Below are 140,204 nucleotides of genomic sequence, written 5' to 3'. Positions count from 1 at the left end.
ACCCACAGGTATGATGAAAGACAGTCTATCTGCAACTTCACCCCAATCAGCTCGGTATAATTGAAAGACCACAATCCAAGATATCAATCCTGCAGCCCAAATAATTGCTCCTATAGCTGAACGAATCACATCTGGAAAACATATGAAGATTCAATATTAGTTATACATATGATATAAATTATAAAACAAACATTTTTCTATGATATAACAAGGTCACATGAGCAGTTCTTTAAACATTTGAAATGACGTCAATGCATCGAATCTGTGGCCTGACAGGAAATATCATTTCTGAAATTAGACCCAGCTGCTTAATATGCTGGGCACTATAAACTGCATACCACAATTTGCTCATTGTCTAGACTCTGAGGGTAAGATCGCAAAGCACGAAATAGAATTGCAAAAATAGAGGTTGTGTTTTATGGTCAACATTTTGGGATGAAACTATCGAAATAAAATGTTCAAAAATCTCTTTTGGAAATTTTTTCACATTTAATTTTTTTTCTGTGTTTGGTAGAACGTTCGGGGACTCTTTGGCAATGTTCGACATTGATAAAAACTGCTTAAGGCTTTCATGGCCAGTGTCAATATATAGAAAAAACACTTCCAGACTTATTGACCATGGTCTAGAGAAAAAAGAAAATCCAGACTTTTCGTCAAGCTTTGCAGCTGATATCATCAATGGAAGAGTTTTGGTATGACTGAAGGGCTGCTCCACTCGCTCTGGTATTTAAGTAAACCGCTGGTGAGTGCCAGTTCCTAAATTGGATGCCGTCCGTTCCAAAGGTGCTGGTGGATGCCGGTCTCCTCTGATTGGTGTTCTGATGGAAAGTGGGAGTGGCTTCAGATTCAAAATGAGAGCAGACGTCAGTCTGTTTTGAACCGTTGTGGCCAGCAGATCTAAAAGCAGAGTGCCATGTTTATGGCAAATTGATGTCCTCTTCTTTACTATTGAAATGTAACGGATGTTTGAAGATTTCAATAGCTTTGCGATCAAGGCGGGCATAGTAATGGGATGTTGTGACCAGGATTTTAAAGGCACTGAAGTCTTTTTTTTTTCTTGGCGTGTGTCTGACACTTGGTAAAACGTTTGAGCAAAAAAGCAAAAATGCCTTGTTTCATTTTCGCAACTGGAAAAGTCTTTTCGCATTCTGTGAAAAATGTGACTGTAGCGGAAACCCCGACAATCACCACATTGGGTAAGAAAAACTAAAAGAATGATCAATCTAGATGCACTATTATTATTTTCTCATAAACAAAATATTTAAAGTACATTTCTTTTATAACAAAATAAAATTCAGTTGGTTAGTTTTACAAATAAAAGGACAGAAAATGAAATAAAAATAAAGAAAAATATTTACTTTGGAGTCAAGAAATTTTCTTTCTCTCCCAGAATCTCCAATTTAACACTTTTGATGCTGATTGTTACTATGGTATCATTTAGTGGTGAAGGTTAAGTTTAGAGATTACAAAAATCATTGCAGCTAAATGTAGAAATTTAGAAATTAGCAGTGTCCCAAGGTACAAGCGTCCCAAGATACAACTCTCCTCTACTTATGTTAAACAACACTTTAATACATTCAACATTTAAATACAGTTTTAAAAAAAAATGGACACAAGAGAGTCAAAAATGAACTCTTAACTTACATGTTCGAATCATTTTTTGTTCTTCATAATGACTTTTACGGAAAGCTTCATTGAAGAACCATACAGCATTAACAAACCACAGGAAAGGCAGAAAGAAGAAACCGCCTAAAACCAAAGTAGTTTATTAGTTAATAAGTTTTTTTAAATCTAAAGAAACATTATTACATTACGCAGTGGTGCCCATCACCCTATGAGCAAGGGCGCACTTCCCTGAATATCACAAAGACCCCCCTAAAAGCAAGAGCCCGCCCACCCCCAAAAAAGGAAAAATTACCTCTCAATTCTCCCCCCCCCCCCCAGGTCTGCACCCCTGCATTACAATATTCAAATTTTTACCATTCTTTACCATGGAATCTTCTTCCATTTTAAAAAGAATTTTTTTTTTATTTTAAATGAGATTTCTTCTCAGGGTCATTTATTATGTTGCCTTAGTCAAAAAAATTGGTGAAAATCCTACAACCTTTATCCTACTTTAAATGCAATAATCAAACTGTGTGATCAAAAAAAAAAAAAAAAAAACTCTTCAAAATGCTTCTGGACACAATTCTTGCTATTCTGATGTAAAACGAAACCTGAATCCAAATATGACCAGTTTGGGGGGGGGGGGGGGGGGTCAGTTGGGACCTGGTGGAGGAAAATGGTGTTCATACTTGGATTCAGGGGTCATTTTACATAAGAGCAGGGCCAGACTGGACCATTAAAACGGCCCGTGCAATTACACAAAATTGTCCCTTTACTCAAGGATAAATTAACTCCCCCCCCCCCCATGTAGACAATCTTGCAAGTTTAAGGAATTTTTAAAAATGGAAGGAAAAAAGCAATAAAATGAATGCAGGGCAAGGTCAAAAACTTTGAGAGTGCACGCGTTTGCCGGTCCCTCAATTTTTAACGAATTTTAACAGAGAGAAGGAGAGAGAGAGAAAGCAAGAAAGTTTTCAGCTTCTGGTTTAAGAGGGTGTCATTACTAGATTGAAGTTTTAGTAATATGAACTTAATCGTAAGTGCAATATTCTCTCAGATATACAGAGTTCGGGTATTCCTCCCTCCCACCCAGAAAGTTTCTTAAATTGTAGTTTTATAAAGGCCGTTTTGGACAACCTTTAATAGTGTGTGTGTGTGAGGAGAGGGAGGGGGATAGAAGTTCGAGGGTCCTCACTCGTTTTTTTTTTCGAAGTTAAAACTTTAAAAACACAGATGTAAATTATCTTCGATTATGATAGGAGGAGGGGCCAAGGATCTCTATCGGAAAGTTTTTGAAATTGTAGTTCTAAAAACGCAGCTTCATACAATCTTTGATGGTGTTTGGGGAAAAGAGATTTGGAGGCCCTCTTCCGGAAATTTTTTGAAATAGAATTCTGAAAGGATTTCAAAACTGAATGGAGGAGTTTTCTGAGAGTCTCTTCTTAGGGAAATTTACCAAAATTGTAGCTTTAAAAAACACAGCTTTAGAATATCTAAAGTTCTGTTCGTGAGAGGAAAGATTTGGGGGCCCGACAATTTTTCGAAAATGAAATTCCAGAAACGCAGTTGTAGATGACCTGCTATGACAAGAAGGGTTAAAGAACTCTCCCCCAGAAAATGTGGTTAAAACTTGTGGTAAACCCATCCTTAGTTTTTCCTCTCCAAAGCCATTGGGCTGCTGCTTTGTTTATTTTGTTCAGCCTAGTATTTTTATCTATTTCATCAAAAACAACCCTGTTGTAAAAATTTCCCCGCCAAGAAAACCTTTAACTTTTCCGCACAAAAAAGGAAACCTGCATCCTAAACCCAAAAACCCTCAGCCATAAAAAGTTATGATATCTAGTTTGCCCGTAAAGTATCGGCCAAACTATCATCCTCCCTCTTCTCCTTTTTCATCACAGCTACTTCCATTAGAACCTCCTCCCACCTTCAACTTCTCAGAAATATGGATAGATCTGTTAAATTGTTTATCTTGTTTGGCGGGAAGCTTTTTGCTCACCAAGCAACCACTTCACTTTGAAAAGCTTCACTTTTGAAAGAGAATGAGTATACCAAAAAACAACTCCGGGGTCTTCATGGGGCTGAGCTACAGAGGGGTGAAAACCCCAACTTGTTCTGTCGTGTAATCTTGTTCTTGGTCGCTTTTATTTTATTTCGTCTTTGGCGGTGGATTTGCTTCTGTTAGCTGCTGACGTTTGGTTTCCTTGGCGGGGTGGGACACTCCCGCGTCCCATGATTTGAAATTCAAAGCTGTCTGTGGACGCAATAAAAAGAACTTTTAACATTTTAGACTCACTTAGTGTACTTTGCAAATGAAACCTTAGGTCTTTTTTCCACTTTTTTTTAAATTCTAAATATCATGCCGCGAGAATCTCTTGATTAAGTCTTTTAGAACATTCAAACATTTAGATCAACTGAGATGCATATTCAGTGCAATATTTTAAAACTCTCTTACTGTATTTACACTTTTTTTTTCTGTTAAAAACATATTTCGGTGGCTCTTGTGTCCTGTGTTCACTCCATATAGCTGTGATTTTCGAATGATATTTTATGTAAACAAATAAAGGTGTAAATATGTCAATGGCCCCTATGAAGCTATTAATTTTATTTATCTATTCATTTGTTTTGTAACTGAAGCTTGCTGTGAGTTCGAAAAAAGTTTAAATGTACATTTGGTGACCTCTAATTAGATAATTTTAATAATACAGAATTTTGGATGATTCTACTTTAAGATTACTCTACCTTTTAAAATTTTTGCAAAATAAATACTTTTTGTTTCTTTTATTCAATTTGTTCATTTATTACTATTTGAACTTCATAAGACTGTGACATCCTTCTTTTTTTTTGCATTACTAAATTATAATTAGAATAGAACCTGCTATACCCTTTTGAAGATGGCCCTGAAGTACTCGGGGCCATCAAGAGGCCATCTCAGCCCAATAGGAAACTATAGGTGCCTGCATTGGAAACGCATAGAGGGCCCGAAAATCAACAGACTGGAGGCGCCCTCCTTTGCTCTCCATGGTCCTGAGTACAATCAAAAAACGCCTTATCATTGGCACTCCTGGTATTAAAACTATATCCAGTGCCTGGTTGCCTCCCATGGTCCCAAGGCTGTATTAAAGGTAGGCATGGTGCAGGCACCATCAACTTAGACGATCCTTCAAACTTGTATTCATTAAGAGAGTGTTACAAGTTTTAAAAAAAGAAGTTTAACCACAAATCACAACCAGCCCCGAGATTCACTGGCCCGGCCCTTTGGGCAATCGCCCAATTCGGCCCTGCATAAGAAACAGCAAGAATGAGGTCAGAAGCATTTTGAAGGGCATTTTCTGCTGCAGTGTTATTAATTTCTTTTCTTGTGTCATATTAATAATTATTTTAAAAAATACATTTTTCTTAATTTAACAATTGACAACTGGGCAATTCCATGGTGTCGGACGTAAAAATGGAGAAAAATTTCTCAGTTTAAATTTCATTTACCAAATATAAACTGTTCCAAAAATGATCGAATTTATTTACAAGATACTCACTACATCCCACTGAATAAAAAATCATGTTAGTTTTTCAAAATAGATCCCTAAAGTATAAATTAAAAAAATTTAAAGAGTTGGTGTCGGACGTAAACACACAAATAGTAAAATTGATGGTTCACTTAAAAATTATTAAAAGTCTGTGAATTGGCTTACATTTTAATTTTAAAAACAGCATAATTCTAAAGTATACTTATGATTGAAGCATATTTCAGTTTTGAAATGATATTATAAAGAATAAAATTATTTAAAAAATATTTTCAGCTTGGTGTTGGACGTAAATTTTTGGTATCGGACATAAATTGTTCATATTGGACGTAAACTACTGCTCTTAAATGTAAATACGTAACAATGATTAGTTATAAATATGTAAATTATAGGTTACATATACTGAAACAAAATTTACCAAGTAAATTCAAAAGTAGGGTTGATTAGGGGAAGTGGGACACCCCCAAAAACTGAAATATCCATATGGTTTTTATACTTTTTTACATTGATCATGTCATGGTTCATCACAATGATTAGTTTTGCACATATTTGGGTTACGTGGAATTATTTTCTAATTCAGAGAACTTAGTAGTCAAAATAAAAAAATCTGAAAAATATTTTTTGGTGAGTTTAAGCAGCATTTTTCAAAGACGTGTTTCCCGGTTAGCATTTATTTTTTTATGATCATTAAACATTCATGTACAGTTTAATTTAAAGTGCATACTGCAATCGGAATTTTGAGTAAAATATTATTAAAAACTGCTTTAGAGGAGGGGCCCCACTTATCCCGTAAAATTTCACTATAAGAGGTCCCGTCACTATGGAGTAAGTGTTTCCCTCCATAACAGTGAGGATTTGAAAATCAAAAGCAACTCTGATGACATATTTGTATTAGTATAATACAAATATGTCATAATATAAGACAACTATGATGACTTAGTAGGAATTGAGAGTTCAGCTACAAAAGCTGGTGATTAGTTATTTGTAAAACTTACATGAAAGAAAACCATCAAGATTTATATAGGTTGAATGTTGATAATGGTTCTTCCTTAGCCAACTTTACACAGATGCAGTCATTTAGTGTTTCCAATTTCTTTTTCCACTTATAGTTTTTGCAAATTTGCCAAAATTGATCTTAATCAACTGTATTGTGTTCATTCAACACACCTTTTCTCAAAAGGTGTCCTACTTACCCCTAGCAACCCTAAATGTATTATACAGTAAATTCACTAAGTTGTTTTTTATGCATGTTTCACTTTAACTTAGAAATTAAAGGCAAAAAAAAGGAGAAACACAGTTGAAAACATATGTTGCTTAAAGGAATGTAACAGTGTCGGAAGTAAAAAAATTTTTCCTTTGGCACCTAGATTTTAGTAAAAAATATTCACTTGTTACAAATTGAAATTAGGTTACATCAATGAGATTGAAAATCTTACTTTGTACCCAAAAATACATGTATGTAGCTTTAAAATTATTGGCTCAGCATAATTAACTGTGCATTTTGGTGTCAGACATAAAACACTTAATGCACCCCAGAGAAATTCTTTTACAAATCAAAATAAATTATATTTTGACACATTTTTGCAACATCACCAGCAACACATTGTATCTTTAAATGGTTATTCATCACAATTCATAATATTAGGATGTATTTTTTGGAAAAAAGGGAAAACAGAATTTCTTTGAGTCACCAAATATGGTTTGAAAATGCTCAAGATGTTGACCTTAGTGTAACCTCCGGTAACTTATTTATAACTGAAGTGATCAAATTTTAGACAGGAATTTCAAAATATACAACTCTTTACCTTTAAAATGACACCTCATTTTTTTAGAAATTTTAATTTTTAAAATTTGATCATCTGATTGACCTTATCATTGCCCAACTAATAATAGTAAATGTCAAATGTCTTAATTCATTTTTTTTTTCAATTGATTTAATTTTACTTTAATAGCCAGGGGTGCAAGCGCACACCCCCTTTTCCACCATTCCTTAAACTACGATAAATTTTCAAAATCAGTCATGAAAAAATGTTTAATCAAATGTTTCTCATTCAAGTGCCATTAAGGGTTTGATGCCGGAGCATTCCACGGTATTTTTGACACTTATGTAGAGTCCGTAACATGACCTTTTTTGCCATAACTTTTTAATTTACTGTTTGATTAGCATATTATTTTATTTTGATCTTTTCCTACCAACACATAAGCTCAAACTAAAATAATTTGCAAATCAAACGGTAAATTAAAAAGTTATGGCAAAAAAAAGGTCACGTTACGGACTCTACATAATGTCAAAAATACCGTGGAATGCCACTAGTGCTTTTTAGGGGTAGAAGGAAAGTGAATCTTTCGCAAAGAAAAAATAAAGGCTTAGTAAAACTGTCATCAAACTAAATACAAATACTTGTTACACATTGCGATCCTTCATTAAATTAGATCTGAGCCTAAGCTATTGAGCTTTGTTATATTCCACAAAAAAAAAAAGTAGTATGAAAATACCATTAGAAAATGCGGTTAACTATTATCACCTCTATAATACCATCTGCAAAGATTCAATTTGTCTTCATTTTTCAGTTTTCTCAAATCCATTGCTACAAGTTGAAATAAATAATCAAATATTACAAATTAGAAGACTTGTCAAATTCATGAATAACTGCCAAGCACGGTAAACAATGATTGATTAACAGGCATGTTGCCAAAGTAAAAACTAAATAAATGACAATTATTTATCTTCTTTTCCCCCGAAAAATAATAAATTTTTTGCTCTTATTCAATTTCAATATTGAATGAAAAAAATAAGTCGGATTTTAACAAAGAAAAAGTTCTCGTAATTTCCATTTTTCACTTTCTAGTTTAATTGAAGATACGAATATTTTTTTGCTATCAAGTTGACAGTTGTATGTGCTGCCATCTGTCGTTTGAATTTGAAAATATCAAAATGAAGGTTTTGCTGTAAGATTTTTTAGAGCAATCCTTTTCTAATTATTTCGTGAAGAGCCTTCCATGTTCTATTTAAATCGTAAGTTTTTATTCACGCAGAAATAGGAAGCCCGGGAGTTTGTCCCCTGGAAAATTTTTAATTTTAAAAAGATGTTTTAGACTATGTTCGGTTCTCTGGAAATGTTATGGGGAGAAGAGTTTCGATTGCGTTCCCAGTCTATTTTTCGAAACTGAAAAGTAATCATTACCTCCGATTTCATTAAGAAGAGGGGATTCGGTGGCTGTTCCTAGAGCCTGATTACTGAATAAGGCAGGGGTGCCCACCCCTCTAAATGCAAAGGCGAAACTCCCCCCCCCCCAAATAAAAAGCAAGAGCCCCCCTAAAAAGAGAAAAATACCCCTCAAAACAACTAACTTAAAAAATTTTAATGGCGCAATCTGCGCTCCCCCCCCCCCCCTAGGTGGGCACTTTTGCCGAAGGCCCCAGCTTTTTGAGCCCCAAATGGCAAAAATTGTTTTAGCCAATGGTTAAAATTGCAAGGTTTGACTTCAGAAAGATATCGAAAAAGTGTTTGGCCTACCCAGCTAGCACACGAACATTGGTCCAACGTTATCATATTACATTGGACCAGCGTCGGCATCTTACGTCGGAACGTACCTTAAAACGGTACGTCGGAAAACGGTTATCCAACGGTTGGTTATTGGTTAGTTTCCAACGTTATTCTAATGTAAAATACAACTGTAGACTAACCATTTACAAACGTAATTTCGATGTAAAATACAACGTTTAACCAATGTTATTCCAATGTAAAATACAACAGTAAACTAACCATTTAAAATGTAATTTCGATGTAAAAAGCAACACTTAACCAACATTTTCTAATGTTGTTCCAATGTAAAACACAACAGTAAACTAACACTTTCTAAACGTAATTTCGATGTTAAAAAAACAACGCTTAACCTACATTTTCTAAAACGTTATTCCACTATGAATTTCAACGCTAAACCAACTATCTTCCAATGTTATCTACTTTAACTGTAGCATTTCATTAATAAAATAAGTATTACGAGGTGCTCTTAGAAGAACGAGTGTAAAGAATAATTTTCAGTCATATTAACATAAAATGATAAAATGGCTGAATTTAATACAATTTATCATTTCCCTATCATTTACAAACGTTTCAATAAAATATGAACAAAAATTAAGATATTGATAATTCTTACCTTTTATTTTTCTGAATCTCCAAAATTATCTTCATAAGCATACATTAGTTTCTTTTTTTCTTTTTCAGGAAATATTCATTACCAGCTAGGTTATTCTTAAGACAGAATAAAATTTTTGACTTTAAAATTCTGCCATGAAAAATAACCTAGCTTGTTTGAAGGTTCAATTTTGCTTTGACCTGAAATAAGAATAAAAATTAAAAAAAAAAAAAAAACATACGCGTAAACATATAGTTAGTAAATCTTCATAGCAATTAAAATGACGTGGGTGAATCTTGAATATTATGAAAAGTACTTATTTTATAGTTTTGCCGAACTATTATACTCTCCCATTTCATTCAAAAGTTTATGTTCACTGATTTTTTTTTTTTTATTATTAGGGAAGGAATTTTAATGTATTTTATCCATCAACAAGAAAAGCTCATTCAAAGACACGATTTTATTTCTATGGTAAATTGCACATGTAATTTGTATGATGAGAAAACTAATTTTAAATATTATGCGTTTAAAATTACCGAAGCTGAACAAAGAACAACACGAAATTCTGAAACGAATTCAAAGCATTCACAAAATTCTCCAGAAAACTAGTTACAGCATCTATCAAAAAAAAAAAAAAAAAACAGTTTGAATATGCGCAAAAATTTTAAGAATTTTGATTCATCGGAGCCCCCCCCCCCCCCCCCCGAAAAAGAGAAAATACCCCTAGAAACAACCTCCCCCTAAAAACCCCTGCCAAAACGAATTTGTAGAAAAAATTCAAGTAGTTTAAAACGAAAAAATCTGGGCCTGCACACCCACAATGATTTGTAGTGCTTGGAAAACAAATAAATTTAGAATGCATTTAACAATCACACACACACACCAAAAAAAAAAAAAAAAAACAATGTTTTATCTTAGTTTTAAATTTATTGAAAGAAAGAAAAATAGTTGGAAAAATGAATTGATTTACTTTGAAAGACTTGAGTACTTGCGAGGATTCAACACTCGCCGTTAGCAAGTACGACACGTGTGAATGTGTATGAGAACCTGGAATGAAGAAGAAAATGGCTATGCTCCGGCGCACCCCTCCCTCACCCCTTTCAAGTCCTGGGGTCTTAACAAAACTGCAGAGGGGGGGGGGCTTATGGAACGCATTACGCACTCTTCGCTGAACGTGCAAATCAGCAACGAGCTTGCAATAAATGGGCGTAAATGTGAAACAGGTTTGAAGGTTAGAAATAAGTTGGGAATGCGTTTAGTCGGATATAGGTTGGTTTTAAACCATCCTCCGACGCTTCGAATGATCGGATGAGCGTATGAAAAAAACCAATATCTAACCAAAACATATTTCCAACCGTTGCGATGCATTTTCAACCTTTCTCCAACGTAAATCCGATGGTTTGTGCTACCTGGGTAGGGCCTCCCGATATCTTAATCGGGCCCTAGGCTCCCCCCTGGCTCCCCCCAGGAAGTTTTTCAACATTGCAGGTCTAAAAACGCAGTTTTACTCGATTTTTGGCGATGTTAAAGGAAGGAGAGATTCGGGGGTTGACCCCCGGAAAAATTTCTAATTTGTATGCTCTTAAAAATTGATTCTTGACAAATGACAATCGTTGCTTATGTTAAGAGGAGAAGAGGTTCGGAGGCGCTTCTCGGCCATGTTTCGAAATGTAAACTTGAAAATGTTTATATCGCTATATACATCTCTAATTATGTTGAGGTGAGGGGGGTTCGGGGAGTGGGGGATTTTTCCCTGAAAACTTTCGAAATTGTAGTTCTTAACGCAGGACGCAGGGTTACAGGGAACCCCATTTTCAATGCAAAATATAGTGAGCTTTTGGCTGTAAACACATGGAACAACAGAAATTCAGGGTTCAACTCCCGGAAATTTTTCGAACATGGACAATCTATAAACCGCAATTGTAGGCCATCTTTGGTATCGATAAGGGAATCGACAATTTTTTCAAAATTGGAGCTCCAAAAACAATTTTATTCGACTTCCAATGATGTTTGGTTGAAGAGTTTTTGGAAGCTTTACACCAGTAGTTATTTAAAACTCAAGTCCTTAAAACAAAATTTAAGACTATTTTTGATGATGTTGACAAGGTTATCTAAAAATAAGAAAGTCTTCTAAATGCTACGCTGCCAAAGCCCCTCTCTCTCCCCCTGGCCCAGCTCTAATAGTTTTGCCCCCCCCCCCCCCAGGAGATGTTGACAAGTGCCACCCACCCCCCTCGTTTAAGATATGAATATATTTTTTTTAATCATCGAGCAAACTCTCACGTATTGTTGCAATTTGAGCCGCAAAGAAAAAAAAAACTAAGAAACAAAATTGCCATCAGGAAATTTGCTGCCCCTAAAATCTGCCGCCCTAGGCGTTGGCACAGATCGCCTATTTCAGGAGCCGGGCCTGTTCTCCCCCCCCCCCTCCCCCACTTCCAGAATTAGGGCAGAACGTCTCAAATTTTGTTTTCTGGCACAATTTCCTTCAAATTTCTGGAAGAGAGCTCCTGAACACCTTGACCCCTAACAATATCGGATATCGTATAATATAATACATTTCGTTTTTACAACTTCAATTTCAAAGAATTGCCGGGCCCCTAATGTTAAGAAATATAATGTACAGTTGAGTCTTTTAGACAACAATTTCGAAACTTTTCCGCAGAGGGACTTCTGAATTCTTTCTCTTTATGATCAAAAGAATGATGAAAATTGCGTTTTAGGAACTACAATTTCGAAAAATTTAAGTGGAGAGTCTCTGAAACTTTGCAAATAACATCATTGAAAAACGTCTTTTTGGACTTTCGAAAAATATTTAGAGGAGAGCCCTAGAACCTCTTTTCCTAACATCATTGAAGATTGTCTATAATTGCGGTTTTTGGAATGGGATTCGGACTATCCTCGATTCGAGCAATTGATCGGGGATAGTCCGAGTCCCATCCTTTTCCCTAACGTCAACAAAACAAATATGGTATTTGTATATAATCGCCTTTTTAAGCCATCAATTCCGAAAAATTTCCAGGGAAGGTATAAAAACCTTTCCTCCTCTTAACATCAACAAAAATGGTCTAAAACTACGTTTTTAGCAATAGAATTTCAAAAAAAAATTCCGAGGGAGAATCTCTGGGCTCCCTTTATTACGTGTTCATCTTCGAGTACTGATCGACCCCCTTCCAAAACCAGAAGTTTCATTCTTTCCATACACAAACTGAATATGCTTGAAATTGCTGGGAAGGAGAGAGAGAAAGAGATGAAAGGATTGATGCTAATTTCATGTGGTAAAATTTTTCTTAAGTACCTCCGCTCCTCTAAAATTATGTTCTGGTTGTGCCACTGCTTGCAGACTCTTTTTGGATTTTCAATTAGAATCGTAGATTGCTGAAAGAAATTCTGCTGCCGGGATCTGCAGTTGCTGTCCGGAGAGATAACACAGGTCTGCAACCAAAAAACTGCATTGGATTTTTTTTTACTGTTTCATATAGATTTTTACTTACTGAAACCGGAAAATATAGTAAAAAATTTCCATCACGTCAATATTTTTTGCAAAACTCATCTATTTATTTACTCATATTTCATTGATTCATCGGAAAAGAGCCTTAAAGCAGTCTTGCTGAATGATGGAAATACATTTGAATCACTTCATATGGGACACTCGGTAGATTTGGAAGAAAACTATATCGATTTGGCTATGATTCTAGAGAAAATCAAGTATCAAAAACATCAATGGATGTTTTTTGGAGACTTCAAAATACTAACTTCTTTGTTGAGCCGACAGGCAGGTTACACAAAACATCCTTACTTCTTATGCTTGTGGGACGTTCTGCTGGAGATCTTCATTGGACAAAAAATGACTGGTCGCTTAGGGATGCCGTAATTCCCCGTTGAGAATAACGTAATTAGGTCGACGTTGGTTTCACGTGAAACGGTTTTATTAGCACTTCTGCATATTAAACTAGGGCTATTAAAGCAATTTGTAAAATCACTGCCAAAAGATGGGCAATGTTTCAAGTTCCCACAACTGTTTGCAGTCAAGTTGAAAGAGGGAGTTTCTATCGGTCCCGGCATATGAAAATTTATCCGTTCCACTCTTTTCAGAAGCAATGGAAAAAAAGAAAAATATGCATAGGAATCCTTCAAAGACATTGTGCCTCTATTTGAAGAAAACTAAAGACCCTCTCAATAAAACCACTGTAGAACGCTTGTTGGCTGCATGCAAAGCTCTAGATTGCAAGATGAGCTTAAAGGTCCATTTCTTCTCCTCACATCTCACCTATTTTCTCGAAACATTAGGAACCTAAAGAGTTGGGTGAACGATTTCGCCAGGATATATGTGATATCAAAAAACGCTACAAAGGAAAATTTAATATAAATATGCTAGCTGGCTGACCACTGCTGGATGATTAAAGCAGGAAACGTAAAATGTAAAGCGAAATCGAGTTCGGAGGAACATCAAAGAGAAGAAGAAAAGGTTTCACAGACAAACAGAGTGAACACAGTATGTGAAATGTATTATGAAAGAATTGTTTGTTTATTCTAAAGAATAATATGTTTAGTTTAATGTAATAAATTTAGCGTTTTTTCATTTCCATAATAATATTTTAAATATTTTGCACCTATATTATTTTCTCGAAAACCGTATATGATGGGGGGAAATGAATGTTATATTTAAATTCAGCATCCTCAAAAACATAAAGTTTACCAAAAATATCCCATGCAGCTGAAAAAAGATTATTATTATTTTTTTTTTTTTTTTGCAAACCTGTTTAATAAAACTAGTCGACCCGTGCGGAACTCCGCACTGTGCTTCGAATCGTTTCATAAGGTATTTCGCTCTTTAAGAATTTCAAAGGATGAACATTATGAAGAAGAACCGAAAAAAAAGTAAGCGCAGAAGAGAAGGCATGTAATTTAAAGACATCAGTAACAAAACCTCGTTAAACACAACGTTGTGATAATTTGATCATCGCTCACCTTTTGGTCGTACATATTTTCAATTCAAACATAAATATCATTAAAAGTGTGGCTGAGTAGTGACTCGTGACAAAGCAATAATTGTGCATGTAAAACAACAGGTTGTGGCAAACAGAGTCCTGCCCATGTGAGCATCTGACGGGAAAAAAAGAAATATTAAAGAGATATTTATTGGCACGGATTCGAATTGGCGCCATTCTGAGTAACAGCCCGACACCCCAACAAACCTAGCAATTGCGCCTTCCTTTTCGAAAGCTATTCATTGAAGGAATGCGTAGTAAGAAACAGCAAAAAAGGTTTTTGCCAATAAAAAATAATAATAATAATAAGATCATGCTTCTATGTTTTGTCATTAACCAGAATGATACGATTTAAAATTATTCGAAAAGCATGGAATTTGATTAAAGAATGACGAAGATCTTACGTAGCGATTGAAACGAACATTCTAGAGAAGTAATAAATTAGATTGAAAATAAGTGTTTTTATCTTTGAATATTGCACTATTTCACATAGAAGGTTCCTTTAACAGTTACGGCTTAAATGCCCGCACATGTTTCTCTTTTAATCGAACACTTAAAATTCAAAACCAAAACCAGTTGAACTGAGTCCGTTTTTTAAGTGTAATTTTTCGAACGTAGACAAAATGTATTTTTTTTTCAGCAGAAAGCAGAGTAAGCTTTATGCTTACATTATGCTGAGTGGTCTGGATGTAGTCAAAGCTTAAAAAAAGAAAGAACACTCTTCGATTAACAGTCAACTTATCCGAATGATTACTGTAGCCTGCATGAAGGAGTCGAAACACCAAGTAGCAATCCCACTGCATTTATTTTATTACGTTTGTATGTTATGAGTACATGTAATGCGTAATACTAATATAAATTTGATATTCTTTCGGACAACTCAAACTTGCCCGAAGTTCGAATAGTTTATAGCCGAACGCTCTACCGAAAAAAACTTATCAATTTAACCGAACAACTACGTCCAGTGCTTTTAAGCTTTATTAAAATATGTACACACACACACAGGCTTTTTTTTTTTTTGCTGAAAGTGACGTAAAAAATGGAAAACTGCATTAGAACTTTGCTTTTAAAAAATGCATAAGAACTACAGGCAGCATCAAGGTTTTGAAACAGCAAGGGGCGTTTTCGAAAACTTGATTTTTAGACCGTAAGTCTATTTTTCTTCATTAGCCAGCCTGATAAGTTTTAAAATGAGAAGGGAATAATATATAACATGAGATATTGAAGAAACATTTTTTTATTCTTGAAAATTTTTACAATTTGTTACCGCAGGCTGCTTGAACCGTTATAACTTAGATGGCAGCACGTGTTCATCATTTAACAGAACGGTTAAAATACAAAATAAATTGAACTATGCTCTTTTTTTAAGCGTAGCTTTTCGAATGTAGTAAAAATGTGTTAAGCTATTTGTTTTTTTGCAAAAAGAAGAAAAATATATATATTTTACCCTTCAAATTGAGGTAGTAATTTTTTTATTTGTACAAAGAGTCAAAAACTCATTAGAAGAATATATATTTCTATTTACGATTCATTATTTTTTTTCTGAACAAAAAACAATTCTATTGTAGTCTCAAATCTTAAACCTGTTACTTATATTTTCGCTTACATTATGCTTTAATTTTCTTACCAGAGCCAAAGCTTAAAAAGAAAAAAAAAATCGTACAATTCCGAAGTAATTTAGCAGAACGTCACTTCAAGTTTTCATATCAGCAAGGAGCATTTCCTTCTCATTTATTTTATTCCTTCATAGTCGTTATTCACTTAATTAAGTGTTCATATAATGCGCAATATTTCTCTTTATTTTTTGTTGCAGATTGTCCGGACGTGGGCCCGAACACGGATTCTCCTGGTTACGAAGAGAACGCTCTGCCGATCAAGCTATTCAGCTCTGTCGGTCATAGCGCAAATTAAAGTTATAAGTTTTACCGAAAACCTCATTCTGGTTCTTTAAAAGAGGTTTTTGGCTGAAAAAAACAATTTTTAGACCGTGGGTCTATTTTTCGTCAGTAGCCAGCACCATAAGCTTTAAAATAAGGCGTAAATCAAAGAAATCGATCAAGAATTGAGGAAAATCTGGCGTAGAAACCAAAAACAGGCTACAGAAATAATATATAAGGATAGAATTCGGAACGCAGAACTTAGAACTATAGGGACTCTAGCTCCTTCCAGCTCAATGATTGGTATTATATCCATTCTTCAGATTGTCTGAAATTGTGCCTTTAAAAATTTAATTTTGAAAGATTTCGTAGGGAGATCCCTAATTGTCCCCTGCTATTTAACGTCACCAAAGATAGCCTGAAACTGCGTTTTTGAAACTTAAATTTCGAGAACCTTTCAGGGGTGGGTCTTCGAGGGGGGTCTTCATTCCCAATGAGAGCTAAAAAATAACTTCAGTTTCGAAATATATTTCATGACGGAACCACCTCTTTCATTGCCAAACATGACCTGAAGTATCAGTGTCGAAAAATATCCGAGAAGAATCGGATCTTTCCTATTCTTTTAACGTCACAGAAAGTTTTCCAGATTAGCACTGATCCAATAACGTCATCAAAGATAGCCTAAAAGTAACTTCAATTTTGAAAAAAGTTCCGGAGTGAGTTCCAAGATTGACTAAACGGGCGCAGGCACAGATCTATAAATTTTAGGTCCCCCTGCAAAATTCATCAGGGTCCTTAACCAGCCACTGAATTGCCTCCCTCTCCCTACATACAAACAGTGGTGGATCCCCAGGGAGGGGCGATTGAGGGATACGTTATAGGGGGGGAGGGAGTGACTACTGAAAACAAAATTTTGAAAAAAAGTAAGAACATTGTTTTACTTTTTTAATCGAATAATGTGTATTGTTCAAAGAGTTTGAATGAAACTTATAAGTTTCGAGTACAAAGAATAAAAAATTGAAAAAAAAAAAAAAAAATCTACTAATATTCTGGATGCATTATATAAATTAAATCCTTCAAATTTTGATTCGTTTGAGGACTCGTGAAGTATTTTCAGTAGCCATTCAGGTCCTCAATTGAACTTTTTTCCTTATAAAAGAAATGTTGCAGAAAAAAAGGTACCGAATATAATAAAATTCTAAAATTACATTTTAAATATATTTGAAGATAGTTATGGATTTGTTTGCTGATTGAGTTGTTTTTAATATTCTCGCATAAGTAGGAGTGTATGCAGAATCTCCCTCGAAAATTTTTGTCAGGAACGTATTTTTAGACTATTTGGTGGTTAATAAAGAGGAAAGGAAATTTGGAGGTTCCTTTTTCCGGAATTTTTTTTGAAATATAAGGTTATATTTGCGAAAACACAATTGTTTGTTATCTTTTTTTTTTCTTGAAGGGAAAGGATGAGATTCTGGAGTTCTCCCCAATCGTTGTTTTTGATATCAGAGCTTCAAAAATGCGATTTTAGATATCTTTGGTGGTGCTAAAAATCAGGGGGTTCGGGGGCTTTCTCCGGGAAAAATTTCGGAATTGAAGTCCTAAAAACGCAATTGTAGGCCATTTTTGATGACGTAGCAGAAGACATGGGGTTCAGAACTTTTCCCTAGAGACTTTTCGATGTAGGAGTTCCAGAAATGTTGTTTTAGACGATCGCTGAAAATGTTGTAAGGTGAGGAAAGAAAGACACGGGGGCTCCTCTCAGGAAAAGTTTCGAAATTGTAGTCCTGAAATCGCAGTTGTAAGCCATCTTTTATGACGTAGGGGGAAGGAATGGGGTTTGAAACTTTCCATCGGACATTGTTCGAAATTGAAGCCTTGAAAGGCGATGATTGGGTCTTTGGCAGCGTTAAGGGAAGCGATGGGTTCAGGAGCTATGCCTCAACTTTTCAATATTGAAGCTTCAAAAACATAACTATAGTGGGTCTTTATTGATGTTAGGGGAAGGACTCGAGATCGAGGGCTCTCCCCCGAAATTTTTTCGGAATCGAAGTTCTAAAAATGTAACTGAAGCCCCTCATTAATGACATTTTCGAAAAAGTTTTCGATTGCGGCAATTTTTTCCAAATTGAAGCTTCAAAAATTCAAATTTTTGACGATCTTCGATGATATTGGAGAGAGGGGTTGAGGGATTTATAGTAGTAAAAATACAGTTGTAGGCGATTTTTTGTGAAGTGTTGGGGGGGGGGGAGGGGGGGAGGGAGAGTTTGGTGATTTTTTCCCGGAAATTTTTCAAATTCACAAATTTTTGGGGGAGGGCGATCGCCCCCTCCCCCCTGTGGATCCTCCACTGCAACACAAATAACTTTTTTTAAACGAGTGATTGTTGTTTGCTTTCAGCTGCTTCAATATTTGCTTAATTATGAGTTCATTTGTTTCAATATTTTTTTTAAATTTATTATTACTCTGCGGGTATGTAGGTCTGGGCCTGGACAGGCGTTTTTAAAACTTCAATTTCGAAAAGTTACCAAGAGACTTCTGCATACCCCCCCCCCCCCCCCCCACACGCAAACATCCTTCATCTGACACAACGAAAAATAACTTAGAATTATTTTTTGAAGACTTAAAACTGAATATTTTCTTCACACCAATAAACTGCTCGAGAAGAATTTTTCAGTACCAAACTTATCATACGTATTACGAATTCCCCTATTCCCGAGTTTTTCTTTCTTTTTTAAAAAATTTTTTTGAATTAAAACGTGATAAAATAAGTTGAAGGAAGATTAATAGGGTGGCAATTTCAAGTCCTTGTTCCACGTCAGAAAAATCAAAAGATTTAGCACCTGATGCTTCATCTCTAATAACTTCAGATTGCAAATGGAAATTTAGAAGAAAAATGGCTTTAAGGAGGAGGGGGATTGGACCAAGCTAAAAAATTAATAAAAACATATATTCACAACATGAACGTGATTGAACACAACATGAACGTTCATGTTGAATCTAATTTTCTGTCCCATTAAGAGAAGAATCATCGTGAGCGACGAAATTAATCTAGGAAACCCTACAAATAGTGTAATAAAGAAAAAAAGTTCAAATAGGTAGCAATTGAAAAAGCATTTTGAGCCATTTTTTTCGAAACCAAAATTATTTGCCTTTGCCCACCCGTTATCGAATATAAGATCTTAAAGTCTGTCCAAATTTTAAGAAAAGGGCAAAATTGAAAGACCTAGCGAGAAATGGATCACGAAATTTCACCATCTGCATCCATCTACTAATCGTGTGAAAGATGTCTCGTTAAATTTAGCGACTTTTCTTCAAATTCCTGCAGGATTTAAGACTTTATGTTTCGATACCTGGGGACACGAGAGCTAATAATTTATGCGTCCAGAAATATGTTTTATAATGCTTTTTTAATTGCCACTTATTTAATTTTGCTTTCATTATTACACTATCGTGTGGTTTTCTGGTTAGGGGCCATTCATTAATTACATAAGGATGATTTTGGCAATTTTTGACCCCCTCTCCCCCATGTAAGGGTACGTAAGATTTTTACCCCATCCCCTATTCTTACGTAAGAATCCATTTCGTTTTTCAAAATAATAAAATGTTGATAGAAAAGGATCACTTTCACTATAACTCGCAGTTTGACGTAAATCAAAGATTTTTATTTTTCAAATACGTTATATGATGTGATACTAATTTAAAATAATCCATGCCATACACAGTGCGATTTTTTAATTACATTTTACGCTAATTCATTCTTTGTAAGACAAATAAAAAACAGCTCATCCTAATACGTTTTTTACCTTCCAGAAGCAAATGAAATATGATCTCTTCCAAACCACTTGACCGCGCGATTTCTAATATAAAATATCGACTTGGAAAACATCACGTAAGAATGGGTTTGACCCCTCCCTCCCTCCAAAGTAAGGGTATGTAGGGATTTTTGTAACTTCCGCTCCCCGTCGAGACCCTTATGTAATTAATGAATGGCCCCTTAGGGTCATACATGTAGCATAACTAGATGCACAACTGCAGAGCGAAAAGCATTGGCCACCGTTGAACATGCGAATCTTGAATTAAACATGCAAAAGCATAACCTACGAGGAAGCAACACTGCATGCATCCTATTAGCTTAAGGCAAAAAGCTGTTTGCGCGCATGCGCTTTTCGGACTTTTGCCCGTCTGATAGTTCGTCTCTAGTTGTGTATCTAGTTAATACTACATCTATGGTTGGAAATGAACTATCCTCGAAAGTGCGCGATTCATTTATAAGAGTGTAATTACGGAAAATTCGTGCAAACAAAGAAAAAACAAAAAAATACACATAATTTTTTTTATTTGTATAAGTAGATGGCTCAACTTCCCAGAGCAGACATGTGCGTTCGAGATGACAAGAAAGCTCTGGAAGACAACTTTTTCGATCTGAACTCTGGACTTTTGACAGGAAAGCACATCACACATAATAAAGGATTCGAAAGTCATTTCAAACATTTGATTACAGTTTGTGAAGCCAACATACAGCAGTTCAGCCAAAGGCACTTCGAGGAATATATATTCTAATAATTACAAACATATTTCTTTCTTCGAATAAAAAATGCAATTCAAACGGGTAAATTTTCATTTTTTTGATATCTTACAAAAAACACAGCTTTGCTATGAACAATTAAAAATTCTGAAGTAGCAAATATAGTTAGAATTTCGTAGAAAGGTATTAAAAATTGTATAATAATGTAGAATATATCAAATTTAATAAAAGATGTTGCTTCAAGATCGCAATTGCATCGATTAAAAGGTTCAATTTTCACAAATTTGGATAAAGCATTTCATAAGATAAATTTTATTTATCATTGTAACTTTAAATATCACTTCTTTTTTTTCTCTCTCTTTCATTAATACTTTCTGATTTTAATGTTTCAAATTTTTCGATTCCCAACCGAACGTTTCACCATAAGGATATTAAAGTATTTCTACATAAAACTTAAACAAATGGTGCAACTCTAAAAGCATTAAAATTGTGCAACCTTCAAACCAAACAAAATAGGCTTTGGAAGTTTTCAACATGTTCAGGTTTGGTATCTCCACTTTTATCTTACTGCAGCAGAATCACAGAAAAACTCACGCACATTCAAACAAGCACTTGATATTTACAAAGCAAAATGGTGGTGTCATAACGAAAACTATAGGGCAGTAACTTTTCATTTGAAATTGTCGTTTTAAATTGACATTTTAAAAAATATAAAAAAATATTTTAAAATTTTAATTTTAACTAGTAGTTGTAAAACATGAGTATCCAGTTTGGATGTCAAGCGTAGTTTTATATAAAAGTTATCACTGAATAAATTAATGTAAGAAAATGAAAAAAAAAACTGTTTCAGAAATCTTTGATATTTGTAATAAATAAAAACTCATAAAATGCAATTGTAAAAAATGGATAAAATTGAAAACTAAAAGTTCTGTAAATTCTCACAATAATATTACTTGTATAAAAATTTTGAATTAGGCTTGCTGTAAAGTTATATTTTGTCAAAATGTACATAATAATAATCGAACAAATACATCCATTTTTTCCCAGTTGTCAGAACAAAAACATTTAAGTTCTCGAAAGCAAAATTACAGACACACATTCAATATACATACATACATACAAAAGTATATAATAATCTAATTAATCCTACACAGCCACTTAAAAAAAGCTTTGTAAACAATACATTTTAAAAGAAATAACAGCAATTTGCTACAGAGTTCTCAGAGCTATGTTTAAAATACAGTCACTGGGAAAACACATACAACAGTTTGAAGCGGCCAACTTCTATTACTTCCACCCCAGCAAATTGAAATAAATTTCACACACACATATAAAAAGCAAGCTGCTTTATACACATAAGCTAATTATTTTATCAGTGTCTGTGATGTAAATATATTGCAACTATTATTCCTTGAATAAATGGATACTGCAACATTTGAATTCCATTCAATGAACAAAATCACATTGAAACTTTGGTTAACGAAATCAAAATGCAAATATTCGTCAAGAGCATTTTGCATCAGTCCTTTTTGAGATCAAGTAACAGCCTTTTAATCCCTTAACACACAGCAGTATCAAAGAATAAATTTAAGCGTTCTGTTTAGTCCCAAGCCACAATCAAGCAAAGAAATCATTTCAGCTTTGAAATATTTTTTTTACCAATCATCAACAAAAATGCTGTGTTCCAATAACCCAAAAATTAAGAAATGTGGCATTAGATACACTCAATTATATAGTTTGGAGACACGTTTTCTACTGGAAAAAAGACAGAACAATTCAAATTTTGTGCAAAGTTTCACAAGTAGATTGCTGAATAATGGGCATGAAATAATTACACATAGCGGCGAATGTTTGTTTGAAAGATAGCACTAATTATAGGTTTTTATGATGATCATTTTAACGATAAAAATGCACAATTCAACAAATATGGAACACTAAAAACTAAACAGAAGCAATTACAGAAGTATCGAAATAACGACACAATGGTTAACAACTTAGACTGTAAGATGATAAGATTTTTATGAAAATAATTGCTTTTTTATGAAAATGAATTTAAGCTTATCCAAGCGATGTAAAGGATGTATTTGAAAAATAGTAAAAATTGCTCTTATCACAGACTTGCTTGTAAATTATTTTTGTCTTAACATTTTAATTGCAATATTTTTTTTTTTTTTTTTTTTTTTTTTTTTTTTTGCCACAATGATTCTGAAATGAATGAATGATTGTATAACTGAGGGCTAAATTTTTCAATTTCTAGATTATTGGAACTTCAGCCACGCAGAAAACGTTATGATTTTCTTATAGTAGGACTCGAATTTCATCCTGTACTAGACTAGAAAGGTAAATGATTAATATATGCATGATCAAAGCATACATAATCAAAGCCTTTGCAATATCACTACTTGGGGGCTTCAAAGTTGGCCTTTGACAAGAAACAGGGCTCAGGTGGTAAAAATACACAAAGACATTAACAAAGCCATTTAATAGCCCTCATCAATGTAAATGTTTCAAAGGTGGGAATTTCACTCGTCTTCCTTCTTTTCGGGTTTCAGGTCGACCATGGCGTGCAATTCCTCTGGAGTGTACCCCAGCAGACTTTGCAAGTCACACACAAAGCGGTACACGTACCGTTTGCCAGCAGTTTTGTGGATGATATTCTTGTCGTAGTAATATCTCAAACCGCGGCTCAGTTTTTCATAGTTCATTTTCGGTTTGTTTTTTCGGATGCCCCATCGCCTGGCCACTTCGTCGGGGTCGGTGAGTTTGAACTCCCAGCCATCTCCCGTCCAGCTTATGAAGCCTTGACAAGATTTATCCGTAAGGAGTTCCAGTAGGAATTGCCACAACTGGATAGGCCCACTTCCTGTAATAGAAATGAAATCTTTTAGAAAAAATTAAACAAATATCATAAGGATAAAAACTTGCACTCAAGATTTACTACAATTAAATATTTTCATAGCTGTCAACCAGCAGCACAATCAGGGAACAGAAAACCTAAACTCCTGGGGGGGGGGGGGATCAAGTCCAGGGTTCTCATTGGAGGAAAAAATTTGGGTGAGAAAATCTCTTGCTCCCTATCGGGAGCCCTGCCGGTTTAAGTCAAATTACTGAAAACTATTTTGAGGAAAAACTCTCACAGAATAAAATTCTGGTTGCCCTGCAGATGTCAACACTATTTTCCAAAGTGACCTTCTAATTGCAGGAACCTATACTACATGGATCGTTTTTGTTAATTATTTACCTTAGTGGGATGCTAAATTTACTCAAAAACGATCTGTTTATAAAACATCCGTTAAACCAGTGACGAAGTTACAGGTATGGAGGCCCGTCGCATTGTATTTTTTGGCGCACTACTCTATAATCTTAAATTCCTCATTCTTAAAATAAAAAGATCGAGAAACAGGTATTATGAACTCCTTTGGAGCAATTGCAAAATTTGAGACATGGTAAATCATATCAAACTATGCAAAATGAGAATGTCGGAAGAGAACTAACTTACCAGCGAGTACTGCAGCTTGTATCACAGGCTTAACATCACAGCCTTGTTGCCCTTGCACATGCCCAGGTGAAGAATTTTGCACATGTCCCAGATGCGACAATGGGGATTCTCGAGTCTGCAGAGTGGTGAACGCAGGATGAGTTTGGTGGTGGTGAGATGCATGATGGCCATTGGAGAGGGATCCATTGGTATTGTGGCTCAGATCCGCAGGCCACTGGTCGGGTGAAGGTGGAACTGATGATGGAACAGTCTGAAAGGTTTGGTCGTAGTGATGGTGGGAATTGTAACTTTCAGGCAGTCCAAGCTCGTGGGGAGTATACCGTCCTGTAAAGAAGAAACCAGAAAGTTAAAAGAAATGAAATTCAGCAGTTAAGTGGAAGCATCTATCAGTTTTCAAGGACGCCAGCTTTTACAGAAGTGTGTTAACATCTTTTAAGAAGAGTCACAGTTAAATGACTGAACACTCTTCAAATTTTTAGTTTTTCGCCCATTGACCATTGACTCATTGACCTTTGCAGGTCCACTTTTATAAATGAGTATTGGCAAACGTCCAATTAAGACGAGTATATCTGAATAAAGATAGACTCGTCTTAATTGGACGTTTGCCAATACTCATTTATAAAAGTGGACCTGTAAAAGGTCAATGAGTAGCACACATTCATCAAAAGTTACAGGAAATTATTTTTACAACCTGTACTTTCAATTAAAAAAAAAAAAAATACCACAGCAAAATTTTTAAACAATAATTTTAATCGTTGACTTTAATCATATAATAGTAAAAAAATTGATGGGTTGTATAATTCTTACAAAAGCAAAATTGTTACTAGATCTTACCTCGGGAGAAATTTTTCCCATGATATGCGGGCTGGAACTTGGTTTCCTGGTTGATATTCAGTGACTGCTGATTGGGATAAAATTCTGGACTACTGTCAATATAATGGTTATGAGCACTAGGTGTTTCAAGTCCATAATCGTGGTTGTCGTCGTAATGAATGATTTCATCATGTGTAACTTCGTGTAAATTATGCATCGGGTGTGGAACATGACTGTAGCCATCTAAATAGAAAAAGAATAATGATAAGTTAATGTTTGGAAATAAATCATTAAGTGTTCATCAATTCTATATTTCAAGTTTAAAAATGCATCACCAGTTTTCAAATGATACGGTTATGAGGATTTGCCGCACTTTGATGATATTTATGATATTTGAAATGGAAGTTTTTTTTTTTGGAAAAAAGTTCCAAGCGTAATAAAAAAAATACAACAATTACAAACTCTGATCGCTGATGTTTTAATGAAATTAAATAAATGATTTTTTTAATGAAATGTAAATTTTCAAAAGAAAAGTGAAATATACAAGATTAATTTGAAGCATTTTTTTTACAATTTGTAGATTTGAATGCAAAGAATTAATTTTGATAGAGAAAGACTTTTTTGTTATGACTATACCCCCCCCCCCCGGTATGTTTCTGAAATCACTGCAGTTATTTGCCCCAGTAGAATGCATGAATTGAATTTTTATGATCTGAATTTACTTCTCTTCCCATAGTATCACGGACGCGCGAAAAACTTTTCCAGAAGTTAGAACTTAGAGAATGATAATGAATTGCTTATCACCGGAGAGTACATAAATCAAAAGCATTTGATTCGATTTATTTACTATTTAACTCCATTTATTAGACTTTCTGAACCGCGTATGTATTCCCAAATCAATTATCTAAAACAGTGGTGCCCAACTACGGCCCGTAGGCCATAAGGGGCCCGCGAAGCTGAAGCATGGTGTCCATTGAAATGTCCGATGTAACAAATCGAAAAAGACAGTTTGCAGCCTTTCAAATTAACCAATCATCTCCATTTGGCGTTGCAGATGATTGTTGCAAATTTGAAGTCCAGTAGTCAGAAAATCGTTTCTAAAAAACAGTTGGAAACTTTGCATCAGTGAACTAAGCATGTAGTATGATAACTACGATCCTTGGTTTGTTAGTAATTTTCTTTCCCTTTTGGTTCTCCCCCCCCCCCTCCATTGTTATCAAAAAAAAAAAAAAAAAAGATTCATCTTAGTATACAGTGCAGCAGTAAAAAAAGGTTGGGCACCATGGGTGCCCATATGCAAATATGGGCGCCCATGATAGGGCTCAGATATTTTCCCCATGGTTCAGCAGGATATTTTCCCCATGGAAACCGATTTCAGTACAGATAAGAATGATTAAAATTTGGTATTTTTAATAACTTAGTCATTAATGGCTGAAGAAATGTTTTTACATTTTTGCAAAGAAAAAACTACTAAAAACAAGGAAGTTCTGATTCCTAGGGGGGGGGGGGGGGGAGGGGAGCTTGAGCTTCCACTTGCCCCTCCATATGAGTGCCCATGTTGGGCACCACTGAGCTAAAACGTTTTATATGATGTAGTATATTTCGAACATGTTCAACCCATCCGTTAACTAGTTATTAAAATATGAATGTAAAAAAAAATGTTGCATTTGAAAAACAATTATTACGCGAATTCAGGTCATGAAACTGCGTCAAAATAAGGAAGACAAAAAAAACTACAAGAAAATAATTCACCAGTTTTACAACCCACCGGAAAAGGCACATTAAAATATGCGAGATTTCCTGAAACCAAAAAGGAAATGAACACAGAGAAGTAACACACACACACAACTCGTTTATTAGTTACAAGTCGAAGCAGGTGGACACACACAGCATTTTGTAGGGGGGCCATCGGCAAATAGTTGTAAATAATAAACACAGAGACAAAAACGCCACGGGTTAAGGTCATTACTTTATTGTTTAGCCCGCGGCCTATTGTTCTCGGAAGAAAATACTTCGACATAAATTTCTCTGGCGTAACCTTGAAGGGTGGAGTTATCAGAAATTTTACGACAAATGGAATCGGGAACAATGGAAAACTGATGGCGATTCGACACGCCCACAGAAATTATAGGTTAACGTTGTTGCAGCGAATTAAAACACCAATACGTCGGGAACTATTTTCTCCAGAAGCAGCCATTCATTTCGTCGAGTAAAGCGATTCGGGGAATTCTCATTTAACTGACCTTTAAGAGCAACATTAAAATGTTTAAACAAGCATTTATGTTTGCGACGGGAAAAATTACGGCTGTTCAAACAATCATTTATTAGTCATGTTCGAAGCTTCTAAAATCGATCCCAAAGGATTTCCATTACACGCGTGTGTGTTTAAAATTGGAAAAAGAGAAAAAACTGTAAAAAACACTGCAAAGTACAGTTTAATTAAATAGCTTTCCTTTTCAAAAGGAAAGATGCAGTTTTCGACCCAATACCCCCCCCCCCCCCCCCCCATCTTTGAATTCTACATGACGTCATACTTCTCAAAGAAAAAATACATTTGGTTAAGAATAAAATAAAAGAATTATATACAGGGTGACCAGTAATTAACGCGCTGATGTTAAAAATTAATTTCTCGAAAACAACTGATTCAAAAAATTCTATTTAAATTCTAAAACAAAGTACAATACATGGGAATTTGTTTGATATATGTTCGATGTGGGTCTTTCATCTCTAGCTATACTATGGCGCAAACGAGTAGCGAAATTCTGCATCACTCGCTGAAGGGTCGAAGTTTCAATGCTTTCAACAACAGTCTGATTTGCAGTTTTCAGGTCTTCGATTCTCTTGGGGTTTTTAGCGTGAACTTTGTCTTTGATATAACCCTACAAAAATGAATCGCAGGGATTCAAGTCATTAGAATATGGTGCCCAATAATTTCCCATATTTTTCGATTTTGGGTACCCTAAAGCCAAAATCCGCCAATTAAAGTGCTCTTCAAGCAGATCAAGCACTTATTTGGTACGATGAGGCGGTACGCCGTCTTGCATGAATCACATGCTTTCGAAATCCAGCTCACTTTGAATTGCTGGATTTCCCAAAATTTTTCATATTGTTCAGAAGTGAGTCTGTTCGTTGTGTTAAGCTTAAACTTGGTCGCAAACTTTCGTTAAGTCACAATTTGGGCTTTTATTTGTTGTTCGAATAATGCATTCGAACCATGAAAAAAAAATGCGCTCAGAAACGCTATGCCTCGACATTTTCATTGAAAAATAAACAACAAAAGCCAACTCAATGAGACTACGAAAAAAAAAATATCAGCCAACACGCTGAATCCAACTCGCAAGTTTTGACCTGATACGAAAAACAGTTTTCGAGAAATTGAGATTTCTTTTCGACACGTTTATTACTGGTCACCTTGTATCTAAAGTGCAGAAGTCGGAGCAGGTCCCGTGCTCGCAGAAGTTACTTTGAAATTCATTTTTTTCAGAGAAAAGTGAAAGCGAGAGAGATCACTACCTCTCCTCATCCCCTGTCGATCGTAAGTAAAGCCTTCGATTTCTTCAGAAAGTTAACATGCAGCACTATAGCACAGTAGAGCGGTGGGGGGGGGGGGGGCAGCCCCAGAACCCTTGGTTTCTACGATATTGTCAATGCAAAAACTTTATTACACTTAGAACATTAAAAACATAGCAAAATTTGTTTTGAACGAATTGATTATTAAAAGGAACTAGAAAACTATTTTAACTGGACTACATTTAACAACCTCCTCCCCCCAGCAATAAAAAAGAGGAGCTTCATATTTTCAGAACTTATAATGCATAAATAATCTGAATTGATGAGGTTCTATGCAAAATAAAACCAGCCTTTTGCACTTAAATAACGTAACAAACAAAACTGGCGGTCTATCAAATGTTCAACAAATTTATTACGCGGCTGTATATGAAAGATGTTACACCTTTTTCAACAAGTTTACCATCTCCCCTCCCCCCTTTGTCCGAAAGTGTTACACTTCACCTTACCGCCTCCCCTCTTCACATACCGCGCTATTTTTCACATTTTTATTTTAAAAAGTGATATTACACTTCTTATTACCCCTCCCTTCTCCTTATCACAATTTCACCCCCCCCCCCCATAAAGCGTGAAATTATTTTTGGATCATCCCAAAGTATTTCTTTGCAAACTTTGAACAAGTACGAGAATATGACCTTTTCGTTAAAAAAAAAAAAAAAAAAATGAATAGCACGTATTCGAAACTGCTTATTAAACTACCTCAAAATCATTCTATCCCCAATTTTTTAATTAAAATTATCAATATTGTCTATTTACCACGTAAAAAAGAAATTACTTAGGATTACTTTCACAAAAATCTTCTATCTAAAAAATGATTGGCTTCCGGCCATTAATAGTCTCAATTATTTCGGTGGGGAAGGTAAAACGGAGTGATCCATCCCCATTCAGACGAACGTTACCACACAGCGGAAATCATTCGTTACGGGTAAGGAACAGGGCTTCACGAAATTCAAGTCCACGTTTTGGGTGTGCCACTTTGAATTGTTTCCCCCGCGATAGTTCCACATGGTGTCATTTCGTGGCTCAAAATTTCAATCAGTGTTTATATAATGTCTTCCACGTTTGTGGTGAAGAACGTTAAAAATGTATCAAGTGTAAATTGGTCACTTATAAATTGAAATATATGGGCGTCTCTCGTATAGCAAGGTTAATTCGTTCCGTGTAGTATCGAAACCGTGTTACACGATACTTTTTTTAAAAATAACTTTTAAACTTATTTTTTACACTAACTAATCATGTACATTGTAAAAATCATGTCACTATGTATCGAATAGTATCGCAGCCGTGTTTCGTGTTATACCGAAACCGTATTTCGTGTTACATCGAAACCGTGTTATACGAGACTTAGAAATAATGTAAATCAAGGGATGTATACCGTGTTATATCGAAACCAAATTTCATAGAATCTAAGCAAAAACTTATTAGAGTTATCAAACATTAACAGAATGCATTGAACGAAAATGAAATTCCATCTGCTTTTTAAAGATAACATTGGTGTTATATCAAAACCATGAAGGATTAAATTCAAGTTTCGTACCATGTAATATCGAAACCGTTGTGTAACTAACTTACACAAGTACCGTGTTATACAGTGGAACCTGCGTATAACGATACTGTCTATAACGATAACCTGTCTATAACAATATTTTTTTTGTCCCCAGCAAAATGTCAGCATGAATAATCAAACTGTCTATACCGATAACCTGTTTATTACGATATTTTTTTTAGGTCCCAACAGTATCGTGGTAGACAGGTTTTACTGTACGAGGGACACCTGTATACAGATTTGCTACGATAAATGTGCCAGAGAATTTAATGTCTATTAAGATGCAAATTTGGAACCGGCAGCACTTGATAATTTTTGGAGATATGAATTGAAGTTCACAAATACTTGAACACCAAACTTGCCGATCGAATTAATATTTATTCGAAAGTTATATAAGAGTTGCAATTAGTTAAAATTATTGAAAAATGTTCAACAAAGTTAAATATTTATTTCTGGTCTCTTTATTTTCTTTCAAACTGGTAACATTCAAGTTTTAGAGACATGAACAGCAAAGATTTATAGGAAAATAGGTCAACGGGAAAAAGACGAATTAGTTACTCGCAATTAAAGAAATGGCGAGTTTAAGAAATTGTTCAAACCAAGTTTGCGCGTTGTTACAGAATTTTGTGTACATTATTATTTCAGTATTAGTTTTTGGTAATTTAATAATAAAATCAAAGCGAAATATATCGTAGAGCAGTTGATCATGAAATATCTTATTTTAGCCCAATAATGTCCGATAAAAGATTTTATGGCAGCTTGTGCCAAAGCCAAACTATTGCCGAAGTTTGCATTTTTATAAATCATTTTTTCAGAAAGGGTAACGACAAGCATTGCTACTCATATCTACGGACGAATTCCTAGCTAGCCCCCCCCCCCCCGTACAGTTGATGTAAAATTTTCTATTTCAATCGAGAAAATGAAAGAAGCGAACCATTTCTCCGCAGATTCCAAACATGGTTCACGTATTTATTTAATAAGAGAAGTACTAACCAAAAAAAAAAAAAGAACAGAAATCTTTTTTTTTTTTTTCAATAAAATTATTTTGGAACCCCTAAAGCTTTCAGGACTTATTTTCATACCTAAATGGCTGACTTCCGCGTCATCTATAGAAATTCACATACAAATTAGAAAGAAATACAACAGTTGATCTCCAGAAAACGAATTTAAGTAGCGATTGTTTCTCACAATTATTACTGACCCAGGCAACGCCGGGTATTTTTGTAGTTTTTATAATAAAACTGCTTTACATGTTCTCTATTTTTCCTAATAATTTTCAAAGCCATCTTAAAAACGAACATGCCCGAAAGCCTGCAGCAGAAAAGTTGTTTGGATCAAAAATAAATCACTGCAAAAAAACAAAAGTCTAATTTTCCGAAAACGGTCTTCAGCTAACCACTGTAAACCGTCATGCCAAGTGCAAAAAGAACAGACCTAAAGAGGGGGGATATTACCGGAAGTTTATGAGTGAGTGAACATATACTACGCGAATAGTGAACCCTACATGCTATGAATGAACACACTCACACATGCAGCTAAAGCAGGGAGCTCGAGAGGAAGTTGGAGGGGGTTCTTTCTTCAAACGGGGGGAAGATTTGTAGGTGAGCATATGGTGGGTGCTCGTGCAGCTTTTTTTTTTCTTTTCTCAAAAGAAAACTGATTATTGAGTGTTGCTTCTAAACGGCCAATTTAGATATAGACTCTGTGATAAGGAAGAAACTTAAAAAACGTTCGCTGTGACTGCAGGAAGTGGCGAAATTAACGTAATGAGGTAACGATTGAAAGGTTGGAAAACGTTGGTGTAAGAAACCGTTTTGGGCTGAAGAAAAACGTCGAACTCGGGATAATAAAACGCATTTCAAACCGAGCGAGTACAGTTCAGTTATACACCGACTTTGTGCTTTCTAGACTAATTTCGATGTGATCAAAAGAAGACAAACTTAAATATATATTACTCAAAAAGTAATTTTGTAGACTTACGAGGAAAAACTAATAACAAATGTCCCAAACTGTCTTTCGATACGGAATACAATCTTGAGGGTCGTGATTTAAAATTTTTAATAGTATTAAAACATTGTTTTATTTTGTAGTGAGTTACTGCCCTAAGCCAGGGCTAAGGCAGAAATACTTAAAATACACCGCCAGCTCAGTTATTCCATCCGAGGACTGCAGTTTCGTGCTTTTTAGCACTCATCAGCCCGGAATAGGAATTAGCTGAGCTGGAGACGAAAAATCTCTTAAGCGAGCCAAGAGAGCCAAACAAACTGGTAGCTAATGTAGAATTAGCACCGCAGCAATGGTGTGCCGAGTTCTAAAAAGCACGAAACTGCAGTCCTCGGATGGAATAACTGAGCTGGCGGTGTATTTTAAGTATTGTTTTATTTGTTAAGATACATACATATATTATATATTTTCATGATTGCTTTAGAAAAAGATCATACAGATTGTTTAGCAATAGTGGAGGGTTAAATAAGCCTTCGGCGTTGCAAGCTGTCTCTGACGTGAAGTTGTGTCTAGCTTTAAAGATATAGAAGGACAAGTGTCTAGCTTTAAATATATAGAAGGACAAGAGTCAAACTTACAAAAGGGCGGAGACGAGCATTTATGCAACGTTACGCTCTACATGTTTATAAGCTTCTGCGATTAGATTAGACCTATCTATTGCTAGACATCGGGATGCAAACGGGTCGAACTGGCTATGAGAGAGAAAGAGAACTTTCTCTCTCACTTCATAGCCAGCTTTTGTGCAAACGCTTCTTTGCACAAAAGCGGGAGCTCTTTGGCATTTAAAATTTCTTGTAGCCCTCTGATCTTCAGAACTAATTTTAATTTCGAACATCTTTAAAGAAATTTTTCTTTCAAACTTCTGTTAAGAAATAGAGATAGAAGTGCTGGAGCTCTTTGGTCTTCCTTCCTTACTCATCCTTCGATGCAGGAGAGAGAGAGAGAGACAAGGTTGTTAGAACTTCGGTGGCAAGACAAGCAGGAGTTCCAGTCGGCGTCCCCAATTCATAACTATTTCGCACTAAAAGAGAGGTTTGTTGTAGCCCCGAAGAGCTTGTACGCTGCCATGTATTTTGCCTCCCCCCTCCCCCCGTTTTATGCTTCACATTATTCTCTCCCTTCATAATTAAATTCAGCAAAAGGGCTTTTATTTATTGGAAAGAAATTTCCTTAAAACATAAAACATTAATTCAAGTACTTTAATGTTGAAAATAAATCGTATTCTTTTAATTTATTATTTATTATTTTTGCATTATTTCGCGTCAAGTGAAACAAAACGTTCAAACTTATTTCTGGTAAACATCTTACAACAAAACACCAGACAATTTCATCATCGCATTGGTTTTCATTGAAATTCTAATTTTACAATTTTCTTTATAACTGCAGGAGTGCAAAAACCAAACTACTTACTTTCCAAATACTGCTGTTGCTGACTGCTTGAGTTGTTCATCGTCGTTTGGTTGTTTTTGTGCTCTGATAGGGGCAAAATTTCCCCTTGTTGAAAGAATTCGTTGAAATCAGGCATACATACGGACTCGTACAAATTAGAAGGCACGTTTTCCAAATTGGGATGCTCTTTTTCAACGTCTGCAACAAAGAAACCTGCCATGAGTTTCTCCACAAAGTAAACAAATTTAACAAAAACAAAATTTGGCCACCCATCCAAAAAAAAAAAACATTTTAACAAAATTGCTACTTACCCTTGTTTGAACAGAGAATAAAAAACGAAACAGTAATAAATAAAGAAATAAGAAAGAAATTAGTGGCACATAAACAAAAAAAAAAAAAAAAAAGATTTTTGACTACGGCAGAGTGCATCTTGGAATTTCATTTCTAAACTTATTTTGAAATCTCTTATGTATTTTTCTTTACAATCAATCTAAACTTTCGGAAATCGCATTAAAAAAACAGGTGCAAAATTCAAAGAATATTTGTGTTGTGCACATATCCAGGGGGGAGGGCTAATTGGGAGGGCACTGTGACCTCCCAAAATGTCATTCAACAAGTTTAGTCTGACGATTCGTTAAATTTAGTCATATTATTGCAATAGTTTTTTTCCCCTTGATTATTCCTTAAAATGATTACGGTGGGTACACTTGTATAAATCTACCATATACAAGTGTACCCACAGAGCTACGTCATTTGATGTAGCTCTGTGGGTACACTTGTATATGGTCATTCAGTAAAATTCAAAGTTTTCTTCGGTAAATTAAGAATTTACACTCTCTCAAAAATTTCAGTTCGAGGTGCCGCTGTAAATGCTAAACGGGTTGCCGGGTAAATAATTCCAGGGTTCGAAACAGTAGAAAAGCTGTGCATCATCATTTAATAATTTACAGTTCTCTTCAGAAAATGCGAGTCTAAACGTAATGCTTATTTAAAATTTAATCATATTTTATTAAATGTTAGCATTTAGAGGTAAGAATTCATGCAAAATAAAATAAATTGCTCATAAAAATGAATGTCGGGGGGAGGGGGTGGAAAAGTCTACCATGGAAATTTATAACATCCTCGAATTTCAGTAAATAGGAAACAAAAATTTCTTTCAAACAATCAATTCAGATCTATATTCTCTCAAAACACGTCGCTCAATTGTCTTTCATATCCTTCTCCGGTCCGAAAACTGAAATGGAAGGAAGCAGAACTCGCCGGATGACGAAGATAGCCACAATCGGGATTCAAAAAGAGCCTTTTTTTCATCCCCCGACATCCTATATCCTGAGGAAGGAAGAGGCGCTTAGTCAATACCGACAAAGCTAAAAACCACCAATTCCATGCTTTTTTACTCAAAATCGAAAAAGCCATACCATCCTGGTCCGAATTTCCAGTCCTGCGAAAGAGCCCGAGCACGCCAAGTATGACTTGTGATGGTGTCAAGACGTTCGAATTTGCAATCACCTTCCGGAGGAACCCCTTTTCGGGACACCATCAACAAACGAACGTTCTGTCTTGTACTTCATCTTATTGGGCTTATTGGATTAGCTGCCCCCAAGTAACAGCGATGTTTTCTACAAAGCTACGCCATCAAGATCAACCAAAATGTAAGAAAAAGTTAAAAATTGTGGGATAGCTTTCAGTGCAATTAAGATGGATGTTCTGTAATGTGCTGGTACTTGACTTTATTATTTTCATTGGTGCAACTTTCGAGATCATAGTCAAAAGTGTATTAAAACATCAAGAGAAGTTCAAGACAGCATCCGAAACTAAAATTGGTAATCCAAAGAACTTGCACTGCCAACGGATATTGCGACAACTGATACTGCTATTTTAGAGCATTGAAGCGCTATTCATCAAGCAATAGTAAGACTTTCAAGAATTGGTGATGCCATTAAATCTTAAAAACTTTGCAAATTGTAATCCAATTTTTTTCGTCAAGGCGTCAATAACCGCTATATGCTTTTCAAAGAACTTTCTGCGTCACCCACAATCCAACATTACATTTCGAATTGCAAAATTTGTGAATTCATCATTGGATTAGTGATTGGAACATTGAATATCAGAACAGAACTTTAAGAATGCCATCAGATTAAGAAATTAAGATATTCGAAAAATGTTTTTCAAAACATCTGCAGTCTGACAATAAAAAACAAATGATCGCACTGAGTTTACTATCTGACTCTTATTTACATTAGGAGCAGCAAAATGCAGATTCCAGTGGTTAAGACAACTTAACAATTCTTTAAAGGGTGACACGAACCAATATAGACTATTTTAAACAATTTACCAATTAGAATGGTAACATCCGACTAGACTTCTATGGATACCAAATTCAAAGTTTCAAGAACCCGCGTTCCAGTTTATTTACTACAAAATATTTAATATTAAGTTCATCGGAAATTAATTCTGAAAAGAAAATAGCAATTTTCATGGAAATCACCTGTTGGTTGACAAGTATGTCCTCCCACGGAAACCGCATGAACCGAAAACGCGTTCCTTGCACAAGATTGTTCTTACATGTTTGCACTCTTTCAGCTGAACCAACGATGATAGCAGCTTTTGCTGATTTTTCCCATGAGAGATTTTACCACGCGAGGTAATTACCCCCCATTTTAAAACAGGTGTAATTTCTAACCACAGAAACAGATTGGAAAAACTGATTGAAACTGTAGCTGATGGCATTAAAATAATGTTTTACAATTTGCAGACAAATTGGATGTCAAGCTTTTTAAGATACAAAAAAAATGTCTGAAAGTTTTGAGACTTTCAAATCCAACGTATGGAATACCATCAAAAGGTACGTCTCTTTAATATTTTTATTTGTTTTGTATTTTAAAAATGGGTTGGAAATTTATTTAGAAGCTTTTAAGAATTATCTCCCAGCTAGTTTTACGATGAATTAGAACTATATCACAAATACTGTCTACGTTTTGACAAAGTTAGAAGCAAATAATTGCAGCACATTTGTACTATGATATAAAACGGTGGAACAATATTCTGAAAAGCTTTGCGTTTACGCTATAATTTTAAGAATTACATCTAAACTAGTTCTATCCTTTACAGTACTCTCGGTTTAAAAGAAATACATAATAACTTCAAGACACTGACATTTGGAGTAGGTCTGTAGGTAGATTTTGCTTCATAAATACAAATAAAACAAACTGGAAATTTTATTTTTGATAGCAACAGTAAAGATTTGACATAAAAACTACATAAAACTTTAAAGGTGAATCCTCTTGGAGAACATAATTGAATGATATGCAATAAATATGCCTGTGACGGAACGGGACTCATACAAGTCCCGTTCCGTCACGAGCATTTAATTGCATCCTCTTCAATTATTTTATTAAAAAAAAATAACTTTTAATATTCTACGTAGTTCTTATGCTAAACCTGTACTGTTGCTGTCAAAAATTAATTTTTTCGCTTGTTTTACTTGTATTTATGAAACAAAATCTGCTGACAAACCTATTCCAAATGTCCCGTTCCGTCACATGCTGAAACGTAGTAACTAAAATTATCGCGAAAATTAAGAACAAGTACTGTAAGGACAGAACTGTGACGGAACAAGACTCATACAAGTCCTATTCCGTCACGAGCATTTTATTGCATACTTTTCAATTATTTTATTAAAAAACAATAACTTTTAATGTTTTACGTAGTTCTTATGCCAAATCTGTACTGTTGCTATCAAAAAACGAAATCCTCGCTTGTTTTACTTGTATTTATGAAACAAAATCTGCTGACAGACTTACTCTAAATGTCCCGTTCCGTCACATGTTAAAACGTAGTAACTAAAATTATCGTGAAAATTAAAAACAGATATATAAGAACCGAATAAAGTCTTAAAATAATTTACCCGGTGGTACTTACAAACAAGCTTGATTGTATGGTCTTCTATTTAAAGTTAAATTGAGTAAACAAATTAAATCCGTGTCCGAACCAGGTAGTATGTGATGTCGGATGAAGGATGGGATCAGGTAGAGGAGGGAATCCCTTTCGACCAATGTGGTAGGCGGAATTACGGGTGGTTGCATGCATGAATATAACGTAGGTGCGTACATGTTTTTTAGGATGCTGTCATGCGCTGATGGTTTAAGAGAGGCGGGAGATGAACTGAAAAGAGAAACTGTAGATTGGCTATATATCGGTGTGTAAATTGGTGTCAAATATCTAAATCGCGATTGCAAAAGTTTTAATTCCCTGGAAGAAGATTTGCAATGATTTTCCACAGCAAGCAAATATTGTCATTGATTATTATTATAATTATTTACAAAAACTATCAAAGCATTTGTTTTTCTTAAGTTTTATTTATTTATTTTTAATTAGGATTTAATTTTTTAGTTTGTGAAAACAATCTATACATTACAAATTTTCACACCTTTTTACTACTTTTCAAAAACGTCGAGAAAAAGCATATTTTATGTGGTAAATTTTTAATCAGTGGAGAATTTTCGAGATCTATCATTTCATTTTATTTCATACTGAACGAAGAATTTCATATGAAGTGCACCATGAAAAAGAGTCTTTGTTTCATGAGATTTAGTAGATTTTCGGTCATCCTAAAGACATTTTTTGTCCTCAAAAAAAGCTTATCAGGAAAAATATATTCTTTCAGACAAGAAACATTCCTTCACATTTTAAAATATGAAAAAGCATTTAATAAACTTCAAGGCAATTCTGATCTCTTGTAATAATATCATGAAATGGATGTTTTAAATTATGTCTTAAAAAAAAAAAAAAAAATGAAAAAAATATTTACGCTCAAGCTATTAATATCTTTTCCTTTTCTGTTCAGTATTTTGTTAATTTATGATTGGTTATTTTTGTTATTGTATCAATTTCTCTCAATATGTTTTGATTCAATTGTAAATTTGGGAAAGATGTATTATTGTAGATTGATGTTCTTGTTTAATTATTGGACAAAAAATATTTAAAGATTTTTTTAATTCCCTCAAAATCCGTCTCAATTACTTTATTAGGTTCTAATTGAATTCATATTCATTCAGTTCTAAGTAGTTTCACAAAAACAATACCCGATTCTCCAAAAACTGCTACAATATAGTTTCGTTGATCTAAAGAATCTTAAGTTTGAAAAAAAAAAAAAAAAAAAAACTAGAAGCATTGAAAATGTGTGGATTTGTTTTGAATCATCGAAGAAATGATTCCGATTTGCGTGGCACAAATAAATCAAATACATAAATAAGATTATTTGAATTTATTTCCAGATGGGAAAAAAAACGAATTTAATAAACAGGAATTACGAGTCATTTTAACAAAATTAAAAAACTAATCAAGAATCACCTGACCAAACAACTTAGCTTATCGAACAAAAACCACGATAACAAACGCCTAATCAGGCTCAGCGCCGTGATAAGGAAAGCAAAATAAAAGCACACCTATTTGAATATGGCTGATTTACTGCAGGAAGTTTGCGAGCGCCTTCAAACAAAGTCCATGTGTGGGCACTTTTTATGTTGCCGAGTTCTTTCTACCGCAGGGTGTCCGACTCCAGTTTACTTCCCAGTGGAACGAGACGCCCTATTTACATTTACGTACTTCGTCTGATGCAGAGAAAATTCTAAATCAGCTTTGGATGGACCCTAGCATTGATTTTTTTCAGTTTACTTCCCAGTGAAAGGAGAAGCCCTATTTACAGTTACGAATTTCAGCTTTGGATGGACCCTAGCATTGATTTTTTCAGTTTACTTCCCAGTGAAAGGAGAAGCCCTATTTACAGTTACGAATTTCATCGATAGTGGAAATCAGCTTTGGATAGCTCCTAAAGACTATTTTTTTCGTTTACTTCCCGGTGAAAGGGGAAACTCTATTTACAGTACGTTTGGTGCAGTGAAAGTCCGATATCAGCTTTGGTGCTTTGGATGGACCCCTAACATTGATTTTTTAGTTTACTTCCCGGTAAAAAAAGGAAGCCCCACTTACAGTAACGCGTAACGTCTGATACATGGGAAATCTTAAATCAGCTTTGGATGGACCCTAAGACGATTTTTTTAGTTTACTTTCGATTGAAAGGAGAAGCCTTTGTATTTGCATTTACGTATTTCGTCTGATACAATAGAAATCCTAAATCAGCTTTGGATGGACCCCTAATAAGGTTGATTTTTTAAAAACGCAGTAGGACCTGGCCTTATTTTGCATGGGAGCTCACGAAAACTGAGCTCTTGTACGTCTTTTCAATTTTATGAAAATTTTGGCATAATAGACGCAGAGACCCAGGGTTCGCCAATATATATCATGATATATATCACGATTTATATCCGATATTTATTTTGAAAATATCATGGTATTTTCGATATTTATTTTTTCAACTACGGAATTTTCAATGTAAAAAGTATATTATTCACAGTAATATTGTCCATTTATTATTAAAAATAACCAAAAAGTTATGTACTATATTTTTATGTATTAATACATTATTAATATAACAAAGTAATACAGTATTCCTTTTTTATTTTACATTCGTAAAATTATTAGTAATGTGCCAGTTTTAATTCATATTAAAAGTGCCTAATTAAATATTAAACATTGGTCAGAGAAAGAGAAAATGTCTTATGACTGTGCACCGACCAACGTATAATTTTATTTCTGAATCATGTAACTGTAAAAAGTAGCTAACAGAAGAAAAATGAGTGAGAAACAGCTAATGCTAAATTAACTCCAGTAAAATAGATGGAAATACAAAATGAAATATTAGATATAAATAATGAAAGAAACCTTAATTTTAAGTCTACATATTATGATTATAATATGAGAAAATAAAAAGTGATTTAATGATGCATTTACTACTTTGAAGACTTTAGTTTATGCTAATTGAAAAAATCGGATAGCTATCAAAATATCTGATACATATCAACTTATCGGATATTTCCGATATTTTCGAACCCTGGTGTAATCTTATTTACACATTAAAATAAGTTCTGAAGACTATAGGGCACCAGAATTTCTTTTGTTATAAACTAAGCCCAGAACACTTATGAAACATTGTCCCAACCGCTTACCCCAACTATATTCTTCAATAAAAATAATTTTGAAAAAAATAAACTAATACCGAAAAATAATATTACGTTGCGTCACCAATTTTCTTTCAAAAAAATATATAATGATAACTTTTTTTCTTTTTTAAGGAACTAAAATGTTACCATTCGAAAAACTAGACATGAAGTTAGGTTCAAGAGATCAATCACAAAATAATTTGTTATAAAATCAGCGATACTGACGAACATCCTGACAGCGCATTTACATAGAAAATAATTAGAAGAAAATATTTTGCTTATATAATGAACGAAATTTCAAATATGAGTGTCATTTAATTTTAAAACAGAAAACAATGTATCTAGCACACATTTTAAAGTAGCAATGAAAATTATTTTTCCATCTCTCTTGGTTGGTAGTAAACCATTTATTTACCTTAATTTTTATTAACTATTCTTCCGCCGTATCATTTGATTTTTCAGCTCCTTCCCAGACAGAAATACTGCCCCTACTAAAAATCTACTGTTCCAATCTAAGTATTTTAAAGTTTTACTTTTTAACAATAACTGTTAAAACAGGTGTGGAAAAGTATGAAAACAAATTAAGCACTCTACTAAAATGTAAAAAATTTTAAAAAGAAAGGCAAAAAGCGCAGGTGAGCTCTGTCATTTCAAACTTTTGCAGGGGTGGGAACAAAGCGTATGCATGCAATACATTGTTTGGGGGGGGGGGGGCAAAATATATACAAAAATGCGTAATTACATTACGTTTCTAAAATTAAGGGTGGGGTATAATTCCCCCCCCCCCCCCCCCCACAAATAACGAGCCTGATTTTTGACGATTTGTGCTTACATCAACTACTTGTTTCATTCGGTTAAAATAACATTTCTAAATTGCAATTTTTCGACATGAATTTTTTACACAGAAAGTGACCAAAATTGGGTTTTAAAATACGGAATATGGTAAGGTACGTTTGGTAAGAATAAAAGGAGGGTGAGCCAGGTGGATCCCAATGGTTGTTAAATGTATAATAAAACCAGAAATTGAGCATGACAATCGAAATCGAATGCCCACAACAACCTTGTTTCCAGTTGTACAAAATCGGAATCGTTCCATTCCATCAGTTGTTAGGAGTGCAACGGCATTTTCGGACAAAATTTCGTCATTTCCCGCCTTTTGAATTGCTCCACATCCTCCCCATTGTTGGGCAGGACGATTACAAAAATGTCCCGAGGCCGCCGGACGAAGGGGGTGGAGAAAATTCTTTCCGAAAAAGCGAGGGTCGATCGCCGGAAGTGTGACGTGCTACGATTCTACGATGAAATCAGAGCAGCCGGAAATGAACAGGTGTATGAAAGGGGGCATCCTGTCCATTTTGCTCTGCTATATAAGTTAGGACCGATACAAAGAGTCCAGTTTCATTTATTACAATAGCGCCCCATGAACCGCAGCAATTAAAAGTACTTGTTAACATAGGAAATCATTAAGCAGAGGACATCTCCAATTAAGGAACGTGCGATACTATCTCGAATTTGGCATTTGACTTCAAGTCAAAATAAATTCGATCATTCGATCATCAAATTGTAAAAGTTATGGTTTGAAACACTTAGATTGCTACCGTATTACCTCGCATTATCGGCATGCCGCAAAATTCGGGGGTCACCAGATTTTTAATAACACTTGCCTGGTCCTTTCACGCATGCTGGAAAAATCGAGGTTAGAAAAAAAATAATAATACTATAAAAATTATATGTTCAGCATTAAAATGAAAATATGTTCTATACATATCTTATTAGTATTAATAAACAGTTTAATTTTCTAAAAATATTCACAAACAATGTTACTTTTTATTTTAACAAGAAAATATTGTTTAATAACGAATAATTTTATAAAAATTAAATTAAAACTAAGGAAGCTAACATTTAAGCAATAAGTTGCCACCCCTAAACCAGTGCTAAAGAATTTATCATAGCTATTCAATAAATAAAAATTAAACTTACCTCTCTAAAAGAAACCTAAAATAATTTATTTAAAAAATATATCTAAAACTCAGCAACGATGATTGCTTTTAAATTGATTACTTTATTGGCATATAATTAAATCCATTAATAATAACCTTCCATAAATAACAAGCACATATATGCAATACTTTTTTTTTTTTTTGAAAAAAAAGTTACTTTCGGAATTTATCTATTTTTTTCCTTACAGTGGCTTGCTTTCTGATTGGAAATGAATGAGGAAATTTACTTTTGTTTTGTTGCAAAATAAACCTCGAACTATCCGGCATGCCGGATAATGCGAGGTAATACGGTAATTGGAAAGTTTAGATCAAACATAAGAGCAGTACGTGTGTTACCATCCTTAAACCAGGGTTAAGGCAGATATTCAATATTAATTTATCCCCAAGCGAAGTTTTTAACGGCGATTCATTCTTGATCCACTATTATTTAAGTTTGGTTGCAACGTTCAATCAATTACCCCCAATTAAACTTTGCAATTGCCATCCTCCCCATCAAAATGTTAGAAATATTAGAAATCCAGGTACATACCTTTCTGTAGTATGTCTAAATGTTCCAATAGTATGTCACCCATAAATGGGGGCGATCTGGCCAGGAAGGCCTCTTTGGACAAGGCACACATTTCTTTACCAGACATATTGAAATTGGGCAGCGCAGTTCCTTCCAGACTGAACTCTCGAGTTGCCCAGTTCAACCAATGAGCGACTTCTATTTCTTTCCAAAGACGAGGATCTAGATGGGGAAAAAAGAGAATTCTAATTTCACCGCATGCTTTTACAGATAATGGGGGAAAAAAAAAAAAAAAAAAAAAAAAAAAAAACTTTACAAAACTGTAAACGAAAATACTTCCAACAGAATTCTCGAACAAATAGGATTCACATTTCAATCGTGAATAACAGAGTGTTTAAATTGCAAATAATATTCTAGAAATCATGTGTGACTTGATTTTTTTCCCTTGGTGACTAAACTGATAGTCATTAAAAATATGACTTTTCAAAATTTAGGACCATCTGGCATACTTTAGCAGAGATGGTATGCAGCGGAAAGCGAAATCAATAACAAGTACTAAATTTATGATCATTTAAGATGTCATTTAAGTACCATATATGATGTATAATTCATTAAAACACATCAACCCATACCATGATTGATTCCATCACCTGCTTGCAGAGTAATTAGGGAAAGCGCGTGTCTATATTTAAGCCCCACTTTCTCCTCTTCAACGATCATCAATGTACAGGTAGCCTTTTAATCTTAGCTAAAATAATTGGTAAGATGCATCAATGCAACATTTGCACACATTTACTGAATGTGCAGATGGATCGCATAATTTAATACATGAGACATTCACAAAAGCACATAGTTTTGTAAATTATCAAATTGTCCTTCTCTCCAACTGAACATCATTTGTGCAATCATTTCAGAATATGTAATTTTATCGTTTTAAGGGCAGTTTTACTTAAAACACTATTGTTATACTAGTGTAAACAAAAAGTACAGTGAAGGTTCTTGCGCCAAAAAAATCCAATTGAAGCAACTAATCAAGTACTGTAAAGGCACTTATTTTTGGGAGCCATAATTTCCGTGAAAATAAAGGTATTGGTGACTTCACGAGCTGACAGCTGATTATGTGCATAAAGTTGGAACTGTTTCACGATGCAAAATTTTTCGCAATTACTACTGGCTTGCAAAAATTGCGAACAAGTGCCTATGCAGTATATGGTGTAAAAAGCTCTTCAAAACTATTTTCAACTAGATTGGAGGAAAGCCTTGAAAAGTTGAGTTATTTGCAAATTTTGAAAAGTTTCAAGACTCCCTGATTCACGCTTTTATATTTGCTTAGGTTCAGCTTTGATATTTAGTTGTTACCATTAATCACCCTTTGTAATTAATACTTTATTTTTGTTTTTCGTAACGATGGAAACATTTGATCAACGACAGAGCCAGTATAATAAAAGCTAATAAAAATATAAAAAAGCAGTAACACTAAAAATTATTTCTAAAAGTGGGAAATAGAAAATCAGGAGGTTTACCTTTTGGGATGTTCCTCAAGACACGTTCCTTTTCCCAACTGCTGAAACTCGCTCTCAGAGCTTGTGTCATTTTTTGGTTGGTTCCAGGAGTTAGAGGTGGCATTTGGGTGGGCAAATCTGCAAAGACAAAATGAAAACAATAAAAACTTTTGTTTCCTGTGAAAATTTTTTTAATTTAAAAATCTACCTAGCTAAGGCTCAAACGAAAGCTAGAACAATGCTCATAATGCAAAACGAGACTTGGCAATTTCAAAACTAATGGAAATCTCGCGAGAATAGGTAAAGCTCTCCATCCCATCTACCTTTTAGAGTATAGTTCCTTCGAATTACTCGCAATCGTTTTCCAAATTATTAAGCCTCTTGGACTACAGAAAAGACGATACGAAACAACGCGTCGGAACATTCTGGAAAGAAAACTCATGAACGGTTTTGAAATCCTTTCCAAAGAATGAGCTTTAAAGCGAAGTTATAGAAATAATCGGGAAATTTTCTCAAAAACAATCAATGTATTTTTGATAAAAGTGGGGGGAAGTTCGTATTCGATTAAACTGAAGAGTCTGTAAAGATTTCATCCAATGGAGATTTCTTTTCGCACATCCTGATATTCGAAAAATTAAATTCAAACCACTATAAAGCATAGCAGGGAGAAATGGGAAATGTGTTTCAAGTGGTGTGAAATGAGCGTGGAGACTTCCGCCTGAAATTGTTTGAAGAATTGTGTAAAACAGCTCTTCATGCTTGTTTTTCAGAATAACCCTTCAAATATGTCCGAAAGAAAACTTTAAAAAAAAAAAAGAAAAGAAAAGAAGAGTATTTTATAAAAGATTTAAAAAATAATAATAATAAATCAGAACCGCAGCAACAATTTTCTCCAGGTGGGGGAATTAAAATAGACATTACGCTAGTAAATGCTTACCATAAAACATAGCAAAATATCAGTTTCGAGATTGTACAATTGAGGATTTCTGAAAAAATTGCATTCTCATACAAATACTCTGCTCAAGTCATACATACTCTGCTCAAGTCAGACAAAGAGAATACAGCTTTCTAGGCAAAACCCGTTTCTACTATAACTAGCATACGCAGAACTTTATTTTTTAATTCCACATTTCGATTTATAGGCTTTTGCTACTGGAATGTTTTTTTAATCCAGGGATGTTTATCCCCTCCACCAGTAATGGCTCCCCCCCCCCCCCCAAAAAAAAGAGAAAAATACCTCTAGAAACAATTCTCTGAAAATTTCAATGGCATAGTGCGCCCCATGGCATGTTCAATATAATTGCACGTTTTTATGAATTTACGTTACGATACGTTAAATCGTTAATTACGTTAGATTACGATTTTTTTTATGTTACGATATCCTTGTATGAATGGCCAAATTTAGTGCAATTAGCCCCCTTTCCTCCAACGATGATGTGCCGCATATTTAATCCTGTTTTGCTGAATGATATTGGGCAGTTAGGCGCCTATAAACGGGTGTTAAAATGAGCAGCCTTGAGCCTTCCAATACATTCTTCAACATATTTTTCCCAAACACAGAAAATCTTCGGAAACTAAAAAATTCGTAACAATAAAATTAAAAAAAAAAAAATAGCAGAACGTTTTTGTAATTAAATTTTTGTTGAATTTGAATGAAAGAGTTTTGCATGTTTGAAAGTGTAATCGCAAAAGTAGAAACCATATCCGTGGTAAAGGGCATGTTCACGTCAAAAACATGTAATTTAGCAAATTATTTTATTTAAATTTCTCGATTTTTCTGTAAATTTCGATGTCGGGAGGTACAGATTTTTTAAACTCCATAAAAATAAAATTGGGAGATATTGGAGCGAAACTTTTTTAGTTCATGGAAAATTTCCTACCTACTCCCCCCCCCCCCACCCAGAGGCACCAGAACTCAAAAATTTGGGAGGGCGGGAATTCTCAATTTGCCGAATGGAACTCCAAATTTCACTGAATGATGATAACTTTGCAGCATTGAAATTATCATCATTGAAGCCCCAAATTTTGCCGAATCGTCAGACAAAATTTGCCGAATATGGAAATTTTTGGAAAGGTGACCTCCTATCGGGACACCCCTGTCCCCCCCCCCCCCCCCAAATCTTCTCTAGGGAAAAATAGAAATCTGGTTTCGCCGAAGTTTGGGTAATCCTTTGAGCTTACTTGTTTTCACAAACGTCGTGTACCGCTTCACTCCCTTAGCGGAGATACGTGCTACATAGAATTTTTTAAAACCATAACTAATAAAAGAAATCCACCTCCAACTGCATGATTTCAAAAGAGGCTGCGATAAAAATCGCGGGGGGAAAACCGCATGACATTGAAAAACTGGCTTTCATCGATGTTGGGACTGCACGCTTCATGTCTTCTGTCCTTGATGGCACGTCGCCAAAATGCCATTGAATTTTTTTTTTCTGCCCGATACTTGGAGCGCCACCCAAACGATCCGAATTTGCTGGAGAAATAAAGAAAGTGCGCAACAGGTATTCATTCCACCCCGATCAAAGATTTACTCAAACGTGAATGCTTGAGAATCATTACCAAGGGCGAGGGAAAGTCACTAGGGCAGAGAACTGGAGATACGCATAAGGTGGAGGGGCACATTGACACAGTTTGGAGTCTCAAAATATGGATATTAACAGCATGTTTTCAGGTGCAACCGACTTTTAAACGAGCAAACTAGTCTTCAAATTTGTTTTCAGTTTAAATAGGCCATTATTTTAAAATCTAAGATTTATGGATTTTAAACAGATTTCCAAATTATTCTGTGATTCATAAATAACATAGGAACTGTATCGCACACATGTGGTAACACATAACAATTCAACATTTCAGACTCTATTTTTCAAAAATAATAATTAGGTTTTAACGCTCTTTCTTGTCACAAAACTGGCACAAAGTTTCATTCAATAACTGGTATGTGGTGACCAGGGGCATCCCGATGGAGGTCACGGTGACCTCCCCAAAATTCGTCTTATTCGACAAACAGTGACTGGCGATTTGAAAAATTTGGAGACAGTCACAGTGTTGCAATATCACAATTATTTTTTTTTATCCATTTTTAATGATGCCAAATGTTTCTTCTCATTCGATGTAGGTACGTACACGTATTTTATTTATTTACTAGTGGTACCCGCACGGCTTTGCCCGTAATAGAAAAATTAAAAGGTATTTTGGTTCGCCTGTATATTTACAAATAATGTATGGTGAATTTTCTCACCAATTGGCTTGTACCCATGTTACGGTTCCACGTTATGATAATTTCGTAATTTACTCGTCCATCTTATGATATTTTTGTTCTTAAAATTGGAATAAAAAGGAACAAAATCGAATTTTCGAAAAATCGCTTCGAGGTGCACACCCCCATGCTACAAACTAACTTTGTGCCAAATTTCATGAAAATCGGCCGAACGGTCTAGGCGCTATGCGCGTCACAGACATCCAGATATCCCAAGAACAGAGAGACTTTCAGCTTTATTATTAGTAAAGATTACTAATTTTTAATGATTCGGGTAAATTTGAAGAGTCATTCGGCAAATTGAGAACTTTCCCTCTTCCATAAGTTTAGGTTAGGCGCTCCCCTGGTGGTGACGTGTAAGCGGTATAATCAAAACGGCACACCTTAATATAGTGAAACCCCTCCTACGGACACCCCACTTATGCGAACAATTTTCAATTCCCCGATTCCAAGGCAAATAACATTATTAAACCCCTATCCTGCGGACACCGCTCTATTGCGAACAAAAAAATGTGTCCCATTAGTGTCCGCATTTGAGGGGTTTTACTGTACAACAATATACTGTAAAAGCCAACCAGTAATGAGAGAAAAAATCCTACCTTTTTGGGAAATGAGTATACATATACTCTTTGATTATTATTAAGTTAATAAGATTGAAGTATAAATCATTAACAATCAGTGCAACTTAAAGCAGTTTTTTTTTTTCAAACTTATTTTCTTCGATAGATGTTTTTCTTTTTCCAGGTGTAATACTATTTTCGCCAGTGAGCGATACGTTCAATTTTAACCAACTATTTGTACGTAAATTTTAACTATGACTTTTTCTTTTTTCGAAAATTAAATTTACACTCTTGCTAAATCTGGTCGAATAAGACCACCACTTCCCTTCTCAATGTAGAACTTTGTAAAAATGACGTTGTGTTATCACTACACTTCAGCAAAACCATCAATTTACAAACAAGACGAGAACTCATATCCGTATGTTGCTTTATCCGTCATACAGCAACTGCATTGGAGAAAAATGTTTAAAAGAACAGAAAGTTAATAGAACCCCATCAATCCAGAGTAATAGGAGATCCAAGACGTCCAAATTAATGAAAGTACGGATTAAATAAAATAAGCCTACAAGTTGAGCCAAGGTATATAAACTGTAAACAGGAAAAATTGTATTTTGTATTGAAAAGAATGAAATATAAAACTGCATAAGAGAAAATTACAAAAATACAAAGTACGGCCACAAAAATATATTATTGTGCTAACTCGCCTTTCATTTATATAGTACTAGCTGTACCCGACGCGCGTTGCTACGCCAACAAAAAAATTCATCATTATACTGATTTTCATGACAATCAGTACAACAACAATCGTGCCAAAAAAAAAAAAAAAAACTGCACAGCAAATGCGTTCGGAATGTCAAAAATACGCACAATATTGTAAATATTGAATGTCAAAAATACGCACGATCTATACAAATTCTTCACTCTCGACTCGAAATGGCACATGTCGTTCGCTTTTTTTTTTTTTTTCAAAATTCATGTGACACGTGTCTAAAAGTCCAGATTAGCTTACTATACCAAGGCTTCACTCGATACGCGTCTTATCGCGTCTTATAGAAACACGTATCAAGTGAAGCCGTGACTATTCGGAACTCCAGCGCTCGAATACGCTACCTTGCGGTAATTTACAAAACTGCAAATGAAACTAAAACATTGCCACGTTGCGTTCCACGTGTGTCTGTTGACGTAAACACAGGCAGTTTGTTCTGAGTATTTATTAACGCAATCGATGTGTCTTAGTTTGCTTTCAGCTACAGAAATTAATTCGTCCCTTAGTAGTATTCTCGAGCTTCTCAAAATAATGTTAGTTTTCCTTATTTCTTTCAAAAAAGTATTAAATGGTGGAAGCATAAACAAGAAAACTCTGGATTAACAAAATTGGATAACGTTATACCAGGTAAAAATTTTTATTGTTTTGTATGCATTTGGAAGAATATGAGTTTTTTTTAATCTTAAATTAATTTAACTAATCATATTTTACAGCAGCATTTAGTTGGAATGGACAATATGCAAAATTTTTTCTTGAATTTATTATCGTAGAACAAAATGAAAAATGTTTAACCGAGAAAGAATTTACTTGATTCCTTTTATTCTCAGCTGAAAGGTTTCGCCAAATTTGTTTAGGGTTATAGTGTTAGTATTGTGCGAGCAAAGTAGCCTTGGCGAGATTTCGCGTTTTTAGTTAAACCATTTTTAATTTTTATCATGAGTGGAATAAAATGATAGTAAGATTACAGAATTCGATAAGTAAAAAGAAATAATGGTCAATCAACTGAAAAGAAAACTACCACCATATATAAACTGTGAGTACACATTTTATTTATTTTGTTCTGAGTGAATTTGAATAAATATCAGTTTTTCAATTCGATGAGAAAAAAAAACGAACTTAACAACATTGACTGGACACTTTTCCTTAACCTAATTCCACATAAATGATTTAAATAACCTTTGTTACTACAGTATCCTACTGAAATAGACAGTATGCAAATAAATTTTCTTGAATATATTTATCGCAGAAAAGATTGAAAAATCCAGAAAGAACGTTAAGAATTTGAACAATAAAAAATAAAAGTTCGCCAAAAATCTGTTTATAGGGTTATGGTTTTAAAATTGTGTGAAAGAATAATGTATCTTGACAAGATTTCGCATATCAGGTAAATCATTTCCATGACGAATGAATTAAATGCATGATTTCTTTGGATATCCAATCATATAGTCATAGAAATAAATTATCTAGTGTTAAACGTTACTCTTGACAGTCTGCCACGTATGTGCACTATGTGACAAAAATGTCAACAATTACCGGAAATGTCACGAAACTGAACTTAATATGTACTAATGTATAGAAAAAACGGTACAAAATGAAAATGCCGTTCGAAGCGAACCAAAAATTTATGAATTCCGAATTCAACATCGTGAAAATGGCTGCTTCAGAACAACTTACTGTGTGTTCTGCATTAATTGTTTACTTTCGTAATACTTTTTGGTTTCTAATCTCTTTCTATATGGGTCAGAATAACCAAAAGACTTTGAAAAATCTTTTCAAATGAATAAAGCGAAAAAATCATACATACGAACAAAAATCACAACACTTTTAGCATTTTCTTCGTTACCACATGCGTTTGTTTTAGTTTTTAAGTCGGCCATTAGACAGTGACTGCAGTGCCCCCTATAGTTCGTTGGAGTTGCGAATACTCAAATTTTGTACTCACGCAGTTTGCAAGATCAATCAATCGCTAAAAATATCAAATAGAAAAAGTTTTAAATCCCCCCGTTGCATGAAAAGCCATAAAACAATAAAGAAAGAATTTATTTGTTCAAACTCAAGAAAAATGGCAACAGCTAACTTCTTATCGATGAGATCTTTCACGCGAATTAATTTCTGCAGCCGATAATTTTATTCGTATTTATCCAATGGATTGTGACTTAAATTGGAATAAAAAAGGAACTATCGATCGGATTTTTTTCGAACTGGTCTATAAACATTCCCAGTACCAAAAATAACAAACAGTGAAAGTTTCAGCCAAATCTGCCGGGTAGTTTTTGAGTTCATGGATGACATACAAACATTCATTTATATATATATATATGTACTGCATCTAAATGCCTGTCCGGATTAAGCAAAGTCTGGTTTAATAGGGCCCGGATTAATAAGGGTTTGGAGAGCTTGTAATTGCCTAAACGCAGCAAGAGCCACGGGGGAAAAGGCAACAAAAGACTGGATTAAATTTGAATCACATTCACATTACAACTATTCTAATAAAGAGGCCAAAAATTCAATCAAGCTCCAACAATGAAAGGTTTTAAATAAAGATCTAGGTGAAGGACAAGGGGGAGGGGGATACTGGAGTGTGTTAATAAAAAAAGTCAAGAAACAAGAGAGTTCAGGTTGTAAGGGACAGGTTAGTTGACGTATCGTGGGAAGGCGTTTTTACGCGTCTGGTTTTCAGTTCTGTTTTGCCTCAGGTTAAAGATGCGGTGGGAATGAATTTTCCCGCCGTTTGGGCGACGAAAAGATCTGAGGATGGGCCTTTTATTTGCTGAATAAAGAATGATGAGGCATGACGTAGGGTGTGATTATGAGGTACAATAAAATAGCGGGATTTACACAAGAAAGAATACCTTGTGATTGCACGTTGTTTGAAAGTACTAATACATTTTTACTTTCTTCTATATCTAATACATAGAAGAAAGTATTGGATTCGTGCAAATTTTCGAATTTCGAATTTTGACGGATTCGAACGTTTTGAGGTGTGCTGAGTCCATTTCGACTATTTTTGGAAAATGTCTGTCTGTCTGTGTGTGTATGTATGTGTGTGTGTGTGTGTCACGTCTGTGTGTGACCAGTTTTTTGTGGCCGCTCTACAGCAAAAACTATCGCATGAAATTGAACGAAATTTGGTACACATATGTGACCCTATGTGAACTTGTGCCCATTGGTTTTTGGCGCGAATTCCTCCAAGGGGGGGGGAGCAATGGGACGTTTTTTGAGTTATGCGTGATTGCTATTCCTCAGGAAGTAACTGGCGGAATCGAACAAAATTTGGTCCATATGTTGCCCCTAACTGGAGCAGGTGCTGATTCAATTTTGGTGTCAATAGCTCAAACGGGGGTTGAGTTATAGAACGTTTTTTGTCGTGAATTGTGACTGCTGTATCTCAAGAAATAACGAACGGAATCAAACAAAAATTTTTTGACAAGTAGCCCTTAGTGGGTATAAGAGCTGATTTTATTTTGGTGTCAACAGCTAAAAAGGGGGTAGCGCAATCGCCCGTTCTTTTTTTCCATTGTGAGTGCCCTATCTCAAGAAGTAATGCTACGTTCTGTTTGAAATTTGGAATATATGTGAATCCATACGTAAACAGGCTTTGGTTCAATTTTGACTCCAATCGCTCCAAGAGGTGTTGATTTTTTTTTTTTTTTTTTGCGAATAAAAATAGTTTTATTAATGCAACAATAAGAAAGATAAATCGTAATAGATTGTCGTCTGCGTATTTCTCGTGATTTTAATTGTGTGGAAATGATCGGAAATATTATTTCAATGAATTAAAATTTTTAACTGTTGCCATCTTATGTTTTTTAATAAATAAAATATTTGTAATTAATTCAAGTAAGGCTTTTAAAGTAACTTTCAATTTTCGCTCCTTGCTTTGCTTTTACAATAATTCAGACATTGGGATGGTCGTCAAGTTTTTGCATGTGTCATTTTGTTTTTGTTAGGAATATTGCTTCCTCGTCAAGCATGGGGAGGGATCAGAAAAAGGAAAAATATAGAAGAAAGTTTCGTGATGGCCACAACATACTAGTTTATCATAATTATTAAAAATTTTAAGGTAAGTTAGTATTCATAAAATGCAGCAAAATAAATGCATAAAAATCGCTTTATTTTTTGACTCAAAACTGGTTATCTCTCCCCCATGTTGTATGAAAGGGGGTGTCCACGATGGGGGGAGGGTTTTAGATTTTTTGAGGGGAGGTTTTAGGAGGCTATTTTTCTCCCTTTTACCTCTGAGGGGTCGTCTGTAGCATTTGAGGAGGGGGCCATTGCTCTGGGAGTACTCCAGTGTGAATGCGTAATTGATAAAGCGATTTAAAATTTATGATGAGCAAGTTCAAAAACTTTATGACACGACTTTTTTTATCATATACTTGTTTAAAATATGACGTGAGTCGAACTCACGACCCATAAAAGCAAAAAAGAAAGAAAGGGGGAAAAAAATAGAAATAGGTTTCTTAAGAATAATTAAGTGAGAATTGAGCATTATCGTTTAAAAATTAAATCATTTATTTAACTTCATAATTCACCACTTTATTAATTTTATTTTCCTTTTTTATCATAAACAGGTAACATAACCCAAAAATACTATTGCTGAAGAAATACAACGTTAGATCCCAGTAACTTCTAGTCAAAAGGCAATAATCATTAGCGAGGAAAAAGAGGTATTTACGGAGAATTTTAATTTTCTTTTAATGTTTATCATTTACCATCAAAAGCATATTATGTACTATGAAAAACTAAACATCTTTTTATTTAACACTTTTACCGAGTAAATCTACATAGACTTTAAGTAACTGTTAATTGTAATGAATACCAAAATTACTCTAATCAGCACAAACATTTTATTAGATTCAGAAATGAAAATAATATAAATAAATATTTCATACACACGCCATATTCGATTAATATTGTTAAATGCTTTAATGTACGATTTACGGCAATTACGCGATTAACTGATTTCCTTAATTACTTTGATGACGAGTTTTGGAGGAATAAGGCTGTTGAAATATAAGGACTGTAAATAAAAAAAGATCTCAAATTCGAAAGTGATTGGAACCGTAACTAAAGATATAGAAGTTCTGGGGGAAATATCTTCGAGATTAACATTGAAAAGAACGCTGAATTAGCTCTGCAAAAGCTAGAAAGCGGAAAGTTTTCGAGATAAGGCAGGTATATACCCTTCAACCAATATGAACCTTTAGATGTAAGTAACCCTTCGAAATATCGCTCCTCGTTATGTCGAATTTATATATATATATATATATATATATATATATATATATATATATATATATATATATATATATATATATATATATATATATATATATATATCATGCTTTTCCTCTATCTCTCCAAAAATTAATGGTAATACAATTGTTCTTTAAATATGAGATCAGTAATTAAGTAGTAAAAATAATTTCTAGGAAAATTCTATCTCTTCCCTTTTTTGGGTAATTAATAAACAGGGATCTTCATAACAATTGTCTCAATTCTTATTTCACCATTAAAATAGGAAAATTTTTAGTTTAGTTTTCATGTTTAAAAAAAGGCAATAAATAAGACAATTTGCTTTTGTTTTTGTTAAAAAATCGTTCGAATATAACACAAAACAAAATTTATTGCAGAAACTCACGTTAATAGCCTGATTGTTAAAGGAATCGTTTGTTTAAATGACCTCCGTTTTATCGCACGAGAGATTGTGCTGTAGTTTGGGGAAGGGAGGATAACGCAGAGAACACACCACCCCCAAAACATTTTTTTTTAAATTGTAAAACTGTCTTTTTCTTTTTGTGAGTTCCCTCAAATATTTTATTCCAACCACAGCACTGCCGAGGGTTTCCTTTTTTTTGGGGGGGGCGGGGGGGGGGACCGAGCATGGGTCCAAATCCTAAAGGTTCGGTGAATATAAGATCTAAATCCAAAACATCCGACGGACAAAAGTTCCTTTATTTGGATCAAGGCCGACGAGAGCCATGACGGATCCCTTTTCAATTTGGCCGTTGGTACTCCTTCCCTCATAAAACTTATAGGGTTTATACTACTCTGATTCCAAGCCGGGGCCTCCAAAGGGCCGGGGCCCTAGTTTCCGACTAGAATAACTTGACCTCTCGTCTGCCCTGATGTGGATAGGCAGGACATTAAGCCCAGTTTTTTTCTGGGCAGGGCAAACACAGGCCGACGAGAGGTCATGTCAGCCTAGTCGGAAACTTGGGGCCCGGGCCTTGGAAGGGCTCGGTGGCACTGATGCCAAAATAAAAGAAAGAAAAAAATAAAGAGAGAAAGAAAGAAAAAATAAAGAAAGAACAAATAAATTAAGAAAGAAAGAAAGAAAAAAGGAAAAAAACTCTGTTTTGCGAAAACGTAAAAAATAAAATTTCTTTCAGCGTGAGTGTTCGCAAATACACATATGTTCTATTCTTACTCATAATGATAGAGAGGGTGAAAGTGTGTGGTGAAAAAACGTCGATCGCACTTTGAATGGAGTTAATTGTTTTCTACTCAGCAGTTTTGATTTTTTTTCTTTCTTCTTTTTTTTCCCCTCCTTTTTCTTTTTTTAGGGGGGGGGACAAAACTGACTAGGGGCCCACCTTAGCTCTCTGCGACCCTGGGCGAAAATATGGTTTGAATTTTGAAGTTTCTCAAACATATTTTGCCGTCTATTCATTTCAATTTTTTCCCTTAGTACCAGAACTCCAAACTGATGCAGGCAAGAACTATTTTATTCCACGTTAATATTTTTATTTTTATCTAGCAACTGCCGAAAATAGCCACACATAAACATTTCCTTTTTTGCGTCTTGAAATTCTCATCAACACAAACACAACAGTAGCTTTACATTTCCCAGCAATGCCAGCTTTATGATGCTCCGAAAAATAAACTGCTCTTCCTCGACGTAATTTGTCATCAAGGGGGATCCTCCGTTCTCTTTTTTTTTTCCTTCGTTTTTCCCTTCATAAAAAACAAGAGGAGGGAAATTTGGGGATGAAAATTTTCGAAAAAGTCAAGCTAATCATTTTCTTCTGTTTCAGGTTCCCGCCCGATTCAGGCGGCGACACTTGCTGGAAGAAAACTCGTTTTCGGAACCAGTTTCGAGACGCGTTGACACCAGCTGACCTCAGATGCAGGAAAATGAAAATAATAAGGATTCACTTCCACGCCTCGAGGAAGAAAAGAAGAATCGAACTGTTGCCATGGCCCGAAAAGAAAAATGTTTTCTTTTCCCGACGATGACTCAGATTCGGAATGATTGAAAAGTGCGTTTTTCGTTGAAGATAGATTAACTGGGAACCGCTCCATCACTAGGCATTTTAGCTCTTTGTTCACTTTTTTTAGCTTCCTTGAATCGCGTTTAATACCATAAGTTATACTTCACTTCACCTTCATTAAATTTTTCATTGCATTAATTAAAAACACAAACACATGTCGAAACGATTGAATGATCTCATGGATTTTCTCAGAAATATCGTACGAGTTAAATTACTTTTCAGCAGAATGGCTTGAAGTGATTTTTTTTTTTTTTTTTTTTTGATTGAAGGAAAACAGTTAAATTATCCCTCTTTATATTTCTTTAAAGAAAAATTGCGATCACACCTTCTTCGTAAAAGCACAAGCAATGGCGCAATGCATTGATTTGATATGTTATTAGCTGATTCATTTGATTTAGTTTGTTTTGGTTATTTACTTCTCAGAAACGTAAAATTCAAATATGTCTCTTGATGAAAAACTTTAACCTTCATTCTCATGCATCGGTTTCAAAAGGCAAGGGGAGGGGGGAGTCCATAAATGTAAAAAGGCCATTTCTAACAATGTGTTTCAAATGAAGTTAAAATGCTGATCCGAAAATATCTAAATTATAGAATAAGCAAAAGAAAAGGATCTTTAAAACAACATAGTAAGGCGAATTAACACATATACACATCAATCACTTGAGGGGCCGTCTATCGTGGTACAATACAGATGTACTAAAATAATAATAATAGTAATAAAACGCGATTTTTCTACTCAGATCCGCATGTAAAATTCAAAACTACCGTCCTCATAAAAAGAGGAGCAACTAATTTTTCCTACGCAATCCTCATATCGCTCGTTTGGAACAAGAGTGCCACAATACGAAATTTCATTTTCTTTTTTTTTTCTCCTTAAAGAGCTTCAAATGACGTTATCGTCTTTGGAAAATAAGGACCGATTTTTTGCTTTAATATTAACCACTGGAGAGCACAGAAAATGTACTTTTCTTACAGCAAATTTCCTTAAGAGCTCAACTTCAAACGCTTCTCCTATAAAATTTCATTTCTTCGTATTGTGGCACTCATCTTCCAAGTGCGCGGTATGTACAAAAAGGATTCGCTAGTGAGACTAGAAGTTCAAAGTTGTTCTTCGAGTGGGGGGGGGGGGGGGTCTTTCTCTTCCCTGACCTCTAATTACGCTCTTGTTTTTTTTTATACAGTGTGAATAAAATTTAACTAAGCCTTTCACGATGTGCAAAGAGTTAAAAAATATTTTTTTCAAAGCAAAAATGACACCAAAAGTTCATTCACATCATCTGTAAAAAATTCACAATTAGAAAGCATAAGAACATTTAATGAAAATATATTTCGTTAGGAATACAAATTGCTCATTTATCAAAAGCAAAGTTGGATGTTGCCAAATGTAGGGAAAAAGAGTCATCCTCCAAAATAGCAATCTTTTCTCTCAATATCAGCAGCCAGAGTTAAAGGAAAAGCAAAAATAAAATAAAAAAAATTCCCCCCTCCCCTCTTCTCGAACGGGGGACTACGTGAGAAGCTAAGAAGCAGAGTAGGAGAATATGAAAAAAAAGGTTGGAAAGAAACGGCTAACACCTGTTTTCCCAGGCTCCGGTCACGCGATTTCCAAGTCGTCCAATCGCAGCTTCTCAAAAGTGGAGGGGGGAGGGAAAAATAACCCGTACTACGACTTTGTGAATGAAAGTGCATGAACGCATGTGTGAGCGCGTGTGTGGAAAACGTAATGAATGAATGGATCCGAGCTAGTACGTTTCTTTACCTGCCCAAGGCTCTTCTACGATGAAGGATTTTATGAATGAACCAGCACCGAAGTGTACGTGTATTTACTCGATTCGGGGTCGGATGTGGGGGGCGGAACTTATGAGGAAAATGCGATCGAAGAAATCGTGAGAAAGGAACGGTATTCCAAGGACGCTGAAATTGTGACCAGGTATTCCAAGCAGAACATTTTGACCAGAGAGATAAGGGACAGTTTTGATAATGGACTGAGTGCAAAGATCAAGTTTAATAAATTACTTTTCGCACAAGAGAGGATGCTGTGACTTTTTCTCGTTCTTTCTGCGTCTCAATCGAAAATAGACATGGAACACTCGATAAAAGATCACTATACAAAAGTTTATACACGTGCCCCCCCCCCTTTTCCTCTCGTTTTAAGTTAGTTGGCGTTCCAGGGGCTTATTGTTTGCTGATTAAGCAAATTAATGACAGTTTCAATTAAGCAAGATCAAGTAAAATGACTTTGCGTAAAAAAAGAAAAAAAAGTTTTTTTTTCTCTCTTTCTTTTACCGCCTCAGTAGGAAAATAGACAATGGATCACTCGCTAAAAGATCACTATACAAACGTTTATACATGTGCCCCCCCCCCCCTTCTTCTGTGGGCCTATTATTAACCAGTTGAAGAAATAAGGGAGTTTCAATTAAGCAAGATCAAGTACAAAGATCAAATTGGAGAAATGATTTTGCGTGAAAGAAAAGATGCTGTGACTTTTTCCTCTTTCTTTCTCCGTGATATAGACATGTATCATTCCCTAAAAGATCACTATACAAACGCGTATACACTTGTCAACCTGTCCTTTTTTTCCCCTCTCGTTTCAAAGTAGTTGGGGTTCGGGGATCTCATCGTTTGCTGATTAAAGAAATAAAGGACAGTTTCAATTAAGATGAGTACAAAGATCTAATTGGAGAAATAATTTTGCGTAAAAGCAAAGATGCTGGGACTTTTCTCTTTCTTTCAGTCAAATAGACATCGATCATTCGCTAAAAGATTACTAAACAAAGGTTTAAACTTGTGCCCTATCCCCCCCCTTTTTTTTCCTCTAGTTTTAAAGGGGGTGGCGGTCTGGGGGTTTATTGTTTGCTGGTCAAAAGGAATAAGGGATAGTTTCAATTAAGATAAATGCAAAGATCAAATTAGAGAAATGATTTTCCGCGGAAAAAAAGATGTTAAGACTTTTTCTTTCTTACTCCGTCAAAGAGATACGGATCATTCGCTAAAAGATCACGATACAAACGTGTATACACGCGTCATCCTCCCCCCCCCCCTTTTCTCTATCGTTTTAAAGGGGTTGGCGTTCTGGGAACTTATTGTTTACTGGTAAAAGAAATAAGAGACAGTTTCAAATAAGATCAGTTTCAATGCAAATATCAAATTGGAGAAATGATTTTGCGTAAGAGAATGGATGTTGTGGCTTTTTCTCTTTCTTTCTCCTCGCTAAAAGATCACTATACAAAAGTGTATACTCGTGTCATCATAGCCCCCCCCCTTCCCCTCTCTCAATTTAAAGGGGTTGGCGTTCTCCCCCCCCCCCCCCCCCCCCCCACTCCCACCTCCGATTGTCTTTTTTTTTCTTTTAATTCAACTCTACCTGGAGGTTTTTAAAATTTTCTAGGCCTATTCTTGAAAAGATTTAACTTTTTTTTTGTTTTTTACTTTTTTCTTTCACTTTTTTCCAGACACAGAAGAAAGCACTGGATTCGTGAAAAAATTTCTCTCTCGTTTTACAGCGGTTGGCGTTGGGGACTTATCTACTAAAATTAAAGTGATAACTGACAGCTTCGATAATAGGGTGAATCCAGAGATCAATTAGTACAATATTTTTCTCAAATAAAAGGATGCTATTACTTTTCTGAAAAACTAAAAGAATATTTTATCGTTAAATTTATTAAAATTTCATTTTGAACGAAACACGAGCCTTCCTTTTCTGTTAAGCAATGAAAAATTGTACTGTTTTCGATTAGCTTAAGGGTAGGGTGAGTTTGCTGGTTTTAATTTTTTCTATAGCCTTTGCATGCAGAAGTAAGTACTGTATTCTTGAAACAGTTTTTCACCCGTTTTGTTGCGGTAGGCGGCAAACCTCGTTTTACTGAAGTTGTCTTACTGAATTCATTTATTTATTTACTGGTAAGTGAACAATATCACGTCAAGTTAGCAGGAGGCAGAGTTTTAATTTTGCTTTTGGCAGGAGCTTTTTTTTCTTAAAATGTTACTTTAAAAATATAATACAGAGTTAAAAAGTAAAAGAAAAACCAACAACATTCAAAAAAAAAAAAAACAATATAGGCGCGCGTTTCAAAATTGCAAGTAACCCCTTTTCTCGAATGTAAAATGTCGGGGGGGGGGGGGGGGGGGGGGGGGGGGGGGGGGGGGGGGGGGAGGGGCTTTTCTAGACATTGGTCTGCTCTTTTTTTTTTTTTTTTTTACAACTTTTCACTACTTTAAACGAAACGTCTTTGATAAAAAGCAAATTTGCAGGGGGGTATATGCAGACGTGAGCTTCCATATGTAAAGACTAAAAAATGCGGTTTCGCGGATTCATTTCTTTTATGTTGTTTATCACATTTTTCCACGAAGGTAGAGAGTTATTTTGCCTATTCCTCATCAAATGAATGGTTATAAACACTTTATTTACGGGCATCCATTTTTGTTAAGAGCAGAAAAGACTTACTTCGCTTTCATCCTAAATTTTAATTTCATTGACACTCCTTTCTAAAATAACCGACTCAGTCTGGGTCGTCCTTGGAAGCGAATTTTTATGTATATTAAAAAGACAAGCATTGAAATCTCCCCTGCGGAGACATTTAATTATCCCGAAGAGGTCGTGAACCGAGTCGGACTATTTTCTCTTTGGCCTTGGAAAAGAGCAACGCGGCTACCTTTCAAAATTTACTTTGTAATTACGCAAAAAAAGAAGAAGAAATCAACACTCAAAGGGGGGTGGGGGTATGTAAAAAAAAAATAATAAACTTCGTTTATCGGGGAATTCTACGTCATCACTCCTCCCCCGCGCCGCCAATTCGGCGACGGATGAAGAAGTGCTGGCCACTTGACGAAAGGGGAGTACGAACCACATTTTCTCGAGGATGTTATTTGGAGAGCTTTTTTTCGTTTTCTTTCTCTCGTCTTTTGGATTGTTGAATGAAAGGCGTTTTTCCCTTCTTACGTTAGCGAAGTTGTAAAAATTTTCCACTTAGCGTTGAAAGCAGAAAATGCTCTTACGAATGCCACGATTCAAACCATACTTTACTTCACTAACTTCACCTACATTTTATTTTTATTGTACTTTACCCTAGCGTCTCAACCTTTTTCGGCTCACAGACTGGTCAAGTTTTTATAACATTTTTACGAACCAGCCCTTTTTTTTTTTTTGGCCAGAAGAAAAAAGGAGAGGGGGGGGGGGGACTTTACAAGGTGTCGAAAAACTGTTAAATAAATTAAACAAAATTTTTACTATCATTTACTTACAAGAACAAATTTCAAGACAAGCAATTATTGCTTAAAGTAATTTAAGCGAATGAACCTCTGAAAAAAGTTCAGAACATCATATATTTTGACAAATGTAAGTATACTCTAGTGTTGCCGACCCTAACAAAATTATGAATTCTAGATCCCTGAATTATAGCACCAATGTTAAATTTATCATTGCATCATCATTTTTATCATTGAAAACTCTTTTGAAGAGGACAGTCAAAAACAGACGTTTGTCGTATCTGAAAACTCTTCAATGCCCACTTCATAGAAAGATACCTCCAATAAAGTATCTTCCTACAAAAATCAAGATGCCATCTTGATTTTTGTAGATGATATCAACAAAATGATAGTCAGAAAGTGCGATCTTTGAGAAATCAATGTATATCCATACATGTGAGCGCCGTTTTGTAGCAGTTCGATCACCCGCCTTACAGCCACAAGCTCGCACCCTCTGATTTCCACTTGTTCTTGAGTGAGGCCCACGAAGCTCAAGAACAAGTGGAAATCAGAAACGTGGTTCTGGAGAGAGTTACTTTGGCGACTTCACTAGCGGCCTCTTTCTATGAAGAGGGAGGGCTCAGAAAAGTAGATTTTCGGCTACGACAATTTCCCAAAAAACAAAATGATAGCAACTTTTATTTGCAGTGAACTGTAGCCCATTTTTACTGGCATCAACAATAAAACACACATTTGGAGAAGTATCGTGAAAGGTTCCCTATTACAGCAAAAGAGTTAAACAACTACATATGTAGAAAAATATGATAAAATTTTCTTTTATACCCTCGTTGTTAGAAAGACCGCAACAACTATAATTTGTGGGTGCAAAAGAACTAGGTACTATGGTAGAACTGCAGGACAACCCTATTTCTCTTAAAAGCGATAAACTCGAGAGCACTGGTCCACATCACTAAAATTGCGATGGAAAGAAAAGAAAAAAAAAAGAAAAAGAAAAACTAAGTTTTAACGAATGACCTTCAACGTCAGTGCGTAAAACGTTAAGAACTTGTTCATTACCTCCACGCGAGAGTGCAGCGCAGCTGTTGCCAATTTATCACGCAGCAATGGACATGTGGCGAGCTGAAATTTTAACCATCTCCGCGGCTTTTATTTCTGCCCCATGCATCCCTCGGGATAACAAACCCGAGGCGAGCATGTTAATGCAAGATGTCGGCTACCTTCAGAATCCATACACAGATGGAGCAATTTTACTATTTTTCTTCTGGATTATTCTTAAAGGGGGCAACATCATAGGGGGTAGTTCGAAACGTTTCCGAGCCCACAAATAAAAATGAGTGGTAGAAAGAAAAGAAAAAATGAATATGCACTATGCGTTGATGTTATCAAGTGCACTAAGTAATAAAATCCGCGTACTCGACTCCTTTTGTTTCATTAAACCTTTTACATGGAACTTTCTTTCAACACTAAAATAATTGCACCAACTACTACAAGAAAATCTGTAGGAAACAGGGAGTCCATAAACTTTTCTAGTAACGATTCAGCTTCTTAAGTAACTTAAAGATACTTCAGTCCAATTTCCTAGAGATTTTTTAGTAGTTCTGCAGTTTTATAGTGTAGTAGTGGGAAATTAAAGCATTACAGTGGACACCGGTTACTTGAATCAGTGGGCAATTGCATCAACCGCTTTAATGAATCAAATCGTTAAAAACAGAATAAAATCCAGCTTTACCGAATTAGTCGCTTTATTGAATCAGCCGCTTTATGGTATCAAACCTGTTTAGAACAAACGTGATTCATTTAAGCGGCGGCCACTGCATAAAAAAATCAGGTTTCAATTTCTAATAAAAGGAGTGTGAGATCCCTGCAATCTTTAGAACTCTTTTTAATGTCAAAGTAGCCTGAACTCTTTTAATAGCAAGAAAATTCACGTACAATTGAAAAGCTGCGTGGAGATAAGCTCCCGTGAGCTCAAACGCAAACTTAGCCTTGTAACGAATCATTTAAAAACCAATTCAAATTTTAACACACATTTTAGGGATAGGGGGGGGGGAATCATGCTTCCAGTTCTTAAAAACAAATGGATTTAGTATTCTCTATAAGGTTAACTGCAAAGGTAGCGATTTCTAGTTAAATTGGCTCAATGGCCGTGGGGGTTCCAAACCTCCCTCCCCCCTATAACCCCCGATTTTCTTTTTCTTCGAATGTCTATTGATGATTGTATTAAAAAAGTAACCTGCTCACCACGTACACCCATGGTACCATGGTTTGCCCATGTGTTGTCCCATGGGTTTGCCCATGGGTTTGCCCATGAGACAACAAAATCAGAAATTGTTTCATACTTGATATTCGTGATTGATTCTACATGACTATAGATATAATGCGCGTATTCGTTTGATGTAGCGTAAATTAATTTTGATTTTCAGGTGAAAAATATGATTTTTAAATTATATCGTTTAAAGGAATTATCAAAATAGTGAAAGAAAACAAGTCACATCATTATCTTTTGTGAAAAACGTCAGTGAAGATGAAAAACAAAATGCTCTGGAAGTGAAAGCAGATTCTCGGCCAACCGAAAATGATTTTTTTTTTAAATTATGGAAAGAAGTAAATACATAAATTTTTATCCTCTATGATTATTTACAATTTATTTTATAATTTAATGCCGATTAATTTGTTTCATAATGCATTTATACATGTTTTTTGTTCTCTACTTATCAAGACAAACCCTGTACCCCTCTACTTGAAAAATTCCTGCTTGCACCACTGACTTAAATACATATTGTTAAAAATAATTACCTAATACAGACAGATAGGGTATTGACGTATACAGGGATTAGCTAAAGATTTTTTTCAAGGCGTGAAAATACTCCTTGACATTGTTTAGAAGAGTGAAATGTATTTAGTGATGAAATATACGAAAAGAGTAAAGACTATACTGGTGATGTACTCCATAAAAAGAGCTAACTTTTAAAGGATGAAATAGTAGATAACAGGGAAGGAAAAGATGTGTATTATTATGATTTTTAATATTAAGAATGCTTGACATTTTTAACTTAAAATAATAATAAAAAAAACTTTCAATGAAGCATGTTAAAAAATCCAATTGCCTTTTCCCGCTCCCATTTTTCACGATTCTAAATTTTTATTTAAGATACAAACTACGAAAATAACTTGACAAAAATTTTGAAACTTATTTTCCAATTTTATCAATACAAAGATTCCACCAGTTTTTTAGAAGGCAATTTCAGATTTTTTTACATCAAACTTGCAGCAATCAATCTTTTTACGGATTGAAGACAATCTGTTGTTTTGGAGGTTTCCAGATCATAGTTTTCGATTTGTAACCTTGACCACAACAACGGGTCACGTGTGGCCCGCGGGCCGTAGATTGGGCACCACTTGATTATAGTATAATTATCAGCAACAACAATGATAACTACAATTTTCCGGATTTAAGGGTGTTTGGTGATTCAACCGAATCCTCAATATTAAGATTTCGAGTCCTAAAAGTAACATTGCGGTTTTCATAATTATACACTAAATCGAAAAACGGGGAGAACCTGTCGCCTTACGGCCGTCATGCGGCTTTGCGGCCGTAGCAGTCATTTACAATGATAATAATGGTACAATAGCGTTATTTAATATTTATGACAAAAATTTAATCTTTAAAAGTAGCTGTTTAGTATATGTTTCACAATTGTATACGTTCATAACGATAGACTTTAATACTCTATGTGGTCTTATACCCAACTCCCAAATGGCATTGCAAAAAATATCCATCTCTCCGCAGTATACAATGGAATGAGTACTGGATACATTTGAGCGCTAATTCAACTGATTGAGCCTCAGTTTTTACCACCATAAAACTTTGCCGCGATTCTGTTTTTTATTTATGGATCTATGTTTAAGTATTGTCATCTGAGAAAGATAACGCAAATATAAATTTGTGAAATGCACATACAGTAAAGCTTCAGTATTAGTGCCTATGCAAAAGCTTTCACCTCGTGAAATATCATCACAATAAATACCAATGCAGCGAAAAAAAAACTTTCAGTCCTGATTTAATCACCATCAAGTTGCTTGAATTCCGTTACAGCAAAATACCTTTTTCAGCAAACAAAACTAGCGGCCCTTTGAAGTTAGTTGTAACGGAATTTCACTGTATAACTACAGATTGCTACACATTACAGATAAAACCCAAGAATAACACATAAGATCCAATAAACACATAAATACTTCTGTAAAATTTTACAAACATCTTATAAAGGATAAATACTTACAGTAGTTTAAGCATATAAGGAAAGAAAATAATGCCTACAGTTCTAACTGAAGTTAATTTTGAACAACAGCAAATTCCAAAGAAAGTAGAATCCATTATACACAGGACAAACACATGCCTCCTCACACTTAACTGCTTGGAAATGAGGATTATCTTGCAAAAAGTCAGTCCCCTCCATTATGAATGCCCTTCAAATACCAACCGAAGATCAGAGAAATGATAAAGTAACTTTGTGAATGAAATATTTCATTCATAATTTAGCGAATAAACCGCGCTTGACTAGAGAAGACTGGCAACTGCCCAACAGCTCAAATAGCTTTTTTTTTTTTCGAAGCGAGAAAGAGAAAAACCCCGCTAAATATACAAGGAACTAGGAATGGAGGATAAAATGTAAACCTTTTGGAGAAAACAAGACCACATAATCAAAGATCATATATTTGCAAAAGGGGAGAGAGTTGATTGACAAGCGACGTGTGGGATGAGGAACGGATATGGGTAGACGCAAATAGGGAAAAACCTTTGATCTGTAACACTTGGAATTATGTCAAGTCAATAGCTGCATTCAGTAACTCTGCAATACTTTCTCGATAAGTTTTGAAGGAAAAAAAGTGTTTATATTTGATTGATTTGAAAAAAAAAAAAAAAAAAAAGATTTTGACAGGGGTGTTCTCGTAGGGTATATTATTCCACATACACCGTATACTCTCAAATTATTTTTAGACTATAGCGCGTATACCCTGAAGCTTCACAAATTTTCATATTATGACACATTATGTGTATGATCGCATACACATATTGTGCATATTTGATTACTGGAAGTATACCCTCAGAAAAATTGATGCGAACATCACTAGATTTAGATCATGAATTGACTAACAAATCCAACATTGTCTGGGACGAATTTTCAATGGAAATTGCAACCAAGTGTTTGAAGGTACTAGTTCAGAGCAAGAAACTGGAAACGTCAGAAAAGCATCGGTTATCCGGAATCCAATTAATCAAACTGTCTTTTTATACGAACATAATTTAATATTTAAATATTAAATTGTTTAAAATATATTTATACTTTTAAATATTTAATATTTTGAAATGAGCCTGAGGTTAAAAGAGAGAAAGAAAAAAGAAGTACTGGAAGAGGAAGGGGGTTGCATAAAAATTAGAAACAATTTGGGTTTGAAAGCCCATGAGCCAATACTTAATTTTCGTCTCCATAAGTTTTAATTTCTGTGTAAGTGGTTAGTATTTCCAGACATGAAATCTTTACTATATTGAAGTCTCTTACAATATTACTTCTAGTTTTATCTCAACAAGTTTAATTTTAAATAGTATTTTTTAGATTAAAAGAAATCTTGAAAGTAATTGCAATAAAATTCATGCTTCTTTGCTATTTACATTTAAACATTGCCATTTTATGATACTATTATTTATATAAAAGAAAATTTTGTTCATTTTGTGCTATTTCCAAACACTGTAGATTAGAACAAAAGGTTTATTTATTTTTACTATTTAGTGCAGCACAATGCTATTGAAAATGAGAAAACGTAGGAGTCAAAACATTTTCCTTAATAAATATGTTGTTTATTTAGTAATCGTAATGTATGTAAGTCCAGAATGGAATCGGTAATATGAAACATAAATCTGCCTTTCTTTTTTCTATACCCATGTTAAACTGTAAAACATTGATATTTTACATAATCTATTGCACAAAAAAGCTTTCTCGATCCTAAACTTTACTTCAGATAATGACTATTACGTAAACATTATTTAATACATTCATTAAAAAAAATTGCGATTAGGTTTTGAAAGTTACTTTGATGCTTCAAGTTCTTCCTATTCGTAAAACGAAGAAAAATTATGTCACATACATATTTTCATGCGAAGAACTAGTTATTCCAAATGAAAAAGTCTATTTTAAAGTTTTTATGCATATTTTTTTAGAAATATGTTTTAAATTTACTAAGCACAAGATATTAAAAAAGTATGTTTCAAAAAATAGCGTGTAGTTTAAAAACAACAGATATAGAAGAAAAGTTCATTCCTTTCGTAGCAAAGTGTATAGTGATGAACACAAAGCAACTAAATTAATTCAAACGAAATTTTATACTTCAAAGATCAGATGGAAGTTAAGAACTAAAAAAACCACATACCAAAGCCATAAAACCAATTGACATAAAATGTACGGCGTAAATTCGGTATCCACATGTCCCCTAAGCACACATTCAAACACTACACTACACACCAATATGAACGAAAGACCGCACTCCAAAATTTTCTCTAGCCAAAGCCCTCTAACTAATTTTACAAAAAGATTCTCACCTTTTGTCGGCTTGGGGGCAATAGGTTTCGGCTTAGGAGCTAGCATCATCCTGTTTGGTTGCAGTATATCACAGTCCATAACTAATTCTGTCGATAACAAGCCGAAACTAAGTCTTTTCCATTGACAGTTAATGTACAGCAGGTGTGGTGTGGGAACCCTTCTTTAATAATACACAAGTGTAACTCAACTGATAAGAGCAGGTAAGATCAAAGAGCCGTAGACTTGGACGCTGGCGACGCTTAGGCTTTTCAAGAACTTTGTCTCCACCGGCACAAAGTGGACAACAAGCAAGTAGAATGGACAGTAAATACACAAAGACTAGATACAATTACCTGCTGAATGTCTCTTAAATATATTAACTCTAAATATAAATTAATCTAACACAAAATATAACTCTTTACACAAATCTTTGGAATAACAGCAAAAGCTGGTAAATCGTTGCAGTGACTAGTATAATACCTGTGTTCTGTTAACATTTAAAATTCTGAAATTCTAAGAACTGTTTCTCCGAAAAAGGTGGAACTGATACCACAGCAAGCAACTTGTTTGGATATTTTTCAGCCCATTTAATAAACAAATGTTTAGTCTTGTCCTACAGGATGTTTTGATGTTGATGTAAGGCACGTTCATAGGTTTCCAATTAGCAGAAATTAAACAATCACTTCTCCATTGGAATGTATTTTAGAATGCTTTCGGACGCTGAGTCAATCCCAATACACACATCGTCGGATTCGAAACAGAAGAGAGTTGAAGATGACTAGATAGCTGCTGCCGAAGCAGCTGTTGCCTAACACTGGAGCATTATTTCAAAAAATACAACTTCTTGGGGAACCGATATGCGCAGAAGTTCGTTTATGAATGAAGTGGCGGCACAGGCTGCAAACGCGTCGTGAGAGTTTTTTTTTATTTTTCTTTTCTTTATTCTTTTCGAAGGGGGGGAAGGCAGCAGTGTGATGTTACGCTTCAAGGAGACGGGTGGATGGAGAGTTTTCTACCCCCTCTTGATATCGAAATACTACTTCTGATGCTGCGGCTGGTGCTTTTGGGGGAGGCCTAAATTTGGGGTTCTTTTTGTGCCCGGTTCGGTGGTTTGCGTGAGAAGATAGTGGAGGGGTATCCGCGGCTTGTGCAGGTACCTGGGCGGAAATGAGAACTGTTATACAAGGGGTGCACCCCCCTCCCCGAAAAGCTATCATTTCATGCACAGGTACAGAAAAATCCCAGTTCTTTATTTCACGCTATTTTAAGAGTCGTTTTATTCCGTTTTACGTGAACCAGTTATGCTGTTGACGTTCCTGAACTGGCTTTTTGGTTGATCTTCATTTGTTTGAGAAAACATATCGTATTCTGTTGCTGTAGTTCATTTATTATTTTCATAAATTCAATGGTTATGGAAATAAAATTCGGGGAATTTTTTTTAAAAGCTGGAAATTGAGAATTAGAATTTTATTATAATTTTAAAAGGGTTTAACTCTTTGAAAAAAACTATTAGAAAAAAAAAGAGCTACAAAAATAATAGTTGGTTATTTCTTAAATAAACAAGGTTTAGAGTGGAATTTTTATGTAATAGGTTTTACTTTATTTATCATACATTCATTTGACACTAAATGCAATTGGCACATACCGTAACTGGGATGAGTTGCCAAAAGTACTAGAAAACAATTAGATATTGCCTACAAGGCCTCCCGCAATCAATAAAATGCAATCGGCAAAAATTTCAAAATCTCCAATTCCCCCGCCTACACACATTTCGAGGAAAATCTACTTTCTTCAAAATACTACAGTTTCATGCTACAGAGTTCGTGGTTTAATTATCTCGGGTATTTACTTGTTAATCTATCTTACAAAAGAGTCTTTTAAGAGAGATATGAGACTTTTTTCAAGAGAGAATGATTAGTCATACGTACTTCAAATCTAAAAATAAAAAAGGAAGAATCCATGGAAAGATTGTAAATTTTCAGCAATAATAAACTTTGTTTTATATATATAATTGAAAAATCAAGTAAATTTCTTTTCGGCGCTAAACCCTTCTACAACCCAGCAGCAGAATTTTTTTCAGCAGTCTGCAACTAGAATCAAAGCCCCTAAAAATAGCTTGCAAGATAAACAGACATTATAATCATAAAATCTAAATCAGTGTTGTGAAATGCATAGAAACAAGATGCTACACAGAAAAGCTACAACTGAATTATATTCCAGAAAATAAGGTACAAATCTTCGTTCCCGAAGTTATTTTTTTTCCTTCAAAAATCTTTTAATGTTTTTGTTTTCCCTCTCCAACTAAGAAATTAGTCTATTGACTTTCTCAAGAATCTGCGACGTATGGCGCTGCGTCGCAGCAGTTAAAACAATCCAACAAAAGCAAATAGGGAACTACAATCGAGTCCCGACTTACGCGAGGGATACGTTCCAAGACACCTCGCGTAAGTCGGAATTTCGCGCTGTGGAACAAGGTATGTTTAGTAATTTTTTATAAGCATACCTAATTTTTTCAGACCTTTGTAAACACCCCTCATATTGTTTCAAACCATTTATTAACTATAAATTGCAGTATCTTTATACAAAGAACGGAAAACCCCTCTTTCTAGCCCCTTTAATCCACAATGCAAGAGCAGCTTCCATTTTCATGATGATAGTATTTTGCTTCGACACTACTCTGTGAGCTTCAGTATTAAAACTTAATTTATAACTTTTACGGATTTCCTTTTCTTAATTTTTATTTATCCGAATTGAAGATTCACTCGTACCTAATTTTCGCGCTACTTTTGATGCACTTTTTAAGTGTTCAAGCATGTCCAGAATTTTGACCTTTTCTTTAATCGTCAAAAACTTTCTCTTTCTCTTCTCATCTTTGGAAACTTTAGTTGAAAGAAAACGTTTGGGTGTCATTCAATTTTATAAACGTTCATATGTAGCACGAAAAAAACTGAATGAAGAATACCGAGTGGATATTTGTATAATTGAAAGCAAAGCGATGTTTAGACTAGTATAGTGAGTGAACTTCCTGTTTTAGTGATTCCAAAGGGATGAAAGTCCATTCACGAAACCAATATTTAGTGTCAATGAAGCCCATATTAACATTCCGCGATTCTTTTCCAAAAATTTTCACGCTGCAGTCGTGGAATTTGCGTCAGCAAAAAAAAAAAAAAAATCATTACTCAGGAAAAACTCGCGTTGTAGCCATTTCACGTAAGTCGGATCGCGTTGTAGAGGGATCCGACTGTAGTAATAGGAAATCGAATAGGATTTTAGAGCATTTGCAAAATTGGAGTGTCTTCAAAAGTAGGGAACCATTAATGATATTTCTTTCTTAAACATGCAATAAAGAAATTTCTCCTTTGCATGTAATTTAAACAGGAAAAGAAAACATTCAGGTACTGGAAAAGGGGGTCCTAAAAATGTGATGTGTGAAATGAGGCCAGGGAAAAGTTTAGTACCGAAAAGGGAAAGTCAAGAACTACATTTTTACAAAGGACGACAGCAAGTTATTTATTTACTTATTTTTTTTATTACAAATAGTTTAATTTAAAAAGTTAAAAAACAATATAAGTTTTTTTGAGTGATTGGAAAAATTTGAAAAACTGATTTAAATGAATATGCATGTTTCGACTATTTTCTTTCTTCATTGTTTTATTTCTTTATCTTAACATTTTTACATTTTATATATTTATTCATAAGTTTTTGGGACAAGGATCTAGGAGGAAATTTGACTTTAAAAGAATTCGAGCCCTAGATCAACCGTCCTTTAGGTGCCGAACTTGTTCGTAAAATTCATAAATAATTTTAAACTATGAAGTAATTCTAACAAATAATTTTCTTTTTTTGAAAAATAATTTCAATAAAATAATTCTAAACTTAAATAATCAGGAAGGCCTTAAATGTAACCTGAACTTTGCCTATTAATACACGTAAAAGCTTGACCAGCTAGAACTAATCGTAGTCATAATCGTTATATTCTGCAACGCATTTTGTGTTCAAATCTATTTTATTATTCGATCTTGGTGAAAATTTCTTAATTCTTTTGGTGAAAATTTATTTATTATCCGGTTTTAGTGAAAATGTTTACATCAAAATTATATCGACAGAAAAAAAAAGAACCTTAATTTTCCACACCACTTATAAGGTGACAAAACCATCATCAAAGTACTGCGCTACAATTTACAATTGAAGTGGGCGCATGTATACAATACATTACTTCTACGTACATAATTCACAAATCAAAACTCAGTGTTATCATGTCAAACGCTACATTCCAACACATGGCATCGTATTCCCCCTAAATAACGCCTTTTTTTTTTAGATCCCCCCTACAGCTGTTTCCGCCCTTTAAAAAAGCCACACTAGCGGTGCGGGCTCGTACTACTATGGAAGTACCGCAGAGTTTAGAGAAATGACCTCTATGCCAATAGCAAAGACTTTCTCATGTGACGTCACAAGTACGCAGATCCTGCCTCAAAAAAATTCGATTGAACCTCGTATGAGAAAACGAGACGGCCCGGTTCGATTTCCGGTTGCGAAGGTTTCGGTTTTGGTACAGGTTGTTAAAGCAGCTGCCGGATACGTAAGAGAAACTTGGAAGAGAGAGCTCCTCGAGCAACATATGTTGAAGTTTTTTTTTCTTGCAAATTTTAAATTTTGAAAATAAATGAAAATAGTAAAATGCTCAGGATTTGGATAAGGGCTTTTTCTTGTTCCTTTTGTTTTTTCATTGGGTTTTTCGTGAAAAACGAAATTGAATCACTTTATTCAAAGAGAACTACAGTGGAATCTCGAAAATTTGAGTCTTGAAATTCCGAGGTTCCGCTTTATTCCAGGTGATTTATTTATAATTTAATTTAAATTTTTAATGCCTAAAAAATGTTTTACGATAAAATCTGAAAATCGAAATCTTTCGCATGTATAAATTTTCTTAACTACATTTATTAAAATAATAAAAATTGTCTTGAGAGGTCGGTACAACACTTGCCAATTAGCATGATATATTTGGCAACTGCAAGATATGGATTATGTGGATCATACATTAAAGATCAACTTAGTATATGAAATGACTTGAAATTAAAATTGATTTTCCAGAATAAAGAACGTGCAATTCGCTTTTGGAACACCAAAGAGCAATCTTTTTGAAAAAAGGAAGGGCACAATTTAGCACCATACGCACATAGAAGATACAGACAGCAGGACAAAACTTGTCGAAATGGATTCAAGGAATTTTAAAAAAATGCATTTTTTGGTTGCCCACAAATTTACACATGTCTAATTGACACTACAGTCATCGTGAAAAGAAAAAAAAATGGAGTCAAAATTCGTTCCAAAAACTTAAATTCATGTTGAAAAATAAGTGATAATTTTTTCGTGAAGACGATACTTTCTGAACTGAAGGAGAATTTCTTTTTCTTCGAAATACGCGTATACATATTCACTGCAAATGCGTACCTTATTACATTGATTTTTTTTTTCAATGTTGTAGTCATAAAAGTATTGAACAAATTATCTTGTATTTTTTGGAAATAAGAAGTGAACCTTAAAATGGAGTGACAAAGAAATGCAGCTTCCAGAAGGCGACGACGATAACATTTAAATTCTCAATTTTACTTAGATAGAATATTTTTTATGAAAGTTTGAAAAAGTTAATTTGTATGAAATGGCGGCAAAAATGTAATTAAAGGGCAAGACTCTACAAGCTTATTTTACACATTGAAAATAGGAAATGCGTCTCAAAAATTGAGTTTAAGATCGTTTCCATGCTTTATGTTTTGAATAAAAAAGATTAAAAAAACGATTTAAAAAAATAAATTTAAGACATGGCCAAGCTTTTTGTTTATAGTAAAAGTTTAATGATTAAATTTTTAGCAAAAATTTAAATGTGGCAAATTAGGGAGGGGGGAGACACAAGTTTTTCTTCTTCTTTTTTTTTTGTAATAGGTTTTTTTTTTTTTTTCCTCTCTATAACCAGTTTTTGCGTGCTTCACTCTTTCAAAATGAATTTCACTGCTCTAAAAAAAGACTCTAAAAAAGAAAATTTTCATTCCTTGAAATCTTCCATGTCTTGTGGTATGTGTGCATGGTATCGACTTTCTTTGCTTCTCAAACACTGAACTTATGAAAAACTGAACCCCTTCTTTCAAAATTTTGCTGAACAGACAACCACTAATTATTTGAATTTCCTGAAAAGAATCTCTCCTGTCGAGGAGCTATAAACAAAAAACAAATGAAAACATAAAAGGAAAAATAATCAAACGAACAGGGAAAATGCCATAAAAATAAAATTTGCGAAATGCCGATTCAGAAGGATCGCCGCCTACACAGGTTCTCTAATGAAGTCATAAAATCATTCCTTACTGAGCTTGCTCCATAAACGGATGGGGCAGTGACCCAACCTCAAACTGACGAAGGAACTAATGAACCAGATGCCCAAACGTTAGCGAGCTTTGAAGAATAACACTAACGCCATCCATCAAACACGAGGAAACATTATTACTTTCAAAATCCTTCAGCTATTTGGATCGGGGGAAGTTTTATGTTTACCACCAAAATGAAACTCAGCTAGACCATGGTTGGAATTGAAACTTTTGAATTCCTCTCACTATCAGTAGGTTGCAGTGGCGCACACAGGAATTTTTCGGAGGGTGGGTTTAGGATTGAAGGTCTATCATTCTCATAAAATACTTCAACACGCATCCAAGCATGTTCTTTTGATTTTATCGAATGTCGGGAACAAAAAACATAAAAAAAAAAAAAGAAAAGAATAACTTAGCGATAGTTGATAAAATAAATTTATTCATAACAAATACTTGATTAAAATTTTAATTGCCAGAAAGGGCAAGAATGAAGGTATTTTCTTTTCTCATAATCAAAAATAAAAACAGCGAAGCAAAATCATCATTATAGAACAATGGTGTCGTTTCCGACATTTTAAAGTATTTTTTTCTGAAAGAACATGCTTAAAAGCACAGGATCTGACCAAGGGCGCCCACGAGCCCCCCCCCCCCTTGAAATTAAAACTTCCTTGCTTTTGGTACTTTTTTCTTTGCAAAAATGTAAAAACATTTATTCTCCAGCCATTAATGAATAAGTTATTAAAAATGAAATATTTTGATGACTATAATCTGTCCTGAAATCGGTTTCCCTGGAGAAAATACCCACCTAACCCAGTCGGAAAATATCTGAGCTCCCCCCCCCCTTACAATTTTGCATATGTGCGCCCTTGGATCTGACTATTTTTTAAATAATTTGACGAAGTTTAATATTTTAAAAAATTACTTTAATTGGTGCGCTTTTATTGTTTACTCTTCTGCCGATAACATCACCAACGATGAAATGAAGTTCACTGATGCCATTCACAGAGCGCAATATTTAATTCGCTTTTTTACTCACATGTGTTGGGAACGATATGGTTGATAGTAAGCGTAGAACGACATTTAATTCCTTCTTGATTATCATACCGTGGAAACGCAGTAGACAGATGCGCCAAAGTACATCATTTGTGATGTCATAAAGACCACGCCTTATTTTCAAAATCAGACATTTAAAAACAAGTTGATTCAAAATTAAGCATTGAGAAAATAAAAGTTTTTTCCCCCCCGCTCCATGTTTTTTTTTTTTTTTTTTTTTTTTTTTTTTTTTTTGCGAATTTTATCAATTTCTGTGACTAGAAGTGGTACTTTTGACTGAAGGAAACAACCCCATTTATGTTCACATACAGTTCGATTTTGCAGGGAAGATTGAGAGTTTTTTTTTTTTTTTTCATTTTTTAAATCTGAAATTACAGTAACCTTTGCTTGAAATCATTTTACGTACTACATAAATAAGATTATAGTCAATAAATAAATAAAAAAAAAAAAAAAACTCGAGCGATGGGAGGTGTTCAGAATATCGCTGTTCAGACTCCCTGCACACTCCCCTTGCATGCGCCACTGGTAGGTTGCCCTATTTAATAACAAGTTATTGGTAAAAGAGAAATATTTCGAAACGTTTTGGAATGAAGCGTGAAAAGTCAGAGGACATCACTTTTTGCAACTATTTTTACTTCGAACGTTTCTAGTTGAAGTTGCCGTAAAAAACAAATGTCAAGATGAATAATGCGATTATTTTAATCAAGGCAGGGACGGCCAAAAAAGGGTCGGATCATGACGCGGACTGCGGAGTTAAAAAAATTTTAAGGGGTGTTTTTGAGAGGTTTAATGTTATTTTTTAATTAATTTTATTTTGATAGAACGGAGCGAGGCACCGCTCTTGGCGAAATACAAAACCTGAGGTAAAAACGGGAAAAAAAAGGATTTCAGATTACATGATTTACTGATTGACGAAAATGTACTGTCAGATCGCATTGAAACAAACTATAAAGTTCTTCAAAGGCGGATAGTATTTCTCACACAAATATAAAGGGCTGTTATAGGGAAATCTATACAAAATATAATAGTCGCTCATAAAAATGTTCAAAATTTATTACGTCAACGGTTATAACCAACAAAAATTTTGGAACAGCCCTTCAATTTAGCAATGCGAGTAATACTTAAAACCACGGAAGCATTGAAGGGGGGGGGGGGCGGGATAGAAGGGAGGGATGGTGTAGCATTCTGAATAGTTATGCTTTTTAAAACTTAGGATCTTTTCAATTTTTTTATCCACTACTTAATACTTGTAAGACAATTTTTTGTTTGATTAATTCTAATTTGTCTACACTACACGTTCAGTAAATACATACATACTGCATATAGGTTAATTTTCCTTTTTTTTTATAATTAAAGATCTTTTTTTATTTACAGTATATATTACTACTTATTTTTCCACACAAAGTTGAAAATACATTTGTTTCGCAAAGAGTAAAAATAAGTTTTTTTAACACTGCCAAATCGTGTACATAGATACGATGTAGCCGCCAGTAAACTCAAAAGTGATCTGCTGCTCGGGGTCCTTTCCACGTCGAAGAAAGAGCAGGTGGTGGACAAGTTCCGCTTTGTAAACCAGGAATTCTAATACAGTACGTTAGACTTTCTGCTCTTCAAAGAAAAATGACCAGGTGGCCAGATCGGCGAGATATTCTGGGGGAGGAGAAGAGTATAAGGAAAACATCGCTGTGTTTATTTTTAGGCGATTTTCGTCTTCCAGAAAACAAAAACTAAGATCCCCAGTGGGGTTTCCCCTAAAATCAATATTATTTTCATTTTTAATAACATTGATGGAATCTTCAGCTTTATTTATGCCTGCATTTAAATTTAGGAGAACCAGTGGAAAAAAACGAAAATAGTATCTTCAGAGTTTACCTGGATGGGAAGGGTTTGTCATACTAAGTGTTTTTTTTTTTTTCTTTTTGGAGGTTTTATGGTCACTTGCTTTTGCTGGGACGGGGTGGGCTTTTACTAGCTAGATTTTTCTCCCGAACCCGAAAGGTGTTTCTGGTGCAACCCAAAAATTTTTTCCCAGGGTGAGGGCCGCAGAGAGTTAAAGCGGGATCTTTATCACTGTGGCTGCCGGAGACCTCTCCCCCCCCCCCACCATAAAACTTACAAATTTATTAGACTCCGCTCAAGAGCCGGGCCCCTAGTTTCCGACTACGCTGATATGACCTCTTGTCAGCCCTTTTCAGGGTCATGACAGATGCAAGTGTTTAGGACTCAAAAGTGCTCCATATACATCAACTTACAGGGAGAAAATCAATGCAATTTAAGAATTGAAGAACTAAAATGATTCTGACTCTGTAAAGCTGCGTTTTCAAATTGATGGGGGGAGGGGGGCTCATAATAGTCCCATATATTCTAAACTGCCAAATTAGGATTGTAAGTAAGAGTAAACTAATCTCTCATGTTGATGAAAAAGTAATATCATTCCTGAAAAGGTGATATCATTCTTTTTCCTCTGCATCTTTCATTCATAAAATATTTTAAAAACTTCGCATCTGGAAAGTTAGAATGATGAGAGGGGTCAAAGTAGAAGGAGGGTGAAATTAAATTCAGTGAGTTCAGATGCTTATTTTTTTTATTTGTTTTTATTTATTTATTTATTTCAGGAAACATTCAAAAAGACATTCTGAAAATTTTTAAAACTGAAATATCGGTCAATCATTTCATAATAAATCGAATGCATTAGTTAGATATATGGTGATCAAGACAGCAGGTATTATTAAAATAAAGTATATTATGTTCCTTTCTTTTAATTTTCCGAGTTATTCAACTGACCTAAGATTATTATCTATGTGATATATTTCATTTATTGGGGGGAGGGGGAGAGAAAGAGAGATTCGAATGCAATTACGAATCCTATATGACGTTTCCATGAATGGGCCTCAAAATGAAATAGTCAGTGCTTTTCCGAAGAAACAAAGGAGTCCTTAAACGTAACATTACCGGTACAAATACGTGAAATCCATACGAAGAGGAGCCCCACCGTGGGAATTATATCCTGCAACAGAGGGAGGGGGGAGGGACAGCAGACGACCGTGCACGCAACACGAGGATCCTCTCCCTCCAGAAAAGGTCCCCACATGTGTTCCAAAGTCCCCCCTTCGCAGACGACAGGTGCTTTGGGCACTGTCGGATTTTCACGCCCACTCTCGGTTTTCATGGCCCGAGGGGATGGGAGCCCGAGTCCTTATTTAGGTCACGTGAACTCTGGCGTTCATGAACCCGAAATAGGGGAGATCGAGGAGAAATGGACGGGGTGGAGAAAAAGTGGGACAGAGACGTGCCGATGCACTGTGTGTGAGGACCAATTCCGGCTATGATACTATATTCGGTCAGCATCTCCCGATCTATGGGGGACAACGAGAGGCATTGAGCTGCTATACAGTTAATTGAATCAACAGTATGTACAGTAAACTCCTGATTATTTGCGGAATTGGGTGGCACGGATCCGTGGATGCCGGATAGTAAGGCTGTTCGAATGGCACTCGGGACGAATATTTTCTGGCATCCCCCCCACACAGAATGGTGGGCGTATAATGGAAAAGAACCAAACAGTTTTGTATTAACTATTAGATAATTAAACGCGTAAAGCGTAATTCGAAATATATGTGTAACATGAAAGACAGGAACTAAACCTAATATATTAGCATTTTAAAAACCATAAAAAAAAAAGAATAATGGCAATAAATAAATAAATAAAACGCAATACAGCAAAAGTTAAGATTATGCCACCTTCTGATATCTCGGTGCCCAAGATGATCGCCTCCCCCCCCCCCCCCCCCCGGACGACCCTGCCGCATAGTGAAAATCTAGGACAATCCTCAAAAACGCTAAAAGTGGGAGGGAAGGGGAGGCAAAAAAAGGAAAAATATTTGTGCTTAACGTATTATGAATCATAAAAGGTGTAAAATACAATGAAAAATACAAAAAACAAAACAAAACACAACCAATTTTAAATTTGTTGGAAAAAAGTAGTCATTTGTTTTTGCTTCTTCTTGGGTCATTTCACGGTATTTTTGACGGTATATTAGTCCGTAACGTAACCTTTTTTTGCCATAACTTTTTAATTTACTGTTTGATTTTCAAATTATTTTAATTTGAATTTGTGTGTTGGTAGGAAAAGCTCAAAACAAAATAATATGCTAATCAAACAGTAAATTAAAAAGTTATGGCAAAAAAAGGTTGCGTTACGGACTCTACATAAATGTCTAAAATGTCGTGAAATGACCCTCTTGCGATTTTTACATTTTATTTCATCATTGAAAACGTAGCTTTCCCATTCCTCCCGGCTCTCCCGTACTTAAAGAGAGAGAGAGAGAGAGAGAGAGAATGTGGATTGTGTGTGTGTGTGTAGGTAGGTATCTTGAACGACAAAACTTGATTGTTTCGGTTTCCAAATCATATTTCAATTTCAGTTTCTATCTGAGCGCATAACACTGATATTTTTCTTTTTTCTTTAATGCTTGCTTTGACATTTCCGACCAGAGATAAAAATAGTCGAAATAGGACCCGTTTCAATTTCCAAAAAGTACTCAAAGATTGTGTCATTCATAAACGTCTCACCTATAGCTGGTCGGTAAGCTGTGCGGTTTATGAGTAATTACCTACTTATCAATACTTGCAGCTCAAAATCAGTGTGGAGTGTTTCTATTTTTAACCCATAATTGCCGAAGCAGATAAGCAGTGAGAAACGACACTCCCAGCATCTCGTGGCTCGCAGCACGTAAGCTTTTGTGGCAGGATTGTTTAAGGGAGAAATATTTGTGCGGAGGGAATAATTGTTTATAAACTATGAAATTCTCCAGAAGGCCTACTGTTAGGGTAAGAGAGGCCCTGTACGGGGTAAAAACATCTAAAAAAGTGACTATGGCTAGCTCTCAATGTGTTTAGTTTCATGAATGTCAGATGCACGATTGTATGTCTTTAGGTGATGAAAATTTCGACTTTTTTAGTTCACAAAGTTCCTCTGCCCTGCCTCGTTATAGTTGGAGGTTGCACATCAGTAAACATCGGGGGAAACTAGGTTTAAACTATTTCTTTTTAAATTGTTGTTAAATAGCTGTACTATGTGATAAACTAACAGTGGGGGAAAAATTTTACTTGTTTTTTACGTGAAATTCGAAACTAAATTTTAAATAACTTTGGATTGGCAACTTACGTCCTGAACCCCCCCCCAGATTTTCTAGACTTGTGAGGTCTTGGAACAAGAAATTTAGACAACACTTTAAAGAAACGCAAGCGAAGAAATAAGTGTGTTCAACGCAAAAGAAAAATACCGTAAACATCTATGTTGTTCTATCATCCCACAGCGTTTTATTATTTATTTATTTTTTTTTTATTTTTTTTACAGTATACCTGTTTCTTTTGATTATTTATAAAGTGTTAACAGATTTTAAACTTCAATGCTATTTTTACTACTATAGAAAATAGTACGTGCTTCCCCCCCCCCCCTTCTAATCATAATCCAAAAGTCGCCAATCTAGTGGAAAAAACACGTACAGCGTTTGTGACGCCTTAAAATTGTTTAGACAAAATTAAATTAAAATGTTCAAGCGTCTGCTAGAACTCCTTTCTTTAAATTAATATCGTTCTCATGCATTTTATGTCCGCATCGAAATAACTCGCGTTAAAATTTCGAAAGCACCGGACTCAGCTAAATGTACCTCTATATAATTAAACCGTGGCTGTAATGCTTTCTACCGCAAACAGACCTTGAGTTTCCCATTCTATTTTCAAGATCAGAAAAAAAGTTCAGCTCAAATAATTAACAATACACTTCCATTTCCAGTTACTGTGATTCACACATTATTAACCGCAATAACAAAAGGCGCCGATTGGATAAAAGTCCGTGGTCAAGATGCATCGAAAAAGCGAAAGTCCTTCTGAACATTTCATAGCAAGTCCAACTTCCGCTGAAGATCTTACGACATATCTCGGAGAGAGTAGGTCACAAGCGAAAAAAGGTCCGAAATCTTCGATGCTTAAGGGTCAACATCCGGTTACAAATCGACCACTCGGAGAGTTTACCTTGAGCAATTTGAAAGGAAATTGTAAACAATTTCATTATTATGATTTTTTTTACCCTGTTTAACGTTTCGTATGTTTCAATTCGTGGAAAGTGTTAATTTACGATCGAGACTAGACATTTTAAGCGTAAAAACGTTCATTAATTTGAGTTCTTCCAAAAAGAGCACAACACTGATGAAGTCATCAGCTAATGATCTAAAATAAGAAGTGAGTAGGGAGAGAAGGGGACTCGATTGATTTGCATAGAAAAAAGAAAAACAGTAGTGATTGCACATTATTAATGCAGTCAGTTTTTGGGAAATGGTTTTGGAAGGTAAACCTTTTTTAAAACATAAATTTTAGAAAAAGGAAAAAAAAACATGAGAAAACATCTAATAACCAACATGATGGATCACTTCACTTTGAGGAAAAAAAATGCATTTATCTCAATCATACGAGTCAAAATTCAAAATAATTAACTAAACATGATAGGTGATAACAAAAAGCACACCCTCTCTTTTTTTCCGGTTTACTCAAAAACATTCGACAAAAAAGTGCTTCTCTTAACTGAACATTTAACAACAGCAACAATTTTTGTAATTTGCTATCGGTAATTACTCAGTCGTACATAGTGACTTTTGTTTATTTCAAAAAGATGTTTGTTAACTTTTCACACATTATTATAACTTAAGTTTGAATTAAATAAATTTCAACATATTAATGGTAATCTCGTATTTAAAAGTTTAAAAATAAACTTACTTTTCTTAAACGTTATTTCAAAAATAGGGGAGAAATGGAAAACGTAATGGAAAATTTAAAAAAAAGAAGAAAAAAAAATTTAGAGTTAATTTTTACACATTTAAAAAAAAAAATCATCCCTGAACTTAATATATTTTAAAATATCAATGGTAAACTTAGTTTCAAAAATAAATTTTCTTTCCTAAAATTTATTTTTAAAATAGGAGCAAAATGGGAAATGTGTCGGGAAAAAAAAAAAAAAAAAACAGAAAATTTCCAAGGTGTGTTTTGGCTCTGATGTTTCCTTGCCAAAGACAGAATCCTCGAAGATGCCACAAAACCAAATTTTAAAAAGAATATCACTGCCAACGCTTCTCTAATTGGAACAAGTGGAAGGATTCCATCCCCCTAAACAACAGACGCGCGTCTTCTCTCGATTCATTCTCACTTCAAACAGTACCCTCATTTCAAGAGCTGTCCAATCAGAGCGGGGTATCATAAACCGCCATTTGGCAAGCAGCAGAAGTCCAAGTAGTTTTTAATGCCACAGCTGTTACCCAGCAAGCGAGAAGGCACTAGTAAAAGATTATACGTAAAAAAAGAAGAAAAAATTTTCGAAGAAGGCAGCCACGTATCGCGTTACGACAGGCGCATGCGCGGTGCACTGATCCTTTGTTCATATTTAGAATGGTGCATCACACGCCTTTAGTGAACAACCGCCACAAGTGATTTAAAAGTTAATTCATAGTTTGAAAATCCTTCTGAAACAGACAGATGAGGAATTGAATACATTTTGTTTTTTGCATTTTACACAGAGCTATTTACCCCATTAAAACATTTGTGTAAATTATTACACAACCGAATTCCATAATGCCTTCCCGGCAGAACCTTTGGTTTTTGTTAGTGTCATTGTTAATCCTGGAGTTTAAAAATCACATGAACACTGAACAACTCAGGATAAAATCCTGTCTGGTTACGATCAAACCCCGCATCAAGGAGAAATTCGGCAGCGTTGGTGGAGAATGCACAGAGATAGAATTTTTAAAAAATAAATAAATAAATAAATCGCTGGTTCAATGGATCAGCGATCACGAAATTTCACCGGTTCGTACACGCTGTTACTAGTCCATTCTTGCATCTTGGTAAAATAATAAAAAAATCTTCAAAAAACAAGAAACAAAAAAGGAAGACAAATTTGTAACACATTAATCAATATTACCAAATGAATTTCCTTAGCAATTATCAATCGGCAAGTCCTACCTATTAGAGAAGAAAAGGAAACAACACTGATTTCTTTCTGTAACTGATTGGTGAGGGAATTTTGGTAACAAAACCTCTGTCGCTTTGAGGTGGAGAAAATAGAGTGGTAATAGGTAATGCAGTATATAATTTAAAGTTTATGGAAAGAAAATGGGAATGAAACTTCAGTGTCCCATGGGTCACATGCTACATAGACCATTAAAATTGATATTCGATAGGTATTTCTGCGGTCTCAGAACTGTGGACCGCTGTCAATTTCGAACCCTGACACATGAGGCAGTAAGAAGTAAAGAGATGTAAGCAAATGTTCTAACGTTTCAAGTAAAACGCGTTTAAAGTTCCAATCCTAGGTAGGCCTTCATTCAAAAACTTTTCTAAATCAGGCTGTATCAGAGCAACTAGCAGGGCTACTAGTTCTATCTTTCACCACTAAACAGAGGACAGGTTCTCCTACCACTTGCTTAAAATGTTTAATTTCGCACTTGCATTCCTATGCTTCTTACAACCTCATACTTGGCAGTGAGAAGCAAAGGGATGTAAGCGGCAAAATTAAAAATTTGGAGATAACCAGTATAAATGGTTGGTCAACTTCTCCTCTTTCTTAGGTCAAAAGAGAGAGTACTAGTAGCCCTGGTAGGTTCTGTTATGCAGCAGGATTTAGAAAAACTTTTCAATGAAACACTAACTAGGACCTTATCTTTAAACGCTTCTTGCTCAAAACTTGAAAATGTATACTTACATCCCTTTGCTTCTTACTGCCTCATATATATATATAATGATATCATGCAATTTCTAGAACTGAGGAAATTGACAAGTAAAATGAAGCTGGACTTACCTAAGGAACCCTCTTCGGAGAGATCTGACATGGAAGGCACTTTGCGCATGGACTTGTATGGTCGCTGCTCGGGCACGCAGGAATCGTCCACATTTTCTTTTTCTTTCTTGATGGATTCCAGAGGAATCATACAGATCTGATCGCTCTCCGACGACTGGTAGTCCATCTCGAACTTTATCTGTAAGCGAGAAAAACGTGATCGAGTTATTACAAGGCGACGCGTTTGCAAAATGGCGAACGATAAAGATGTGGAAACAATGAAGCACGACGCGCATTCGACTGCTTTTGATCACATTAAAGAAGTCGTTCTAAGAACGAGAAGGAAGACAAACGAAACCCCGATCGTATGTCATCCTGGACACAAAAATATCGTTCCAAAGGAGAAATACCAGTCTGGGGTTCCTTTGCCTTTTCACCTTCTAATACACCATAAACGAGAAATTAACTTAGACTCAAACGTAATTCAGATAGCAATGAACTCAGTACTATGCTGGCGAATGTAACGCCACGAACTCTAAAGTCTGTCAAAGTCAAAGATACCTGAAAATGACGTGAATACACCAAGTTTACAAAAGTCCATCTTGTATGCAAATGCGTTCACAAATCACAAGAAAAATTGAACAACACATCTTAACACATTCTATAGGATCTACTTTAACGGTGCGTCTACAAAGGAAATGCAATGATCCAATGATCCGGCTTAATACCGGGAGTAGAGATTTTTTGTTATCACTCGTTTACATTGCAACCTGCTGTTGACCACTACCTTCTTTGAGCAATCCCCGCTCAGCATCTGATAAAAAGTAGATTCAAGTAGATAGAAAAGTAGATACAAGTAGGTAAAAATTCTACCTGCAATGATCAGCTTGTTTTCCATTTCATAAGGAATAGTCATATCGCGATATTAAAGCATCTGTACTGAACTGGCTTTTTAGTTAATGCAAACGGGTTCATTATAGCATGAACAGATGACGTTTACCAACATCTTGTGTTCTGAGGACTTAAAATCTGTTTAAACAGTTGTGGACTTATCTAGTTCTGTGCAAGACTTTTTGAGTAGAATTTGAGGTTATCTTCTAAATAAACTTCAAATGGAAGTACTATAATAGTATAATAGAAGTACTTTACAGAACAGACTACATTTAACAGAGAAATTAACTGATGCTCGGGAACATATTGAATCTTTTAAAATGCAAAATCAACTTAAAACAATCGTACTTACCAGGGCCGTATACAAGGGGGGGGGTCTTAGGGTTCAACCCCCCCCCCCCCCCGAAAAGTTCGGTTTGACATTTAAATGTTCGCTTATATTTAAAAATTTCCAAAAAATATTGTTCCAAAACTCAAATGTATTTCATAGTATATTAGTTGCATAAAACGCTTTCATAATAGGTAATCCGACGACTTTTAGCACAAATAGCGCAAAGCTCCGCATGATAGTTTTTAAACCCTCCCGGAAATTATTTTCTGGTTACTGCCCTGGTATTTGCTATCATTGTCGACAGATTTTATAAAATGTAATGTTTCTTCAAATGACTCTAAACGTCCATTAGATATGTGCTGTACACTACATTCGATTCTCTGGAAATTTACTACGTTGAATTCTTACGTACGTCAGACAAAGAAAGGAGAAAGTAAAGTTCACCACTCGCAAGGTGGATGCTGGATGTAGTTACCTCTGTATACTCTGGGGCAATTCCACCGTTACGGACGTAACAATCACAGACTTTAAACACGCATAATTTCAATTTGGTTTCATAAAAAGCTACAATTTTTTTTTTCTGTTGTATAACTTGGTGTTATCAATGCTATCAAAAATTTGGGTGCAGATTGCTTTATTACAAAAAGTAACAAAAATTAAAAACTGCCTGTTACGGACGTAACTCAGAAAACAGCAAAATGTATACATTGTCATACAATTGCCAATATTCCTGTGAATTATTCATAGATTTCTAAAATTTTCTTTGAAATACTTGTTCTAGAGATTTCAAGCTTTCTAAAACCATAAAGTTTTCATGGATATTGTTTGTAAAATTTATGATAGAAATTTATATATTTGTTACGGACGTAACAAAAAAGTGTTACGGACGTAACATGTCTGATATGCCAATAGCACAAAGCAAATAAAAGCTTATGTATACTAATAATTTTTGTTAAGAGAGTGCGATGGTCTAGATTAACACATTATTTTGACCCTTTAAGTTACACTTTAATAGTTTTTAAAGATTTGGGGAGGTAGGGAGCACGCCCCCGTGCATATGCCGCCATGTAAATAAATATAAAATATAAATTGGTGTGTCGTAAAAAGTAATATTATCCAAGGGGAAATTAAGCAAAACAAAAGTGGAACTATTCAGTTACAAATAAATTTTTCAAATTATTAACATGAACATGGAGGGGAGGGGGGGGCTTCTACAAGGGAGTACTTTTACAGTTTGAGAATTTTCAATGATTTTCTCTATCTCTCAACAAACATATTAACTGCCAAATTTCTTTTAAAGTTTAACAGTTGCCTTTGATTTCGATCGCTTTTTAATAGAATTGGCACGTTTTTGCCAAAGGTGGTAAAAAACGGTCGAAACTGACATCAGAAAAATGCATTTTGGCCAACATTTGCCTAAGTAATCTAAATCTTGCTTCAAAACTAAATGTGCTTTATATGAGAATCAGATGTAGCTAGTTTAATATTTATTACTTTTAACTCTAATCTAACTATGCTTTTTAATTTAAGTTTTAAAACTATAAAATATTCAATGTTTCAATGAAACAGTAATCTACGTATCTTTTTTTTTGTTGTTGTTGAGAGTAAATAACAATAAAAAGTAACTCAGTAACTTTGGTTTAAACTATTAAACAGAACAAATTATTATCTCTAAGTTAGTTTTTAAATAAGAAGTCATATCAATTTGGCTATGCTTTCAGAATGATAAAAGTTTAAAGAGAAAAACTGCAATTAATATCCGTAATATCAATTTTTTTGAAAAAAAAAACTTTATTAATGAAAATTACGCACAAAATGCTTTGGATTTCATCTCGTTAAATGATCAAGTAATTTTCACAAAAATCTACTTGGAGAACACTACTTTTTTTGTGTCATAGTGCATTGATGAAGCAAAGCTTGAGAAATTAAGAAACCCTTTAGAATATTTTTATGCATGTTATTAAGCATTAATTGCTAATCTAGAATTATTAACACCAATTGAATTTATTGCATGATTTGGAGGACAAAAAAATCTTACCTTGAGAGGAACACCTCAGAGCAACAGTAGGATATCTTAATGTTATTCCTAGGATTAGATGTCTTAATGTTGCTCTGAGGTGACGATGTGTATTTCAATAATTTTAAAAAATGAAATTAAATATCCACTAATGTTAATAAAATTTTGAAAATCACAGTATTAGAAGTTTTGTTATATCATATTACATGTCATACCCTATATTTTCATTGCCCATCCTGTACTGTTTTTCGTTTTAATTGGAAATATACAGGTGTTACGGACGTAACGTACTGCTTTTTGTTACGTCCGTAACAAAAAATGTTACGTCTGTAACGCCATTTTTTTTATAACTAAAGAAATTCTAATGTTTTAAACTATGGTAAACAATTACTCTGATGGATTGCTAAAAGGACAAAAAAGGATTTCTTTTAATATTGATTTTTTAGGAAGTAACGACAACTTTTGTTAAAATTTTGTTACGGACGTAACATTGAACTTCATTTTTTTTAAATTTAAATTGCCTAATTTTATTTTGTAAAAAAATTAAAATAAATGCATGTTACTATAGTATTATGTTAATAGTTTAAGCTGTACTGCAATTAATTTCGTTTATTTTTATTTTGCTATTAGAAATAAGAGTTTGAAAATGGGGGTACTTTTTTCTGATTGTTTTGAAGACCCGACTATCATACTTCCAACTAGGAAAAAAATGTATTATTTAATTTTTATTAAAAAAGCAATGCAATATTCTGAAAATACACATTTCAAGCTTTACAATGATGTATAATATAGCAAAATACCTGTAATATGAAATTTTGACCTACTGGTTTCACTTTTCATGGAATTGCCCTCTGGCGACTTATTCGCAGCTATTTTGAAATAAAGTTGAGACTAGCGATACATCGTTAGTTTATCCAGCCAGCAGATTATTTGTTCTCATTTACGATTTTTTCTATTTAATAACGAACATTTAGGCCCCCCCCCCGAAAAAAAAATCTGCTGCAAAAATATACAGACATCATGATTATCAATGCTGAGTTATGACTTGTTTTAATTGAGTGCTTTGTGACAAGATGTTGTTAAAAATCTTCAATCGGAAATAAAGAAAAGTTTTTTTTTTCTTTTTTTTTTTTTTTTTTTTTTTTTTTTTGTCGTGTCGATGAAAGTTGTATCAGATGTAGCCGTGAGTCTTGATGACGGTTTGTGTTATTTCATTTTTTAAAAAATTTTATTAAAAGTTTCAGAACGGAAAAAGGAAGAGAGAGAGAGAGAAAAGAGAGAACAGAAAAGAAAAGGAAATATTAAAAAAAAAAAAAACATAATTTTCGTGTACTTTTTTTTTTCTATTTTTATTAGTATTGTGTTGCACGTAATGCAATTAAAAATGATTTGAAGTAATGTTTATGTAGATTTTCTTCCTTTTTCCATACATATGCACTCGAAATTTGAGATTACTCCAGAAGCAATCATTGAACGAAAAATCTCACTATCATGAGCTCGGAGACAAGTTAATTATTCGTTAAACACATGTCCGAAACACCGCCTCCCAATCATAAAAATAGTCAACAAGTCAACTACCGCTTCATCTTCATGAGACATAATTAAGTCGAAAATGACCAAGCTAATAAAACTACCGTTCGACAGCAAGACCCCCCAAGGCCACTCAACCCTCCTCTCCAGAAATGAGACAGAGATGGGGGTGGGGGCCAATATAGAGCCCGCAGACGAGGAGGCATACGACCTCCAAGAGACTCTGAGGCGTGGGAATAGGGGTTCCCCAGTCCCTTCGATATCGTTCAATCCCCATTTTTTCCACTTCTCCCTTTGTTCGGGTAGAAAACACAATGCGCACGTTTCTACAGATGTTTATCTGTCTTCGGATAATAGTCGCAATGCAACAGAACACAAAAAAGATTCTTCAGTGATTGTGCAATATGTGCGGGTAGTCTAAATTTAGTCCTCACAGCTGGAAAATGTAGAATGCAAAGCCACTTGTGCAGTAAAAAATAGCAGAAATGTTTCTGATTTACTCCTGCAATGAAACTCAACAATTGATTGTTAATGGAAAGCAGATATTATCTTGGGCTATTAAAATAATCAGTTAAAGTCTAAGTTAATGTAGAGCTTAATAGATTTACACTTAAAAAATAAATAAATAAACAGGGCTGCGGAGTCGGAAGGAAAATGACAGACTCCGGGAATTTAGTGTCCTTGGCTTCGACTCTGACTCCGCAAGCACTGACAGAGTTACAGACTTTGAGAGAAAAGGTTCGTCCTCGACTTTCAAAATTTTAAACTTTCGAGTCCTGACTTCGACTTCTTTACTCCAAAACCAGCCGACTCCGCAGCTGAGCTCTGAAAAAACTACTACACGAGCTAATGCGAAGTTAATCAATGCAGATTTTACGCAGCTAATCATTCCTTAGAAGATGGCTGACGTTTATTTGGAATAGTATACGACAAAATAGTACATATCCAAAGAAGATAAAGAGAAACGCATTTAAACGACTTCGTTTACGCAGTTCAGCTAGTAGCAGTGGTGTTCCCATAGGGTACTCCATATATGCCGTATACTCTCAAACATTTTTAGACATATATCGTATACCCTCAAGCTTCAAAAAAAAATTTATTATGACATATTATGTTTTTGATTGCATACTCATATTGTGCATAAGGGATTACTGGGAGTATGGCTTCAGAAAAATTGATAGGAACATCACTGGCTAGGAGGTATCAAAAAAAAAAAAAAAGAAGAAGAAGAAGAAAAGAAAAAAATTGAGAAAATTCTAGCCTCGAATTGATCATTTTATCAAGGTCAGTCTGTTGGTTAATCAGAGTTTGAATGGAATATTTCTTCGTAAGTATAGAGAAACAATATTAATTAGTTAGCAGATTGCGGTGAAACAAATTTGAAATCACGTTGGGCAAAAAATGAGGTTTCATGTGATATTAAATTTGCGCGTGTGGGAATATGGTTTTTATTTTTTTTTTTTTTTATAAACATCAAGTTGAAGTAAGCAGGTTTAAATTGTTTCAGTAACATTCCAAAAAATCACTTAGCTCACAAAACCCACTTAATTAGAGGTCTGAAACATAGTTTTGGCTCTAGAGTTTTTGTTTTTGCCTGACTGACGAGGTTGAGAAGTGAATTCATAAATTTTTTATCACCGGAACACCAAACAGAAATAATTGAATCCTTATAGTCTTTACGAAGTTCACGTGAAAGAGGAATTTGTTTTTCCAGAAAAGTAGTACCGAAACAGTATTCCGACACCAATTCACCTCTCTTGAACAGTTTGAAATAGGTTCTGCAGAAAAACTGACACATGAGACATGACAGTTGGAATTAATGAGGAAATTCCATGAATACTTTAAATTGTGAATGCTCCTTTGAACCTAGTCTTAATAGTTGTACAATTTAATCATAATTTTCCAATTTTCCCAGCGGAAAAGATTGTTTACTTAAGATAAGAGACATCTAACGGTTAATAAAAAAAAAGTATGCTAAAGACCTTGCACGAGCAATGCACATCAAAAGCACACCGCTCTGTTTTGAGCTGGAGTCTCTCCGTTCAAAACAGAGCATTGCAATCCGACAGAATTCAGTTCTTCAAAGCAAATGACTACACCACGAAATATTTTCGAAAACAGCACTGAGTTCTGAAAGAGCCCATATTCCAATCATATTTCAAGTGATAAGTTTGTTATAAAATTTATCACAACCGGCAATCGTAAAAAAGCAGATGGCGAATCGAGTTTTCGCCAAATTCAACAAAGGGCGTGTTCCACGAAACGCTTATGACCCCGCAGAAATCTCATCCCACCGAATATTAAACAGCCACAGCGCACACGGCGGCGTTTCTCTGCCTTCCCCCCGACTGCATATTAACCCAACCAGAAAGGTCAAATCAAAGGCAGACCGAAGAGACACACTACTGAACGAGAGAAGAGACGGCGACACACACTCTCCGCATGATTTGTACGGTTTCCAGAGATTCTCTCCCTTTTATGAGGTTTTCCCCGCCACGCTTCACATAATGTGCGTGCAATTAGCCAGAGCGTGGGAAAAGAGTCAAAAGAACTGACCACCGATTTAGACAAGTGGATGGAATTAATGACCACGTTTAGCATGTGGAGTGTGACGTGGGAACAGAGCATCGCACTTGCAGCATGCGACAGAAATGTCACCGCCAATGGTGTCGGAATATCCACAGTGGCGGATCATCTGCATTGCCGAAGTGACAGTAAGAAGTAAGGTCCTCACGCACGCACACTGGTTTCAATTATCTAACTTCAAATGTAAATGGAGAGACCTAGCTATTGACACAGAACAGTAAGAATGAAAACGATATCGCTCAAAACGGACATAAAATTCTTGTTTTTATGAAAAATCGTTGCATTAAAAACTTAAAATCGAACATGTTTCCAATTGAACATGTTCTCACAAAAAAAAAAAAAAAGAAGAAGAAAAGAAAAGAAAACATAAGGTTTGGGTGGTGCATTTAGTATTAATTTAATTAACATCAAATGCACATTGATTAAGTATATTATGTGTCGATACAATTTTAGCAGAATCAGTTTTGGGGCGATTCTCGAAAAAATGTCCCGTGCATAACGCTAAGTTTTTTATTTTATTCAACTAACGATTAAATAAATATGGGATTAACTGTTATGCTTTGATAGTATATTAAAGCATGTATTATTCCCCAACAGTATTATTTTTTGAAGGCTTTGGTTAGCTGGAAAAAATGAAAAACTTAGCGTTATGCACAGGACATTTTTTCGAGAATTGCCCCTCGGTAATTCTTTTGGAGTCGCCGAAAGGTAAAACTAAAAAGTACGAGGACCAATAATCAAATTCTTATACTCGGCGACGAATACAGCGTTGGGATTGGGGGGGGGGGGGATACTGCTATACCTATGGTAGCGCTATCGAAAAAATACCCCCCTCCCCTCCCCGTAACACTATCAATTGTTTCCAGAGATGATTTGATCATCATATCCACGTGTAATGTCACTAGCTTTGTTCAAAACATGTAGCAAGCATTGATGACTTGCCATGTTACACCTTCTCATCTATTCTTTAAAAAAATGTTGTACTATTAGAAAAACTGAATTAACTGTCTCGTTTTTTTATTTTTCAATGAGCATCTACATCTGCTATTCGTCAACCATTCCAGTTATTAATTCGTTATTAATATCGCTGTTGACGCCTGTTCAATTAGAAACTAGTATTAGTTTGGCAAATCGCATTTCTAATGAAGTGTGGTACTTCATTATATTTTTATGTTGCAAAATTGTGGAAAGTTGCGAGTTTAAAAATCTACAAAATTATGATTATTTTATAATAGTAATTTAGAACCATGTTTTGCTTATTTTCATTAAAAGAACAATTTTATTACTTTGATGTTGAAACGATAATATTTCGTCTCCCCTACCTAATTCGCCTCAACGAGGTTCAACTGCACCCTGAACAGTTTAATTTTAACAACGTTTGTGCCTTCTAATGCGTTGGATTCGCTCCAAAGCGCGTGCCCAGAATAACAATCAAGAACAAGAAGTTTGTGATTGTGGGGAGAAAGCAAGTATTCCCACGCAAAATTACCTCCTACCATTTGCATTCCTCTAACTTAGCTAATCAGGAAAATTAAGCATTAACTTTGTCACCTCTTATCCATTAAGCTATCAACGGACCTTACCCACGGCAACACTCTCATTTTATTTTTTGCTTGCTGGTATTTTGATGTAGTTGTCGAGTTAATGATTGCGTTGTAGTGAGAAAAAATGCGTTTTATTTAATAAACACTTAACTTCGTGTACATTTTGTAAGTTTTATACAGGCTAACGGTTGTGCAAAGAGTGCTAAAAAAGTGATAAATGAAAAAAAAAACGAGTTTTCACAATTTCCTGCTGAAGAATCAAGAGGCTTACAATCTGAAAAATACGGAAAGATTTTCATGCCAAATGAATGGTTCATTTTTCGCTTTCAAAATTTCTGAGATAAAAACGTTTAAAAAAATGCCTTTTATTCATGGAAAGAAGTGTGTATAAGGGATAAAAATACATGTCTTAACAGAAGTCGCAGTCAGAACTCAGTCTGGCGACTAAACCCTAAGTGTAGATATATACCCGTAGTGACGTCGAACGAATCAAATCCATTCCAAACCCAAAATTTTACAATGCCGACTGGACAAGAAGAAAAGGATATGGGAAAACTAATTTTAAAAAACATTTTGGAGTTGCCAATTATAAAAACAATTTTTCGCTGTGAAATCAGAAAATTACTAATTGACGTCGCAAGTTTTTTTTTCTTTTTTTAAATTTAAATTTAACAGTTGTTAACGGAGTTCAGCTACTGCCTAGACGTTAAACCTCCTTAGAAATTAAAATATTTCAAATGTGAAATGTGCCCCAAAATTACTTTTATGATTATTTTCAGAGATTTCTGCTGAACAAAAATTCAAATTCTAATTGATTTTGTTGATACGAAAGATCACAACCAACAATAATTTCTCTGAAACTTGAGGTTACATTGTTATGAAATTAACAAATTTGAGAATAGCATTCTGAGACGATTACTGAAGGATTAAACATTGCGGCTTTTAACCGTAAAGAAATAAAATCAATGTCTATATTAGGAATATCAAAGATGTCTCTGAAAATTCTTCAACCGCAAATCAATTATGGAGAGGGTTCAAAGCCATGTAATTTATTATTCACTTGGTTGCAAGATACTTGGGTTCATTTTTATATCATCCATTCTGACACCTTTTCGGACTCGATTATCAAAGGCGACAAATGTAGTTTTAACTAATAACTTCTTGATTTGTATCATGATTTTTAACACCAAGCTAAATGTACACAGTAAAAAAAATAATAAAAATAAATGAATAAATAAAGTAAAATAAATAATTAATAAAAGTGCATACACAAATAAAGTTACGAATAAATTTTGCATCCACGAATTTTTTTTAATTTCAGGCAGAGTTTCATAAACTTATAATTTGTATTAATATTTTTTTGAAAAATATTTTTTTTTAATATTAAGCTTTTTTGAATTTTAATTTAGGTCAAACGGCTACTCATCTAAAAAAGTGAAAGATACGAAAAAAAAAAAAAAAGACTATAATAAGGTTGATTTCAACAGTGGAGAAAAAAAAAAAGATCAAAATGCAAAGTGAGAAAAAACGTCCCGATTGTGTGTAGATGATATGAAAATAAGTCATGACTAATTCTTTTTCTGGGATGGAGGCTGATGATGCTGCAATGTTTGAGACGAAACAAAGTAAAATATTTCTTCACGATCGCTATTTGACAAGAATACACCTGGGCTTTCTGACCTCATTTCATAAAAAAATTAGCATTGAATTATTGTCAAATCTATTCAAAACTCTTTTATCGAAAGTCGTTTTACTAAATTATTATTAACTAGTGGTACCCGCACGGCTTTGCCCGTAATAGAAAATTAAAAGGTCTTTTGTTTCACCTGTATATTTACAAATAATGTGTGGTGAATTTTCTCGCCAATTGGCTTGTGCCCTTGTCACGGTTCCACGTTATGGTAATTTCGTAATTTACTCGTCCATCTTACGATAATTTTGTTCTTAAAATTTAAACAGAGAAAGAACGACATCGAATTTTCGAAAAATCGCTTCGAGGTGCACACCCCCATGCTACGAACTAATTTTGTGCCAAATTTCATGAAAATCGGCCGAATCATTATTTGATAAGTAAACGTCACTTTAAGGTCACCAAAGACAGCCATTTCAACTGCAAATATAAACTATCCATGCATCTCAATCACTTTTGTTTTAATCTCTAACCCACCAGTAAATTTGTAGGGCACTAAATAATTTCATTTCTTCTATAAATGTCACTCACTTCGAAAGCGATCGGACGTAAAAGCAAAGTATTGTTTTGTTAAGTAATTATTTTTTAACTGCATATTGTGTTAAAGTTAAAGAACAAAAAATACAGTGGACAGTATTAATAACAATTCAAGTAAAGTGAAAATTTACAAAATTATGTTTCAAATTTACACTGCATTTTTTGATTTGTGTGACAGTTACTGAATATATTTATTTATGATTATGACATCATATGCAGTAGTCTTTTTGTAAAAGTGAAAAAAAAAAATGGGGGTGATGTAAGAGTGAACTTGTTTAAGCCAAAGTTCAGTTTCTTGTCTAGATCGTCATTTTTTGTCGGATCTAGAAGGGAGCAAGCCTTCCTTGTCCTGGGTGGCAACTTCGGGGGGGGGGGGGATTCATCCTATTACTGTGGGGTTTTTTTCCCATTGCAACTCGAAGTAAAAACTTGAAGGAAGATGGGTAAGAGCGGCAGTTTCCTGATTTGTACCCGGCTCGTGGAAATCGTAGATCCGTCAGTTTTGTCAGTACCTCTTCTGTCCGGAGTTTTCGATTTAGTGCCGGATGTCCGGTCAAAATCACTTTAATTGATAAAAATTCTACTGTACTGTAAAAAACTACACTACTGTTGTTTGCTTTCCAAATTGTTAAAAGCTTTTATTGATAAATTTCATTTTACAAAAATTCCGTACAGTCACACTGAGTAACTCTAAAAACTACGCGGATTAATTCTTGAAACTCCGTTTAAGTCGAGCACTTTTTATCACTCGTTGAACGTCAGTCAAAAAAATGTGTTGTTTACGCGCGCCCACTTGCACGGTATCAGTTAAATGATAACAATGACATTAAAGATATCATATGAGGTATTTTCTCAGTATCAATTGTGATAATTTTGAATTTCAAGAAATATTTCAATCGTAGAGGTTTGTTTCCCCACAGCTGCCAGAAACTCGAACTTGGAAAAACTACGAAAGTGGAACTGCTGAAATAGTTATTTAGAAAACACCGAAAGATAAATTGTTTCGTTTGGAATCATTGATAATCTTAAAAGTATGAAATCAGTAAGGGGCTAAGAAACTAAGCCAACGAAAAATTGTTTTCAATTTCTACGTAATTTAGACCGTTCGACGAACTAACAACAGTAGGACCTCGTTTATCCGGCCCTCATTTATCCGGATCTCTGGTTTATCCGAAAGAAACCTTGTAACCATTAGAAAAGTTTATGCTCACAAAGATAATTTCAAATAATGGCAGCGAGAACGTAACTACAAGAATGCCAAACATTCATCTTTCATTTTGATTAAATGCTCTTGCATTGATTTTACAGCAAATTATGGTAATCTAACGAACATCACTGCAGCTGAATTATAATAACAAAGTTCTATTACCGTGCACGCACCCCCCCCCCCCCCCCCCTCTTTCTCCTTTAGCAATTTAAATCCGATTTTTTTTCTTTTTTTTTGCAGAAGGTTTAAATGAAGTTTAATTGCAAAATTCTGCCCAACATAAAAACAAGTAAAAAATGAAAAACCCCTTCAATACACCACTAAAAATTCAGTAGTATAGCATAACTGTGAATATTATTAGAATACAATCTTATTATATATCAAAAAAAAAAAAAACTTAGGCATGACTGAGTCACATGACTGGCACTAAAAATGCAACTTTCAATGATAATTAGTCCTAGCCTTATAATGGTACCCCAATAGCACATTAGTAGCATGGCATGACTATGACCCAAATGAGTGACACTAAACAAATTTGAAAGAAATTTGAATTTTCTTTTTCTTTATTTTATTTTTTATTTTTTTTCAGTACAAGGACAAGGCTGCTTTCCTTTAATTTTGTAACATGCTAATGTTGAACAATTGAGAATAAATTCGCTAGGATGTCAGATACTTTCTCTTATTAGTTCAATCCACTTTTTTCAGAGTTCAGAAACACAATAAGAAGGCGATACATTAAAAATCACTAAGCACCAAATAATGGCACACGAAACACAAACACCACATGATCAACATTCCTTTGAAATTGTGTTGACTAAAAAAATACGAATGGCAATTCATTCAACATAGAAACAACTTCAAACATGGCTAATAATCGAACCCATATGAGCAGTGATTTGAATATAATTTACCACAGCAAACGAGAATCTTATAACAATGAAAATTCGTCATTGCTATGACTTCATGTCAACAGATCAGATGGAGATAAAATCACAGTTAAAACCGCTGAAGCGAGACCAACTTTTAATGAAAAAAGAAAATGGTTACGTCAGTAGCTTTCGAAGCCAAAAAAGGCTTAGTAATACTTAGACAGAAACTAAAGCTTTAAAAACGATATTAGATTCTCTCTATATGCAGAAATGAAAGATAACCAAGTTTTCCCACGTTTCGGCTATTGTTTTTTGCAGCCGTGAATGATTTGCAGTCCACGTTTGCGCAAGACACAGCCTTGACCTTCTAAAGGCACATGATATTCTAAATAGCTTTAAAGTCAGCGTTATTTTTAAAACATTAGTTTGTCATAAAGTTAACGGCTAAAAAATAAAAGATTTAGGGTTGGATTTTGAAATGTTTTTTTTATCGCAAAAAAAGTGCATACAATGTCAGCGATTTTGCTTTTACAAACACATTAGGCTAGCTGTTGAAATTTTATGTTCGAAAATATCAAAATAATTTATTGTGCTACATACAAATCACAATTTGTATCAGTGCAAAAGTACATGATTAATGTTGTTTTGAAATCAAAAATAAAAATGAAGTTAGTTCATTCAGATAAAACGGGATTTAAAGTATGTATTGGTCTGTTATTAGAAGTTTAGTTAGAGCATAACCTATTGTTAAAAAACTGAAATGTTTGAAAAAGTTCTAGTTTTTAGAAAAAAATTGAACAGAATGTTTTTATCTATTTTACATTGATTCTGATTACATGTTCCTGTTTTACATTGTGATAGGCCATTTCATTTGCTATTTTCAATGTAAAAACCTATAATGAAGTTGGTTTTAATAGAATGGAGAGTTACAGACAAAAAGCTTTTTCACTTCAGTTGTCTCAACACCGAATTTGAGTTATAATATAATGCAAGGTAACCAGAACTGCTGCACAATCAAATAATTATTGCAAAGTACAACAGCTCTTATTAAAGTACGAATAATCTGAGTAAAGAGTGAAGTATTAATTAATCAATCAAACATATGTCCAAATGGTCGTCCAATTTCATATCTTGTTAAATTGATCTAACTTCATGGAGAATGTAATAATTAAAAAAAAAACAAACAAACAAACTACGAAAGATTATTCATTCGAAAATTCACAGATAGATTACCCTAACAAAAATTATGATTGACAGGTTTTAGCTCAGAAATTTTGCAACCAAGGACTAAAAATATCTCGACTGAATTGAAAATGGTCAAGCTATCTTAAATGCACTCAGCATCCAGCTTGCAATTTAAACATAAAAATGACACAATGGCTAGTACAATAATATTTCGGTTTTGGCACGGAAAACGTTTTATAGTACAAGTCTACAATTGTGATGGAAATATGTATTGCTTCTTCTTGCTATAAATATATAGATGCGTTGCATTTTCGAATTTTCAAAAAGCAACCTCAGTCAGCAACAGGTAGCCAATTATACCATTCAATGCGAGCCCAACCGAGTTTGTTCAAGCGTCAAGTTTTATCTATCGTTAAAATCAGATTCCTACGGTTTGTTAACTGTCTACATTTTTGTGTATTATTAAGTAAAAAGTCATTAAAAATATAAAACCTTACTTAATAAATTTGCTTATCCAGTAAGGTGTTGCCAATCAGCGTCAAAACATCTTTTCTGCCAGCACGAGCACAGTCACAGCTCAATCTCAAGCGGTTTGCGAGAAAGGAAACCATATTCACCATATTGGACAAAATCTGAGTGAAAATATTAGGCCTTCTTTGGATTAAGCCTTATTACTGGTAAAACTTCGTGGTGGGGAAGCTGAGCCTAATTTCTTCCGTGGGCGTGCCAAAAGAGGAAGAAGTACTTTATCATAAGCCAACAGTGCATAGTTGATGCACGTCACCAATTGAATCGTAATTGGGGGACATTGAACAAGCCAGCACAGATGTGACAACTGTTATAACCAACACAGGAAAAGAGTATTTGATGTCTCATAATGTCTTCCTATTTCGCTTCGGAAAAACTTGGGACAAAGGCATCCGTGTACCACCAGTGCAACGTTTAACAGATTTATAGAATTAAGACAAAGAAGTTAAAGATTTAGAATTAAAAGAACAAGGGAAATTTATTATTTTAATTCGCTCAATTGATTCCACCCGGTGGCGCGCAGCTGCGTCGTTCAGACCGTTTAATGCAAAATTTGTTTCGTCCACTCTTGAGAATTTGAATTGAGATTTGTGCCACGTGTACTGCGCTGACCTTCCAGAACAATTCGCCCCAAATGCGACTTTCTGCCAGAGAAAAGCAAAAGTTTGCGAAAATGCGAAAACTCAGAAAACTGGGTTAAGTTGCAATTTAATCTATAGGAGCAAATCGTGGCTTAATGTTTTGACCTTTCCCAGCGTCAAATATGTTATTTTTCTCAAACCATAATGAATTTTCTCACGTCGTTATTCAAGTGTTTTCTACGTTGAACTTTTCCTTTCTTTAGGTACTAAACGCTTCAAATATCTGGTTCGACATTTTTTCTTTCCTGTAAAATCGTGGTTAGGAAATCAATATTTTACAGGAATTTTTATTTTATAAAGATTAAACCTTATTCTCTTCATTTTCTTAAACAATCATTTCGGAAATAAAGGAATCGACACAAATACACTATATAAATAAGTAGCACAGTATTTCATGGTTCAGTACTGAAACACGTTATGTGCTATTACTATTACGAACACTAACCATGCATGAACAGCGTCTTATGATGTCCACTTCATTAAAGATTATTACATAAAGGACCTCTCCACTACCGCACTGGAATGTTTAAAATGTAAAGCAATACAGTTTTCACTTATTAATTCCATTCAAAATTAAAACTGTTTACAATGATATTGAATTCCAAATGCTACGTAACCGAAAGATTTTTCTTTCTTTTATTATTTTTTCAAGTGAAAAATTTTTTTTTTTAAGTTTAGCATACTTCATAATAGACGCAACAAGGAGCAAAAGGGTTTTAGTAACAATTAAAAATTTGGAAATGCAGTGAAACATCGTTTATACGTTGTTGAAGGGACTGTATGAAAAAAGCGTATAAATGAAAAAACGTATATTAGGTATACGTTATATGTATTAGACTCTGCGGGGACCAATTCAAAAAACGTATTCTTGATAAAAACGTATAAAGGGAAAACGTAAAAACGGTACTTCCCTGTAACTAATACAAATGGTAGGACTAACTCTCGTCTGTTTCGGGGCAAGATATTATAAGCCGTAACAGGTTCTGCTACATAGCACGATGCAAGATTTTAAAAATCTTTTCAATGAAAGACTGCAGAAAATTTCTCGGCTCTTACATTCTCCTCGGTGCCATTGCTAATTTTCGAACAAACTTTTTGAAATTCGTCGAACCCTGTTGCGTCGTAATTATATTCGCGTCATTGAAAAATGTTTTTTTTTTTTTTTTTGAACCGCTATCAAAAAGAAAAATATCTTCAGTGTAAAGGACACAAAAGTGAAAAACGGGAAACATTTTCTATTTAACAACGAAAGAGGGAAAACATTTTCTGTTAATCGGGTAAAGCGAAAAAGTAGTTTTTTTTTTTTTTTTTTTCAAAAGACGATAAACTGAGGAGAGAAAAATTTCTTGTTAAAAGAAAAGAGGAAACAGAAACATTTTTTTCTTAAAACCTAAAGAGAAAAAACATCCAGGAAGAGTTACTATTTAATTAAAAAAAAAAAAACTACAGTTCTTCAAAAATGTCACTAAACAAGCTTATTTGAACTCTCTTAATTGTTTAAAAGTACTTATACTAACATGTTACTCTTAGATCAGCTTTAGATTTATCGAGTAAAAGATGAAGATATTTTAAAAAGAAGTTTCTAAAAATATTTTGAAAGAACGTTGAAAAAAATACAACATTATTGCACGGAAACATACCAAAAATGCAATTAATAGGTTGCATTAAAAAAAAAAAAAAAACAGTCAATCGCGGTAAACTTAGTGTTTTTAACCACCAAAAATGTTACAATTTTAAACAAAATTCGACTCAGAGCATGTAAAACCGAATTCAAATCCTTTGAGATCTAAAACTACTGTGGAAATTCAAAACTGAAAACGAAATCTTCCCTCCCCTCAGACGGGTTCTCTTACATATCGCTTGCATGCGGATCTTTCAAGGTCTAGTGGACGTACGTATTGGTATGGAGTCAACTCAATGGGAGAAGCTTTATTGGATGCTTTCTCTTCCGAAGACTTGAAAGTGCTATTTGGTGAATACCTAACGCGTTTCCATAGCGGCATTATTCCATGCATAATTATTGTGCTCGCCAAGGGGACCATGATCCAGTTTTCGAAAGCGGTGGGTCAAGTCAAGGGAAAAGACAAAAATCAGGAAAATATGAGTTGAGATGTGTGAAGCTTTCAGTGGGAATATCATTTTCAAGAATAAAATAAATAAAACATTATGAAAGTGAGAACATTATCTGAAGCAACTATCAGCAGGGGAGGAAACGGAACAAGAAATGTTCGAACAAGAATTCCTTCGGTGAAATCTATCAAGTAGCTTTTCCCAAAAGTCTTTCCCATAAATTCTGAGACATGATTTTCAAGTTTGGATAGAGAAGTTTTTGACTTTTTTATGTGAAAAACTTAACACATGATCTAATTTCTTGATACTATGCAGCATGGCCCCCATGGCGTTTGCAATAAATGCAATCATTTAGCGTCATTCAATGCAGTACATAAAATCTGTGATACTTTTTAATCTGAAAATGAATTCCTAGCTTAGTTTTTTTGCAAGAAAGTTAATGAATTGCCAAAATAACTAAGATCCTTAATTATAGACACACATTAACAAGATAGCTTTTGATCCCAATAAAAAAAAATCGAAATAACTGAACTTATGTTCATTATTATTATTATTATTATTATTATTATTAGCATAACGATGAACGATAAGATTCATTTTTAGTTCAGTAATGCATTGCTTTTAAATACTATTTGTTTTACTTTGAATAAAACTAAATATTAAAAGTTACTGAGGTTCCAAAATGGAAACAGAATATTCGACTACAACTTTAAGTTTCTCTGCAGCCGAATGGTGAAACTCTGAATTGTGAACAGTTTTTGTGTTATGACAAATTTAGAAATATTTACATAAAATACTATAGTCTGGAAAATTCAGGAACATTTCTGTATCACAGACAACATAAAACGCAATTCTACGGTAACACACTTTGTTTCATATCAGCATTCAACGTTTACCAGCGTTTTGAAGACGCACTTTCAAACACAAAGCGGAAAGCTTTGTTACTTATTGAAAAACGACTGTCGCCTTTTATGTGGGACAATTACCAAACACTAGCCGTTTCAAAATCATTTTCCTAGAACGACTACATGAATGGAGCGCTGAATGAATGTAAGTAATAACATAAAGCTTTCCTAAATGGATTATGCCAGAAGACAGCAGCAGGCCACAAAGCTTTGTTAATCCGGTGATAATTAGGACTTTGTCCTCAAAAAATCACAATAACGCAGTAGTGTCGTCGAACACTCCTTTCCGCGTGCGACAGAACGTTTTCATGACGATGAAAAAATATTGGTAGACATTCGAGACGAAAGCGTGCCCACGCATTTCTTCCCTTCTTTTTTTCTCTCTTCATTTGAAAATGTACTCAGCCGCATGACTATCGAAGTTGAAACTGATCGTTGGTTTCGGAGTTGATCTTTGAGATCATTTGAGGCAATTAGAGGAGCTATGGCAAGACGTTCCTCGAGCGCTGAACTCGTTTAGCAGTGCATCAGAGTATGACGAAGAGAGTTGATGCATTCCCTTTTCATCCGGTGAAAGTAAGACACTAGAACACAGAGAATGCTACTTGATATTAAGCCTCTTCACTGTTTATTTTAAAGAAGCTGGGTAGAAAAATAATGCGTTTTTCATCGTTTTCAGTTAAAGTGGTGACTAGTCTCCACGTGGCACAACCTGGGCAACGCTTTGCAGCAAAGTAGTCTATCAATTTGCATCTTTGCCTTCTTTGCACAGTCCTGTTTTTGATTCTTTGTTTTGTATTGTGTATTTCGTTACGCGTTCCTGATTTGACTCTGGGCCTGCTGTATTGGAAATAATAATAATGATGATGATGATTATAATGATGATAATAATTATGAGCTAATTTAATTCTTGGTTAGGAAAAAAAAAACTTTTTTTTTTTAAATTTATGTTTTTAATTTTAATGCAATATTTTGATGTTTTGTTCTTCGAATGGGCTTTTAGTAATTGTGGTGTGATTTTCCTGTTTGGGGAGAAAAAAAAAAAAAAAAAAAAACTAAGGTAGTACATAAAGATTGCAAAGAGAGATGAAATTTCAAGTGAGCATCAGATGACGACTGAAGTAAACAAATAAAATATATTTTATTGTATACATATACAGTAAAATTCTGTTACAACAAATACCAATACAACGAAATTCCCGTTACAACGAACAAAATTTGAGGTCCCTTGAAGTTCGATGTAACGGGATTTCACTGTATTTCTGTGTTTGTGTTTCTAACCTGTTATCTCTTCGCCGGCTTTTAAAGATTAAACATCCTATCTTTTCACGAATAAAATTTCACCTTCAACCCTGCACAGAAATGAAATATTATTGATTTAAAGTTTTTTTTTTCTTTTTTTCAGGGTTTCGGGGGGGGGGATCTATTTCAGTCCTTAGCTACTTATCAAAAAAAAAAAAAAAAAATACACGCGTCAATAAAAGGATTGTATCGCTTTTTTTCTAAATGTTACAGCTTGTAACGATGTTATAAATTTCTGAAAATTAAATTATATTTACGTTTTCATTTACACGAAAGGCCGTATCCAGAGGAAGGTTTTGGGTCCAGATTCCTTTCGAAACGATATAAAACGGTATTTTAGGCGATTATATCGACCAAATCGTACTTGCTTTGACGTTCTTCCAATACGGAAGCCACCCCAAAAACATATTCTGGGTACAATCTTGTTTACAGGTCCGACTCTTAAGACTACTTGAGACTACCCTGTAATAACGTCTGAGCATTCCATCAAAACTCCTTAAGTCAGTGACATTCATCAGTCATCAGAAGCCAATTCAGACCGATTTCATCATCTTCCGATTGGAGAGCGAGAGAATCGTTTTAACAAATGACAATATGTCTGCTACGAAAGCAAAATTCTGCTGACACGACAACCAATTCAATACTCCAATAAATTACACAAATAACTTTGCACTTAAAGAACAATGATCTCATTAAGAAGCTATGCCAGGAGCATTCCACGGAAGAGTGATGTCTCTGGAGCCGAACAATAGCGCCATTTTTTTCCTTCTTTTTCTTTGATCGACAAAGCCAATCGGAGCTTACAATAATTCAGAATGTTTTTCTTTTCTCTCCTCCCATAGCTTACAAATATCCTTATCAAAGATTTCAAATCACAATAACTTGAGTTCGCTTGATGATTAAATTATTGTAATCTATAGAGCTGCACAGCCAACTGACCATAGCAACTCAACGAGTTCAATTTTCTTTTTTTACAATTCTAAACAATGAAAAGTTTTAGTGACTTAAGAAGTATTGAATAAAACATTTATACCGCAAGTATGAAAGCCATCAGGCTTACAAATTCAGTTTCAAAACACACTTAACATAGAAATATTTCTATAAATTAAAGGGCAAACTATTTTAATTTTTCAATTTCAAAAAGAAAATAAAATGCAAAGCAATACAGAAGTGAAATATTTTTGATAGCGTCATGTTTTTACTATGCAATTCAAAACAATTTTTTAGTGCTTTGCAAAACGTACATTTAAAAATTTAGCGTAAAAATGATCATAAAACCATAAATAATAATCTCAGCTACTTGTCTGTCAAGGAGATGACTAGAGCTTAAATTACAACAAAAAAGCTTATTTTTCTACTTGATACTGGCCAGCTCGAAAAGACCGTACTGAGTCATATGGTTTTCTTTTAATGTACTTTTTTTTAGCTTTTAAATTTTAGCGTTTTAAAGTTTTAAAATGAAGAAAATTTAAATTCTGTATCTTGAATTTAAATGGCCTGATATGTATGAATTAAAGTTCCAATTTGCCATTTGAAAGTAAGTACCAAGTAATTCAGAGGTTACGCTTATACTTGAAGCACAACGCTTTGATGGCAACATCTTGGCGCGGAACGATGAGGAAATTACTTTCGGACAGTTTAAAAGTATGAAATTTTGAATTTTGAAATTGGCTACTTTGGTGAAATTTTTTTCTGTTCACTTCTCAAATCCCTTGAAAACGATTTCATAAAACTTTGTGAAAAACAAAGATCCCCGATTTTACACACTGTTTGGGACCACAAAAAGTCCTCATTAAATTGAGAGTTCACGAAAGTGATGACCATTGAGACCGGTAATCTGTTCATAAAACCACCAGTCAACCATCTGCCGTGAAAGCAAATGTTCGTAAAATCGAGCACCAAACGATTTTACGAACTGATTGGGACCTCAAAATGACATCAATAAATAGAGAGTTCAAAAAGCAATGACCACTGGGACCGGTAAGGTATTCGTTGAATCGTCAGTGTTCGTAAATTAGAGGTTCGCAAAGTCGAGCATCTATTATATTTGCACGTCCGATTCACTTCCGTTGAAAGTTATGAATGACATATTTCTCACGCCGTACATACCCCACAAAAACGTCTCGAGTGAAAAAGGGATAGAACAAAACAGGAAATTAACTAGGGTTCAAGGCTTGCAAAACCTGCTTCCAGACAGAATCTTGCCTTCCAGCCACAAACCCAATTCACGGTTTCCTCAGTGACAAGTGGCAAAACAAAACAGTGGCACACAACGGACGTGTGTACACGCTATCAATCTCCAGCGAAAGGCAAGCCTGTAGGGAAAATGCTTACAGCTACGGAAAGGGCAAAAAATATATCTGGCAGAGAAAGAAAATGCGTAATAGCCACCTTATAGAAGAGGAAAAAAAGTTCTAATCTCGGTGCATCCGGAGCAACAATTAGCGATATCCGGTGGCAGTCCTGTCCTCAAGCACTTGACCTCTGATTTAAAACGAATCATTTTAACACTGAGCGCAGCCTATTAAGATTAAACATTAATTTGTGTGAAATGGAACATCACTGAGACAAGCTGGGAACGAACGAATACATAAACAGAAACATTGGATGGACATGGACTGGTAGTATTTCAGACAGAAAGCATTGAAACCGATTAGTTCAAGTTAGCAGAGGATTTGTACACAGTTGGAAACTTTTGATCAGAGTACAATTAAAGCAGACATAACACAAATGAAACAAAAGATGCGTGTTTTAAAAATCTTCAGAGCACCAAAGAAAAAAAAGATAAGAAAATAACAGAAAAGAGAGAGAAATGAAACTTGAACCATTTTGAGAAAAAAAAATTCAGATGAATCATTGTAAAGTATAGAGTCTACTATGAGAAAGAATAAGCAAAAAGAGTAAAAAAAAAAGTTGAGCGATGAAGTTTGTTTTTAATGTTTTTGTTCGCATGATGATAATTAAATGCCAGTACATTTGTGAAGTGTTGATGCTCCCGAACTTTGTGAAAGGTCTACTTTTATAACAAACAAACAAAACTAACGGAAATAGGTAAAATATTTACTAAAACTGAGACATTTATTGTTTTAAAGTTAATTGAAGTTTTCCACAATCAAAACTTAAAATTGAGGTCCTTTCGTTCAGTAGCAAATTAATTTTGAATTTGGTTTTTTTAAACAGCTTGCTGCGCAAAAATCTGAAAGTTTCCGACTCTTAATTAACTAAACTTGAGGCTACAATCAGGGCCTGATTACTGAATAGGCCATTTAGCCCGTGGTCTAGGGCCCCAGCCTTTTAGGGGTCTCAAAATGGCTAAAATTGCTTTAGCGAATGGTTAGAATTTTAAGGTTTAACTGCAGAGAAGCTCCGAAAAATGTGTTTTGCCTAGGACCCAAGGGCGCCGATATAGGGGGGGGGGGGTAAGGGGGGCTTGAGCCCCCCCCCTTGAAATTAGAACTTCCTTGCTTTTAAGTACTTTTTTCTTTGCAAAAATGTAAAAACATTTCTTCTCCAGTCATTAATGAATAAGTTATTAAAAATGTCAAATTTTACTGACTCTAATCTGTTCTGAAATCGGTTTCCACGGGGAAAATATCCTGCTAAATCATGGTTAAAATATCAGCTCCCCCTTACAATTTTGCATATGGGTGCCCATGCTAGGGCCTTCTGATATCTTAATAGGGCCCTGGCTGCAATCACTCAAAAATTATATTATAAAAAAATTGCGAGCATATGGTATGTCAAGGTAATTATTTCTGATATTCAAAACACCAATATTGTTACACTTTGACCGTTAGTTTCTTCATACAAAATAACCATCTAAAAAATTTAAAACTCGATAAAGGAAGACTTTTTTTAATGCAAATTAAAGTAAAAAATAATAAAAATAAAACTAATAAGCTCAGAGGGTTCGAGTTACGAAAGTTCAAAGATATGTAACATTTTCTTTTCCCTGTAAATATTTTACAGCACTTTTTTCAGACTCTAATTATAAGTGAAACAATGTTTAAAACATTTGCCTGCGTAATTAACTGATAATAACAAGCAGCTATAAATAACAATTTTTTTTAAAGTGAGGTATTTGCAAAACCTCTAAACTGAGGCCATTCAAATTAGAAATGTTTAAAAACGTATTAATTAAATTTAAAAAAAAATACTACACAAAAGTTGAATGAATTTGTCAAGAAACGAAAGTAATTATAAACAAATTTCATTAAAAAACGAATTTCATCCCAAAACATTTTTCCCAGGGAAATGTCATTTATTACATCACTTTTATTTTGCTTCCTAGAACTTCAGAGGCTACAGACTAAACTCAATACAGTCGAATCTCGACAACTCGAAGCTATATAACTTGAGTACTCCTTTATCTCAAAGTTTTCATCGGGTTCCAAACTCTTGAGACTGTTATGGAAACTTCCAATGATTCAATTTTATATTTAAAAATATTTTGTAAAAACAAAATTTAATTTTTATTTAAAATAATAAAAAAAAAACTTAGCGAATATTCTTACTGCCTTTTAGACGGTTTTGACTATTCGCAGTGGCATCACTCATGTATGAAGCAAGTGGTACTATTGAATAAGAAAAGTTTAAAAAATGGTAATGTTTACAAAAAAAAAATCCTGGATGTAAAATACTCATGATTTAAAAAAAACATCTCCAAAGACCAAGTAAGTACCTGGAAAAAAAAAAAAAAATACTGAAAACGGCTATTACCTTTGGAACACGGGGACCATTATTCTTTTTGGCAGACATGTTCACATTAAATCCTTTTAATGCCGAGTAGAAATCTGTAGTGTCCAAATTGTGGTCACTGTAGAATTCCAAGTCCATTTTCTTCAACCTAAGACAAAGTACAGATCATGTAAAACAAGTCAATATCTCTTTAAATTTTTATTATTTTTTTAATTTTAAAAAACGCAGATTTTTATTAAAAACATTTAGAATTAATCAAGTAGATATTATCAGTGCAATAATATTTTCTCACAACATACTGTTTCATTTTACGCAGCAAATTTTCTAATTAAGGTCTACGTTTCGAAAAATTTTCAGTTGACTTGTTTCAGAGGAATAAAGAAATGTTTAAAGATGCTCCAACCATTTCTCATTTTTGATTGTTAACCGAAATTATAATATCAAAAACGTAAAACGTACGAATGTGTACTAATATACTAGGAGAAATTTTTGATTGAAACTAAAATAAAAAATCCTCCTTGAATTACTAATTTTCTCCTTTAAAATATTTTCTAGAAGAAAAATACAAATTCATAACGTTTCATATTGTTTGGTTTGGTTTAATATGTATTGGGCTCGAACAACGTTCATTAGACATTGCTCAATACATTGCACTTGTGGGACATTTTGCGTGTATATACGCACTTCATTTTCGGAATTTTAAACTTTGGTTTTTAATTGACATGTTTCGAATACATGGAACCATTATGTGTCATAATATGAAGTATAAACTTACCAGAAAAATATTGCAATTGAAAAACAGTGATTTGTACTTGCTGGGAACGTGACCGTACTGTAATACTGCAACTCAGAATAATCGTGATTTACTTAATTTGCTTAACAATAGTACTTTAGATCTATTGAATAAATGCTACACAATGGATTAAAACCCAGAATTTGGTATTCAGTCCACTGGGATGCCCCCCAAACAGCTAGGTACACCTTCTCAAACGCTCTGGTATTGAAAGAGAAAATTATTAAAATGTACTCAGTGCAAAAAATAATTGCTCGTATAATATAACACAAAAAATGTTTATTTCAGTTTTCAATGTATAAGATAGTTTTTGTATTTTGAATTTAAAATGTTTATCTTTCAATACCTACTTAAAAAAACAACTACTGCCTTGAAAACAGTTGAAAAAACATTTGTTTCATATTGTTTAAGATACTATGTATTTTATTTTCACACCTGTATCATAATTAATATCTAAAATCCTTGAAGTCTACGAAAAAAAAACATCAGATTTCAATTTAAAAATCGACTTTTTTTCGATTGCTTAAAAAAAAAAAAAAAAAAAAAAAAAAAAAAAAAAAAAAAAATCACGAACCCTGATTAAAAGCCAAAAATTAAAATCCCGAGAATAAAGTGCAAATATATGCGCAAAAATGTCAAAACCGTGCAAATGGATTGAAAACATAATGTTTCTAGAAAGCTTTAACTGACAAAAAAAAAAAAAAAAATTGAAAAATTGTTGTTTAACCTCTGATTTTAAACATTTTTCTAGGCGATGAAAACGTTTTTTTTTTTTTTAAATACCGTTTCATATGGATTTGTTAAGTTCATTACGTACAGCTGCCAAACGACAGACTTTCAATCGACACAGCATTTTCAGAGAACCTTAACTGCAGAGATAAGGGGAAGTGAGGCATATTGGTCCGCTTTTTAGCCTACTTTCACAGTAAAAAGAAGAAAAAAGCATGAAAGAAGGCTTAATACATCTTAAAAATATCCGGAAAAACAAAAAAAAGTCAAAAATAAATAAAATAGTTAGATAAATATTGAAAAATTTAAAATTGGAAAGTAGGGTATTGAGATGGGGAAAAATGTCTGTCGGTCTGTCTGTCTGTCTGTCCCCCCCTAATAACTTTTGAATGAATAGTCCGATTCGAACAAATTTTTTTTTTGTTAGAAAGATCTCGGCGAGGACATCTCATTCCCATAATTCATTTTTTGAATTGAACAATTTTTCGTTCAATTTTGAACAGTTCAAAAAAACTTAACATTAGCGTCTACGGGGAAATTCAAATCAAAAATAAATCTTGAACTTAGAAGCGAAGTGGTTCCAAACAAACTTTGTAGGGAAAAGTTTTTGATGAAAAACATGTATCGAAAATATCTTTTTGATTTGAACGAGTTTTCGTTCAATTTTGAACAGTTCAAATCTCTTAACATTAGCGCCTAAGGGGAAACTGAAAGTCAATATAGATTCCGAACTTTAAGGCGGATTTACTTCAAACAAACTTTGTTGGAAATAGCTCTTGACGACCTACTCCCGACTCCGACTCCGAGAATTTAGGGGCACTTGACTCCGACTCTGACTTCTGTGCCCGATAATTAATCGGACTCCGACTCCCCGACTTCGACTCTGACTTCGTAGCTTTGGCAAACATTTGTACACGGAGGACAAATGACTGACTCCGATTCTTATATATTTAGCTCCGACTCTTTTATCCCAAAATGAGATTGACTCCGACTCCGACTCCGCCGCTGTGGTTTTAACTGTGAAATAATATTGTTGATATGACTTGTTTTTATTTTCACGCTGAAGTTTTAATTTAGGTATTCGCAACTCCAACGAACTATAGGGGGCACTGCAGTCAATGTCTAATGGCCGACTTAAAAACTAAAACAAACGCATGTGGTAACGAAGAAAATGCTAAAAGTGTTGTGATTTTTGTTCGTATGTATGATATTTTTCGCTTTATTCTTTTTAAATTAATTTTCAAAGTCTTGTGGATATTCTGGCCCACGTAGAAAGAAATGAGAATTCAAGAAGCATTACTAAACGTCAAAGATTAATGCAAACTACGTAGTTCGTAGTTCTAAGCAGCTATTTCCAGGATGTTGAATTCGATATTTATCAATTCTTGATAAAACTAAATAATAATTGTGGCCTGACAAGAACAACAATTAATGCTAGAAAATTCAATATGACATTACAAATTGTTATCGAAAGAAGATGATACTTCTTTGCCTTGCTTGGCTAGCGCTTATTGTTTTGCATTTGTTGCTGAGTTATTTCTCTCGAATTCCCGAATCGTTTAATTTAAAATTTTTCTGTTTCGATTTTTCTAATTTCTGAGTTACGATTTAATTATGTCAAGTTATGCAAATCATCTACAGAATTCTTACGGATATATGGTGGTAGTTTTCTTTTCAGTTGATTGACCATTATTTCTTTTTACTTATCGAATTCTGTAATCTTACTACCATTTTATTCCACTCATGATAAAAATTAAAAATGGTTTAACTAAAAACGCGAAATCTCGCCAAGGCTATTTCGCTCGCACAATACTAAAACTATAACCCTAAACAATTTTGGCGAAACCTTTCAGTTGAGGATAAAAGGAATAAATTAAATTCTTTCTCGGTGAAACATTTTTCATTTTGTTCTACGATAATATATTCAAGAAAATATTTTGCATACCGTCCATTCCAACTAAATGCTGCTGTAAAAGATGGTTAGTTAAATTAATTTAAGATTAAAAAAAACTCATATTCTTACAAATTCATACAAAACAATAAAATTTTTTACCTTGTATAACGTTATCCACGTTTGTTAATCCAGTTTTCGCTTTCACTATTTTCAATCAACTCATATTTTAGAAGGAAATAAGGAAAACTAACATTATTTTGAGAAGCTCGAGAATACTACTAAGGGACGAATTAATTTCTGTAGCTGAAAGCAAACTAAGACTCATCGATTGCGTTAATAAATACTCAGAACAAACTGCCTGTGTTTACGTCAAGAGACACACGTGGAACGCAACGTGGCAATGTTTTAGTTTCATCGGCAGTTTTGTAAATCACCGCAAGGTATTGTTTTTATTTATTTGGGTAAGTCCATTAATTCGTTCAAAAAATTATTTTTGGCAACAGGGGAAAAAGAAACGATTTTTTTTTTAATATGATGTATTTATTTTAATGAACTTATTATTATTATTTTTTCGTTTTGAAAGCTGTTAAAGATTTTTTTTTAATGGAAAGAAGTGTATTAGATACTTTGTTTAAGAAGTGCTGCTATTTTATTTGTTCTTTTTTTTAAGGAAAAGTAAGGAATATTTTATTCCTAGAAATCAGCTTAATATATTTAAAAAAAATATGTTTGAAAAAATTTGCGATTTTAGCTATTTTTGAGAATATTGATCAGGTACTAGAAAGTAGTATGGGTATACGGGAAAGTAGGCTCGTCTAGTTCTAGACAGAACTTCTTGTTTACTTATCATTTTTTATCTCATCAAAAAATTTAATGATTAGATCGATTTTCTACAGTAAAATTTACTAAACACTTCTCAACACCACATATTTTTTTGGAAGTGTTGAATTGATAAACTTTTTTATATTAATTTTTTAATGGAACCTCGTAAAGTGGACCAACGTGCCCCCCGGTTGGGTACGTTGGTCCGCCTGGTGGGGCACGTTGGACCGCATAACTGAAACAACATTTGTTGTAATTTTAGTGATATATACTATTAAACTTTGTAACTACCTTATTTTCTGTTGTGTGTAGAGTGAAAAATATTAAGTTTAAAGATCAATATAACATATTAAAGTGATTTTTTGATAAATCATCTTTATTTAAAAACAGCAATAAGCATTCACCATTAGTACGCAATTATTTTTTAAAAATCAAAAAAAAAATCATATTATTGTTATAATTATTGAGATTTAAAAGCAAAAGTTTTAAATTATGTGGGGTAGATTGGTTGGGTCCAACGTGCCCCACAAAGAGTGGACCAACCTACCCCACCTTCTTGGTCTGAAAAAGTGAAGTCATAATTTTTTTCTTTTTGACAAAAAATGAAAAAATTGCCAATTATATCGAACGAAAGGAACTTACTTTAAGAAAGTTCAATTTTTCCCCGCAATAATGAAAACCATTTAAAAAAAAATAAAGTTACAGTTTTCTGAAATTTACTCAGGACTACTGAAATAACACTTTCTGGAATAAAATTTGTTCAATATAACTGTACTATGTGGTAATATAACTGTACTTTGTAGGACCGTATTTGCTATTTGTTGGTCATAAAATAAAATAAAAAATATTAATAGTTTTAAAATAATTGAAACCAGTCCAACGTACCCCACCTCCCCCTATAAATAACTAGGGATTTTTTCGAGGCTTAAAAGTTCTCCCTGGCATTTCTTAGAGAAGTGGAATACACAAAAGCAGTCAAGCCCGTAATACTAATCATACCATTACAAAACTGGCTTTCTAAAGAATTAAAAAAAAAAAAAAGGAAGAAGGCTCCCCCCCCCCCCCCTCTCTCTCTCTTTTTTTTTTCTTTTCTATTTTGCTCGAAGCCGAAGCTACGTTTTTATTTAAAATATAAAGGGGCTTAACTGGATAAGCTTGTTTGAATTTTTGAGCTGCATTTCCGATTTTTAATGCGCGTAATACGCTGGTAGAGACGTTAAAAATATTTTGTGCTTAACTAACATCATGAATTGAAGGGTACATTTAATTTCAAATGTTCGTTAAACATGGTTGAAGTTGACTTCATGAAAAATATTTTCGAAAGAAGTTTCTTGGGTAAATTAACTTTTACGACTCATAAAAATCATGTTTTATTGGGAAAATAGAATTTATTGCTTTTGTAGGGATTATTTGTGTTACAGAAGTGCTACATTACCCTGCTTCGTACATACAAATTCAATCACTAATTTTTGTTTTTAATATATTTTTTTCTTCACGCACTAAATTTTATCTGTCCGATAAAAATTAGCCGCACAAAAAATAGACCAATAAAGAGGACAAACTTTTGTAATCGTTCGTCTCAAAATGACTTTTCTATGAATTTTAACAGAAACAGACTAAAATGGAAGATCAGCTACAGCCATATTGCAAGGATTTTTTTTTTTTTTTTTTTTTCAGTACGTAAAAATACTCGATGACATTTTTTAGAGACTTAAATTTATTTTGGAGGAGTGAAATGAACAAAAGCAGCAAAGATCATAAAAGTAATTAGCCTCATGTAAAATAAACTGTCTAAGGACTAAATTCAAGATGTCAGGGAAAGAAGAGATTATTTTCAATACTTAAATTGTTTTAACACACTATTTTAAAAAATAATAAAACATTCAAAAATGTAACATTTGAAAAATTCTAATTTCTTTTGTTTTTTCATTTCCACAAAACTAATTTTTTACTTCAGACAGAGATGTGTTTTGGATTTTCAATGCGAGAAATTCGCTTGCAGAGGGCGTTAAAACTATCTTTGTATACAACAACAACAAAAATTGAGATTTAACAGAAAAACACAATAAAAACTACCTATTATGACAAAACAAAAATAAACACGGAACAAAATTAAACAAAATTAAAACTATGTATCAAAGAACAACATGCAATCAAAACAAAGCAAAGGAAAACGTCCACGAGAAATAAATTGGGTATATCAACTGCAGGTGTTTTATACCATTGTGTAACAAAAAAAAAAAGAGGCTAACTTTTGTTGACCTAAAGTGTCAAGAGCAACGAAAAAAGACTTTTTTTTTCCATTTTTATATCGTTCTGCGAAAGTTCAACGGCCATCTTTGAGGCCATCTTGGTTATAGAACGAACAATGGAGCTGAAACATTGACGACCGCTTGTCGAAGTTATTGACAATCGTTTTTGGACATTTGAGTAGGAAAAAAAAAATAGCTTGTGGAAGAAGAACCGTGATAAGATGGAAAAGAATCAATATGATTCACAGTTTGATGATTGAACGATGGCAGTTTCATTTCGGAGTAAAAACCTTGTCTAAATATGATTCACAGTTTGAGAATCAACGATGGCAGTTTCATTTCAGATTTAAAATTTTGATATAATTCACTGTTTGGGAATGAACGATAGCAGTTTCGTTTAAAATTCGAAATCATTATTCAATAAATCAAAAATTACTGTAAAATAATTTCACTAATGGCAGATATTTATAGATGTAAAAGATTGAATCCACATATCAGTAGCTCAAATTATGCTCAAATTTTTACCCTTTTTGTCCCTTGAAAGAAACCTTTCAGAATTTAATTCCAGTCCTTCACTTTTTAGAAGTTAAATTTGCTTCAAAACCATGAACTCTTTGAAATAAAAATGTTTTGTTGGGGGGGGGGGGGGGGGGTCTTAAACTTTCGTCGGTTCTGAACTTTTTTAAATAATTTTTTAAATAAAGTTTAAACTTCAAAAATAAAACTAAAATCTAAACCGTTTTTTAGACATTTTGAAACTGATTTGTGAAAACTCGTTTTATTTGTAAAAAAAGTAAATTTTTGTCTAAAAAAGGAGGAGGATGAAAAGATTGTTTTAGTTTAGCTTTCGTTAGATGAAATACATTTCGTCGTTTTTTGTTGGAAAATTGTTGTAGGAAGGAACACATGAATTTTTAAAGGAATAGAAAAAAAGCTATATATTTAAATAAACAGCGTTCAAGATATAGAAAATGTATCTTATCTTTGCAATAAATAAAGAAACAAAAGAAAAATCTTGACCTTAGAATAAATGGGGGGGGGGGGGATCTATCTAACGAATTTGCTTTTACATTCAATAGTTCCAAACTTTTTAGTAAGCAGTTTATCTCTTTAAATTTATGCATTTAAATCCGTTGGAAGAAATGAATCTTTTGAGAGTGGTTCATAAGAAATGTTGTTATAAAAATGAAGTATATACATTGTACAAAAAACATTTCATCCTGTAAAAGTGATGATGAGCTTTGTAAGACTTATGTAATATTTAGTGATACTGCTTTTGATTTCTGAGCCGGTGTATTTCTTAAGATAACTGATAAAAAATACTATTCCAAAACTGTAGGGACCAATATAAAAAAGGAATAAATGACAAAAACGTATAAAAGAGAGACATATAAACGGTGCTTCACTGTAATATCGAATCTTTACACAAATCCTTCTTTAAAAGTTATCTTTCCGCCCTAACACCAGCAAGAATATCAAAATCAAATACCATGGAGAAATAATGTAATACGATCTTTTAATTTCTGTTTAATAACGGCATATTTACTAATCATCAAGCACAGTAGAAACTCGATTATTCGAGCTTATTGGGACCGCTAGTGCATCGGATATAGGAAATCTCGGTTAACAGACACATTGTATAAAAACTTGTCAGGTTCGCAAATTTTTAAAATGTATTAATTAAAATTACAATATTTTTAAAAGATGAAAATGAGCATGTAAAAGTATAATGTTTTACAGTAAAAAAAAACTAAAATAGAAAAATAAATTGTAGTAAGTTTTCAAAGCCAATTGAGTTTTTTTACAATGCCAAGTTATTTTGTAAGATGCATTTATTTTCATTTTCAAATTAAAAGTTCATCGTTTTATTAAATGTGAATTTTTTTTTTTTTTTAATGTTACCTTTTTTTGTAAAATTATCGGCTCGGTTAACAGAAATCTCAGTTAATCGAAGATCGGTTAGCTGAGATTCTCTACTGTGAATAAATTTATATATTCTCGTTTTCTTTTAACATTTTTGATGCATTAATTTTTTACTTGAATGATTGCTTCTTTTCAAAATTTTCTTTCGTGTACGTGTTATGTGAGCATCGGGGTTTTCATTTGAAAGGTAAGACGTCACGTTTAATTTAAAAGTTGATATTTTATTTTTCTTTGCTAATAATAAAGCTCAAAGTCTCTCTGTCCGGATCTTTCTCTGTCTGTCAGGATCTCTGTGACGCGCATAGCGCCTAGACCGTTCGGCCGATTTTCATGAAAGTGGCACAGAATTAGTTTGTAGCGTGGGGGTGTGCACCTCGAAGCGAGTTTTCAAAAATTTGATTTTGTTCTTTTTCTATTCCAATTTCAAGAACATTTTCCCGAGCAAAATTATCATAAGATGTACGAGTAAATCACCAAGTTATCATAACGTGGAACCGTAATGTGGGCAAGACAATTGGCGAGAAATTCATCCCACATTATTTGTAAATGTATAGACGAACCAAAAGATCTTTTAATTTTTCTACTACGGGCAAAGCCGTGCGGTTATCGCTAGTATAGAATAAGATCACAATCCATTTACATCTTCATAGTTTTCATTGGATTCAACAATAATTGTGATTATTTTACCTTTTAAATTTTTAGTTTTCTTTTATAATGCGAAACACGTACATCAGGTTTCCGATGTTCGTAACACGCACAACTTTTCAAGTAACAAAAAAAAAAAAGATAATAATAATAATAATTATAATCTTATACATATAAAATCTGAGTATCTATCTATCTATGTCCAAGCTTCTTCTCCCGAACGACAGTGAACTGTCCATCGAACCAGGTATCGATGGATTCGTAATACTCCCGTCTTCATGTTCAGCTATTTAACATAATCCTCCGATAATAATTAGCGGAGATATCAATTAAAAACTATTAATTATGACTCTTAGATTTCAAAATCAAATCCCTATTTTTCGAAGGCTTTCCTCCATTCAAATTATTTTTCAGTGCTTCATCTCAACTTTCCGTCGATTGCTAATTTAACGTTTCATATTGTCTTTGTTTCGTGCGTGATTTTTTGAGGCTTTCCTCAATTCAAATAATTAAGTAATGTTTCTTTCGGGAGTATTCGACCTAAAATACTTTAGGGAATCATAACAAATACAATAAATGAAGCATTTAAGTTTTATTTCACGTCGTAAAGTAAATGAGTGATTTACATGCAATTTATTATTAGTTTGCATAGTACTGATTTAGAATGTGAATTTTCCTGTTTTCGTGTAATATAAACAATCTTGGCAAACACTTCCCACTTATATAAATCTTGGTGAGACGATTTTGATAATGGGATTGTTTAATTCAAACAAGAGTACTACTTTTAGTCACAGAAATTGATAGAACAAGCAAAAAAAAAAAAAAAAAAAAACAAGGACTTAGAAAATAATTTTATTTTTCCAACAGTTATTTTTTAATTAATTTTTTAAAATATCCGATTTTTCAAACAAGCCGTGGTCTTTATACGTCACAAATGATGTACTTTGGCGCATCTTTCTATCAGCTTTCATTTTTTAGGTAGCCCGTGCAACGCCGGGCACGCAGCTAGTAAATTTATAAACCAATAACTTCAAGGTTAGACAATGTGAATGAGTGACACATCATTTTTAAGTTACACAATTATGGCTTCTTGCCACAACTGTAGAAATAGATCTTGGCAGCTGAGCTATTTGTAGAAACGATATCATCAAATAAATATTGTTTTTTTTTTATTCTTTTCTTTCTTTTTTAAGTGGATTCTATTCGTGCGAAAACCGCTTAATTTATACTTATTAGCATAATGTTGAAAATAATTCCCAGTTTGGCGTCGTAGTATTTTTCCGTGTCTGTTGAAATATTTCTCCCGAATATTAGAAAAATCTTACGCTTCTCTTACGCCTACATTTATGTTGCTTATTTACGTGTAGGTTTAAAAACTAAAAACCCACTCAAAAAAACATTCAAATCTGAATGCCCGCGCTTTAATACAGGTTCGCGGCAAAAACAAGTGCAGGTATGGTGGGGGAGAAGGAAATTATTTTTTGAGATTTTAAATTAGGATGTAAGGTGAAACATAAATCAATGTTTGAAGAGGGAAGACTTCACAGCTTAAATACCAAACCTTCGGAACATGAAGAATTTAAAAAATGTTAATGAGTGCCTTTCGTTAATTTCATATAGATCTTTATAATGGGGTTGTTTCCTTCAGTCAAAAGTACTACTTTTAGTCACTGAAATTGATAGAATGAGCAAAAAAAAAAAAAAAAAATAACATGGACCCAGAAAATACTTTTATTTTCCCAACAGTTATTTTTTAATTAATTTTTTTAAACATTTTGAAAGCACGGCGTGGTCTTTATGACGTCACAAATTTTGCAATTTGTGTGTGTGGCGCATCTTTCTACCGCATTTTCACGTTATGATAATCAAGAAGCGAATTAAAATTGCGCTCGACGCTTGCTATCAACCATATCGTTGCCAATACACGTAAGTAAAGATGCGAATTAAATATTTTTCTCCGTGATTGGCAACACTGAATGGCATTTCATCATTTGTGATGTCACACGACAGAAACGTAAACAATAAAAGCGCACCGATTTAAGTATTTTTTTAAAAATATTAAACTTGAACAAATTATTTAAAAATGGTCAGATACTATATTTTTAAGCATGCTCTTTGTGAAAAAAAAAAAAAAAAAAAACTTTTAAAATTTTGGAAACGACCCCATTGTTGCACAGTGCATTCATAAAACAAATAAAATACAGAAAATAAATAGAAAAGATCGTTCATGATCAGGGCCGCAACCAGAGGGCGGGCCTACGGGGCCCGTGCCCCCCCCCCCCTTCCACCACTAAAACGCTAGTTTGAACAATTTTCAAAAATTCTCTTTTTTTTTATTCGAACGAAGATGAACGCACTTCGAGAAAACGAAGTGGTTCCAAAGTAAGCAGGGACGACGAGAGGTCATTTAAAACTTCCCCCTCTCTCCTTTTCGGCATTTATTTTTTCTGTAATTAGGAACTCATTTGAAACGTTAGTGATTACGAGATCGTATCTTCTTCCGTGTGACTTCATCAAGTGTAAGTGATTTTATTGATTATTTTGTTGTATTTTAAGTGATTTTACGCCATTTTAACGTGTTCCTTTTTTTTTTCTTTCCATGAATGATCTTAAAAATATGAATAGTTTAGCTCTTTTGGTGATAAAAATTCGAGTGCATTTTGATTTATTTCATTAATATATTAAACGAAGTAATAACAAATATTGATTTCCATTTATTAATTTGAACATCTTACCGCCATACTGTTGTTTCAAGTACTTTAAAGTTTATTCTTAACGTGAATTCAATTCTGGCATAAGAACAATTAATGTTTTTGCAACAGTTTTTGAATAAATCGCAAAACTTATACAATTTTAAGGAATTTTATTAAATAATATTAATAATAAATATATATTGATGTAAAGAGAGAGAGAGAGAGAGAGAGAGAGAACGAGATAGTGTTGTGAAAAAAAAATTGTGCCCCCCCCCCCCTCCTAAAAATATTTTCTGGTTGCGCCTTTGTTCATGATATATTTTTTTTTAACATGCGTAAAAATACGTTCATAAGAAAATAGAGGGAGACAGGGGTGCTTAACGTTCGCACAAAAAAAAGAGCATGAAATTAGGGGGGGGGGATAAGCCTGACAGGAATGTAAAATATTAGCAACAACATTTTTTTAAATTAAAAAACGAAAGAAATAAAAATAAATTTATTATGCGCGATGCAAAGTTAATTAAAGGGAGGACAAATAAAGAATTTTAAAAAAGGATGTTGTTTTTAAAAACAACCTACTCGAAGAGTCAAAAAAGAAAAAAAAATGTCTCAATTTCATCTACAATTAAATCATAAATATATACCATGAGAAACATCAATCTCAAAATTATTTTCGGACAAAAAAAGAGAGAGAGAGAGAGAGAGAAAAGAAAAGAATAATACACAAGAATATGAAAATAATTTTACAAACCCACAATAAATCGGTTGCTGTGTAATATGATCATATTTGCAACTCACATCACAAAGTTGCATCAGAACTACATTAAATTTTTCACTCATTTGAAAACTGTTCATGATTGCCTGTGGCAAATTCTTAAAGGTCATTGATGCCTCAATCCTGAAAAGCTGATTATCCACCTTTGTCAATAACATTATGAAATTGGTCTTTTTTTTCAGTAATTAAAGTTAAAATTTAAAAAATTAAACAAAAATGTATGAAGTGAAAAACTACGATTTATTTGCATTTCATTCAATGATATTCCAATTAATTCACTTGGTTTTTACCCACTACTCATTTGACATTTACACTATTACGTAACATTTTTAAATAACTGCATCATACAATGATTCACGATAGGACTCACCAATAACGTTGCATAATAGGAGAATTTATTTTACCAGGGGTACTTTTAGTATGAGGTCATGAAAATATTGTCTTGGTCTGTTTCAACGCCCCCCCCCCTCCTCACGTCCCACACAAAAAAGGTTAAAAAAATTAAAATATTTTAACTTTTTCATCAAGGATATAGGCAATAAAAAAAAAATCAAGAAGGAATGAATTCAAATTTTTAAAAAATCTCGCAAAATTAGCGATAAACAGTCAATGAAATTTTTTTAACTTAAAATCTAGTTTTTACATACTTTAGTTTCGTTGGAAATTTGCTGACTTATAACTTTAAGCAGATAAAAGATACAACAATGACTTTAAATGAAAAAAAAAATAATAATAATTCTTTTAACAAGGGAAGGATGGGGTTTCTCCCCAAAGTCCTTGGTCTCAAACACGTATTACCAATCCGAATATAATTATATATGCAATTGAATACTTTTACGACTAATCTCCCTCCCCCGCCCCCTTAAGGTAGGTAATAGTTGTGCTTGCTAGTGATCTGATCGTTGAATAACAAAATCAAACATGTGGCAAAATTAAAAGCCCAAATTATTTCAGTATGGGACAGCATACATAAATGTACAATTTGCAAAATATATACAATAATGCCTAAGCCCACATACACTGAAAATATACAAAGCAAATGTAAAAATGTAAGCCATTTAAAACTAATTCTAAAAATTTAAAACACTGAATTATATATTCAAAATAAAAGGCATTTTCAGCCGGGAGGGGAGGGGGGGGAGACGGAGTTAAAACTTAATCTTAAACGATAATAATTCAGCTTCTAAGTAAACTTTATTTTAAAAATAGATAAATTCTCAAATCGGAGTTCAAAGTTCTGCAAAAAACTACTTGTAATCCAAATTAAAAAATTTAAAAACAACAACCATTCTAAATTCTCGTGAGAACTAATAGTAAAGTTGTTTTAAGAATAAAAATTATTGAAAAAAATTATTAACAAATTTTGGGGATGGAAAAAAAATTCTGTTCAACATCAAACTCAAAAAAGAAAAATAATACACACCCTCACCTGTCTCAGAGGGGAAAACCATTCAGATCAACTTTCACAATGAGGGATGGCATCGATTGATGTAAACAATGCCGGCACAACATCGCCGCAAAATAGAATCATATTCGTCTTTACCTTTTCACATATCAAGTATCACACAATAGCTAACGATTATAAAAAGCATGAAAAAATATTTAACTCACCAGAGCCGTTTTTAGCCAGAAGCTACTGCTTTCGCCAAAACAGCGCTTCTAAAGTTCGTTCCAAGAAAGAGACAGAATCTTGAGAGCGACCTTGACTCAACTTTTAAATCAAACAGTCACATTTACTGATGACAACTCGTCTTTTTCAAAGCGATCGGACACCAGGGGCTAATAAAACTTTCGCTGACCAGTCCCTGCTGTAACTGAGTGTCACTTTCTAATGAACTGCTTTCCGATTCCAAAAAACGTTAACGAGTATTTCTTACAACAAAAACTTAGCTTCGAGCGTTGAGTTGTTGCAAGTCTCCGAGACACTGAATGAGAAGCCCGGCCCTCTGATTGGACAAGAGTAGTGAATGGCAAAGTGGGAGGAGATTGTGACGTCAGATGCACAGGTTCACGGCCTGACACATGCATTTGGAGTGCTTACGAGTCTCCGAAGAAACAGCTGAATGGCTGAATTATCGCTTTTCTTGGCAAAGGAATTGAGATGCATTTTTTGTTTCTCTTCTTTTATAGCCCGTAAATAAACAAATGATTTCGAAATTTCAGTGTGATTAAAAAAAAAACATTTTTGGAGAGCATTCTTTTTAAAAATATTTAAAGAGATTTTTGGTTTGCTTATCCAGCTCAGAAATGTTTTGTCAGAAGTTTCTTGTCCTTGGAAGATGGAAGGTTGGAACTTGAAGTGAATCGGAGAAGGGAGAAAAGGGGACGCGAGGGGTCACAGAGGAAGGTTACTGAGACCTGCTATTAACAATTTAATTTTCAGGTGGATTGTGAATTACTTGCCGTTGCCCTTTGTACTTGGTACACTTTTGAAATGTATTAATGTTTCTAAATGTATTAATGTTTATATATATGAGAAGTAAAACAGCATAGCGTAATTAAAAGCAGGATTGCGAAGTCAGCGTCGGAGTGGGGCAGATTTTGGGGAACAAGGAGTCGGAGTCAGGGAGTCGAAGGTTTAAATTCCAAGAGTCGAAGTTGACGATTTCCCCTCAAAGTGCGCAACTCTGCCCGTGCTTGCGGAGTCGGAGTCGGACTGATTTTGGTGAAAATCAGTCGGAGACAGTAATTTTCCCTCTAACTCCACAACCTGATTAAAAAAGCAAATAAAAATGATAAAGAGACTAAGAATTTCTAACAGCCGTCTTTTTGAAGCTAACAAAGTCTGCTTCAACGGTGGAACAAAAGCTCACGGCACTTCAAAAAATAGGCAAAGTAAATGGAAGTACCAGTGCCAAGAAGAGGTCCACACAGACCACAGAGACTCACCAAACGGATAAGTGAACCTGGAATGATGAATGAAGGTGCAGAGTCGGGGTCGGATTGATTTTGGGGGTAATGGAGTCATAGCCGTGGGTCGAAAGCTTTAAATTTCCAAGAGTCAGAGTCGTTCATTTTCTCTCAAGGTCTACATTTCTGCTAAGGCTCTGGATTCTGAAATCAAAGTAGGAGTCGTGGAGTTTGGAGATGATTTTTGGGTAAAGGAGTCGAAATCAGAGTCGGCAGTCATAAACTTTGATATTCCAAGAGTCGGAGTCGGTCATTTTCTCTTCGAGTCTTTCTGCCAAGGCTGCAAAGTTGAACTCGAAGTTGGAGTCGAAGGCCCTAAAATTCTAGTAGTCACAGTCCGACTCTGCAGCCATGGTAAAAATATTCGTGCCTCGAATTCATATTATTTTGATTCAGTCATGTTTATCTCTGACTTGCGTCAGTGCTAAGCTACAAGACATGGTATTTCGATTTTTGTTAATAACGTTTTTTCAATTTCTTGAAACTAAAGATTAGAAACAAAATCAAAATCTGCACAATATCTTAGGACAAATCGAAAGACTGAAAAGTGTGTCTTTTAATCTGTCCCCCCCCCCCCCCCCACACACAGACAACAACGGGACGGTACTAAAATATTGAAGATTTTGCGCAGATTTTAATTTTGTTTCTAATTTTTAGTTTCAAGAAACTGAAAAAATGTTATTAATCAAAATTAAAATATCATCTCTCGTAGCTTAGCACTGACGCAAGTCAGAGATAAATATGACTGAATGAAAATAAGATGAATTTAAAGCACAAATAGTTTTACCATGGCTGCGGAGTCGGACTGTGACTACTAGAATTTCAGGCCTTCAACTCCAACTCCGACTCCTGTACCCCAAAATCAGTCCGACTCCGACTTTGCAGCTTTGGCAGAAATAGACTCGGAAAGCAAATGACCGACTCCGATTCTTGGAATATCAAAGTTTTTGACAGCCAACTCTGATTCCGACCCCTTTACCCCAAAATCATCCCCAAACCCCAAACTCCACGACTCTCACTTTCAAAATCATACTTTCCAAAACTTAAATTTTCCTTTTTTTTTTTCCATTATTTTATTTTATTTTATTATTATTTTTTTTGCTTTTTAAAAGCCCTCCCCCTCCCCTCCCTTTTTTTACAGCGGCATTTTTGCGACGCATGAAACAGACACATGTTTCGAAATTACATTGGCCTGCAATTTCAATGCAGAACCAAAAAGATGTGAACTTCGGGATGGAAAGACAGGATAAAAACATGCAATATTTTGAAAGTTTATGATTTTTTAACGTTGTTTATATTTTTACTGTTCGGCACACAGGTACACCCAAACCTGTTTTTATGCGGTGGTTAGGGACCGCATTAAAAACATCACATAAAAATTTTCTTTTCGAAATTTCATGAGTAGCTATAAAAAGTTGTTTTCGAATTTAACCCAAAAACTTACGAAAAAACTAGGAACTGCTTAGCTTTAAACGAAATCAAAATTAACCAAATGAATTTTGCCGAGTAGTCGGGCAAATTTCTCGAATAAGGAAATTTGTGGGAGGTCACAGTGACCTCCCATCGGATTGTCACTAGAAGATACTACCTCGCACTCGTTTTTGAATAATTTTGTCAATTGAGTCCCAATCTGATTGAAATTTTCATATACCGCACAAAAAAAAAAAAAAAAAAAAAAAAAAAAAAACAATCGTGCAAAAAAAAAAGACTGCACGAAAATAGGTTTGAGTGTATTAATTTATTTTGTAGTTAATAACATTGATTTTTACAGGGGAGCAGCGACGGAAAGGGTCGAACCCTCTACTGCCCCCCCCCCCAAAGAGCCCTTCGTTTTAACATATGTATTATTAGTCCTAATATGGTATTTTATGTAGGGACGTGCACAGAAAGTTCGGAACCCGTCATAAATGACTTTTACGAACCTCCTTCATATTGTCTACCCCTACGTCCCAACATGTATTTCACCCCTCATTTCAAAATCTCAGGCCCTTTCTGGCTCGGGCCCGGGTCAACAGATGTCCCTTCTCCCCCCCCCCCCTTCCCATGCGCGCCCCTGATTTTATGCACAGTAAGGACGTTTATGATCCCCTTTCCTTTCCATAAGGTAAATTCAGACAGCACTAGTGACACTAAGTAGATAAATCTATTCTAATTACGATAGTTGATATTTCTAATCAATCAACATTTTCAAATAAATGACGGTTTTGCACATTCTAATCATGCAAATCTCCATTATTTTTTGGACTTTATTATTATTTTTTTTATGTTATTTTACTCATTTATTTTTTTGCATAATCAAGTTATGAACAACGCCCGATTAAGATTTTGTGCGGTGGTTTTGGGATCAAACAGTTGTTCGGATCCGCACCGAAAAAAAAAAAACCTTACCAACACAATGACTCGAGGACAACCAGGGGTGACCAAGGATGTCACCGACTGCGGGGCGTTACGGTTCTCAACCACACTCGCTGAAAATATTTTTTTAAGTTGAAGTGCAGAGCATCTTACACCTTAAGTAAGCAGAAAGAAAATGAAATACATAAGGAAGAAAAGCTTAATTTTCTTCCTTTTTTCTATTTAGGGACAATTTCCGTTGTCCGCGTCGTTTGGGGACCAAAAAAAAAAAAAAAAAAAATCACTGGCCCAAGGCTATGTACTAGTAGGCCTGTTCGGTAATCAGGCCCTGGTTATGAAGCGGCTGGTGCATCAAAAGTTGTGTGGGGGACAAGGACACGGCGGTTCTAAATCAAATTTTTTTTTTTTTTTTTTTTTTTTTTTTTGAAATATTGGGCGACATTAAGGTATTTTAACGTCCTCACTGGTTTCATAGTCTTCTCTGAAAAATTTAGAACACGGCATTAAAAATCGGAACTGACGGCCCACTGTAGACTCCCTCTCTCCTTCCAATTTAAAGTTCCATCTTAGTTTAGATAAAGAAATAACGTAAGAAATCTATAAAACAAACACTAATTAAGTATATTCTTTCTTCTTTAAACACATGACTCAATCACCGCTATCATTTTCGATCGCTTGTTAATTTTGACTTAGAAAAAGTGGAGAGGCAGCAGGGATGCCCCCCCTCACCCAAGTTCACTGGCGCAAATCCCTCCCCCCCAAATCTCAAACCTTTTTCCCTATTTTATTTTTTAGCTCTCTCTTTTTTATTTTATTTATTTTAAAAAAATATTTTTAATTAATTAATTAATTTATTTATTTTTAATTAATATTATTATCATTATTTTATTAGAAAAGTTATGTGCTACGCCAATGACATACACACAAAAACGCACACATTAAATAAATAAAATAAAATAACACAAAAATTTTAACTAAAAATAAATCAATAAATAAATTTAAATTAAAAATAAATCAATAAATAAATTAAAAAACAAATCAATAAATACATTTTAAAAAAATATATAAAAAATTTAAAAATCTCTCCCCCCCCCTTTTTTTTGATGCCGCAACTCGCGCCATAATCCCTCCCCCCCCTCCCTGTGGGCACCCCTTGAGACAAGGCCCTTTTGCTTTTGGAAGTTAGGGAGCAGTTACCCCTTGCCTCTCCGTTCCGTAGCAGCCGCCTATGTCTATGTATAGCTAATTTTTGCCAGTTTCTTTACACCACGTAACGCTGGCTGAATGATCTGGTCAAGAAAATGAAGTAGTTCTGCATTCCGAGACGTCCAGGTGCGTTCCCCCATGGTAACGTTCAGCAGACCTTGCTGTCCGTTTTTGTCAATCAAAGAAAGAATCCGAAACAAGAGAAGACGAGAAAGAGGAAAGACTGCATTTTTAAAATATTTCATTGCTCTTTTTAGAAAATAAATGACCATTAACTAATTGAATAAACATAGTTTTGACACAAAAATCAAGGTTGTGTGATTATTTTTGGAGTACATAGTCAATATTTTTGGAGTAGATATTCGTAGATATTCGGATAGGGCGCACAGGGGGGCGAAAAACGCCAAAAAGCGCTTAAAAATGTTTTTACAACAAACAGGTATGTTATAATGGAGTTTTCTCGATTTGTTTGGGCTCAGGGTCCAAAGTTCGCAGGTTTACGCAGCTAATTCCTTTTCGGGGTCTTTCTGCAGACCATTTATGACTAATTAGTATTAATTTCTAAGAGGACATTTTTTTATAGAGTATTTTGAGAAAAATAACCTTGAATTCCCAAGTTTTCGATACTGATCTAAACCGATTTTCGGTTTGAGAATTTGATTACTCATTTTTATCGTCTTATTACTATGGTTGGACACGAGAGAAATCAAATATATCCCCTTTAATAAGAAAACAAATTTATAGACTGCTTAAAAGCAATTTTTGTAAATTCCCGCACTCATGGTTCTTCAACTTTCTAAAAGGCTCCCTTCAGCTTTGTAGTGGAGGAAGGGCTCTAAAATTTTAGTTCTGATAGGAAGGCCTGTGCAAATTTATTAATCCCTCAATTCGTTGAATATAGGGAAAAAAAAACACTTATAAGCGTTTTTTTGGCGTTTTCGTCCCACTGTGGGGCGCCCCGATGGGAGGTCACTGTGACCTTTCAAACATTCCCTAATTCCGTTAATTTTGTCGGACGATTCTACAAAATTATCATCATTCTGAAAAATTTGGAATTCTGTTCGGCAAAATTACCATCATTCGGAGAAATTTGGAATTCCATTCGTCGTAATTACTATCATTCTGCAAAATTTTGAGTTCCATTCGGCAAATTGAGATTTTCCACCCACCCGAAAATTTAAGTTCGGGGTGCCCCAGGATATTCAGTAAAAAGAGTCATGTGAATGGTGTGGGTTGAACCAATCAAAAGACAATAGAAATCAACAGGTAGAATAGAATAGGGCGAAGTGAGATCAATAAGCAATCCTCTTGATTGCTTAAAAGGGGGAAAAAAAAAGCACATTTTTTTATCGCACTTATGTTAGGGGAATGTGGGGCAAAGTGAAATAGCGGGGGCAAAGTGAAATGGGGAAATATTTACTCTGCTATTAGCGCCACCTATCTGGTAATATTTTAACTATATAGTAGCACATGTAATCCATTCCAGACAGTAAACAAATACCACCGAAGATAAAAGCATATTATAATACAGGCAATTTTCAAAAATTGATACTCATATTGAAATATTTAGTTGCACGTCAAAAAATCATTTTGTTATTATGAAATGACAAAGTTCTTGTTATTAACATTTAAAATATTAATTGGGACCTTCTAGTACTCTGCGAAATACAGTGAAGCACCGTTTATACGTTTCTCTTTTATACGTTTGTATCAATTATACGTTTCTTAAATTGGTCCCCAGCAGAGTCCTAATACACATTAACCTATACCTATTATACGTTTTTTTTCATTTGTGCGCTTTTTCATACAGTCGCTTCAAAAACAAAAAAACGGTGCTTATGTTCTACAATCAGTGAAGTACATGCGGGGCAAAGTGAAACAGTTTATTTTTGTTTATTCGCTCATTCATTTACAAAAAACCTTACACAATCGTTTATGAATTCATTCATTTACGTTCCTCCATTTACTAATTCACCGAGTTATTTATACATTCACTTATTTTTCTTATTCATTCACTCTTTTACATGTTCATTTATTTTTTATCATGTATTAATTAATTATATAATTCAATTTTCAGTTTATTGTTTCAGTATCTTTTCATTTACTCATCAAACCTTTTATTTACTGATTCATTTAAGAAAAAATATTTCATTTTTCACTTTGCCCCATAGAAAAAAAAAAAGTGAACTTTTTTCAAAAAAAAACTTTTTTTTTTGAAGGCGCAAATTTACGGCCAAAAATTAAAATACTATTTCAATGTAAGTTTTTATTATAAAATAGAATGTGCTTTCTTTATGTACTGTAATTTTCAAAATAAATTTCCAATTTGTTCATTTTGAAAAAGCTCAGTCATCTTAACCATTTCACTTTGCACCACATTCTCCTACTTCATAGAAAATAAACATACCATCTACTAATTAGATAAAGGCCATTATTGAAGTTTTTATCATTCGAGCAATTATAACGTTTTAAATATTACATTTGCTGCTGTGCTTCTAAAAATATAATGTCAAAAAATTCCAAATGTTAATGAGAGTAGCTCATATCTTCTGTTTCCGAACATTTCAATGCAGCCGTCGAAGGCGGCAGTCTTGGCGTAAAAAGTGAATGGCATAAAAAGCAAATTGCGCCCTCCAAAGGCGACTGGTTGAAAACGGGATGAAATAAAAATTGAGTATTCAAAAAGCGCTGTCAAAAATCTGCTATTCATCTCAAATATTTTTTTCTTTTTTTCAAAACAAGAATCAGAAATTACATCAAGCCATTATCCATTAGCGAAAATTGAAACGTTGAAATAATCTGTTCTGTGAGAGCCAGAGACTTTTTTTTTACTGCTGCGTCTAACACAAAGAACTTGTAAACGTACTGTAATGAAGCTCTCCAGCGTTTTAATAATGCGCCTCGTTGTTTGCGCAGAAGCGAATCTCATTGAAATGACCTCGTTCATTCATTGACAAAAAAGAATTGGCGGAGTAAATTTGGCGCGAAGGCAAATAACTGTCTATGGCCGTCGCTACGGCAACCCTTCGGCCAAACTTTACTTCAAGGTGTAAGACTGAGTGTGTGTAATTTTCTTTCGCACGCTGCTCTTCAAACCGGTTTTCTGAAAATACGGTGTTTATACTACATTACATGGACATCATGTTCTTGTACAAAAGCTCATTTCTTTATGCAGCGAGTTTATTCTTTTCTGCCACTAAATGGGCTGTGTAAAAGTGTCTCAAGAACAAAAGATTTTTTGTGAGAGTGTTCTAATTGGTTTGTAGGCATTGACGTTTCATTGGACCATTTTACTTAAAAGTTTATAGGATGTTGGATGCGACAGGAATTCTTCCTTGGAAATTTTCAAAAAGGGCGTTGTCCTTTTAAAAACTGAATTCTCAAAATATGAGACAAGATAAGGCACAAAAAGAAATTAAGAAATTTCTTTGTGCTACAAAGAAAAAACACAAGGAAACAAATGCACAAATTGCAGACACGTGTTTCGGGCCCGTGTTTCGGGGTTTTGCCCTTCCGGCAAAATATTCTATAAACGGTTTTTATCGGATGTCTTTTCAGCCACAGACTCACTTATTTTGTATTGAAAAAGAGGTTCCTTGTAACCCCAAAACACGTGCATGGGCCATTCCATCGTCACGTGCGGGACAATCCAACGCGAAAATTTCACCAGCATTTTGTTTTTGATCTTAATATTTTAATACAGGAGTAATTACATTTCTTGATCTTTGCATTTAATACAAAGATACTCCTGACATAGGATTATTTGTATTAAATGAATTTGTTAATTTGCGATATAGTTTATGAAGTTTGTTCGAATATGAAAAATTAAAAAAGCTTTATTATTCTTCTTGATCACAGGATTTTAAGATATATATATATATCTATATATATATAAATCTCGTGTCACGATGTTTGTTCGGGGTAAACTTCGAAACTACACAACCGATTTTACTCAAATTTCATATCTATGTGTCATTTGGTCTAACTTAAAAGATAGGATAGTTTTTATAATTTTTTATTGCAAATTTCATATTAATTATGCAATAATAGTGTGAATTAATTGTTTAGTTCAAAAAATTCTTAATAGATGGCGGTGTAAGTTAATTAATCGATATAACTCTAACATCGTATGACTTACTGCTGAAAGCACCATGATAAAAAAACTCAGAAATGCTGCTTAGAATTTCTAAATAACGTTTCAGAATACTACAGGTTATTATTTACTACCTGAGAAAATCAACTATATTTTTCAAAACGTTTCCTTGAATTGCTACAAATTGCTGATTTCACACCGTTGTGAAAAGTATTTTTCTCCACCAGTATCAAGATTAACTAAACGTATTTAATAGGTGTATCGGTTTCAGAACGATTACGGTTCGTCCAGATTGACTCAATACCCAATGAGTGCGAAAAGATATCTGGATCACGAAGCTTTGCAAGAGATGCAGAGGAGTTACATTCGAGCTACTTGCTTGAGAGTCTGCCTTCGCGTTGGCAATGTGTGTATTAATGCTTTGAGAGCTTTCTTAGAAATGCAGGAAAGTTCCAGGCTGTTATATTAAACATGCGTTAGGCTTCTCTGAAGGTGCCAGAATCATAACTGCCTTTAACCAAGAAGGCTACTGAATTCTTCAAAAATATTCCAGGTTAATTTCAGGAAGGTTAATGAATTTATGCGGAAAACAATTATTTTCTTTATTTTGTTCCCCAAGAGATTTTTAATATCATTAATTCTTGCAAACATACGTTCGCAACAGAAAAGTGCAGTGACAACTGCATCGTCAGGCATTGCTGCTACTTTTTTTAGATGGTAGACGAACAGCACATTCAGCTTTAAAGATGCCTATTAGATATTCATAACAAACAAAGCGCAATGTGTAACAAAAGAAAAAAAAAAAAAAAACGTGGTATGACTGTAGTGTTGCAAGAGAGTGAAATTATAATCTGGGATAAGTGTAATATGGCTCATGAGTAAAAGCATTCATTCGAAGCACATCCTAGGATTGTGCAAGATTTGAACGGCAACGATAAACTTTCAGGCGAAATCATCTGAATACTGTCTGGGGACTTCCGGCAGACATTACCAATTATTCCGATGAAATCAACGCATGTTTAAAACAATCGTTTTTGTAGCGTAATGTCGAGATAATGCGATTGGCCATGAACATGCGAGTATAAACGCAAAATAATCTAATCGCATAAGTATTTTCTAAGCAATTGCTGAGTATTGGAAACAGTGTAATTGAACTGTATCGAAATATACAGTACAACAAAAAATTTAATTTTTTTTAAATCATAATTGCCTCTGTAATCGCGCTGGTTTTGTAGCAGTTTTGTTTTCGGTAAACATTCCCGAACAGACAGGAATATTTGTGGATCGTCAATTGTCGACTGTCAAATGCATATACTGATGCATGTCGCAAATTGTATTTATTGGTCGCACAAAGTCATTCGGAGTTGACACTTTCTAATGCAGGTTTGACATAAGGAGAAACTGTATTCGTGAACTGTTTAAAACAATTTTGACGACATACTACCCAACACAATCATTATTTTTTAAGGAAAAACTATATAACTTTCACGTTTGAAGACGTATTTCATAAAGTTTAACAAACACACAAATGTCCAAATCCAGATTTTACACCAGAGATGTATATGAAGCTTTAGTTTTAACTGAAGGTTTTTGCGTTTCAATTTCAAATTTGCCACTTAGTTATTATGAAATGCCGTCACTTGATAGTTGGATCACCGACTTAGTTTACACTGATTTGCAACGTACAACAACAGAGCAATGACGCTGTCTTAGCTACAATTATTGCGAATAATGAGCCATTACTGACGGCTGGAAAAAAAAGCTCCCCATTGATGCTGAACAAGCCTATACAGTTGTCGATGAAAACAAAGCAGTAAACATTTCAACTGAATTTTTAAATTCCCTGGATACACCAGGAATGCGACTACACGATTTCCGGTTGAAAATTGGCTCAACAATTTCTTCCTTTTCGCGATTTAAACCTACCTAAATTACGCAACGGTACACGTTTCTTCTTCAAAAGTCAACAATTTTGTTGAGAAAGTTCAAAGGAGAAATGTTTGTGTTGCCACGTAATCCATTAATAGCGTCATAATTTTCAAACACATTTGAAAGGCTTCAATTTTTGATTCGTTTAGCTTTTGCAAAGACCATAAATAGATTTCAAGAACAAACAATGTCTTCTTTCGGTTTGGACTTGAAACATAAATATTTCTCTTATGGGCAACCATATATCGCCTACTCACACGCGGAAAGTTTTCATACTTTTCGTCTCAGCAAAAGACTGGTTAAGCAAGAACATTGTGCACAACTTAGTGCTTAGACAGTTTTCAGTTTTCAAATAATAGAAACAATAGTTCGAAGTCAATGTTATCTACTTCATTGAAAAAATTTAATGTTTATATGTTTTTAATTTAGTTAATGTATTTTGTAAAGAAGTTATTGATTACAAACTATAGAAAAAGCTGAGGTGAATAAAATGTAGTGTAGAATCTAAAAGTGTATGGTGGTTTACGCTTAGTTTCTACATTCGGTTATTTTACAATCAATTTCGATATTTACTATCACTTTCAAGTTATTTATTTTTTTTTTTTTTTTTGCGGAAGTCATACTTGCAAAATTTACTAATCGTAAGTATAGTGCTTTTTCCATAGAAAATTTAGTTAGTACTTACTGAATTCAATAAGTACTTTCTTCAGCCTGCACTGTAAAAAAAAATCCGAAACGTTACTGAGTAAAAATTTTCGATACTTGCTTGCAGTTCTGGCTAAGCTTTGGCTATGTTTGCATTACTGCTTATAGAAGTTCCTTAATAAATCAAAAAGTTGCTAAGCTTTTTTTCGTATTCCTTCCTAAGTTTACACTAAAGTTCCAAAAACACGACTAACTTCTAACGGGAAGATCTTCGAATTTTTCAAGATGCTTCCGAGATGATTTCAGGAAGGTTATTAACTTTTATCGGAAAACTTTCCGGGTTTTGGCATGACATGTTACTGGCAGAAATTGGCCACATCAGCTGCCCATAATTTTCAGGAACATTTAGGAACCGATTTTACATTGAATCACGCCCATTATCAATCTCATATGTCTTAAAATCGGCTATACTATTTTAAGCTTTATTAAAAATATTTATTTGATTCTGTCAAATAATGAGTAAAAGTTTATTTTAATCCAACTTCTTTGCCACAGCAACGCGTGGCTGGGTCAGCTAGTATATATATATATATATATATATATATATATATATATATATATATATACTAGCTGACCCAGCCACGCGTTGCTGTGGCAAAGAAGTTGGATTAAAATAAACTTTTACTCATTATTTGACAGAATCAAATAAATATTTTTAATAAAGCTTAAAATAGTATAGCCGATTTTAAGACATATGAGATTGATAATGGGCGTGATTCAATGTAAAATCGGTTCCTAAATGTTCCTGAAAATTATGGGCAGCTGATGTGGCCAATTTCTGCCAGTAACATGTCATGCCAAAACCCGGAAAGTTTTCCGATAAAAGTTAATAACCTTCCTGAAATCATCTCGGAAGCATCTTGAAAAATTCGAAGATCTTCCCGTTAGAAGTTAGTCGTGTTTTTGGAACTTTAGTGTAAACTTAGGAAGGAATACGAAAAAAAGCTTAGCAACTTTTTGATTTATTAAGGAACTTCTATAAGCAGTAATGCAAACATAGCCAAAGCTTAGCCAGAACTGCAAGCAAGTATCGAAAATTTTTACTCAGTAACGTTTCGGATTTTTTTTTACAGTGCAGGCTGAAGAAAGTACTTATTGAATTCAGTAAGTACTAACTAAATTTTCTATGGAAAAAGCACTATACTTACGATTAGTAAATTTTGCAAGTATGACTTCCGCAAAAAAAAAAAAAAATAAATAACTTGAAAGTGATAGTAAATATCGAAATTGATTGTAAAATAACCGAATGTAGAAACTAAGCGTAAACCACCATACACTTTTAGATTCTACACTACATTTTATTCACCTCAGCTTTTTCTATAGTTTGTAATCAATAACTTCTTTACAAAATACATTAACTAAATTAAAAACATATAAACATTAAATTTTTTCAATGAAGTAGATAACATTGACTTCGAACTATTGTTTCTATTATTTGAAAACTGAAAACTGTCTAAGCACTAAGTTGTGCACAATGTTCTTGCTTAACCAGTCTTTTGCTGAGACGAAAAGTATGAAAACTTTCCGCGTGTGAGTAGGCGATATATGGTTGCCCATAAGAGAAATATTTATGTTTCAAGTCCAAACCGAAAGAAGACATTGTTTGTTCTTGAAATCTATTTATGGTCTTTGCAAAAGCTAAACGAATCAAAAATTGAAGCCTTTCAAATGTGTTTGAAAATTATGACGCTATTAATGGATTACGTGGCAACACAAACATTTCTCCTTTGAACTTTCTCAACAAAATTGTTGACTTTTGAAGAAGAAACGTGTACCGTTGCGTAATTTAGGTAGGTTTAAATCGCGAAAAGGAAGAAATTGTTGAGCCAATTTTCAACCGGAAATCGTGTAGTCGCATTCCTGGTGTATCCAGGGAATTTAAAAATTCAGTTGAAATGTTTACTGCTTTGTTTTCATCGACAACTGTATAGGCTTGTTCAGCATCAATGGGGAGCTTTTTTTTCCAGCCGTCAGTAATGGCTCATTATTCGCAATAATTGTAGCTAAGACAGCGTCATTGCTCTGTTGTTGTACGTTGCAAATCAGTGTAAACTAAGTCGGTGATCCAACTATCAAGTGACGGCATTTCATAATAACTAAGTGGCAAATTTGAAATTGAAACGCAAAAACCTTCAGTTAAAACTAAAGCTTCATATACATCTCTGGTGTAAAATCTGGATTTGGACATTTGTGTGTTTGTTAAACTTTATGAAATACGTCTTCAAACGTGAAAGTTATATAGTTTTTCCTTAAAAAATAATGATTGTGTTGGGTAGTATGTCGTCAAAATTGTTTTAAACAGTTCACGAATACAGTTTCTCCTTATGTCAAACCTGCATTAGAAAGTGTCAACTCCGAATGACTTTGTGCGACCAATAAATACAATTTGCGACATGCATCAGTATATGCATTTGACAGTCGACAATTGACGATCCACAAATATTCCTGTCTGTTCGGGAATGTTTACCGAAAACAAAACTGCTACAAAACCAGCGCGATTACAGAGGCAATTATGATTTAAAAAAAATTAAATTTTTTGTTGTACTGTATATTTCGATACAGTTCAATTACACTGTTTCCAATACTCAGCAATTGCTTAGAAAATACTTATGCGATTAGATTATTTTGCGTTTATACTCGCATGTTCATGGCCAATCGCATTATCTCGACATTACGCTACAAAAACGATTGTTTTAAACATGCGTTGATTTCATCGGAATAATTGGTAATGTCTGCCGGAAGTCCCCAGACAGTATTCAGATGATTTCGCCTGAAAGTTTATCGTTGCCGTTCAAATCTTGCACAATCCTAGGATGTGCTTCGAATGAATGCTTTTACTCATGAGCCATATTACACTTATCCCAGATTATAATTTCACTCTCTTGCAACACTACAGTCATACCACGTTTTTTTTTTTTTTTCTTTTGTTACACATTGCGCTTTGTTTGTTATGAATATCTAATAGGCATCTTTAAAGCTGAATGTGCTGTTCGTCTACCATCTAAAAAAAGTAGCAGCAATGCCTGACGATGCAGTTGTCACTGCACTTTTCTGTTGCGAACGTATGTTTGCAAGAATTAATGATATTAAAAATCTCTTGGGGAACAAAATAAAGAAAATAATTGTTTTCCGCATAAATTCATTAACCTTCCTGAAATTAACCTGGAATATTTTTGAAGAATTCAGTAGCCTTCTTGGTTAAAGGCAGTTATGATTCTGGCACCTTCAGAGAAGCCTAACGCATGTTTAATATAACAGCCTGGAACTTTCCTGCATTTCTAAGAAAGCTCTCAAAGCATTAATACACACATTGCCAACGCGAAGGCAGACTCTCAAGCAAGTAGCTCGAATGTAACTCCTCTGCATCTCTTGCAAAGCTTCGTGATCCAGATATCTTTTCGCACTCATTGGGTATTGAGTCAATCTGGACGAACCGTAATCGTTCTGAAACCGATACACCTATTAAATACGTTTAGTTAATCTTGATACTGGTGGAGAAAAATACTTTTCACAACGGTGTGAAATCAGCAATTTGTAGCAATTCAAGGAAACGTTTTGAAAAATATAGTTGATTTTCTCAGGTAGTAAATAATAACCTGTAGTATTCTGAAACGTTATTTAGAAATTCTAAGCAGCATTTCTGAGTTTTTTTATCATGGTGCTTTCAGCAGTAAGTCATACGATGTTAGAGTTATATCGATTAATTAACTTACACCGCCATCTATTAAGAATTTTTTGAACTAAACAATTAATTCACACTATTATTGCATAATTAATATGAAATTTGCAATAAAAAATTATAAAAACTATCCTATCTTTTAAGTTAGACCAAATGACACATAGATATGAAATTTGAGTAAAATCGGTTGTGTAGTTTCGAAGTTTACCCCGAACAAACATCGTGACACGAGATTTATATATATATAGATATATATAATGCATAAAGTGTTGAGTTCTTTTTCTTTCTTTTTTTTCAGTAAATTTTAAGCCAAACCCTTGAAAAAAAAAAGTATTGCGCAGCGTTTCATTCCATTATATATGCATTAATATTGAACCTTTTTTTTTCTTAATCGTTTTTCTCATGAATTTTTATTCGTCGCAATTACAAGATCTAATATATTCAGATAGTGCTCAAAATTATTAACTATTTATTGTACATCAGTTGTTTAGGAGAATAATATACCCCCCCCCCCTGCATGGTACGTTATATCACACCAATATATTGAAAAAATAAGTAAACAAATAAGGAAATATTTACACAACTAAAATAAATAGATTAAGAACACACACGAACACTGAGTGTTGTCAAGCAGAACTGATTTTGCTACTTTAGACAGAACTGGAGTCTTTAGTTCTTGATTTTGGGAACTGTAGAGGAGAAGCCCTGGTAGAGGAGACTGCGGAGTATTCGATAATACACAGCAGGGGTTAGCTACGAACAGCAATCTACGATTTACACAGTCAATTCTATCAGGGCACGCTCATGGATTTTCGAACCACGCAGATGGCTAACACAGCCATCCTAAACTTCTAACATCCATGCTGAGGTGGAAGATAAGATTTTATACTCCTAGGAAATCCCCTTATCTTTCTTTGTACACTAGCAGCGTGTGGAATAGAAAAGTTCCTAGTAGTCAAGATAACGTAGGACTGGCGTCGATTACAGGGGTTTCTAGGATCTGAGCCCTTAAAAGAATTGTTTATAAAATATTGTTTGGTGTAAATGTCAGACGCGTCATTTAAAAGTTCTCTGGGGGGGGGGGGGACAAAGCATTTGTAGGAGGAGGGGGAAGAAGAGACAAAAATGCATGATTAAATTGTGTTTGTAAAATACAAGAGGGGAGGGGGGGCGGATACGTGACACCCTGAGTGCCCAAATGGCGTCCCTGATAAATTACTGCATTCAGGGCATTATTTAGGGAGGACAACCACCCTAAGCACCCTACCTGACTATGAATACAAAATATATCATGTTTTTTCTTCTTTTTGTGTGTACAATGTGCAGTTTGTGGTTTTTGTATTATTTATAGTTATATCTGCCCATGTGCATCCCCCCCCCCCCCACCCTTCCTCTTGGAAAAAATTTCAGGTGACAGAGCAGATTTCACGTATGAGCACCAGAGAGGATTTTTTTTTTCTTGAAGGAGGTAGAATTTTTGAAACGTATTTTAGACTAGATTATTCTTTATCTTTGAAATACATCCAGATGTCACACATAATTTTTTGGAATTCCATCTAATTGGTAAAATTTCACATAAAATTTTAAAAGTGTACTGAAGCCGAGCTGCCGTAAGCACCCATAAATAAAGTCCTGATTGGAAGAAATTTCTTAACTAAGTTAGCGTCACCAAATTTCATCCTAATGAATACTTCAGAATAATCTTTCCACTATAAAGTTAATATTTTTTTCCAATGTCAACAGTGATGATAATAACATTAATAATACCTCTTATTGTTTTCATTCCTTAATATTTTAGAAATCTATTACGGTGGAAAAAAAAAAAAAACAAATTGTTGTACGAG

General features: G+C 34.2%; 2 protein-coding genes across 4 annotated transcripts in view; both read right to left on the bottom strand.

Annotated features, from left to right (window-relative positions):
• The window catches only part of LOC129227999 (gamma-secretase subunit PEN-2-like), a 7,895-nt gene extending 97 nt beyond the window's left edge, over positions 1 to 7,798 (bottom strand). The window contains exons 1-3 of the mRNA XM_054862628.1: positions 7,652 to 7,798; positions 1,645 to 1,749; positions 1 to 131 (exon numbers count right to left, since the gene is read on the bottom strand). The exon at positions 1 to 131 is cut by the window's left edge and continues 97 nt beyond it. Coding sequence (XP_054718603.1) covers positions 1 to 131; positions 1,645 to 1,749; positions 7,652 to 7,712 — 297 coding nt within the window. The 5' untranslated portion in view covers positions 7,713 to 7,798. The remainder of the gene's footprint in view (positions 132 to 1,644; positions 1,750 to 7,651) is intronic.
• Positions 7,799 to 20,459: 12,661 nt separating this feature from the next.
• LOC129228255 (protein c-ets-1-B-like) lies at positions 20,460 to 123,380 on the bottom strand. 3 transcript variants are annotated; one of them, XM_054862922.1, is made up of 9 exons: positions 123,095 to 123,380; positions 108,979 to 109,105; positions 84,448 to 84,625; positions 44,570 to 44,686; positions 43,068 to 43,268; positions 33,499 to 33,675; positions 24,993 to 25,214; positions 24,159 to 24,482; positions 20,460 to 23,522 (listed from the first exon to the last, which is right to left on the bottom strand). In XM_054862922.1, the coding sequence occupies exons 2-9, from the start codon at positions 109,093 to 109,095 to the stop codon at positions 23,182 to 23,184; spliced, it is 1,677 nt and encodes a 558-aa protein (XP_054718897.1). In that variant the 5' UTR covers positions 109,096 to 109,105; positions 123,095 to 123,380; the 3' UTR covers positions 20,460 to 23,181. The 3 variants fall into 3 exon arrangements, with proteins under 3 accessions (XP_054718897.1, XP_054718898.1, XP_054718899.1); XM_054862923.1 differs by lacking the exons at positions 108,979 to 109,105; positions 123,095 to 123,380 and adding an exon at positions 99,311 to 99,416; XM_054862924.1 differs by lacking the exons at positions 84,448 to 84,625; positions 108,979 to 109,105; positions 123,095 to 123,380 and adding an exon at positions 65,893 to 66,067.
• Positions 123,381 to 140,204: the final 16,824 nt, after the last annotated feature.

The sequence above is a fragment of the Uloborus diversus genome, chromosome 8 (genome assembly GCF_026930045.1).
Source record: "Uloborus diversus isolate 005 chromosome 8, Udiv.v.3.1, whole genome shotgun sequence".
Classification (NCBI taxonomy): Eukaryota; Metazoa; Arthropoda; class Arachnida; order Araneae; family Uloboridae; genus Uloborus; species Uloborus diversus.
Note: the sequence above shows the minus strand (reverse complement) of the source record. Positions and strands in the feature narration are given on the sequence as shown.

What these genes read in the sequence shown, in the direction of transcription:
- LOC129228255 (XM_054862922.1), bottom strand. Translation starts at nt 109,095, where the DNA reads ATGGACTTGGAATTCTACAGTGACCACAATTTGGACACTACAGATTTC. An exon ending in CTCCGAAGAGGGTTCCTTAG is followed by an intron (nt 44,687 to 84,447) that starts GTAAGTCCAGCT and finishes TTGTCTTTGCAG; the next exon opens with ATTTGCCCACCCAAATGCCA. An exon ending in ACAAGCTGCAGTACTCGCTG is followed by an intron (nt 23,523 to 24,158) that starts GTAAGTTAGTTC and finishes TTTCTATTACAG; the next exon opens with GAAGTGGGCCTATCCAGTTG.